The 144179-nt window shown below is 43.4% G+C and overlaps 1 protein-coding gene across 2 annotated transcripts; it reads right to left on the bottom strand.

Moving 5' to 3' along the window:
- Window positions 1-90029: 90029 nt before the first annotated feature.
- On the bottom strand, window positions 90030-122763 carry LUZP4 (leucine zipper protein 4). Of its 2 annotated transcripts, XM_058713280.1 has the most exons (8): window positions 122583-122754; window positions 115026-115157; window positions 113757-113875; window positions 109278-110524; window positions 103972-104053; window positions 95371-95423; window positions 91838-91958; window positions 90030-90742 (listed from the first exon to the last, which is right to left on the bottom strand). In XM_058713280.1, the coding sequence occupies exons 1-8, from the start codon at window positions 122671-122673 to the stop codon at window positions 90644-90646; spliced, it is 1944 nt and encodes a 647-aa protein (XP_058569263.1). In that variant the 5' UTR covers window positions 122674-122754; the 3' UTR covers window positions 90030-90643. The 2 variants fall into 2 exon arrangements, with proteins under 2 accessions (XP_058569263.1, XP_058569264.1); XM_058713281.1 differs by lacking the exon at window positions 91838-91958 and having other exon boundaries at window positions 122583-122763.
- Between the last annotated feature and the right edge of the window lie 21416 nt (window positions 122764-144179).

The raw sequence follows: 144179 nt of genomic DNA, 5'->3' as shown, positions 1-144179 counted from the left end.
TCTCATCTGCCTTCTGACATGGTCAATGGCATAGTTTATTATTGTACTTTTAAAGCAATTGTAGGAAAAGTCAAATGCAGCTAAACAGTTCGTTGTGTTAGAAACGTGTCAAAATGCTTAAGAGGAAACAGATTCCTTAGAATGAGAAATGAATCTAAAAATACAGAAATAACGGCAGAAATTCTGTTATTTTTTTCTCCCTGCACATCATCGAAGTACAGAGTGCAGTTCACACAAAGCCTAAGCTACACTGTGCCTTTTGTTCAACTCTGCTCTTTAGTTCTTCCTTGTGTCGTATGTGGAACTGATGTATGCTTCTCCAGCTCAAAGCAGGCCTAGTAATTCAGGTCTCTTTTTTAAGTTTATTTATTTATTTTGAGGGGTGGGGGCAGAGAGAGAGAGAGGGAGGGAGAGAGAACGAGTGGGGGAAGGGCAGAGAGAAGAGAGAGAATCCCAAGCAGGCTCCATGCCATTAGCGACGAGCCTGATGCGGGCTCGAGCTCACAGATCGTGAGGGAGATCATGACCTGAGCCGAAATCAAGAGTCAGACATTCAACCGACTGAATCGCCCAGGTGCCCCAATTCAGGCCTTTTAAGCAGCCCCTTAAATGCCTGAACCGATTAAATCTATGTTGGGAGTCCAAATATCGTCCACGTAGATTTTTAAGGCTAGAATAACCTAATCATCAGGAAGTTAGGCTTTATTATTTCGCCCACAATGAAAAAAATGATAATCGGTTTAATTTATTGGGGCCTTGTTCAGCCCTGTTTCTCTAGTCGCCACAAAAGTCAATCATTTTCAATTCACTCTTTCTCCCAGCTGCCGGAACCTGTCGCAAGACAGCCAGCTAGACTAACTGTGAAGAAACTCTGACTTGGTTGCCAAAAAAGTAGGTTTTTAAAAATCTATCACTTTGAGTACTATTGACTGATCTTTAGGCTTTCTCACAAACCTGGTATTGTGGTCCTTTTACAGGCAAAAGTAGGGTATGGGGGCCTACGTTTTTTCACCGTTGGAGAAATTAGTAATAAGGATGAAAATACCTCTGTTGACTTACCAGTTTAATAATCTGCCGCACTATTACCAACAGAGATTAAGATGTGATCCTTGCCCAGAAGAGCTAATACTCTTGCTGAGAAAAGCAAGACACACGCATCATGGAATTCGAGAATACCTTAATACATTTTATTATGTCTGCCAAAGGCATTCAGACACAGGAGAGATAAGCACGGGCTCAAACAGTTAAAGATGACATCGTGGATAAAGTAAGATTTAAGCCGGGTCTGAAGCTTGGGGAGGATTTGATCAGAATAAGGGAAGAGTATTTTTGGAAGGGGCAACAGTGTGAACGACTGAGCTGAAAGATTTAACGTGATGTGGAATAAACAAATGAGAGGCAAGGCTGTGTAAATTAGATGGCCAGATTACGATGAGTCTTGGAAATTAGGCAGGCATCCAGAAGCTGCTTCTGCCGAAATGGGGAGAGTCTCACCAGAGCCAGGTGTGTCCAGCTGGATTTCATTCAGAGAGAGCTGCCTGACTGCTAAAGAAGTAAAAACCAGGAGTAGGGATAGAGGGAACAGGGTGGATAAGGAACTTGCAGATGTGGCCAATTCAATTCAAAGGATAATTAACAAGCGTCTGCTACGTGCATTCCGGGCGTTGGTTCCGACGCTTCGGGGGTTACAAGGATGAACGAGAGTCCCTTATCTCACGGAGTTTACAGCCCAGGCAAGCATTTTACAATGACACCAGGAAGAAAGTAATGAATGTTTTAAGTACAAACAAGGAACAAAAGAGGCAGAGAGTAAGCATTAATTCTACCAGGGTAAGAGAAAAAGTGACTTTAAAAATATATATATTTATTTATTCATTCATTTTTGTAAGAGTGCAAGCGGGGGAGGGGCAGAGAGAGGAGGAGAGGGGATCCGAAGGGGGCTCTGGGCTGACAGCAGCGAGCCCGATGTGGGGCTCAAACTCATGAACCTCGAGATCATGACCTGAGCCGAAGCTGGACGCTCGACAGACTGAGCCACCCAGGGGCCCTGAAAAAGTGACTTTTTAATTCAATATTAAAAATATTAGGCGTGGGGCGCCTGGGTGGCTCAGTCGGTTAAGCGGCCGGCTTCGGCTCAGGTCATGATCTCACAGTCTGTGAGTTCGAGCCCCGCGTCGGGCTCTGTGCTGACAGCTCGGAGCCCGGAGCCTGTTTCAGATTCTGTGTCTCCCTCTCTCTGACCCTCCCCCGTTCATGCTCTGTCTCTCTCTGTCCCAAAAATAAATAAATGTTAAAAAAAAATTAAAAAAAAAATTAGGCCTTTAGCACACACAGGGGAGTGTGTTTGGTCAAGGTAGGGGGACCAACACGTACAACGGAATGAAGTAGGATGTGTTTGGGGAAAGGCTAGAAGCTTCGCAAGTCATAGATGCACGGAAGAACATTATAGGGTTGTGTTAAAGCTGAAAAAATTGGTTAGGGCCAGAGGGAAGCAAAAACATCAGAAAGAGGAATTTGGACTTAGCAGATGATTTGTAGTCACTGTAAGTTCTTGAGGGGGAGTGAATTGGCGTTCTCATATTTTATTGAATCTACTGTATGAAAAGCCCCAGGCCATGAAAGGAGTGCGTATGAGTAATTAGCTTGGCAACAGTTTACAGGACAGATCTGAAAGTGGGTGATATTGAGGTCAGGAAGGTCAACTAGGAAGACGTCTATTCTAGCAATCTGAGGGTAAAAGAGATGAGAGCAGAAGAACGGAAGGGGAAAAGAGAGAAAGGAATCAATCTATGAGACGCACTTCAAAGGCAATTGTGTTAATACTTGCCGGCTAATTGCATGCATGGTATAAAATAGAGGCGGGAGCTAGAGATGCCTGATGCAGAGAGTGCCAGTGACTAGGAGACTCAGCTTCAGCTGGCAAACACAGAGAGTACATAGCAAGAATTGACCGAATCGGGGCGATGGAGGGCCATGGTGTTTATTTATAGTTCATTTGAAATCTCAGCTGACCAGTACTCCACTGGAGTACTCAGATTGAAACATGGATCTTTAAGATATTTGAAGCCATGAGATTAAATGAGTTTCTGAGGGGGGGCACCTGGGTGGCTCAGTCGGTTAAGCGTGTGACTTCAGCTCAGGTCATGATCTCATGGTTTGTGGGTTCGAGCCCCGTGTCGGGCTCTGTGCTGACAGCTGGGAGCCTGGAGCCTGCTTCAGATTCTGTGTCTCCCTCTCTCTCTGCCCCTCCCCTGCTCACATTCTGTCTCTCTGTCTCTCTCTCACACACACAAATAAATAAAACATTAAAAAAATAAAATGAAATGAAATACATGAGTTTCTGAGCGATGAGGGGAGGAAGGAAACAAATGCTTTTTGAACGCCTTTTATGTTCTAGACAATGAATGTGAAGACAAAAGATAGAAGTGTGAAGAAGAGTCTTGGGCAAAAGTCCAAAGTTCAGGGGTCAGCAAGCAAGAAGGACTACAAATTCTCAAAAATGTAGAAAGGGAATTTACACACAATGCTATCTCTGAAAACAAAGACTGATTTTAGGAACACAGGGGAGGATCAACTAATTTGAGTGTTCAGAAAAATTAAAAGTGAGAATAAAAGCTTTGCATTTGGTAAGGATCCTTGGTGACACGGAATCCAAGTCCAGCCCACTAATATTTCTTGCACATCTACTATGTGCTCAGCATCAGAGGCCTGAAAACACCCTCATGGAGATTATAGTCTAGAAGAAGAAACACAAGTAAACTGTCAATTACAAGTTGACAATTACAATGTTGTTAAATTCAACATAGGGAGATATATGACATAGTCAACATAGGTAGACATATGTGCTACCAATGTAGCATATAAGGAGGGCCAACTATCCCAGACTGGAAGGGTCTGGAAGGCTTTTTTCGGAGGAAGCAATGCTTAAACCAGGACCTACAGAATGAGTCGGAATTAGTTAAACGAGGAGTAAGGGGTGAGCTAAGCAGGAAACACCCAATGTGGTTATTCCAGAGAGAAAAGGAAGTATGACCACTCAGACAACTGACTTTGAATTTAATCCAAATTGGTATTGGGAAGCTGCTGAAGGGTTTAAACAGGAGAATGATATAATCAATTTGTGCTTCAGAAAGATCCCCCTGACTGAATGTGCACTGGGGCAAAATCAAGTTCAGGTTGACCAATCACGAGACTATTGTAGCAGTTTAGGAGAGAGACGATGGTGTCGGTAGAAAGGGGGAGGAATGGGCAGACTCAATAAATATGTAGAAGTTAGCACTGATGGTTCGTGGTGACTGGTTGGTGTGGGAGATTTGGGGAGAGAAAAGAACCATGAATGACGCCAATATTCTTGGCTTGGATAACTGAGTGGATACAACATTGGATGAGGAGTAGTTTTGAGAATAGAATGTGATGAGTTCAGTGTTGAACATGTTGATTTTAAGGTGGACATCCCAGTGGTGGTATATAGTAGGCAGTTGGCTAAATGTATCTTAAGTTCAGGAGAGATTTAATTCAGAGATAGAGATTTGGGAGACAAGAGTGAATAGTTGGTAATGGAATTCTTGAGAGAAAATGAGATATCCCTGGGTGAGGGTAGAGTAGGTTGGTGTTGAGTGAGAAGTTGAGATGCCTGAGGACAGAACACTAAGCAATACAAATATGTAAAGGCTGGGCAAACAAAGAGGTTTCAACAAACAAACTGGGAGGGAAGTGTGTGGGACTCAGCAAAGGAATAAGATGGCAATTTCGGAAGTCAATAGCAAATGGAGGAAACCTATCTCATCTGATGGTAGAGGGGGTAAAAGCCACTGGAGAGGAATAAGGTGAAGATGTGGCTAAGGAACGGAGAAATGCAGGGTGCCTGGGTGGCTCAGTTGGTTGAACGCCCAACTTCAGCTCAAGTCATGATCTCATGGTTCGTGAGTTCAAGTCCTATGTGGGGCTCTGTGCTGACAGCTCAGTGCCTGGAGACTGCTTTGGATTCTGTGTCTCCCTCTCGCTCTGCCCCTCCCCTGCTCATACTCTGTCTCTCTCTCTCTCTCTCTCTCTCTCTCATTCTCAAAAATAAATAAGCATTTTAAAATTAAAAACAAAATGGAGAAATGCTACAGCAAGGTCTTTCTAGAAATAGGGTAGTGGAGGAGTGAAGACTCATTGAGGAGACGACTTCTTCCTCTCCTCCTCTTTCTTCTTCTTCTCTTTCTTCTTCTTCTTCCTTTCCTCCTCCTCTTCCTCCTCCTCCTCCTCCTTCTTCTTCTTCTTCTTCTTCTTCTTCTTCTTCTTCTTCTTCTTCTTCTTCTTCCTCTCCTCCTCCTTCTCCTCCTTCTTCTTCTTCCTCTTTTTTAATTTTTATTTAACTCACCAGGTGTTGTATGTAAGTGATGAATCACTGAATTCTACTCCGGAAACCAATATTGCACTGTATGTTAACTGACTCTTCTTCCTTTAATAAGAACAAGAATGATAGAAGTAAACAGTGTAGAGAAAGGACATGGGCTATTGGTAGCAAAGGAAGCTCACACCAGATCACCAAAATTTATTAGGGAAGTCGGACTTGAGGTTTCTGCAGAGCAAGCATGTCAGGAGAGGGAAAATAAATTAGATGGAAGAAAAGATTGTGCCTTAAATGCCTTCAAGTTGCAAATTACACTGTTCCTGACAAACATCCACTTATAAGTTAGCTACTTTTACGTACTTTGTGGATATTTAAATGGCTGCACAAACCATAAGTAAATCTTTTTTTTATATAAGTTCTAGCACATTTCTTTTTAAGTTTATTTATTTTTGAGAGAGAGAGAGAGAGAGAGAAAGAATGTGGGGGAGGGGCAGAGAGAGAGAGGGAGGGAGAGAGAATCCCAAGCATGCTCTGTGCTGTTAGTGTGGAGCCCAATGAGGGGCTCGATATCACAGACTGTGAAATCATGGCCTGAACCGAGATCAAGAGTTGGATGCCTAACTGACCGAGCTACCCAGGTGCCCCCATCAGTAAATCTAAAACATCTGATATTTGCAGGACTAGAATGTGCAGGAGATACAAGGCTTAAAAGCAATATTTTCTGTTATTTCTCTTAGCAGAATAAGACTGGTTTACAGAGTCTAAAATAATAAGTCTGAGAGGCTCTTCTTAGATCGACTTAAATATGCTGGCGTAGCTTTAAGGGTTAGCATCAATAATAAAATTTCTAATTTTGATACAGTACTAACAATGATAGTAGTTATAAATATTTATTATAATAGTTATTAATACTTATTAGTTATTAATACTTAACTTAATACGTTATTAACTAACAATACTTAATAGTTATTAATACTTAATAAGTGCCCACTATATTCCAGGTCTGGCACTCGTCCCTTTATATTCGGTGACTCTCAACTCGTATTCCCACCACCAGCAGCCTCCACCCTGGACTTTAGGCAATGTCTGAAGATACCTTTGGTTGTCACAACTTGGAGGGGCAGTTGTAGGTAGAGATGCCCACAATGTTGCTACATAATCCTACAAAGCACAGGACAGGCTCCCACAATAAAGCATCAAGCCACCCAAAATGTTAACAGTGCCAAGGTGGAGAAACCCATCGCCATGGGAAAGAACTATACTTCCCTTGTTGGATTGTAGTCAGGATTACACAAGATAATAGGTATAAGTCTCTCTGATATGTATATAATGAAATGGAAAATTGGCGAGGTGAACAACTTGCCCAAGGTGCATCACAAGTCTGAAGAAGAACCAGATTTGGAACCCATCTGCCTGATTCCCAAGTTAAATTTTATTTTTTACTTTTTTAAATGATTATTTATTTTTGATATCTAGAGACAGAGAGTGCAAGAGGGAGAGAAGCAGAGAGAGAGGGAGACAGAGGATCCAAAGCGGGCTCTGTGCTGACAGCAGAGAGCCCGATGTGGGGCTTGAACTCATGAACCGTGAGATCATGACCCGAGCGGAAGTCAGACGCTTAAGTGACTGAGCCACCCAGGTGCCCCCAAAGTCAAATTATAGACCACTATATACATGGACACTTTGTATTCAAGACACACAGACTACCACATAACCCTTATATCCTTTATGAATAATTTTTCCTAAAAATGCATTTGTTAGTACACTAAAATCTGCATTCCTCCTAAGTTTCCCAAGGACCTATCCCTCAACTGTAAACCATTTCCACCTGAGAATAACAGAACAGCTTTGTCCTATAGAAAACAGACTTGAGTCAGGCATATCAGATGTGTATATACCAACATGACATGTTTTAAGGAAGAGGAGGAGAGGAAGAAGAAGAAGAAGAAGAAGAAGAAGAAGAAGAAGAAGAAGGAAAGGAGGAGGAGGAGGAGGAGGAAGAGGAGGAGAGGAAGAAGAAGAAGAAGGAGAAGAAGAAAGAGGAGAGGAAGAAGTCGTCGTCTCCTCAACATGTTCCAGTTGAAAAATTTTCTTGTAATGGCCAATTGCAGATCCCTTTTCAAATTCCATTCTATGTCTCCATCATGAGACGGATTCTTTCTGGGCTTTGGATTGTAAAGCTATCCCCAAAGTGCCTTCCCCAAACGTTGTCAAGGTGCCTGAAATCCTGCCATGAGAAACACATTCCTTCAAGTATTGAAAACTTGTTAGTATTAAAGAAGTTCTTGGGGTGCACGGGTGGCTCAGTCAGTTAAGTGCCCAACTCTTGATTTTGACTCAGGTCATGATCTCGCAGTTCATGGGATTGATCCCCACATCAAGCTCTGTGCTGACAGTGCAGAGCCTGCTTGGGATTCTCTCTCCCTCTCTCTCTGCCCCTCCCCCACTCATTCTCTCTCTCTCTCTCTCTCTCTCTCTCTCTCAAAATAAATAAATAAGCTTTAAAAAATTAAAGAAATTCTTGTTCACTAAAAGAGTTAACATCTTACACTAGAAATCCCTAGTCAGAAAGTGTTATCTTAGCTTCATTCTCTAAATCTCTAAAATGGTTGCCTCAGCCATACCCCACTATTTTCCACTTTCTAGGTCCTCACTTACCTTTGTCTCTCTTTCCCCTTTCCATTTCCCTCTCTGTCTCTCTCTGTTTCTCTGTCTCTCTCTCTCTCCCTCACACACACACTTACACATACACACAAAACTGTTAGAAACCCCAGATTTAAACCTTATCAGCCTAGACCTTGCCAGGAATTACCTGACAGCTAGCCGAGAGCAAGATAGGTCTTAAGGAGGTGGGGGAAGAAAGTACAAAAGAAAACTCTTTAGGGGATGAAATTGAATAACGTTGGCTGTATCCTGAGCCATTGACTTTTCCAATGGAAGAGTCAGGTTAGGAATGAAGAGATCAGTCAGGCAGCCATGTATAACCCTTGCTTTCAAGAACAAAGTCATTTAATTGAATTTCATGTGCGTGTGTTTGTGCTGGGGGAACGGGTCACCTTAAATTATGATGTAATTGAGTTCTGCCATACCTCTTTACCCGAGGGGCAATCATCGGACCTCAGGAATACCATTGAGTTTTCTGAGCTGTTAACGAAAAGTTCCATTTTTCTCATCTCTAAATGATAAAGGCCAACTTTCCCAAAATCGTTAGCGTAAAGCAGCAAAAGCCTTACTCTTTCTCAAATTTATAAAACAAAATTGGAAATACACACAGCATCACTCAAGCACGTTGATGGATTTGCAGCTACGCAAGACATAATTCAGGAAGAGTTAAAGAATAAAAGTTGGATTGTACCATGTTTCACCCTTACAGCAATCTTCCCGCGAACATTAGAGCAGCTATGTCATGAAGTACGGTGTGTGTGTCTTTGAGATAAAACCGAAAAAAAAAAAAAAAGGAATCCGAGTGATCCTTCTGGAATATTGGTAGTTTTAAGGAATGCAAAGTCATAGCATAAACCATTTTGGTGCTGGAAGAAGAAACAGGGAGACCAGCTTCGTTATCTAGCCCCGTTTGGTTTCATTGGTTTCATCAGGAATGTTGGTTAGGAAGCCTGCTGAGAGTGAGGATTTAGAGAAAAAATGTGCTGTGTCTATAGAGTGTAAAATGCTGAGTGGCTCTGATTCAAAGCGCACCCCCGGCCAGGGAAAAGATTTTGCAAATTTCTGGCCCTGGTTGCTCACGCACACGGCCTAGGCCGTGTGCAAGCCTCACATTTAGTACCCTCGTTTAGTTTTCAAAGAACAGCGTCATTTTCTCAGCCTATGCTTCTCATTACGTTTCCAACACTTCCCTAGGATATGAAACCTCCTCTTTCTCTTTCACCATTCCTAGCCGGCTTGTTGAGACAATACTGAAAGGGGCCGCCCTTTGGCGCTCAGACAGGATGTTCCATTGATACGTCTTGCTGGGACAGCCCAGAAGCACTCGTCTGATGGTCTCTCATACAAATGTCAACTGTCTGTAACCGGACTGAATCAAATGATTTCTATAAAAACTGTGTGATGTCTTCAGCCTTCACTCAAGAAGAATTTCCTGGATATTTCGTCTGTGCAAGGTGCTGGGCGAAGCCCTGGGACAGGAAGTGGGGAGGAGGGAAGAGGAGACATTATAGGAAATGTTGGAGAGGGAAAAATGTGAACAGGCAGTAGCCTCTCCTTTAATAATAAGAGCTAATATTTATTAAATAGTTACTTTGTGCCAGGCACTGTGCCAATGGCTTTACATGCATTAGATACTTTATGCTTTATAAAACCACCTGGGTGGCTCAGTCGGTTAAGCGTCCGACTTCGGCTCAGGTCATGATCTCATCACGATCTCAAGGTTCGTGAGTTCGAGCCCCATATTGGGCTCTGAGCTGACAGAGTTGAGCCTGCTTGGGATTCTCTCTCTCCCTCTCTCTCTCCCTCTGCCTCGCCCCAACTTGCACTCTCTCTCAAAAATAAATAAACATTGGGGCGCCTGGGTGGCTCAGTCGGTTGAGCTCAGCTCATGATCTCACAGTCCGTGAGTTCGAGCCCTACATCGGGCTCTGTGCTGATAGCTCAGAGCCTGGAGCCTGTTTCCGATTCTATGTCTCCCTCTCTCTCTGACCCTCCCCCATTCATGCTCTCTCTGTGTCACAAAAATAAATAAAAACGTTAAAAAAAAATAAACATTAAAAAAAGATGCCTGCTTGGAGCGGCACCTGACACAGCACAAGGTAGAAAAAACAGAGTGCCTAAAAATCTTGATAAGATGTTTTACACATTGCTTTTAAAGTGAAGCTGAGCTGAAGTTAAAGAAAGGAAACAGAAAACAACAGCCTGGTTTTCTAGAAGTAATCAAGCCAGAATTTGCCTTGGGATACATCTGTTTACCCTTGGCGGTCAGAGTTGGTATTAACGGCTCGTGTGGTAGGACCAGGGACAGGAGATAAAAGTGTGGGACCCAAGCAAGGTAGCTGGGCTGGCTGGAGACCCTGCCATAAAGCTAAAATCCGCTAGGGGTGACTCCCTCAGTGAGTTATCTAGAAAATCCCCCCTCTCTACATAAAAGATACTTACCTACCTAGGGATTAGGCACAAAGTTTGGAGAAAAGTTATTTCTCCTGAGAATTCCCAGCCACATGCTCACCCTCAAGCACTTTTTGGGAGCAGAATACTAGGGCTGCGTCTTCAAAACCACTGAACAGAAACATTAGCTTATAGTGGTCTTTGGTTGATGATGCCTCCGGGCACATTACTGTGGTAAATGCAAATTTTCTCCGGAATGATTTTAAAGTGGCCTCAAAGAATTCCCACAGATAAAATTCCAAAGAGCATGAGCTCACAATGAAAAAAAAATCTCACTCAACCTACAAAACAGCAAGCCATTATGAGTGGGAGTCTACAGAAACAGACTTACAAAGACTGAGGCTATAAAAAATATCAGATATTGAATATAAAATAAGCACGTTTGGTATGCTAAGTATAAGAAAGGATTTTTAAATGATTAGGAAGTAAACTATGAGATGCAGGAAAAGCATTTGACAATGTACAACATTGTACAAATACGAGAGCCGTTCATGATAAACACTCTTAACAAAGTAGGGTTAGAGGGAACATACCCCAACGTAATAAAGTCCATAAATTAGAAAAACTCACAGCTAACATCATCCTCAATGGGGGGAAAGTGAGAGTTTTTCCCCTATGGTCAGGAGCAAGACGAGGGTGCCCACTTTTCTCCACTTTTATTCAATTAGAAGTCCTAGCCACAGCAATCAGACAACCAAGAGAAATAAAAGGCATCCGAATTGGCAACGAAGAAGTCAAACTGTCACTATTTGCAGATGACATGATACCCTAAGTAGAAAACCCTAAGGACTCGACCAAAAAAAAAAAAAAAAAAACCCCACTAAAACTGATAAACGAATTTAGTAAAGTCGCAGGATACAAAATCAACGTACAGAAATCGGTTGCATTTCTATACACTAATAATGAAGCAACAGAAAGAGAAATTAAGAAAATAATCCATTTACAACTGCACCAAAAAATAATAAGATGCCTAGGAATAAACCTAACCAAAGAGGTGAAAGACCTGTACTCTGAAAACAATAAAACAAGATGAAAGAAATTAAAGATGACTCAAAGAAATAGACATTCCATGCTCCAGGATAGGAAGAACAAATATTGTTAAAATGTCAATACCACCCAAAGCAATCTGCACGTTTAATGCAATTCCTATCAAAATACCAACAACGTTTTTCACGGAACTGGAACAAACAATTGCAAACTTTGTATGGAACCACAAAAGACCCCGAAAAGCCAAAGCAATCCTAAATAAAAGCAAAGAAAGCTGGAGGCAGTTGTATTACAAGGTTGCAGTGGTCAAAATAGTATGGTCCTGGCACAAAAATAGACACCTGGATCAATGGAACAGAATAGAAATCCCAGAAACGAATCCCAAACCATATAGTCAATAATTCACCGACAAAGGAAAGAATATCCTATGGGGGGAAAAAGACAGTGTCCTCAACAAATGGTGTTGAGAAAACTGGACAGCAACATGCAAAAGAAAGAAACTGGACCACTCGCTTACAGCGTACACAGAAGTAAATTCAAAATGGATTAAAGGCCTAGATGCTAGACCAGAGACCATAAAAATCCTAGAAGAGAACACAGGCAATGTTCTTTGACACCAGCCATAGCACTTTCTTTCTAGATGTGTCTCCTGAGGCAAGGGAAAGAAAAGCAAAAATGAACTATTGGGACCTCATCAAAATAAAAAAGCTTTTGCATAGCAAAGGAAACGCTCAACACAACTAAAAGGCAACCTACAGAACGGGAGAAGATCATTGCGAATGATATATCCAATAAAGGGTTAGTATCTAAAATATATAAAGAACTTATAAAACTCAACACCCGAAAAATGAATAATCCAATTTTAAAAACGGGCAGAAGACATTTCTCCAAAGAAGCCATCCAGATGGCCAACGGACACACGAAAAGATGTTCACCATCACTTAACATGAGGGAAATGCAAATCGAAACTACAATGACCTCACACCTATCAGAAGGGCTGAAATCAACAACACAAAACCAACAGGTATTGGCGAGGATGTGGAGAAAGGGGAACCCGCTTACACCGTTGGTGGGAATGCAAACTGGTGCAGCCACTCTGGGAAACGGTACGGAGTCTCCTCAAAAAGTTAAAAATAGAACTACCCTACGACACAACGGTGGCACTACTAGGTATTTACCCAAAGAATACAAGAACACTAAATCAAAGGATTACATGCACCCCTACGTTTCTAGCAGCATTGTTTTCAATAGCCAAGGTATGGAAGCAGCTCGAGTGTCCATCGATCGATGAGATTGATGAAGGGGTAAAGAAGAGGTGATATATGTACATAATAGAATATTATTTGGCCATAAAGAAAGAATGAAATCTTGCCATTTTCAAGGACATGGATGGAGCTAGAGTGTGTAATGCTAAGCGAAATCAGTCAGTCAGAGGAAAGACAAATACCATACGATTCCACTCATGTGGAATTTAAGAAGTGAAACAAATGAGCAAAGGGGAAAAAAAGAGAGAATAAGACAAACCAAGCAAGAGACCCTTAACTATAGAGAACAAACTGATGGTTACCAGAGGGGAGTGGGTGGGGGCATGGGGGAAAGAGGTGATGGGGATTAAGGAGGGCACTTGTTGAGATGAGCTGGAATTGTACGGAATTGTTCAATCAGTATATTGTACACCTGAAACTGTATGTTAACCAGCTGAAATAAAAAAAAAATTTAAAGACACAGACTGTTAAATATAGAGAACAAACTGATGGTTACCAGAGGTGAGGTAGGGGTCGGGATGATGGGTGACTTAGGCGATGGGGATCAAGGAGGGCACTCGTCCTGATGAGCCCCGGGTGATGGATGACGCTGCTGACACCTGACGCTGTATGTTAACTAACTGGAATTAAAATTAAACCGTTTTTAAAAAAAGAAATAAACTGTGAAAACTGGGCAATAGTCTTGAAAAAATGAACTAAATAGAACTCCGAGAAACAAAAAATAAGATAATTTAAGTACACAACAGAACCTCCCTTGATGGATTAACCAGAGCCAAAAAGAATGTGCGGATTGGAAAACAGGTCAGAGGATATTACGTAGTCTAAATCACATGGAGACAAAGATAGGAAAGATATCTGAAAGAGGTTAAGAGTCATCGAAGATGGCAAAACGTCTGAAATCCATCTTAATGAAGTTTCAGAAGGCAAGATTAGAAAGAATGTTAAAAAGAATGATCTACTCAAGGAGAAAACGTGGTAATAAGTTTTTGATATTTAATAAAAACGAAAAGGGGGGGGGGGTGGATATCACTATCCCAGAGAACTGGAAGGGCAGTTGGAAGGCAGAGGAATCAGCCAAGAAAAGTGAAAAGAAGAACGAACGGCATCCCGTGTCAGGAAAGCAAAGAGGGACATTCATCAGATTATTCCCTTAAACACATATTGTCAGCTTTCTCCTTATTGGTCTACATCATTTGGGGGCATGTCATTTTCAAGAACATTCCACTATCTGGTATGAGCATGAATGGCAGTTCCTCAAAGAACGTGTACTTACCTCAGAGTCTGGGTCAAATAGTACAGGTTTGTTTCTCCTTTCTATTCTCCCTGCCCTCAACTTAGTTCACGGTCTTACCGCATTCACCTCGGCTTTTTGCAATCACCGTATTTCCGCTCTGATCGCGATGTTGCCCGTTTAAACCCTCATTCGCTATGGCTTTATAGTGGAGACATTCAATAAGTAAGAGTTGAAGTGAAAGAATGCTCAGTACAAACTTAAACAGAAGTATATCCCACATTATCATGTGAATAATTCCATTTTCCAAATCAATTAAAGAATGTATCGCTTGAAGGCATATTTTATCCATCTCGTTGCTTCCAAGAAACACTGTGGTCGATGGTTAAATGTGTGTATTTAAAGAGAAATTATGGGGGCGCCTGGGTGGCTCGGTTGGTTAAGCATCTGACTCTTGATTTTGGCTCAGGTCACAATCTCAGGGTTGGGAGATCAAGCCCCATGTTGGGCTCCATGCTAAGTACAAAGCTTGTGTTAGATTCTCTCTCTCTCTTTCTCCCGGTCACTCTCTCTTTCTCTCTCTCTCAAAAAAGAAATAAATAAAAAATAAAGAGAAGTTGTGCTCTTACTGCAAGTTTATGTTTAATTTAACAAAGATTTACTAAATCTCTACTATGTGTCTCTGCTATTTGTTGGGAAAAAATACAAAGAAATATACAATACAAATACAGGCAGGATTATACATATATTTATTCCACAAAAGAGGTCCAGATAACATATGATAGGAATGAGTCAAAAGAGGGAAATAGCACCTCTAGATTGGGAGAGGACAAAATAAAATCCTATAGGGGCGCCTGGGTGGCTCAGTCCGTTAAGCATCTCACTCTCGGTTTCCCCTCTGGTCATGATCTCACCGCTTCATGGGTTCAAGCCCCACATCTGGCTTTGCACTGGCATCTCGGAGCCTGCTTGGGGATTCTCTCTCTCCCGCTCTTTTCGCCCCTCTCCCACTTGCGCTGTGTCTGTCTCTCTCAAAATAAATAAATAAACTTAAGAAAATAAACAAGAGGTACCTTCTAAACCACTGACACTGCCCCCTCCTTCACAGAACTGACCACACTGTACTATGACCGTGTTTACTCTTCTGTCCACCCCCTCCCGCAAGATGAGAGTTTCCTGAGGGTGGGGCCAAGGCACTGATACCTAATAGGTATTTAAGAAGCACCCCTGGATTGGGGAAGCTGGGTGGCTCAGTGGGTTAAGCGGCCGACTTCGGCTCAGGTCATGATCTCCTAGCTCGTGAGATCGAGCCCCCCCCCCCCCCCCCCCCCCGTCAGGCTCTGTGCTGGCAGTTCGCAGCTCGGAGCCTGGAGCCTGCTTCGGATTCTGTGTCTCCCTTTCTCTCTGCCCCTCCCCCGCTGGCATTCTGTCTGTCTCCCTCTCTCTCTGAAAAATAAAGAAACATTTAACAAAATAAAATAAAGTCCTTTGAATTGAGTCTTCAGTGGTGGAGAAGATTTGGTGGCCGGGATTTAGGGGAAAGGATGACAGGAAGGGAGACAATCCAGGCACGAGCACAGCTAAGGAGAAGGGGACAGAACTTATTGAGGTGGGTCAGTTCAGCATTGTATTAATCTGTGAGTAAAAAAAAAAAAAAAAAAAAAAAAAAATTTTTTTTTTTTTATCGCAGTGGCTGAAACACATGAGGGTTTATTTGTCTCATGTAATGAGAAGTCCAAAGGTAGGCGGTTGCTGGTGTTTGTTTAGCAGCTCAAGAATGTCAGGGCTGTTTGTAATTCTCTTGACCTTTCCCTCATGGTCCCAAGAGGTCTGCTGGAACTTTAAGCATCACATTCAAATACCAGGCAGTGGGTAGAAGGGACGGTCAAAGGCAAAAAGGGCTTCCCAGAAGCCCCACCCCATGACTTCTGCTCGTATCTCATCGTCCACCTCGATTTGCAAGAGACTGAGAAGCACAGGCGTCTTTAGCTGGGCAAGTGTTATAGGGAAGGAGTAGGGAAGAGCGGATATCGGGTAGGCAGTTAGCAGTCTCTGCAACAGAACAGAAATCGAGTTTGGCTTGAGCATGAAGAGTGGAGATACCCTTTCTGAAATATGAGCCAACTGATCTGGAAAGAAGGATTACGTCCTTCTTGTGCCTGGCATCATTTTTTCTTTTCTGTCGTTTTCCACTTACTCACCTGTAATGAAATCAGTGATAAGGGAGCAGCAGGATGCTAGGGGCGTACAAGGCACACGTTTGGTCGCTCGGGGAAGATGGCCCTAAGCTTGGTGGATGGACTTGGTCTCAGGCGGGTGGGTGGAGGCTATCTTGGGCAAAAGCCTAGAGGTGAGAGAAGGAGAGCTCCGGGAAACACAGTCATATCCCTCTAGCTGGCACAGAGTGCTGTATGGACGTGGCGAGAACAGAGGACGGAGAGATAGGTAGGAGCCAGATCACGAACACCTGCAAGCCATGGTCAGGGGGTTGGGCTATATCACCAGATTTAAAACTTAAAAAGCAGCACAAATGTTCTCTTGATTGCTTAGTGAACCTCTGCTGTCTTTGCCCGTCAATTTCGTGAGGGCATCTTGTTGATCTTGTTCATTACCGTCTTCCTAGAGCCTGGCACTGTGCCTGGCTCCTGAGGCCTGCCCGATGAATCTGCGTCCCTCATGGAATGAAATGTGAAAACCATTAGGCTAACGGTCCAATGAAATCTTAGTGCAACCCTCCTTTCAGTTGAGGTCGCCTAAACCACACATATGTTGGTCCAGGTGCTTCAAGAAGCTGGCGAAAAGATAGAATTAAAAGCATAAGAAATTTATTAGGGGCAACCCCCGTGATAGCAAATGGAGGGCAGGGGGAGAGTCTGGGAGAGCTACCAATATGTAGTGCAATGCAAAGCAAGTGTGACCCTGAGTGAAGGAGAGAGAGAAGGAAGGAAGGAAGGAAGGAAGGAAGGTAGGAAGGAAGGAAGGAAGGAAGGAAGGAAGGAAGGAGGGAGGGAAGGAGGGAGGGAGGGAAGGAAAGGAGGAGGGAAGGAAGGGAGGAGGGAAGGAAGGAAGGAAGGAGGGAGGGAAGGAAGGAGGGAGGGGGGAAGGAAGGGAGGGGAGGAGGGAAGGAAGGGAGGAGGGGAAGAAGGGAGGAGGGAAGGCAGGAGGATGGAAGGAAGGAGGAAGGAAGGCAAGAAAGAAGGAAGGAAGGAAGGAAGGGAGGGAGGGAGGGAGGGAGGAACGTAGGAAGGTCAGAGCAAAGTGTTTTAGCTTGCATGCTGCTCTAAGAAAAGGTTAGCGTGGCCATCATGGCATCTTTGAGACAAAGTCAACTGTCAAAGGAGCCCAGTGTCTCCCCCAAACAGTCCTGTCTAGTATCCCTGCTGTGCTCATACCCTGCCCAGGAGCAGCACGTAGGAAGGGTGGCCTCCATGCACGTGCGGTGATGATTTCAGAGCACAGCAACAGCTCGGTCAGCCTCCCAGTCGTCAGAGATCTGAGAAGCACATTCTGACGGCAGCCATATCTGCCCGCCCAGGTATGTCAGGAAGGTTCCGGTCCTGCTTTGTGTCTTCCCCATATTCCAGTCGCTATCTTGAGTATAGGTGGTATACCCATACGTTGTTTTCACTCCATCCCTTTTCTCCCAGTCTTACTTTATGCCCTTCCTTGCAAACTCAGCCATGGATTTCCTCTGGGACTGAGGTCTCCTTTGCTCTCCAGGTCCTTTTATGGATTGGGTCTCTGACCCCGAACCGGTGCCCTCATGGCTAGCTCCTCAATCCCGAGGGGCAACCCCAAGCCGTCCACCTGCTTGTTGCCTGCCCTCACCAGAGGACACTTCTTTTTTAAATTCTTTTTAATGTTTATTTAGTTTTGAGAGAGAGAGACTGGGGGAGGGGCAGAGAGAGAGGGAGACACAGAATCCGAAACAGGCTCCAGGCTCCGAGCTGTCAGCACAGAGCCCCATGTGGGGCTCGAACCTATGGACCATGAGATCCTGACCTGAGCCGAAGTCGGGCACTCGACCGACTGAGCCACCCTGGCACCCCACCAGATACCTTAAGGATAAAATTCTATCTTGCTAGCTTATCACATCTTGGCTTTCTGGAACCCCAGTAGTCAGATAGAGATTTTCTGCTGGCCATTTGTGCGGCTCTCATGTTATACACCTACATACATCCATTACCCCCACGCTCTAGAGGCAACTTAGGAAGTTTCACAACTCAACACAAGAAATAAGTGGCAAGGCTGGGGTTTAAGCCAGGATTGTTGATTTTAAAATGTACTTGCTAGGGGCACTTGGGTGGCTCAGTCGGTTAAGCGTCCGACTCTTGGTTTCGGCTCTGGTCACGATCTCACGGCTTTGTAGGTTCAAGCCCTGCGTCAGGCTCTGTGCTTGCAGCTCAAAGCCTGCTTGGGATCCTCTCTCTCCCTCTCTCTCTCTCTCTCTGCCCTACCCTACCTGCGCTGTCTCTGACTGTCTCAAAATAAATAAATAAACTTAAAGAAAATGTACTTTTTAAACCGCTGACACTGCCCCTCCTTCACAGAACTGGCCACACTGTATTATGACTGTCTGTTTACTCATCTGTCGACCCCCCTCCCTCAGGATGAGAGTTTCCTGAGGGTGGGGTCAAGGCATTGGTATCTAATAGGCATTTAAGAAGTGCCTCTGGAATAGGGGCGCCTGGGTGGCTCAGTTGGTTAAGCATCCAGCTTTGGCTCAGGTTGTGATCTCACAGTTCATGGCTTCAAGTCCCATGTCAGGCTTTGTGCTAACAGCTCCGAGCCCAGAGCCTGCTTCGGATCCTGTGTCTCCCTCTCTCTCTCTGCGCCTCCCCCGCTCATGCTCTGTCTGTCTCTCTCTCTGTCAAAAATAAATAAGCATTTTTAAAAATGTTTACAAAGAAGGGTTTCTGGAATAAAAGAATAAAGGAAGAATTGAATGAACCAAAGAAAGCTTTCACAACTGAGTTGCGATCAGTCCAGTCTGGCCCCCAGTTCTGCAGTGTCTCAGGGCCGTGCAGGCTATGAGGTTCTGATCCTACAAATCCACAGGTCTCCCGAAGCAACCACTTAATGACAGCAGAGCCCCCCCGGGACAGCACTTTTCATTTACCCCAACATTCGAGCGGCTTGCTGATCCCATAAAGAATCGGAATAGCTGAAGTCCTGGAAATCTGAGAAACAGGATGCTTTCTGCCCAAGAAGGAAGAAAGGACCAAACAAGGGGAGGAATTTCTAAGATATGTTTCATCTGGGCGAGTTGGGGGTCGCACCAGGGGCCCGCGTGGTCCCACTGCCTGGAGGCAGCTCCCAGTGTGTCCAGACAGAAAAGGAAATGACAACAGCTTTTGACGAGAATGGAAGGACAAATAAAGATCTTATTGAAAAGCAGGTAAATTGGCCGGGCTCAGGAAGCCTGCAATGACTCAGAGCTGGCAAGGGGCCTGTCTGGCGGCCCACCTCTCCCTTACAGCCGAGCTCAATGGATTCCGTGTCGCTCCCTCACCCCGGACCGTCATGTACAGCGGCGGGCTCAGTATTGAGCCTACTCATGAAGGGCCTCTTTGTTCTCCAACTTTCTCTGCTACGTAGGCCACGTGGCCTTAGGAAGCAATGATGCCCCGACAGCAAAACAAGGCTTTGGTTCTGTGTCTCTTTAAAGTTCGTGGAAACCAATGCAGCACCCCGCCTGTCCAAAACTGCCTTTCTATTCGTATATCGCGGCTTTAACTGCATAAATCAACCCCACTGGCCAGAAAATCCTTGAGATGTTAATGAAGCTCAGAGAGAGAAAAAAATATTATCGTGAGCACTTCTGTTCCTAATCCCCGTTCTGGTAATGGGTATGAAGTTCCAGTAAAGATATAGAAGTAAACGACATGGTTTCTTTATTATTATTTTTTTAACGTTTGTTTATATTTGAGAGACAGAGCACGAGCGGGGGGAGGGGCGGAAAGAGAGAGGGAGCCGCAGAATCCGAAGCAGGCTCCAGGCTCGAACCCCCGAACTGTGAGATCATGACCTGAGCCAAAGTCGGACGCTTAACCGGCTGAACCACCCAAGTGCCCCAGTTTATTATTATTTTAACAAAAGTTGTAGGGCGCCTGGGTGGCTCAGTTGGTTAAGCATCTGACTTTGGCTCAGGTCATGATCTCACGGTTCATGAGTTCGAGTCCCGCATCGGGTGAGCTCAAGCCCCACTGCAGGTGAGCCCTGCTTTGGGTGCTCCCCACTTCTCTCTCTGTCGCTCTCTCTCTGTCTCTCTCTTGGGCTCGCTCTCTCTGCCCTTCTCTCACTTGCGCCTTCTCTCCCACTCTCTCTCTCTCAAAAAAAGTTGTGTATATTTAAGGTCTATGGCATGATGTTTTGGTACACGTATACATAGGGAAGTGATTACTATAGTCAAGCTAATTAAGGGAACATGGTTTCTGAGTCCAATAGCTCTCCATTCAGAATATCAGGAGCGCCTGGGTGGCTAAGTCGCTTCAGTGTCCAGCTTTGGCTCAGGTCATGATCTCACGGTCTGTGCATTCGAGCCCCTCATTGGGATCGCTCCTGTCAGTGTAGAGCCCGCTGTGGATCCTCGGTCCCCCTCTTTCTCCGCTCCTCCCCTGTTCATGCTTTCTCTCTCTCTCTCTCTCAAAAATAAATAAAACATTAAAAAAACAAAAAGAATAACAGCTTTGTCGCTCACTAGCTGTATATCTCTAGGCAGGTCACTTCTTCTCTCCAAACCTCAGTCTGCTCATGTCTACTGTGGGGTTGGGGCGGATACTGAGATATTATATGTGAAAAGTGTCTCATAGCACATAGGAAACATTTGGTAAGTTTTGGTTAATAGAATTAATGTACCATTACAGACTTCTCTAGTCGTATGTGAAGAAGCCCAAGGCCCATGTGCAGAACGGACTCCTAGGCTGCTTTGGGGGCCACCAGGCTTTCTCCCATGTGATTCCTGAACAGCTCTGAGGAGAACTGACGAGTCAGGCAACATTCACTGCGGGGCAGTGTGGGGGTGGGAAGGAGAGGAGGAAGCAGATACAAAAAGAGGGGCTGTGTGTTCTTAAAGACGCTTTTATGTATTTATTTTGTGAGTTCATTTCTTTATTTTAAGCGAGAGAAAGCGAGCACTAGCGGGGGGGAGGGCAGAGATGGAGAGGGAGAGAGAGAATCCCAAGCCGGCTCCACGCTGTCAGTGAGGAGCCTGCCGTGGGGCTCGATCTCGCAAACCGTGAGATCATGACCTGAGCCAAGGTCAGGGGTGAGCCGCTCAACTGACTGAGCCACCCAGGCGCCCCTTGAAGATGCTTTTAAAGGCTTAGAGCTGCCAAGCAGGACTTTCTGATTTCTTAGGACCAGTTGTCTGATTCTTTGCCATTATTTCCACTTGTGCTGCGACCAAGGCCTCTTGTTCCCAGGCATGCTTCCCATCTGGAAAACGGCAGTAAACATCTTGTGTATTACTAAACTTTTCTACTTTAGTGGCAAGAACTTCTTAGGGCATAAATTCTCTCAGTGTCCGCAATTATAAGTTCAGAAAACCAGACAAAATAACTAGCTATAATAAAATCTACTATGTCTCTGGGGCGCCTGGGTGGCGCGGTCGGTGAAGCGTCCGACTTCAGCCAGGTCACGATCTCGCGGTCCGTGAGTTCGAGCCCCGCGTCGGGCTCTGGGCCGACGGCTCGGAGCCCGGAGCCTGTTTCCGATTCTGTGTCTCCCTCTCTCTCTGCCCCTCCCCCGTTCATGCTCTGTCTCTCTCTGTCGCAAAAATAAATAAAAAAACGTTGAAAAAAAAAATTTAAAAAAATAAAATAAAATAAAATCTACTATGTCTCACTGCTTACTATGTGCCAGGCTCCATGCTAAATATTTTATATATGTTATTTCATCCAATCTCCACATTATCACCACTTTACAGATGAAGACAGTTAGGCTCGGAGAGGGGACTTCTCTGAGGACATCCCATGGCTAGGAGGTAGAGCCAAGGTTCACGTTCACGGAGGTCTGACTTCAACCCCACGCTTTATTTTTGCAGTCTTTGTTATTATTAAAATGTTGAGACAGAAACAAAAGTCGATAAGATAGCATAATGAATCCCATGTGTCCATCAGCCAGCCTCAACATTTAGCAATTCATGGACAGCCTTGTTTCATCCATACCCCATCCAGCCCCCATCCAACACACACACACACACACACACACACACACGGAATTTTGTATTTTCATTTGCAAATATTTCGATGTATGTCTTCAAAAGAATCGGACTCTTATTTTTCTAATATTTAAAAAAAAATTTTTATTTCAGAGAGAGAAAGTGTGTGCGTGGACATGTGCATGTGCATGAGTCAGGGAAGGGCAAAGGGAGAGGGAGAGAGAGAGTATTAAACAGGGTCCATGCTCGGTGCAGAGCCTGATGCGGGGCTCGATCCCATGACCCTGGGATCATGACCTGAGCCAAAATCAAGAGTCAGATTCTCAACCTACTGAACCACCCAGGCGCCCCAAGACTCTTTTAAAACATATAACAACACCTATAATAATTAATCATTTCTTAATATCATCAACCGTCCAGTTGATGTTCATATTTCCCCGATTGTCTCATGGTTATTTTTCTTTTTCTTTCTTTCTTTCTTTCTTTCTTTCTTTCTTTCTTTCTTTCTTTCTTTCTTTCTTTCTTTCTTTCTTTCTTTTATTTATTTTTTTTTTTGCAGTTTAATGATTCAAACAAGATCCAGATCATAGACTAGCATTTCGTTAATAGGTCTCTGAAGTCTCTTTTCATCTATGGATTTCTCCTCTCTTTTTTTTTTCTTGCCACTTGTAAAAAGAAATTGAAAGCCTGTGCTCTTAACCACATAAGATAGCATCTTATTTCCATTTTAAAAGTTATGCCTGGGGAGGGAATGCCTTCCTCCCAAACATATTTCTTGTATTTAAATATGACTCCCTATTTTCCTGTAGAATAGGAGGTAATCAAACATTAACAGCGGGTCTTAGAAGTGTTTCAATATTCATTGGAAACACTGCACAATCAAAAAACCGCTTTGTTTCATACATGTTTATTAAGTTATGTGGCTTGAGGGCAGAAAAAAAACCCCTCAACTCTTAAAAGGTAACTCCTGGGGCGCCTGGGTGGCTCAGTCGGTTAAGTGTGTGACTTCAGCTCAGGTCATGATCTCACGGTTTGTGAGTTCGAGCCCGGCGTCAGGCTCTCTGCTGTCAGCACAGAGCCCCCGCTTCAGATTCTCTGTCTTCCTCTCTCTCTGCCCGTCTCCTGCGCGTGCTCTCTCTCTCTCTCTCAAAAATAAATAAACATTAAAGAAAAAAAAAAAGGAACTCCTGTCCCACCGCCCACACCTGGTGTCTTATCAAAGACATCATACGTAACCCTCCCCAGTCACGTACACGCTCAAAAGTCAGGCTCTGACAGCATAGCCAGGTCGGTGTGATATAAGGAAGAGAGGAAAAGCCTGAGAACATCCAGCCCGTATATGACCCCGAAGTGAATGGAGGGCGCCCACCGTGGGGAAAAGACAAGCGATAGGGATCTACTTCATAGTTCTGCTGTGGGTTCCTCCTGACTCTAAGTCTGAATGATATTAAGAGTATTTCAGAAGTGGCGGGCCATGTCCTGGAGGCTGACTTTCTCATCACTGGCTAGATGGAGGCACTCAAGGCGGGGGGGGGGGGGGGGGGGGGAGGGGGCAGGCTGGCATGCCATGGGCACCCGGGCTGGCTGGCGGGGCTGGCTCAGACGGCAAGGGCTCAGGTGCCCTGGAAGGAGCCAGAGCTCCCGCTAGGGGTGCCATTTCCCCTCCTGCTGATGTTCTCTCAACTCTGGTCGTCTGGATGCATATGGCATATGGCCGGAGCCCACGCAGGGGGGCTGGCAGGACCAGGCAGCCACCCGAAGGGCTCAAAGCAGCAGCTCTTTAACAACCCGTGCGTAAATAGTTCACGCTTTGAACGACTCCTCTTGCCTCCAGGCTGAACATTAAGCTCCAACGTAGGCAACATCTCTGATTTTGGTTTTTAATGTTTTTAATGCTTATTTTTGAGAGACAGGGAGACAGAGCATGAGCCGGAGAGGGGCAGAGAGAGAGAGAGAGAGAGAGAGACACAGGATCCGAAGCGGGCTCCAGGTTCCGAGCTGTCAGCACAGACCCCGACGTGGGGCTCGAACCCACAAACCATGAGTTCATGACCTGAGCCAAAGTCGGACTCTTCACCAAGTGAGCCACCCGGGCGCCCCAACAGCTCTGCTTTTCTGAAAAGAGGTTGGCAGTGCAATGTTCTGCAATGTCTGTTAAGTCTTGGCTTAACCACTACCTTGGGCAGATTATTTAACTTCTTTCGGGTTCACTTCCATTATTGGTAAAGTGGGGATACAACTCGTACTCTGTCTACCCCACAGAACTGGTGTGAAACAAAAGCCCAGATGTGCTGGGGCACCTGAGTGGCACAGTCGGTTAAGCGTCTGACTTTGGCTCAGGTCGTGATCTCACAGCTCGTGGGTTCGAGCCCCGCATCGGGCTCTGTGCTGACAGCTCGGAACCTGGAGCCCGCTTCGGATTCTGTGTCTTCCTCTCTCCCTGCCCCCTCCCCCACTCACACTCGGTCTCTCTCTCCTTCAGAAATAAATAAACATTTTTTTTTTTTAAAAAAGCATGGATGTGCAAGTGTTGTTAAGCCAACCCTTGGATCTTCAAGCATTACTAATGTATTATTAATCATTTATTTCTTTATTTTTATGATTAAAGCCCCAATGAGTACAACACGTCAACAAATACGCAGAGAGAGCCAATGAATGTTTAGTTGCCTCTTTCTTGGACAAAACATCATGGCAATGAAATCACCCCCGGAAAGTTTCTGAGCAGACATGAGGTTCACAGACAACCAGCCCCAGAAGTAAACAAAAGCACACCACGGGGGGCGGAAAAGGCATTTACTTTGAAAAGCCTGACCTGGTCCCACCGTCTTACCACTCGCTCCTGTTTTCCCCTCTTCAGCGTGTGTAACTTGAACAGGGTGGCTGAACTTTCCTGTTCTGATGACAGCTTCTTTGGGCCAGACCCAAAGGCAAGTCGGTTCGGAGCCGGAGATTCAAATAAACATGTATCACGGGACAGCTGCAAACCGGAAAGCAAAAGAGGCAGCTCCTGAAATCACCCGACTCCTAAAGGGCCCTCTCCTCTAGCGCCCTGGAGGCCAGGAGTGAGGAAGCCTCTTCCTTCTTGGAAGACGGTGCCTGGTGAACAACAGGAAGGAGGAGGCTCTGTGAGTCCCTTTGAATGCCTGCTTTTCCCCCGAGTAGCCACTGGTGGAGGAGGAGAGGAGGCTTTGCAAAACCTAAAGGAATGTGGCTGCTGCTTGTTGTTGACAAGCCCGTCACCCAGAATGGTAGTTTTTCAAAACGAACACTGAGATTTGTGTTCTTCTCATAAACAAGACCCATTCCCCAGCCATTCTTGTTCAAGAACCGGAAGAGACATCAGAGATTTATTTTTTTATTTATTTATTTTTTTTTTTTTTAATTTTTTTTTTTCAACGTTTTTTATTTATTTTTGGGACAGAGACATAGCATGAACGGGGGAGGGGCAGAGAGAGAGGGAGACACAGAACCGGAAACAGGCTCCAGGCTCCGAGCCATCAGCCCAGAGCCTGACGCGGGGCTCGAACTCACGGATCGCGAGATCGTGACCTGGCTGAAGTCGGACGCTTAACCGACTGCGCCACCCAGGCGCCCCAGAGACATCAGAGATTTAAAAAAGTTTTTTTTTTATTTGAGAGAGAGAGAGAGAGCACCCCAGTGGTGGGGAGGGGCAGAAGGAGAGAGGGAGGGAGAGAGAGAGAGAGAGAGAGAGAGAGAGAGAGAGAGAGTCCTAAGCAGGCTCCATGCACAGTTCAGAGCCCAACACAGGGCTCAATCCCATGATCCTGAGATCATGACTGGAGCCGAAATCAAGAGACGCTCAACTGACTGAGCCACCCAGGTGTCCCGAGACATCAGACATTTTTAACAGAAGCAGATTTCTTATGTGTGATGGAGAGATGAATTAACAATGGCTCCCAATTCCCTTCCTTGTCTACCCTATTTCTTCAGTGTCCCAGGGGAAGGAGAGCTTGAGGAATCAAGAGAAGGCCCGGCTGGGGAAATAGAGTTAGTCAGGACCCCATGGGCCGTAGTTTTTTTTATCCCTGCTTACTAGAGTCAACAAAAACATATCAACCCCATGGAAGGCACGGAAGGCCTCCTGTCTTTAAAGCTGTTCAAATGAAGGGATAATGACATTGGCACCTCATCAGCTTTGTCAGATAGAGTTTCATAGCTTTTTTTTTAAGTGTATTTATTTATTTTGAGAGAGACACAGTCCCTGAGCAAGACTGGGGGATGGGCAGAGAGAGAGGGAGAGAATCCCAAGCAGGTTCTGCACTGTCAGCGCAGAGCCCAACGTGGGGCTCAATCCCAAGTACCTCGAGATCATGACTTGAGCCAAAATCAAGAGTCCAGTGCTCAGTCAACTGAGCCACCCAGGCGTCACTAGAGTTTCATGGTTTTTAAGTCTAGTAGGATGTTGAGGGATCTTGTCCAACCCCCCCCCCCTTTTAAGGGCAAGGCAAGGGGAATTGACTCCTCTAAATTTACACAGTGAATAAATGAACGAACTCTTGCTCAAGTAAATGGCACCATCAGGGATGGGGGGTAGGGGTGGGGGAGAAGGTGAGCCGTGGATTGTCTTTTGCCCACTGCTGTTGCAGGTGTTTTATTCCGTTCTCCAAAGCCACATGATTCTTCCAGTTTAGAGCTCCCTCGGGCATGGCACCTGGGAGAACTTTTCCTGAGGCTGGGCCAAAGAGGAAGGGTGGACAAGCTACAACTTGTGGGCCAAGTCTGGCCTGCTGTCTGTTTTTGTACAGCGCATGAGCTAAAAATATTTTCTTTTTTTTGTGGTAAAAACACATGACCTAAAATTTACCATGCTAACCATTTGTAAGGGTACAGTTCAATAGTATTAAGTATTTTATGCCGCTGTGCTCCAGATCTCCAGAATTTTTTCATCTTGAAAAACTGAACTCTATACCCATTAAACAACCGCTCTCCATTTCCCCTTTCCCTCAGCTCCTGGTAACGACCATTCTACTTTGTGTCTTTTTTTCTTTTGTTTTCTCTCTCTCTCTCTCTTTTTTTTAAAGTAGGATCCACACCCAACGCGGGGCTTGAACTCCTGACCCTGAGATCAAGACCTGAGCTGAGATCAAGAGTTGGATGCTTAACCAACTGAGCCACCAGGCGCCCCATTCTACTGTCTCTGTGTATGAATTTGGCTACTTTACATAGCTCATATACGTGGAATCATAAACTGCCTTTCTGTAACTCGTTTATTTCACCTAGCATAATGTCAATGTCTTCAAGGTTCATCCATGCTGCAGCACGTGACAAGAGTTCCTTCCTTTCAAAGGCTGGATAATATTCCATTGTAGGTACATACCACATGTTAATTATCCATTCATCTATCCATGGACATTGGGCTTGCCTCATATGGTAGTTCTGTTTTTAAATTTTTGAGGAACCATGTACTGTTTTCCATAGTGGTTGTACCATTTTGCAATCTCATCCACAGTGCACGAGGGATCCAATTTCTCCACGTCCTCATGAACATTTGTTATTTTCTAGGTTGTTTTTTTTTAACAGTGTCCATCCTAATAGGCGTGAGATGACATCTCATTGTGCTTTTGATTTGCTTTTATCTAAAGGTTAGTGATGTTATGCATCTTTTTATATGCTTGTTGGCCATTCGTACATCACCTCGGGAGAAATGTCTGCTCAAGTGCCTTGACCATTTTTAAAATGAGGCTATTTTGCTTTTGATGTTGTTTAATTGTTGGAGCTCTTTACATAGTCTGGCTATTAACCCCTTATCAGATATAGTGACTTAGAAATGTTCCCTCCCATTTCATAGGTTGCCTTTTCACTTTGTTGATTGTGCACTGTGATGTACAGAATTTTTTTTAATTTTTTTTAAGTTTATTTATTCATTTTTAGAGAGAGAGACAGAGACAGAGAGTGCATGCAAGCAGGGGAGAGGAGAGAGAGAGGGAGAGAGAGAATCCCAACCAGGGTCTGCACTGCAGATCCCGACTCAGGGTCCAAACCCATGAATCTCGAGATCATGACCTGAGCTGAAACCAAGAGTCAGACACTTAACTGACTGAGCCACCCAGGTGCCCCATACAGAATTTTTTTTAGTTTGATGCAGTCCCATTTGTCCATTTTTTCTTTTGTTGCCTGTGCTTTTGGTTTCATATCCAAGAAATCACCATCAATTCCAATGTCATGAAGTTTTCCCCCTATATTTTCTTCTAGTAAGGTTTTTTAATATTTTTTAACGATTGGGGGGAAAGTGAAAATAAGAGAAATATTTCCTGACATGCGAAAATCATATGGAATTCAAATTTTTTAAATGTTTATTTGTTTTCAAGAGAGAGTACAAGCGGGAGAGGGGCAGAGAGAAAGAGGGGGAGAGAGAGAGAGAGAGAGAGAGAGAGAGAGACACAGAATCCAAAGGAGGCTCCAGGCTCTGAGCTGTCTCCACAGAGCCCAGTGTGGGGCTCGAACCCACGAGATCATGACCTGAGCTGAAGTTGGACACTCAATCGACTGAGCCACCCAGGCGCCCCTGGAATTCAGATTTCAATGCCTGTAAACAAAGTTTTACTAGAACACAGCCAAACTCACTCATTTATACATCATTTATGGTTGCTTTTGAGCTGTAACAGCAGAGTTGAGTAGTTGCAATGGAGACCAAATATCATCCTCTCATTTCTTCACATTACTGCTTAGTGTACTATAAATCGCAGCAGCACATTTATAACTCTGCCACATTTAAAGTGTCATGCGTGGCTCCATACTGCACCTCTTTTTTTTTTTTTTAATTACTAGTGCATACCCATTACGTCAAAACAAGAAAAGGAAAGTGGATTTTGACTGTCATGCTTTTAAGGCGCACTGGAGTGTGGATTATTTAGTTATCAAATTCGATGGTGTATTAGTCAGTGTGGGCTGCCGTAACAAAATACCACAGGCCGTGTGACTTAAACAACAGAAATTCATTTCTCACAGTTCTGGTCGCCTTCTCCCTTTGTCCTCACATGGCCTTTCCTATGGGTGTGCATGTGGGGAGAAAGAGCTCTCACTCTCCTTATACGGCCACCAATCGTATAGAATTAGGACCTCACCTTTATGACCTCATTTAACCTTAATTGCGTCCTAAAAGCCCTGTCTCCAAATACAATCACATTAGGGGTAGAGCTTCAACATATGAGTTTGGGAGCAACGTGATAGTCCATAGAAAATAGCAAAGTATTGTGTCCGTCCTGCATTGACGCTAGAGCTGTGTTAAAAGAATACAACGTATGTTGGGGCACCTGGGTGGCTCAGTTGGTTAAGTGTCCGACTTCGGCTCAGGTCACGATCTCGTGGTTCGCGGGTTCGAGCCCTGCATCGGGCTCTGTGCTGACAGCTCGGAGCCTGGAGCCTCCTTCGGATTCTGTGTCTCCCTCTCTCTCTGCCCCTCCCCCCCCCCCACGTTCTGTCTCTGTCTCTCAAAACTAAATAAACACTAAAAAAAAAAAAAAGAATACAACATAATGTCAGCATTACCAGACTGAGCACTCATCACAATATTCCCAACCCACAGGAAAGCAATGGTCAGAAAAATTGGAACATTTAAAATGGAATATCTCATCGCAGCAGAATTTCTTGACAAAGCTAAACAATCAAACCGAGCCTGCCACCAAAGGAAGTTTCCGAGTGGCTCATTTCTTAGCCAAGCAAAGAGAACCGTTTACTGAGGGTGGGTTAATTAAACCATGTTTTATGGCAGCAGTTAAATAAATGTGTCTAGAGAAAATAAATTTGTTTAAAACTATCAGCCTTTTGGGGAGAACAGTTGTTCAAAGAGTTGAGGATAGTGAGTGCAACACCAGCAGTCGAATAAAAACAAGCAAATGATTTTGAGTGGTTTTGCTTGGGTCTTGATGGGTTGACAGAGGTTATCAATGCCACTTAAATGTTTATTTGACGAGGCCGTGCTAAGTTTGAAGTGATTGAGGAATTAGCCCTTATGACTAGTCTGTGAGCAACAGCTACACGATAGTGTATTTTCTGTTTTTTTTTTTAACTTTATTTATTTTGAGAGAGAGAGAAAGCACAAGAAGGGGAGGGGCAGAGAGAGGGAGAGACAGAATCCAAGGCAGGCTCTGCACTGCCAGCCCAGAGCCTGGTGCGGGGCTCGAACCCACGAACCATGAGATCATGACCTGAGCCGAGATCAAGAGCCGGATGCTCCACCGACTGAGCCACCCACGCGCCCCGAGAGTATTTTCCCAAAGCTGAGACTATAGTAATTCAGTACAACTTGAAGTAGAATATGCAAAGATATGTTACAACTGATGGTAAAAATCTGTGTGGAACAGAAAAAGGCACAGGTGAACACATTTACAAACCTTTTGAGAATGAAAGATGTTTCTAGCCTATGGTTATTCATGGCATTATTCATCAGCAGGTACTTTGCCGAAAATATCTGAGTCTCTCGTGTGGTGTTGAACGAGTAGTGTCGGTGGTGAACTTCATACACTCTCCCGGACTTAGCCCTTGACGGTTCTGTGGATTTTTGTTTTTTTCAAGGATAGGAACTGAATAGCCTGACTTGCCTTACGATCCTGAAGTTTGATGGCTTTGCAGTGGCTAACGTTTTACTGAGATCTTTTGAGCCCAGCGTGAAGACTGGAATTTTTTTCTGAATGAGAAGGTCCGCCTGTCATCGCTATTATTGAACACTAAACGTGAGGAAATTTGTTACAGAAACACCTACATCATATCCTAGATTTTACCTCTTGGCACCCAATGCTCTAAATGTTCACTCCCTGGCCATTTACAGAAACAACTTGCCGACCCCTGCATGAGCATCTGAGGGATAGCCACCCGCGTTTTACTGGAAAACATTCCTGCAATCGAAACCCATGTCAGTGACAAGGCCCCTCCACCCTATCCAACTTTGGGGTTCCCAGGTTATTCTCGGCCACTACTCGCTACATTCCCCACGGTCGGAGCAACTAATGTCCCACTCCTTTGTTTAAGGGTCTCACTCTCTGTGTCACAGAAACCTACTGGCAGTCAAAGTCATCCTCTGTTTTATCCCCAAGAGATCTGATGAGTATTAATTTGAATAGGATTCCTAGCCATGAACACTGATCCAGGTTTTCTGAGACCAGTTGCATGGTTCAGGGGTCCTCCCGAGAGAAGCAGAGCCTACACTTCCTGTCACACAAGCCAGAGACCTTGCTACTACCTTCTGCTACTGTCGCCTTTTTATTACTGTATCAGGTTACATGATATAAAGAATCCCCATAAAAATATCACCCAGTGATGAACAGGAATAGGCAAGTGTCTAGAGAGCTATTAGATTATAGCCTCCAGTTATCTCTGTCTTTGTTTATAAGAGCAGTAATTTAGAAATTGCAGATGTGCTGAGTTACTAAATACTCTTTGGGGGAGGATCAACTTACAATTCAGCAGTATCTAATTCAGTAGCCATGCTACTCTTAAGACCACTCCAGTGCAAGTGATTTTTTTCGTGGACCTAGGAAGGGCAAATAATTTGCTTTTAGAAGCATGAGACGCTTGACATGACTTACACATTGGGTATATGTGTCGCAAACTGCTTTACATCCTTCCTGCTTATAGAATGTTTATATGTCCTTATCCTAATATCTGTATCCATGGCTAAAAGATCGAAATATAGGCTGCGGGGGCGCCTGGGTGGCTCAGTGGGTTGAGCGTCTGACTCTTGATTTCCACTCAGGTCAGGATCTTCCCGTTTGTAAGACTGAGCCCCGCCGTTGGGCTCTGCGCTGACAGCACGGAGCTTGGGATTCTCTCTCTCTCCCTCTGTCTATGCCCCTCCCCCACTCTCTCTCTGTCTCTCTCAAAATAAATAAATAAACTTAAAAAAAGAAATACAGGCTACAAAATGGATATTAAAACAAAGGTGAAGCTTAGAAGTCATTTGTGACCAGGAAATGAAAGGCAGAGAACTAGATTCCAGGGCGCATATTATTGTGTTTGATAAAACAAAACCAAAAGACTTCAAAACCAAAAATCCAAAGGTATTTTTTTCTTTTTTTGCAAAACAGACTCACCGACTAAGAATTTATGGCTTAGTACTTGTAGGGATAGTTGTTTATTTTTATTAGCCTTCTCTAGTGGCCATTACACTGACCCTTCGTGGGGCCAGTCATTTGTGGATTATCCAACCTTTTTGAAAAATAGTTTCACTCCCCATCCCAACCCCCACAACCCTTGCCCAGGGAACACCTGTTTCATTAAAAGATGTTTCATTTTGTATTCTTTATTTGGACTCCCCCCTTTTTTAATTACTGACAACCCACAAACATCCATGTTGACTTCTAGATAAAGCGAGTTGACTTTCCAGAAAATTTAAGTAAAGCCAAATATGTGAGGAGTATGCCATCCTGTTATTACCAAGATGTGAGTGTACTCTTTTAGCTTGTTTATGTAGTGTCTTTAGCGGGGGTGGAGAAAAAACCCAAATTCCTGTTGCAATGGTTAATCTGATGACATTCTGAGTCACGGAGGTATCGATAGCCTATCTGATCCATAAACACATTTATAAGCAAAGAACTATCCGAAGATAAACTGAGGCATATTAAAAAATTTTGGGAGGTTTATGTAAGCAAAAACTGATTCAAATTAGTCAGTGCCACGCTGGAAGTGGTTAGGAGCTCTCCACAGATAGGAGCCAGGGGAAAGCCTTCGATAGAGAAAACGTGGAAGCAAAGCAAGGAAATTATTTGATTGGCTACAGCTTAAGCATTTGCCTTTGCTGGAAAAACCTAGGTGGCTGGTTGTAACTGGTTGTCTTTAGGTTTTGATTTCTTAATCCTGAGGCATTTACGGGTTTAGGATTTGGTTTGTTTTATGTCCGCTGCTAAGGTATCAGAAGCAGCTCAGTCTAATGGCCTTGTTCTTTAACTAATTCGATACAACTGATAATCCGTATCTCATTTGTTGCTTTCCACTTTTTTTTATAAAGAATTTCAAGTTGAGGGGTGCCAGGGTGGCTCAGTCGGTTAAGCGTCCGACTCTTGATTTCCACTCAGGTCATGCTCTCACCATTCATGAGCTCGAGCCCCCCATTGGGCTCTGTGCTGACAGTGTGGAGCCTGCTTAGGATTCTCTCTCTCTCTCTCTCTCTCTCTCTCTCTCTCTCTCTTTCTCTCTCTCTCTCTCTCTCCCCCCACTCAAAATAAATAAATACACATTTTTTAAAAAAGAATTTCAAGTTGCAATTTAACTACCATGTAAGGATTCATTTTTTCCCCAAAACATCCTTTTAAAAAAGAACACTTCCTGATGCAAACCACACAGATGGTGTTGGTTTGGCACATCTCAGGCTGGGTGGACCCAAGCCAAAAATAGAGCCAAATTTCTTCAAAGACTGTTCAATTAAAGTAGTTGCTACATTAGCAATAAGCCCAGTTTTCCATTGCATACCACATCAATTTAAAAACAAAGCAATAGGTTCAGTCAATATTTCCTTGGTTTTGAAGTGTCCCTCCATTTTGTTCATAAGGGTGGTAATGACCTAGGCCTAAAATCATGACCTTCATTTTTGCTGACAATATCTAAGTGGGGAACAACCCTGTATTAATTTCCTATGGCAGCTGTAACAAATTATCCCAAACTTGGTGGCTTAAAACAATGCACATTTATTCTTCTGCAGTTTTGGAAGCCAGAAATCCAAAATCAGTTTCACTGGGCTGAAATCAAGACATCAGTGGGGCCTTGTTCCTTGGAAGCTCTAGGGGGACGATGTTTTCTTGCCTTTTCCAGCTTCTAGAGCTGCATTCCTTGGTTTGTGTCCCTTTCCTCCATCTATAGTGACTGTAGCATAGCATTTCATCTCTCGCTCACTCTCTCTCCTCTCCCCCACCCCCACTCTCTGCTCCGATTGTCACATAACCTTTTCTTTCTCTGCCAAATCTCCTTTTGCTTCATTTAATTTGCTTATTTTTAATGTTTGTTAATTTTTGAGAGAGAGACAGACAGACAGAGCACGAGCAGGGGAGGGGCAGAGAGAGAGGGAGACACAGAACCCGAAGCAGGTTCCGGGCTCCGAGCTGTCAGCACAGAGCCCGACGCGGGGCTCGAACTCACAAACTGTGAGATAAGGACCCGAGCTGAAGGCAGACCCTCATCCGAGTGAATCACCCAGGCGCCCTTCTTTTTGCTTCCTTTTATAAGGATACGTGTGACTGCATCTAGGGCCCACGTGGATAATCCAGATTAATTTTACCATCTCAAGAGCCTTAATTTAGACACCTACCCGGTCTCTTACACCCTACAAGGTAACATTCACAGGTTCCAGAGATTAGGACCTGGTTAATTTGGGGGGGGGGGGGGGGGCATTATTCAGCGGACCACAGACTCCAAATTTGCAGTTCAACATTTAGTTTACGACCCATAGACCTCAGATTACTAACAAAGTGTGGAGGCCTCCGGAGATTGTATTTAAGTAACATAACTTACATGCATAACTGGTACCATTTACAAATTCGTTCCCCTGTCATTGTTACTAATAAAACAGAAAATCATTTCATAATGAGATCTAAGGGGCCTTCTTCAGACAAGTTATTTCTTTTTTTTTTTCCTTTTTTTAAATGTTTATTTATGTATTTACTTTGAGAGAGAGAGAGAGCACACGAGCAGGGAAGGGGCAGAGAGAGAGGGAGAGAATCCCACGTGCTGGTAGCACAGAGCCCGACATAGGGCTTGAACACACGAACCGTGAGATCATGAAATCAATCAACCTGAGCTGAAATCAAGAGTACGCCGCTCAAGCAACCGAGCCACCCAGGCTCCCCTAGCAAGTTACTTCTAAATAAGATACTTTTTGCATAGCCTTCAGCCCTTTTGACAAAAACTATCCTTACAAAATAATTTACATCTTTATAAAGTACAGACGTTCCAAAGAATGTATTTAAATCAGGGCATCTGCTAGGCAGTAAGAGTTTCATAAATGTCGGCAATCGTGATTGTGTTGGGTGTTCTGCTGCCTGAATGGAAGAATTCCAAGAGCAGAAATCGAATAACAGTAGGCTTGTCTCACTCTGCAAGAAAAAGAAAGCAAAAAGATGGAATTCAATCACTTTTGGGGGGCTCGTAATTTTTGTTTAATACTTTGATACCTGTTACTGCCAGACTGCTAGCGAATGCTAACAGATGTCCGAACAAGAAGCCAAAGAATATTAGGGGGAAATTGGGAATCAGCCATTCATGTCAAGTTCAAAAGCCTGTTTCGGTTAAAGGTGCTCACGGCTGCGCCTTTATATTTTACACTCGAACCGCAGTAGTTTCTTTGTCGTTAAAATGGTTCTTCATTTATATGAATCAATCAAATGCAGGTATACCAGCATCCGAACAAATTCGAGGGTTGCTAATGGAAAACATTTTCTATTATAAAAGAGCTTACCTTCGCAAAGGGCTGAAATGCTGGTTCTCAACCCTGGCTGCACATTAAGATCTCCTGGGGAGCTTTTCAAAATCCCCATCTCCAGGCTGCAGCTAAACCCGACTTAATAAGAACATCTAGCGGGCCGCCTGGGTGTCAGTGTTTTTAAAGCTCCCCAGGTAATTCTACTGGGCGTCTGTGGTCGAGAACACTGGACTAAAAGAATCTGGGGCACAGAGACCAAAACAAATAATGAGGTCTGAAGTTCCATGGTCCTGATTGGGAATGCAATGTGAACTCAGAGAAGAGAGTGTCTTGATTAGTGAAAGGAGGAGGAGATGGAAAATGGACCAGAATGCATCATTGAGGGAGACGCATACTTAACAAAGAGATCAATTTGAACAAATTATGGAAATACCTAGTAGAAATGTGACCTCGGCATCTTTGAATCAAAGGGCAACCTTTTTTCTTTTTTTTTTCTTTCCTTTTCTTCTTTTCTTTTCTCTTTTCTTTTCTTTTCTTTTCTTCTTTTCTTTTCTGTTTTTCAGAGAGAGAGAAAGAGACCACCTGTGGGGCAGAGGGGCCCAGGGAGTGAGAGAGAATGTTAAGTAGGCTCGGCGCTCAGTGCCAAGCCCAGCACAGGGCTCGATCGCAGTCCCTGGGATTTTGACCAGAGCCGAAATCAAGAGTTAGATGCCCAACCGACTGAGCCACTCAGGCGCCCCAAAGGGCAACTTTATAGCCCAAATATGTATGCGTCTAAATCACATGTCTGTTTTTACGAAGACCAATTTCTATCTACAGACACTCTCCACATACCTCTCCAACAATAGAAAACAAAATAGTACATTTGAGCAATGCAGGAGACTCTTTTGAAACACTTCTAACCTCCTTTCTGTAATCATTGCAACTTTAAGTTGTGGCAATTGAAGCAACCTGAAACTTGCTTATCAAGCCTGGGACTTTTGATCAATGGTCACATGTTCTTTCAACGATGGGAAGATCATCATGACTTTATAGTACCTTGTCATGCAATGATTACAAATATTCCATATTTATATACATAGCTAATGTTTATGTAGCACTTACAACGGGCCAGGCACTGGCCTACCTAGTGAGGTACTTGCTATTTTAATCCCCGAGTTACAGATGACGTCATTGGGGTGCCAAGGGGTGAAGCCACCAACTGAGGATTACAGTTCAGTGATAGCACTGGAATTCGAACCCAGGTAGTCTGGCTCCAGAGCCCACGCTTTTTAAAAACATTTTGCTATAGTTATTCTTTCTTTTTTTTTTTTTTCAAAATAGTGATTCTTAATTATAATGACGTGGATGAATTTTCTTCATTTCAGTATTCTCTGGAGACAACAGCACTCAGCCCTTCTATTTCTTTTATCAATTTTGCTATGCATGGAAGTTGAAATATGCAAAATTTTTCCACTTTCACTTTTAATTTTCCTTAAATTATTTTATCGGAATCAGTCTTTATAAAGGTCACAATGACACACACACACACACACACACACACGCACACACACATACATATATATACTTTTACTTTATATAAAAATATAATATGTAGTATATATTATAATAATATATTAATAAATATAATATATATTAATTAATAAAATAAAATTATATATATACACATAGTTTTACTTTTGTGGCCATTTACATAGTCCAATTTGTCTGGATCATTTTAATTTTTTTTAATGTTTATTATTGAGAGAGAGAGAGACAGAGCATGAGCATGAGAGGGGCTGAGAGAGGGAGAGACACAGAATCCGAAGCAGGCTCCGGGCTCTGAGCTGTCAGCACAGAGCCCAACACGGGGCTCAAACTCACAAACTGTGAGATCATGACCTGAGCCGAAGTCAGACGCTTAACCGACTGGGCCACCCAGGTGCCCCGCCTGGATCATTTTATAGATTTATATTTTTGCAAGATTCTCTATTCAGTTTGCAGTTAATGACGTATTTTTCTTAGTGTGTGTTCACCCATTTTCCATTTTGTTTCCTTTGTTGTGATAACTTCCACCAAGGCTAATTCCTCAGGTCAATTTTTGCAGTTTTCTCAGCGAAAAGATGATTCTTAGTTTTTCATCTATAATAATTTTTTAATCAGATAGGGCCATCGCCTTCTTTTTCAGCTTCATTTTGTGATTTTTTTTTAATCTGTCATAGTTATTATGACGGGTAAAACAGGAAAGTTTTATATCTATTGTTATTTAATCCAGGAGAAATTATGAAATTAGATATTCCAGGACTACTCTACGGAGTGGTCTTTGTTATGGGCTTTGTCATTCTCAGGGCCAGAATGACAAATTCACCATGTTCCAAATGGGTGAGAGTGGAAATTGCTATTCCAGTTTGAATAGTGGGGCGCCTGGGCGGCTCAGTCAGGTGAACCTCCGACTCTCGATTTTGGCTCAGGTCATGATCCCGGGGTCATGGGATCGAGCCCCAGCCCCGCATCAGGCTCTGCTCTGAATGGGGAGCCTGTTTAAGATTCTCTTTCTGTCTCCCTCTGCCCCTCTATCCTGCTTCTGTGCACGCTCTCTCTCTCTCTCTTTCCAAACAAAACAAAACAAAAACATTAAATAGCTTGCCTGGAATAAATGGTAGAGGCAAATTGGAGGGCAGAGAATGGTACTCAAGCCAGGTTGACTCTATACTCAGCCGTTTATAGCTGTATGACCTAAGTCAAATGACCTAACGTTTAAGCCCCAAGGCCTCCATCTGTAAAATCGGGATAATATGAGGACCTAATGAATCAGTTTATCAACGGAATTGAACGAGATAAAGCATGGGCAAGCACGTTCGTTTATCGCCTGGCTCCTGGGAACGAAGCAGGACATGTTACCCGTTCAGCAGCATCATCTACAGGATATACTTACTGAGATAAACAAACGCATATGAAAAAGAATTCTAGAAAGACTTTGTGCTTGCGGCTGCGTTGACAAAAGTTGTGTTAACAAAAGTCAGGGCCGATGAACTAATGCTAGCAGTTATTATCTTCATTGCCTGCTCGGCAAGGTTTCCCTGGATGCGAGTAGAAGGCATCTTGTTTGCATCTTGGGGGGAGTAGTATGTCTCTACAAAGCACGCAGTCACTCAAAATGTATGTCAATAGCAGTTCCATAATCACTTCCTCCTTGCGTGTGTTTAGTGGACTAGAAGACCTCGTTTTAGGGGCCACTGGACTGCAACTTCCAAAGTTCCCGATGGGCCTCCGTCCGCCAAATTCTTCTGCCACTCCAATTCTTGGCTCGGGTCCAAAATGACTCCCCAAGACCTTAATGCCTTTTGGGTTAACTCTAACGTATGTTTAAGATGTAAGCTCAGGCAGCAATGGCAGTAATAAAACTCCTCTTACGGAACACCCTCCATTTGCCATCTACACGTACGTGTTTTTTCTCATTTAATCTCACAAGAAACCTTCCAGAAGTAGGTAAGTGTTAGTAACCCCATTTCCAAATGAGAACATAGAGAGAAGGAACATGGGTATCGTGTCCACATTCAGGTCTTAAGGCGGTAAAGCCCTTTCTCCTTCTGCCACATCGATCCCCCCACCATCTTGGCTTTTTGCATTTGATTTCCAGCAGAATGTACGTGGGATCTGTAGGCCGTGTGAGAGTGTAGCTCTTCTGTAGAATAACAATGAAAATGCTTAACGTGCCGCTTTTATCAAAGTTTAATGGGCAGGCTGCTTGCAAATTCCTCATGGGTTCGAGGTCAGGCGTCAGCTTTGCAGATCCAGAAACGCAGTTTATTTAGGGGTCAGGCCCTGTGGGGACTGCTTTACACTAGCTGCACTTGGAAAAGACAGACATAGAAACCAGGGAGTCATTTATTCATTTACAGGTGGATCTAGTGGGATAATACACATTTGTCATCTGCCCGGGGCATTCCCTCCGGATGGGCATGTCACTCGGAGAACCAAATTACACATGGGAAGATTGCTCGGAGGGCACAGTCTGAACAAACGGAAGGGGTTGGTCTGGAGTTCTATAGTTTAATTTTCTTCCGATAAACATAACGAGATGAATATCCTTCTCTACCACAAGGCTATTTTCTCTCAGTAACTCATAGCAAGGGCGAGAGCCCACTCTTCTCTGAAAACTGGCAAATTATTCCCATTTTAATTCCCCCCCCTCTTTTTTTTTTAAGTGAGCTCTAAGCCCAACACGGGGCTTGAACTCAGAACCCTGAGATCAGAAGTCATGTGTTCTACCGACTGAGCCAGCCAGGTGCTCCCCACATTTTAACTTCCATTTCCCCCCACTTCGTTCATTCCTCGTTTGTTATTCCCATCCCCGTTTTATATTTTTCACCCTGATCTCATGCCACACCAGGGGAGTTCCAATGCAGTTGAAAGGATCACAGTGTTTTCCAGCACTCTCATTCCAGTCAGTCCTGTTTCTTCACCGAGCTGGAAGAAGACTGACGCCTTTATTTTTTCTAACTTTTAAACAAAATTTTTTGAGAGCAAGCACACAGGTGGGTGGGAGCGAGTGGGGGAGGGGCAGAGGGAGAGGGAGAGAGAGAATCTTAAGCAGGTTCCACGCCCAGCACAGAGCTTGGCATGGGGCTCAATCTCACGACCGTGAGGTCACAACCTGAGCCAAAATCAAGAGTCCAACGCTCAACCGACTGAGCCATCCAGGCACCCCAAAGACACAAGTCTTTCTTAAAATTTTTTAAATTTTTATTTAGTTTTGAGAGAGAGAGAGAGAGAGAGAGAGAGAGAGAGAGAGAGAGAGAGAATGCGAGCAGGGGAGGGGCCGAAAGAGAGGGAGACACAGAATCCGAAGCAAGCTCCAGGCTCCAAGCTGTCAGCACAGGGCTGACGCAGGGCTCGAACTCACGAACGGGGAGATCATGACCTGAGCAGAAGTCGGATGCTTAACTCACTGAGCCACCCAGATGCCCCTCAAAGACTCAAGCCTTTCTGACAAGATTCCAGTGACACTTTTCCTATCTATGACACTTTTACAGGGTTTCTTCCTAAGAAAACCCCTTCCAAGGAGGCCAGGGTCACCTATTATGAATCAATTCCACTGAGTTTCAATTTTCAAGGTTTATTTTTTTTACTTTTATTGCCTCACCCATCCAGCTTGGCAGAGAGGAGTGCGTTAATGTTGCTCCTTATGTGCTAAAGGGAGGGGACGACATAAGGCGGACACTAAATAATCAACGGAGGTCAAACAAACTTCACCTATTAATCTGGCCTGAGCTGCAACTTTTTTTTTCCACTCCAGAATCCTGATCAGCAGATATATATTCATTTCTAGGAATGAAGAGTGATTCTTCTCCAACTGTGCAGATGCCAACCAGAGAGATGAAGATATTTTCTAATCATCTGTCTTCTTAACTGATAAAAGTAGCTGACAGCAGTTTGATTCAAACGATATTTGAGCATCTGCTTTTGAGACACTGAGGCACTTGCCTCAGAGAATCATTAGCTTTAAAGAATTGTGCTGTGGACTTATCCCCATCTGCCCCATAAACAGAGGCAGAAAATGAATAAATGAACTGTTTCCTGTATTTATATCCCTTTCATTCCCATTTGAAGTCAGACCAGGTCTTAGCAAACCAAATCCAAACGTGCAGACAGGTCCTTGAAAATATAGTTGCAGGTCTGGATCTAATAAGGGCCAAGTATTTGGTTTTTTAACGGACGGAATTTCTTAGGGAAATAAAGGCTTTATAGGTCTGGGTAAACGGCGATGTTGAACTAAGCAAGGTTAAGGGCATGCACAGTCTTTGACTTTAAAACAGAAACTTTGGTGGCTCTGGTCGGTTGAGTGTCGACTCTTGATTCTGGCTCAGGTCGTGATCTCGCGGTTTGTGAGCTGGAGCCCCACATCGGGCTCTGCACTGGCAGCGTGGAGCCTGCTTGGGATTCTCTCTCTCTCCCTCTCTCTCTCTGCCCCTCCTCCGCTCTCTCGCCCCCTCAAAATAAACAAACATTTTTTTGTTGTTGTTAAAAAAAATGAAAATAAAAAAACGGGAACCTTGTGAAGCTCAGTTATTTCTACTGGATGACGGGGACCGGTCAAGATTCCGTTGCCTACCAGACGGCTTTAAGGGCTCGTCTGAGTCTCTCAAAGGGTCTTCACCACCTTTGGAATTCTGGACTCCTCCCTTTGCTTCATCTCAACAAGCTTATTCCTGCAGTCCTCTGTGCACCTATGTGTGCGTGAGTATATGGATATATGTACATGTGAATGCATTGGGGGGCAGGGCTGGGGTTTGGGAAGGTGCTGGTATAGAGGAGGCAAAGGAAGGGATTGAATTCATTAGAGAAGTTTTAGTTGATTTTTATTCCAAAGTAAGAGAAAAATGGCCCAATCTCTCTGAGCCTATACTGATCTTACACCTGCAGTTCTTGAACTCTTTTTTTTTTCATCCTGTGCCATCCGCTTGAGTCCACCTGGCCCTGGGCTCTCCCATTTACAGATTCCAATCCATCCCAAATCAGAGGTCAAAAGGCTAACCCATGGCATTTCTCAGAAATACCTAGGCACGTGATGAAATCTTAATCTGATCAAATGTGACAAGCTTTGCCCCAAAGCCAGATGGAGGCAGAGAGGGCCCCTCGCCACCATAGAAGTCAGACGGAGATGTGACACTGACCCCTTGCTTGTCCCAGGTGCTGACAGAATCACGTGCTTGGGAGACTGTAAGCACAGAAACATGTCTGGCTAGAGCTGTAGGCATGTACAGATCATTTAGAATAATGTTATTTTTTCATGTTTATTTATTTTTGAGGGAGAGAGAGAGAGAGAGAGAGAGAGAGCAAGTGGGGGAGGCGCAGAGAGAGAGAGGGAGACAGAGGATCTGGTAAACAGACTCCAAATTTTATTGGGAAGTGAACTACCCAAGAATATTCAGAATTGTTTTCTCCCCCCGCCCCCAGGTTTATTGAGATATAATTGACCTATTACCGTTGTGTAAGTTTGAGGTAAACTGTGTTGATTTGATATCCTTAGATACTGCAAACTGATTACCACCATAACATTAGCTAATACCTCCATCATGTTGCATAATTACCCGTTCTTTGTGTGTGTGTGTGTGTGTGTGTGTGTGTGGTGAGAATACTTAATAACTACTCTCTTAGAAACTTTTAGCAATATTATTTTTTAAAGTGTTTCTTTTGAGACAGAGAGAGAGAGCACAAGCAAGGGAGAGGCAGAGAGAGAGAGAGAGAGAGACAGACAGACAGAGAATCCCAAGCAAGCTCCTTGCTGTCAGTGCAGAGCCCCTCGCAGGACTTGAACCCATGAACCGTGAGGTCATGACCTGAGCCGAAACCAAGAGCCAGACGCTCAACCCAATGAGCCACCCAGGCGCTCCAAATTTTAGTATTATTAACTCTAATCACCATGCTGTACATTGGATCCCCAGAACTTATTTCTCTTCCAACTTAGAAGTTTGTATCCTTTGACCAACATTTCCTCCTTTCCCACAACCCTCAGCCACCATTCTACTCTCTGTCTGTAGGGTTTCGGCGGGCTTTTGTTTTTGTTTTTAAGTAGACTTCACACCCCGTGCGGAGGCCAACCAGGGGCCTGAACTCACAACCCGAGCTGAGATCAAGAGTTGGATGGAAGCTCAACCGACTGAGCCACCTAGGCGCCCCGTGCTTGGCTTTTTTTTGATTCCAGAACTAGCCTGGTTTAAAAAAAAAAAAAAAAAAAAAAAAACAGACAAACAACGCGGAGGGGTGATTGCCGAAGGCAGTGACTCCCATACGTGATGTGTAGCTGAATAAAATAAGTATTTTTGGACTTACTTTCCGCAGTCTCCTGCCCGGTGTTCCCAATGTCATAGCCCTGGCCCTCTGCTCTTTATATAGTCTTTCTTTTTTTTTTTTTTTTTATAAATTTTTTTTAACGTTTTTTATTTGTTTTTTTGAGACAGAGAGAGACAGAGCATGAATGGGGGAGGGTCACAGAGAGAAGGAGACACAGAATCTGAAACAGGCTCCAGGCTCTGAGCTGTCAGCACAGAGCCCGACGCGGGGCTCGAACCCACGGACCGTGAGATCATGACCTGAGCCGAAGTCGGACGCTTAACCGACTGAGCCACCCAGGCGCCCCTATATAGTCTTTCTTGAAATATCACCCAGCTTCCCTTTTATTAACAACAACAACAACAACAACAACAAAAAAGAATTAGGACTTACACAGAGCAAACTCTTTTGGATGCAGAAAACCTACATTCTAATCCCAGGTCTACTGCTTAATTAGCTGTGTGACCTTGGCAAAAATCACCTGCGGTTGGCAAAATTCCACCTTCCCATCCCCTGGTTATTTAACCAAACGCCAATCCCTGTCCGGCTGTACAGGGGCTCCACGAGGAAGAGCAGCCTCTAGAACCTGAGGAAAGCCCTCAGCTGACGGCCAGCGAAGAAAGTGGGACCTCAGTCCTGCAATCGGGAGGAATGGAATTCTGCCCACGCCGTGAAGGCGCTTCGAAGCAAATTCACACCCACGGCCTCCAGAAAGGAAGAGAGCTGATACGTGGGTCACGTTTGCGGCCACTAAGTGCGTGGGGATTATTAACGGCGGCAGTAGAAAAGTAACACGTCACCTGTTCTGGATTTCAGCTTCCTCGTATGTAAAAGGGGATGAGGCGGATTCTTCTGAGGATTGGAGAGAATGTATTTAATGTCACTTTGGAACAGCACCTGACACAGTAAGCTGTCAGTAGTAAATGGTAGATAGTATTGCTTCCAAATGCCTTTCCTATCATCTTGGGCTGGTGACTCCTAGAATGATCTCTCTGGCTCAGGTCTTTTGTTGGAAGTCTTTCTCAGGGTTTCACACATTCCTTGGCAACAGGAAAGTTACCGGCACCTTGGTTTTGACAGCCTACTGACCCTGTTGCGCTATGCACTATATCCACAGGGAGAATGGAAGGATATATACGGAGATGTGAATAGTGATTATCTCTGGGAGGTAGGACTTCTGTTTTCTTTCTCACAATTTTTTAATGTATTTCACAGAGACTCTAGAGGCACATGTATTATCTTTATAATAAGAAATAGTCTTGAGGTCTTTCTTTTTAAAAAATTTTTAATGTTTATTTATTTTGAGAGAGAGGGACAGAGCACGAGCAGGGGGGAGGGGCAGAGAGAGAGAGGGAGACACAGAATCCGAAGCGGGCTCCAGGCTCCGAGCTGTCAGCCCAGAGCCCCATGGGGGCTTGAACTCACGAACCATGAGATCATGACCTGAGCCGAGGTTGAATGCCTAACCGACTGAGCCACTCAGGCGCCCCTTAAATTCTTTTTTTGTTAAAGTTTGTTTATTTATTTTGAGAGAGAGAGAGAGAGAGAGAGAGAGGAGGGGAGGGGCAGAGAGTGAGGGAGACAGAGAATTCCAAGCAGACCCCGTGTTGTTAGCACAAAGCCCGATGAGGGGCTCAGAACCGGGAACTCAGAACCGTGAGATTTTGGCCCGAGCAGCAGAAGCCAAGAGTCGGATGCTTAACTGACTCAGCCACCCAGGTGCCCCACTCTTCTTGAATTGTAAAAACAAAAAACAAAAAACAAAAAAAAACCATATATAGCCCAAGAACTACCTGTGGCTAGGATGTAAATGGACAGTTCATGGTCTTGGAACTTTCCACTGCATCCTGGCACAGCTAGTAATATTCTTGTGACACATTTAAGCTTACCTGCGGTTGAAAGCAGAGACTGTTTTTGCATGATCAACAATGACAGTACCCCACTTGACCTGCTAGGTAATGAAAGAATGGCCGAGAAAAGAAAGCCATTCCTGGTGAACCTCAGAATCCAAGCCTCAACACGCCTGGGGATTTATACCAGGTTCCTTTTCTTTTCTTGGACACCCACACTTCTTCTTTCTGAACTCTGTATGTGTGGCTGTTGAGTGCTCCTTTCCTGAGACCCTGAAATCCTGCAAAACCATTTCTGTTAAATCCCCTGGACCTCTTAGGTCAACCCTGACGATTTAGCAGTACAGCAAAGTCAGGGGGCCAGTAAATTCCTAATTCTGAGTACAGTTCCCCTTGCCAGAACCCTCACTGATCCAGCTTGATGTGAGGTCCCGACACAGTGAACCTCTAGAACTCGGGAGGCTGACTCCCTTGGCCAGAGGGGAGCCCGGCACATTGCCTTCTGAGAACCCATAGGAGCAGCGAGCCTTGCTGCCTACTACAGAAACCCGAGGGATGCTTCACACTGAAGCAAAAGCTTTCTAACCTGCTTCTCACGGAGAACACTGTACGACTGAGCGAGACAAAAAAGCGTTCTTCCTCTATGTGTTTATAGTGTCACAAAGGACGAGTGAATGCGCCCGAAGTCATGAAAGTTGGTGTCAGGAATTCGTACATGAGACGTGCAATTAGTCTGTCTCCTTTGATGCTTCAAGAGAGCAAGGCCCACGTTCAGCCCACTATGGTGCCCCTGTGCCGAGCACAGTGAACGGCTCAGGTAGATGAGCAATAAATATGTGTCAAAGGAATGAACCTATAGGCTAATGAAATAATGACACCAATACCTAATTACGGTTGTGATGAAACTGCAGGGTGTGACGAGAACATGTAAGAAGGGACCTAACCTGTTTCTTTTTTTAATGTTTATTTATTTTTGAGAGAGAGAGAGAGAGAGAGAGTGCTTGCTCGCACATGAGTTGGGGAGGGGCAGAGAGACAGGGAGACACAGAATCCGAAGCAGGCTCCAGGCGCTGAGCTGTCAGCACAGAGCCCGATGCGGGGCTTGAACTCATGAACCTGAGCTGAAGTTGGGCGCTCAACTGCCTGAGCTACCCTGGCACCCTGTAACCTAACCTGTTTCTGAGGGGCCAGCTGGGCAGGGAAACCTGCCTGAGAGTGAACACGGGCCTTAGCGAAGGGAAGATATTTTAGTTCATATGCTCCCTTGAAACTTGGAGCCAGCGGAGGGGAGGGCACACAACAGCAGGAGGGTAACTGGCCAGGAGCGAGGATGATCCCTGAGAGGACAGAAGCAGTTTCTAAATGTCATGATCACATCGTGCATTACATGGGGCTCTTGAGGACTAACCAGCCACTGCTCTCTCCATAGTTCAGTGTTGGATGCTAAGCTTGGACCCTGGCATTTGTGCATTTTCCTCTGAAACTGTTAGCATCCACTTTCATGCCTGGATGCATCTCTTCTCATCAGCTTTTTTTTTTAAAGTTTATTTATTTATTTTGAGAGAGCATGCAAGCAGGGGAGGGGCAGAGAGAGAGAGAATCCCAAGCAGGCTTCTTGCTTTCAGAAGCGTCAGCCCCATGTGGGGCTCAAACCCACGAGCCATGAGATCAGGACCTGAGCTGAAACCAAGAGTCAGTAGCTTCACTGTTTGAGCCACCCAGACACGCCCCTTCTTTTTTTTTTTTTATTAATGTTTATGTATATTTGAGAGAAAGATAGAGAGAGACAGTGCATGAGTAGAGGAGGGGCAGAGAGTGCCCGAGACAATCGGAAGCAGGCTCCAGGCTCCGAGCTGTCAGCACAGAGCCCGACGCAGGGCTCGAACCCATGAACCGTGAGATCATGACCTGAGCCTAAGTCGGTCGCTCAACCTACTGAGCCACCCAGGTGCCCCCAGAAGCCCCCCTTGTAATCTTTTTACTCTGCATACAGTCATCTAGCCATGGAGTGCTTAAGGTAACACACTTTTTACTCCTGAGAGAAATTATGGGCCTTTCAGTACATGGCTGTATGCTAAATGGTTGGATAAGTGTGATATTACTGTATTTTGTTTTACCCTTAATTATGTGGGTGGGTTTTTGCACTCTTTCATCCCTGGAAATAGCTTTGAACTCCACTGAGTATTATGCATTCTGCATCATTGTTCGGGTCAATCCCAATTCTCACTCTTAATCTGGGGAAATTCAGACACTAGGAAGATTGACACCAAGGGAAATGTGTGATTGTAGCTGCAACACAACTAGACCTTCCTCGTGTGCAGCACAATTCCAGGGCACTTCTGGCTGCTGCCTTCTGCCTCTCCTAACGTCTATTCTTCTTTTCTTTCCGATTTTCCCATTCTCTTTCTCAGGTATATGTGTATGGGAGATAGAAAGAATCATAAGAAATAGAGGAGAAATAAATTAAAAAATAGGTATTTTCAGGGCTCCTGGGTGACTCAGTCGGTTGAGCATCTGACTCTTGATTTCAGCTCAGGTCATGACCCTGGGGTCGTGGGATCGGGCCCCGCATCGGGTTCCATGCTGTCACAGCTCGTGCTCTCTCTTGTGCTCTCTCTGTGTTGACATGGCTTGTGCTCTCTCATTCTCCCTCGAAAGAAAGAAAGAAAGAAAGAAAGAAAGAAAGAAAGAAAGAAAGAAAGAAAGAAAGAAAGGAAGGAAGGAAGAAAGAAAGAAGAAACAGAAAGAAAGAAAGAAAGAAAGAAAGAAAGAAAGAAAGAAAGAAAAAAGAAGGAAAGAAAGAAAGAAGAAACAGAAAGAAAGAAAGAAAGAAAGAAAGAAAGAAGAAACAGAAAGAAAGAAGAAACAGAAAGAAAGAAAGAAAGAAAGAAAGAAAGAAAGAAAGAAGAAACAGAAAGAAAGAAAGAAAGAAAGAAAGAAAGAAAGAAAGAAAGAAAAGAAAAGATAAATATTTTCAATTCATCTCCAAATGCCTAGCAGGACTTGGAATGACACATTTCCATGAACAATCACTAAAATGAATTGGCTAGATTATAGCTAAGGTACAAATACTGTATAGAATCCGACCAAATTTTACATAATAGATGTTTTTTTCCTGAAAATAAGGGGGAAATTTGATTTGCCAGTTAAACTATTTTAATTGTGACAACATTGCCTCTCATCTAAAGCACGGGAGGGTATGAGTGGTTCAGGCAAATGGCTGACTGGCTGAACTATGTTTGTGTGTGTATATATATATAATATACATATATGTATGTATATTATATATATGATAATTTTCAGCTCTAACTTTTTCTGATTTTAATCTATAATATTAAATATGGACTTTGTGGGGCATCTGGGAGGCTGAGTCAGTTGAGCGTCTGAGTCTTGACTTCAGCTCAGGTCATGGTCCCACAGTTTATGGGTTCAAGCCCTGCATCGGTCTCCATGCTGACAATGTGGAGCCTACTTGGGATTCTCTCTGTCTCTCTCTCTCTCTCTCTCTCTCTCTCTCTCTTTCTCTCCCTCTCTGCTCTTCCCCTGCTCATGCACGTGCACACGTGCATACACTCATGCTTTCTCTTTCAAAATAAACAAATATTTTTAAAAATATTAAAAGAAATAAATATGGGATTTGCCAGGATAAACCTGAAATTCCAGAGCATCAAACAGGGACTCGGGAAAGGAAGATGGCATATGGTCTCTGACATTTGGAGACAAAAGGAGAGTGAGGGGCCATGATGTCTGTGGGTGTGTTTATGTACTTTCCACACTGGGAGTTGTTCATATTTCCACAAAGGGACAGATCTCTTTTGACCAGACTCCCACTAAAGTCCAACGTAAATACATCTCCTTTATTTAATATGTAGAGATTTTTTTGTTCTTAGAGAACAAAGTGTGCACACAGCCTCATGGTAGGAGAGAAAGCTTATGCCCACCCTCTTGTCCAAACAATTACCAAGCACCATAATTCACCTGAACAATTCTTACCAATAACAAGCATTCCTCATTGGCCTTTCCTTTCTCCAAAAGCCAAGGCCCCATGATTTTATTTTTATTTAATCTACACTTAATGTCTTTCAAAACATAAAACCTCAGGATTAATAGAATTTGGAGGGAAAGGCATTTGCATGAAAAGATTTTCACTTCCCCTTCAGGCACGACCACCACGATCACCCAAGAGAGGCTTTTACATTCCTTGATTGTTTTGAGTGCTGCTTTCCAAATTGGCACACAATTTTTTTTTTATTGTTAAGGCCAATGCAGGTTGAAATTGGAGCCTCCCAGGGAATTAATGGTGGCTCTTTGACTTTATAGAATTCTGATTCTAGACTAAAAGGGCATTCATCAGGAAAATGGAAGTTACTTTTTAATTTTTATTTTATTTATTTATTATTATTATTATTTTTTTTTTTTTTTTTTTGGCTGTATCTCAACGCAACTTTTCTTCCCCCTTCACTTCCTCGGATTTTCTTCCTCTTCACTTTCTCCGCTGCTTTCTCTTGCTTGGGGTTACTGATTATTCTATGTTTCTGCAGCTTGTCCCTTTCTTTATTGGATTCTTGGCGCGGTCTGTCTCCTCCCCTCCCCCCATCTCTGCGTTCCCTTCTTTCAGCCCCAAACGCCACCTGGCTAAGAAATGGAGTTCCAAGACCTAAGGGTAGCAACGCGCGGAAGCGGACTGCTGAACCTTTGCCGTGCTCGCTCTTGATTTATGTGTTTAAAAAAAAAAAAAAAACAAGAAAGAAAGAAATCTCTGGGTTTTTAAAAACAGCAGATCTGGAAATGCTGTTGAGGACAGTCTTTGGCACTCGCATACTCTTCTAAGGCAGCATGTGCGATGACTTCACCCCTTTAAAATGTGGCTCTTATGATAGCACTCACACATGCCTGAGGTCGCTCGGAGGAAACGTCCTCTGATAGTCAATAAACAATACAAGCTTTCTCCATCCTCCCATCTCCGGACGCTTCTTGGTCCACACGGTGTGTCTGGAAATGAGCTTCAAGCTTTCATGGCTTCAGGGAGAAGGGCTGAGTCGTGGGATTGTTGCGAGGAAAAAGACAAGGAGCGCGCGCGCGCGCGTGTGTGTTTCTTTTCTTTTCTTTTTTTTTTTTTTAATTTTTATTTTAGGAACACGCATCAGCAAACCAGACAGCTGCATGGAGGCACATAGGGCGGCTTCTGTAACTCTGCAGTATTATCAGAGTGTGTGAAGGTTAATTTGCCAGTGGTTGTCAAGTCTGCCAAACAATGCTGAGTGTCTGCTTAGATAACTTTCCTTTCCCATGTATTTCTGGTTGGCTAAGTGCTACTTAGGCAGTTCTGCCAAGCAATACGAGGTGGGGGGGGGGGGGGGAGGAACAAACAAAATGCAGCAATAATTTTGTGCAAATCTTAGTAAGTCAGCCACAAACTCATCCATTTTTTTGTGCGAGTCAGTTTTTGCGGGTGCTGTGAGGAAGCGTATGATCCGGGGTAGCCACAACTGCCTAACGAGGTAGAAATGGTGAGATAATACAAAACGACTGCTACTCATAAATGCATGTAGACGTGTCTATTTTTCAGATCTGAAAAAGTCCTGGCTGTATGGAGATTAATCTTATTTTTTAAAGTTTATTTATTTTTGAGAGAGAGACAGACAGAGCGCGAGCAGGGGAGGGGCAGAGAGAGAGGGAGACACGGAATCCGAAGCAGGCTCCGGGCTCTGAGCTGTCAGCACAGAGCCCGACGCGGGGCTCGAACTCAGCGAACCCCGAGATCACGACCTGAGCCAAAGTCGGATGCTTAACGGACTGAGCCACCCAGTTGCTTCTACATGGTGACTAATTTTAAGTAATGATTTTCGAGGGAAAGACAAAGGCCAGTGATAAAATATTGAGTTCTTGCTATGTGCCAAATAAAGGACAAAGTGTTTTGCATGTTTAAACTCATTAGAGACCCACAGCAACCCTGTGGGGTAGGTACAATTGCTTCATTTTATTTATTTTTTAAGTTTCTTTTATTTATTTATTTATTTTTTTTAGTAATCTCTACTCCCTATGTGGGACTCAAACTTAGGACCCTGAGATCGAGAGTCACAAGCTCCTCCGACTGAGCCAGGCAGGGGCCCCTGATTGCCTCATTTTAAAGACAGGTAGACTGAGGCTCAGAGAAGTTATGTATCTTGGCCAGGATCACACAGCTAGGAAGCAGCAGAATTGGGATCCCAGTTGATGCCTCTATCGGTGTATACTTTATCTCTTAGATGTCTTGACCACATAGGTCGTGTGTCATTACATAGCAATTCATCACATCATTCTTTTAGTTTTTTCATCTATATAATTTCTGAAGCAAATACAAGGTAAAAGATTATATATGTCAGGGCTCAAGTTCATGAACTGGCTAATATCACCACAGCCAAGAAATGGATAAACTGTGTCCCAGTTGACACTTCTGTTCTTAACCTTACTGATTTATTGAATGGCTTCTGTCTTCACTGAGGGCTTCTCAATATCAAAAACGCACCCCCTCCCCCGGCCGGCCCCAACTGGTCAGCAACCTTGAGAACACAGAAGTTATGTTTCTCATGGGCCTTGAGTTTTTGACATGTGATTTTGTGCATATACTCAAACTATTGCTGCAAAGTGATCGTTTACTCCCGTTCTCTTACTCATGGGCTGTATTGTCTAAATACTGCCCAGGAAACCCAAGATGTATAGTGATCATTTTGGTTCCTTCTCTTATTAGCTGTAGGACTTAAATTCCTTAACATTATTAGTCTCAGTTTTCTTACCTATAAATTGGAGATAATAAGTACCTAGTTCATAGGTTTTAAAAGTTAAAGGGATAAGGAGAGCCAAGTCATTAGCACATTGGTTGGTAGGTAATAAACACTCAAGATGGGTTATTGGTGGGGAGCCTGGGTGGCTCAGTCAGTTAAGCATGTAACTCTTGATTTTGGTTCAGGTCATGATCTCACAGTTCGTGGATTCAAGCCCCACGTTGGGCTCTCTACTGACAGCTCGGGAGCCTGCTTGGGATTTTCTGTCTCCCTCTCTCTCTCTGCTCCTCCCCTGCTCTCTCTGTCTCTCAAAATAATAATAATAATAATAATAATAACATAAACATTTAAAAAATAAAAAGGAAATAAAAAGATGACTACTGGTATTAATTTAGCTTCAGCTACTAAAAAGCACAGTTGTTAAAAACCCAGACTTTGGAGTCACTTTGAGTCCCAGCTTCATCACTTGATATCTACAGGCTCTTGGTCCTGTTATTTAACATCTCTGAGTGTCAATTTCTTAAATGCAAAGTGGGACAATAGTGTTATTTTCGTGTTTTGGTATTGAGAGCATTAAATGAGATAATGAACATAAAGGAACCAGTGTGTAATTAGTATTCAATTAGTTCTTTCCCCCTCTTCTTTCTAAATGTACAAGCAATCCCTTTTACAAACTCCTTAAAATTAATGCTGTGCTAAAAAAAATTATTGCTGTGCTGACCTTAGGTGAGGACAATGACCACATACTGAATTTTCAAATATTAGATTCAGGAAATTCCAGCACAACGTAATATACGAATGCTTTGACATACACTAATTTCCTATGAAGATCAAAGAACAGGGACATTGTTAATACCAAGACCTCTAAGACCAAAGGGGAATAATAAAATTCGTAGGGCTATTTCATAATGATTAAGAAATGTAAACATGGGGGCACTTGGGTGGCTCAGTCAGTTAAGAATCTGACTCTTGATCTCGGCTCAGGTCATGATCTCACCGTCACAAGATCCTACCGCACGTTGGGCTCTGCGCTGGGTATAGGGCCTGCTTGGGATTCTGTCTCTCCCTGTCCCTCTGCCCCTCCCCGCTGAAAATAAATCAATAAACATTACAAAAAATGTTAATGCGTTTTATTATTTATTTTTGAAACAGAGAGAGACAGAGCGTGAGCAGGGGAGGGGCAGAGAGAGAGAGAGAGAGAGAGGGAAACAGAGAATCCGAAGCAGGCTCCAGGCTCCAGGCTCCCAACTGTTAGCACAGAGCCCGACGTGGGGTTCGAACTCATGAACCGTGAGATCGTGACCTGAGCCAAAGTCAGACACTTAACCGACTGAGCCACCCAGGCGCCCCTAAATAAATAAATATTTAAAAAAAAGAAAGAAAAGAAAATATGTCTTGCCTACTCCATAGGGCTATTGGGACAATCAAATAAAATTAAGTATGGAAGAGCATTTGGAAAAGTTTGAATGTGTGACAAAGGCTTGGGTCCTTTGTCACCCGTGATTCTGGTTATTTCTGTGACATTCTTACCTGCTTTAGCTCACAGCACAGGAACCCAACTTTTTAAAATGCAGTATTCAAAGGGAGATGCACTTAACAGGAAAACTTCTCCCCGAGACATTTTAAGACAAAACCGTCACTCTCTTCGAAGGATTGTTGGATTCTGACTTGCTGGGCAGAGAGTTTGTATAAAAGATCCTTATTCTTTGGATGAGAGTAGGGTTTTAATTCCTCTCAAACCAGCTGTCCGGGACCGTAGGCTATTATTATCCCTTTAAACCTATCACCTGCTCCAAATGCACTAGGGTTAACCAAAGCTCAGGAAAGCATTTCTCTTGCTCTTGGCTGAAACCAAAACATCCTTTGTGTGAAGGGACAGAAGCAAGAACTATTTCTGCTTCAGCTCAAATGAGGGCTTATAGACTGAGAAGGATCTCAAGGGGGTCTAGGGAAAAGATTATGAAACATATCCCCTCGCAGCCAGGCAGCTGGGGACTAATGCGGGAGGTAACTATTTTCTACAGTAGCTGTCTTCTTTCGAGGGGTTCCAGTATGAGATCTGCTACTTGATAGGTGTTTGACCTTGGGTAAACCCCTCCATCCTTCCTAAAGCCCTAGTGTCCTCATCTGTGAAATGGGGAATAACACCAGGCCCGTAGGAGTGATGTGATGAGCACGTAATTCACATGCGTAACTTCGCTCCGTGACGGACACACAGCAAGCGTGCGGAAAAATCTTAACTGATTTTAATCACTCTAATTATTATCATCAGCATCCTCATTATCACTATTATTACATAATTAGGAGGTTCTCAGTTTTGAATTTGGGTTTGTACCTCATTAATCCTCCCAGAAACAAAGATGTTATTAAATATGCCTTTTTCTTACATGGGACCTTGTAGTTCACATCTCTTTAGAGTGCTTTTGGAGGTGTTCCATCGCTGACCCTCCCAAGTCACCCTTTTTGTATCACTAACTAGCACTTATTTGGGGCATGAAGTAATTCACCGTGCTTAGGCACTGCCTGGAGTCAACTAATAAGGGGTTGGATTGGACGACCTCTCGGCTTCCTTCCATCCCTGAGAAATCTATGATTCTATGAGTCAGTGTTCAGGAAAAAAATGAAGGGCTGTTTAGTGATGAGTGACAGTTCTGTCCTAAAAGAACAAAGAACTTACTCACTATGCCAGAAGCCATGTTGAAGATCACAAGATCATGAATTATAACTCCACTACCCTCTGGCAGGACAGGAAAGGAATCTCATAGACAAATTGTACCGGGAGAGATTATGGATTAAAGGCTCCAATATTCACGACTTCCAACCAGCCAGCACATAAGACCCTAACAAGTGCCAAAGGCCGCCCCTTTACATTGGTGGGGGGGGGGGGGGAACAGTGAAAACATCCCTCAGAGAGAAGCAGGAGAAAAAATTCTGGCCAACACAGTGTTTCTGAATCTTTCTCCTTTTCTGGCGACAGCTATGATAGAGAGCTTAAGAGACAATAGAAGCCATCATCTGTAAAGTTGTGGCTTTCAAGAAAAAAGCCATAACGATGGAATTTAAATGCTACCCTGTCTTATTCCATTTACCATCAACTGGGGGTTGCCCAGCAGGGGAAATGAGATCATTTCCCTCTGAGTGGCTAGCCAAGCTTGCCCACATTTATTCTTCTTCCCACATCGTGTTTTAGCAGGCATCAACATGTCAGCTCCTCCTGAAATGTGCCAGATCTAGGGAAGCAGGGCATTGTCACTACCGCGCTAAAGAACTCCCCACCTCTGCAGCGGACTCACACCACATTTTCCCTTGTTTGCTTGTCAAATGGTAGGAGGAGGTAAAAGGGGCCCCTCCGGTTTTCTGCTGACACACGGCTCGGCTAGCCTTTGGGGACTGTAGCCCATCAGCTATCCTTCCCAAGGCCGCTTGAAGCATTCCATTTCTTCTTTGCCTTCTTTGTAAACACCATTTTTCTTGATTCTATTTCCTAGGGAGGCTGGTGATCTTGGGGAGACAGAGGAGGAAAACTGCAAGCACCCTAAGACGTGACATCGTCTATCATCGGTGATACCAGAAACTTTTGCTGCCCTAAACTTTTCAGCTTCTCAGATTTAATAAACAATTGTCTTTTGTCTTTTTTTTTTTTATTTTGAGAGAGCACGAGCAGGGGAGAAAGAGAGAGAGAGAGAGAGAGAGAGAGAGAGAGAGAGAGAGAGAGAGAGAATCTTAAGCAGGCTCCACACTCAGCACGGAGCCTGACACAGAACTCAATCCCGCAACCCTGGGATCATGACCCGAGCCAAAATCAAGAGTCAGATGCTCAACCGACCAAGCCACCCAGGCACCCCAACAACTATCTTTTTTTTTTTTAATGTTTATTTTTGAAAGAGAAAGAGGAGTGGCAGAGAGAGGGAGACGGAGGATCTGAAGCAGGCTCCACGCTGACAGCAGAGAGCCCGACGTGGGGCTCGAACTCAGGAACTGCGCACTGATGATCTGAGCCAAAGTTGGATGCTTAACCGACAGAGCCACCCAGGCGCCCCACGACTGTCCTTTTTTTTTTTTTTAAATGAATATCACTTTTATTTCTTTGCATATTATACAAGTAATGCAGGAATACATTTTCATTGCAAAAGTTCACACACTGGACAACTAGTGTGAAATCTCCCTCCCTTTAATCTCACCCTTTCATTCTGATCTTATTCTGGTCCCAGAGGGAACTTCTGCTAATTATTCCATCTATAACCCTCCAGACCTTTTTATACTTACCTGCATATTTTCACATACTCTCTATATAATAGATAACTCTAGGTTTTCCCCATGGGAAGTCTATTCAATGAAACTTCTCACTTCGCCCACTGTACCTTCCCCAACTCCAGCAGCGACCCATCTAGCTGAGTTCAGGAGAAGATGAATGAGTGGTTGTACTAGAAGGCATGTGTTTGGACATCTATAGCAGACTGCATTTCAAGACCAAAGACTATTATTTCGGGATTGCCCCAGTAAACATATTATCTACTGCTTTCTTTCCAGCTGGACACCCTAAGCCGTGCGCTGTCTTTTACGCCTTAGGGTGAGTGGGGAATCTGGAAACAGGTTCATAGCCCTGAGTCAGTGAACTGAGGCTGTGTTAAGTACAAGCAAATTGGCCACATTGGTATTTTTTTAATATTTATTTACTTATTTATGAGAGAGAGAGAGCGCGCTCGAGCAGGGGAGGGGCAGAGAGAGAGAGGGAGACACAGAATCCGAAGCGGGCTCCGAGCTGTCAGCGCACAGCGCGTGGTGGTGCTCGAACTCACGCACCACGAGATCGTGACCTAAACCGAAGTCAGGAGTCAGACGCCTAACCGACTGAGCCACCCAGGTGCCCCACACATTGATTTTTTTGAACTATCCGGCCCCTTTGGGCCCTTCCGGGATTCAGGAGGAGTGATAAGGTTGAGATGAGAATCCAGGTTTCTCAACTACTAGTTTGTGTTCTTGCCACATGACCACCTTGATCCACTAAGATTAGTTTTGCCTACATCACAATATTAACAAGAAGGCAAGTGGAAGGAGAGAAGCGTATCAGAGACCCAAGTGATATGGAAGCAGGCACCATCCAAAGGAAAGGAAAGGACGGCCATGAGTGGGAGGGCAGCCAGAGGCTTTGGAATGCCAGGTCCTTCAGGGGTTCACACAGGGCCAACTTTACCTACTGGACCACGTTCACATTCTCACTCTAGCATCAGAAGCCCTGAGTCAACACTTTGTTTAACCCATGTAATCCTTCTGACTGATGGCTTTAAAAGTAGTATCTCTTACTTAGACATCTCTTGCGAGCCGCCAATCTCTATTTACTAGAAATCTTTTTGGCATATCTAATTGTCAACTCAAACCCAAACTCGTCATCTTCCCACCCTCCAAATGCATCCCACCTCCCAAACAATCAAATAAACACACAAAACCAAACAAAACTTGGCTTCTCTCACAATAGCTAGGTTGGAAAACTTAAGATCGTCAATGAGACTTTCTGTATCCTCCCCCTGCCCCTTGAACCCCATATCTGGCCAATCCCCAAGCCCTGTCAAATTTCCCCAGGAAAGGTTTCCTTTATCTGTACTGCTTCTCTGTCCTCACCGCCACGGCTCTTGTCCTGGTCCATATGATCTGGATCACCTCCACATCCGCCTCACTGGTCCCCCTGTCTCCATTCTCACTGCCGTCCAACCCAGCTCTCCTTATTCTCATCAGACACATCTTCCCTAGACCCGCCTTTTCTCATGCTGGTCTCCAGCTCAAAAGTCTGAAATGATTCTTTACTTCTTCCCATTTTGAATCTGTCATGTCAAATGGAAGTGGATGTCAGCTTATTCCGTGTTATTCTCAATGGCAGAACTAGGGCCAGTAGGCTAAAGTTATAGGCAGGTTCATTTCAGCCAATCAAAGGAAATCCCTTTATTATTATTTTTTTTTAACCTTTACTTATTTCTGAGACAGAGAGAGACAGAGCATGAACGGAGGAGGGTCAGAGAGAGGGAGACACAGAATCCGAAACAGGCTCCAAGCTCTGAGCTGTCAGCACAGAGCCCGACGCGGGGCTCGAACTCACGGACCGCAAGATCATGACCTGAGCCGAAGTTGGCCGTTAACCGACTGAGCCACCCAGGTGCCCCAGGAAATCCCTTTAAACAATAAGAGTGATTGCACAACGAAACAGCTTGCTCACGTTCTGAGCTTCCTGCCCCTGGGGAGACGTAGAGTGGAGAACTAGGAATTACCTGTCAAGGATATTGTAAAAAGGATTATTGCATTAAGATGTAGGGAAACACTGCTGACATTAAAGACGACGATAACTGACCATTTTTGAACACTGGCTCCGTGCCAGTCACTCTCCTTGTTGTTTTCGGACGTGAACTCATTTGTTCTCCTAACAACCCTGTGGTTGACAACATCTTTATCCCCGCCTCACAGTTGGCTCCAGCCATTGTGTAGATTCTAGAGTGAAACCATGATTTACGTCTTGTCTCTGTCACTTACCGGATGAGTGATTCTGTATGAAATGTGTAACCTCTTTTGAACTCGGTCTCCTCGTCTGTACAATGGAGGGAATAATAGTACCCACTTCACTGGGAGGGGCTTTGTGAGGATTATGTTGCAAGATAACATGTATGAAGCGCTACTGGGCACATAGTACGTACTCAGTGTTCACCGTTCATCTTGTCTGCATTAGATGATGTATTCTTTGTGGAAAACGGCTACATTTCTTCTCTATCCCCCACCTCAACTAGCTCAAACTCGCCATATCGTAAGTCTTCATTCAATGTGTACTTGTGGCCAATGATGTGGTGAGTACTCCCCAAAGTTTCCCCATGATGCTTAGCACCTTGCTTCACCACAAACTGTGCTCCCATCGGCCATCTTTCTCAGTCTACCCAAGATCGGCCTTCCCTCCCTTTTTTCCCTTCTGTGAACTCCACTTTCACTGGTTTCTCTGAAACAGTTAGGTGGCGGGTCATGATGAACCAGGGCCCGTTTCTCTGCCTGCTATTTTGTAAGGCACAGAGGTGCTGGGCCGCCTTCCTCCCACCCCAGGTACTAGTGAAACTGTCCTTCCTGACCGCCTCGCCAGGTCGTGAAGCGGAACTTCTGTTACACCGATGTTCCGCTACCCTGCGTGCCTCCTTTCCAGACTAACCCTCGTAAGTCCTGTTCACAGCTTGTAGGTCTCAAAGCATTTCCTTCGCAAAGCTCATTGTTCACTTTGTTCAAGAAAGTTGGCTGAAGTAAACTGACAGAGAGAGAACTGTCTGTTGGGAAGCCTGTTTTGTTTTTCTTAGAGCCCTTTGATATCCTTCTTACTTTGGTTTATAAGCTTTACATGAAAGGGGTGGGGAGGGGGGGGACCCTCCTTTTCAGCATGAATAAATCGGTAGCTGTCCTAGAGATCACGCTTCTGAAGCCAGGTGCCGCCACTTAGCTTGATGTTTCATGGTGTCACCCAGCAAATTATGAGTTGTTTGAATTGATTTTCTCCAAACAGCTGAGCCACAGCTTTTGTTCTATTGATGTTTGTCTCAATTCCTGACTGTGTGTTGCTTCCAGCCGGGAAAAAAAAAAAAAAAAATCACATGTCTTATAAAGAAATGTCATTAACTCACAGAGCCCCGTCTATAATTAGGAGGTTTGAGGGTATGCTTTTCTCATCCAGTGGAACTACTCTTGATGTTTTAAACTCTTTCGCCAGTTCTTAACTCTTTTCTACCTTCTTTGAATAGACAGACGATGCCACACCGTTAGCCTCGTATCTATAAAACCAGGTTATGGTGAGTTTCAAAAATAAAGATTTACTCCATTATGATCTTTTTGTGTTTTCAAGTGAGCTCTACGCCCGGTGTGGGGCTTGAACTCACGACCCCAAGATCGAGAGTCGCGTGTTCTACCGACTGAGCCAGCCAGAAGACCCAAGGTTTATTTTTACGTTAAATCGTGTACCTGTTGGCCCAGCACTTAAGTATGTGTCTCAGTTAAGCCCTTTAGAAAATAGAAGTGGTGTGGATATCGGCCTGGCTCCCAGTCAGTGAGTTCCTAGTCTTTCTGGGGATTGCAAGACAAACACTTATAAAACAAAAAGAGACCACCCTAGGTTACAATATGTGCATTACACAGAATATACTCAAATGCTCCCCGAATAATTATGCCCTTTGGAGGTTGCTCTCTCTGCTGGTTAATAGAGGAACTGAGTGAAGTGGGGTCTTTTCCTTCCGTGTTCTGTTCAGGGGCAGGTGGCTAGGGAAGAGCCACAAGGCATGCTCATCTAGGAATCGTACACCAACCCAATGCCCCCATCACACTCCTATCTAGGCAGTGGATCTTAGGAGGATGTGTTTTTCTCCTGTTATTTCATGGGCATGTTTGGCCTTTCCTCAATTGAAGTGTTAAGCTTAGAGATGGGTGTGGGTATAGAGAGAGAAGTAAAATGGTCTCCCTCCACCCACTTTTTGATTGTTTTGTTATTTCCCAGAAAGGCAAGCTTTCCTTCAAAGCGACCTCAAAAGTAACAGTCATGAGCACCAGGATACAAACCAGTAGAAAAGAGTAACCGCGCATGCGTATTTGATAAGCTATCAGCAGGAGTCACGTCAATTACCGTTAGTCCTTCCACGCCCTGCACAGCCCTTTTGAAGATGAAAACCGAGACTTGAAATTGCTCGTATCTGCTTAACTCAAACATGCACCTAGTTCGAGAAAGGGGGCATGTGCCGGCAACTGTTTTAGGGGATTAGCTATATTATTAAAGTACATTTCTTCCTTTAATGTTTATTCTTGAGACAGAGCGAGAGCGAGCAAGAGAGAGCATGGGGGAGGGGCAGAGAGAGAGGGAGAGAGAGAATCCCAGGCAGGCTCCTCAGGGTCAGCGCAGAGGGGCTTGATGCCACAAACCATGACATCGCGACCCGAGCTGAAGGGAAGCATCAGACGCTTTCCCGGCTGAGCCACCCAGGTGCCCCAGAACACATTTCTGCGTTACTGTGACAGTTAATTTAGTAGTGTTCTCGCTGTCTTCCCAGTTTTAAATAGGCTACAGATGTTGGTCACGTTGAAGGTAATGGCGATGTTAAAAAGCCTCGCCTCCCTGACTTCGGAGACATACTTTCGATTATTATGTACAATTGCCATCGAGACGGATCGGTCCCGTTTTCAGAAGCGCTGGTATATATGTTGGTACTGGGGGCACCGGGTGGCCGGGGGCTTGTTTACTTCCAAGTTTACCTTCCTCCACAGAAGGGCTGCTAGAGAGTGGCCAGTTTGACTTGCACCTTGCCCCAAAGCCACTCGTGCAGGCACGCCACTCTCATATGCCTGCAGCCCGGTGATTTAAGCATTGCTGGGTTCTCTCACCAAATGCCAGTCCACGCCATACTAATCCACGCCGAATCCTCAGCAGACAAGGAGTCTTAGGGAGTGGCAGGAGGACCCGTCAGTGAGGATTGGAATGAGTCAGCAAAGACGGCTTGAAAGACAAGAGGAGGCCTGAAAGCATCAGTGCGATTGGGCTGGAGAGAAGAGATGGGCAGGGTGGTCTGCAAATGGGTGGGAATGGGTCCATGTTTTCGCGAATGTAAATGCCCACGTTTGTGGCTCAGAGACTGCAGAGCCTTGGGGCTCCCGTCCCTGTTGAAACCGGAGTCAAGCCAAGGAAAGTCAAGACTGCGTGTTTTCCGCAGCTGAATTTTAACTTATTCCTAATGAAAAAGACGCAGACAGGAGCGACAGCATTTGCAATAAGAAGGACAACGCCCCAGGTCACTGCTTAAGGTTATATGGTCTGCGCCCGGCACAAAGGGGTTTTGGGTGGCTGGGCGGGAAGTGGGGAAGTCCCACTGGCACAGGTACTTCCGGAAGCTTGTGTTGAGAGGGGACTCTTTTTCTTTTTCCTCAATTCATCCGCCTACAGGAGGTGCCATTTTGTAATGTGCCAGAGGCTCTAGATATGCCAGTAGTGGCCCTGGCGACACTATAGACCTGTCGAAGATTGCTTTAGAAAAGATTAATGTGGGGGCACCTGGGTGGCTCCGTCCGTTAAGCATCCAACTGTTGACTTCAGCTCAGGTCATGATTTCGTGGTTCATGGGATCGAGCCCCCTGTGGGGCTCTGTGCTGACAGCAAGGAGCCTACATGAGATTCTCTCTCTCCTTTTGTCTCTCTGCCCCTCCCGCTCTTGCTCTCTCTCTCTCTCTCAAAATAAATAAACAAAAAAAAAGAAGATTAATTTGCGGGCGCCTGGATGGCTCAGTCAGTGCAACATGAAACTCTTGGTCTCCAGGCTGTGAGTTCAAGTCCCACACTGAGTGTAGAAATTACTTTAAAAAAGGGAAGGAAGGAAGGAAGGAAGGAAGGAAGGAAGGAAGGAAGGAAGGAAGGAAGAAAAGATTAATTTTGCCTGCTATCTCTAGGCCAGAAAGTAAACAATCAGTAATTTTTTTCCCCTATTAAAACTTTTCTGTAGAAGATACTCTGACTTCGCTGGGCAACACATTTTAGTCTTTTAATATTTTTCCCCTCCTTTCATTCTGTTGGGACTAATAATAACAAGCCTAAAAATCAATAGCTTGTGCCATACTGGTGGAAAAATTAAAGCCAAAATGAAAACTAAGGAACCTCCAACTGAAGTCAATTATGGTTTCGGAAACTCGTTTCACATTTAGCAGTTGGACCTCTTAGAGAAGGAAGGAAAAGTCAAATGAGAACTCAAACTTCTAAGAACTTGTCATGTCATATGATGTGAAATCCAAGCGATGAAATATTCATTGTTGTAGTAAGACTCAGGAGACGAGATTTCTAGTCTCAGTATTTACTACGTATCCCTCTTGGGCAACTCACTTTCTTTTTCTGTGCCTCAGTTTACTTGCCTCGGTTAGTTCTAATACCCCTTTCCGGCTCCAGAGCTCTCTATTCTATTCTTATACAGAATTCAGTTGATGCCGTAAAATAGAACAGAAATCATAATCACTGGGTCTAACTATCCTTCAGTATACATATATACAATATATTCAACTGTATACAATATGCAAACTAAATGCATCCCTAGATATTTTTTTTTTCTGGTAGAACAACCTTGAATAAAAGGAATTTTGCTTTACTACTGTCTTCTTATAGCTGAAGGTATATATCTTGGGCATCACATTTTTAAAGGTCACATTCCCAGACTTGAAAAAAAGGTTGCCCCCAAAAGTAGCCTGGTTTATTGCTTAAAAACCCCAGATATTCTGACAATCATATTGGTTGCCCCTTCTGAAGCTTCAGTTACATTATCAGAGGTGCAGATGATAGACCATTCCCCCTCCTCTCACTATAAAACCTTCAATTATTGGGGCTCCGGGGTCCTCAGTCGGTTAAGCATCCGACTCTTGACCGTGGCTCAGGTCATGACCTTATGGTTCATGGGATCGAGCCCCACGTCGAGATCCATGCTGACAGCGTAGAGCCTGTTTGGGATTCTCTCTCTGGCTCGCTCTCTCTGCCTTCCCCTGCTAGCGTTCTCGCTCTCTTTCTCTCTCTCTCTCTCTAAATAAATAAATAAATAAATAACATTTGAAAAAATCCTCCATGATTGTTTCCCTGCCTTATTCGGGTAGAACCTTCCTCTGGTCAATAGTGTCATCACCGTGGATGTCCCCAGTGCAGGCAACAGCCGGCAATTCCCATTCCTTTGCCAATAAAACCGCGGAAGGGAGAACTAGAAGAAAGGAAGGGAAGGAGGGGGGGATAACTGCAAATCTTTGTCCTTTCTCCTTCTTCCCCATAACTGCCCCCTCAGACCTCACCGGAGGGCAGAAGAGCCATACATTCCCGCTGCTATTCTGGAGTTTGTTTTTAGCCATACTTCTGACGGTGCCATTAGGCAGTGGGGCTTTGAAGCATTGTGAATGAGCGATTCTTCAAGTAGTGCATTTTACGCTTATTCCCGGCTTGATAAATCATGCTATGGAAAAATGTGGCATTGGAGTTTTCTCATAATGAGGCTTAATTGCAGCCCCTGGGGTAGAGTGATAGTAAATGACTTGCTCAAGGTCAAGAAAGGTATGGGCTGTCCAAAGAGAGGCCAGAAATAGAACTGAAGTCTGCTGGCTTTCAGCTTAGTTTAGCATCCAATAAACCACATTCTCTTGCCTCTGCACATTTGATCTCCCGTGGTTTGCCATGGGCACTGATATTAGACAGCCTCCAATCCTCAACAGTCATAAAGCGGTCAGTGGTAGTAAAACGGGCTCCACTGGGAACCAAACGCGTGTGTGATTGTCAGAAACAGAACACAACTGTCAAGTTCACGTCGGCAGGAGAGGTAGTCTATCTTTCTCCCTTCCTTGGGCATCTTTCCCTAACAGAGAGCACGGTTTTTCGTTTGTTGCAGTGAAAACACCAAAACAAAACCATGTTTTGAATGAAAACCCCATATTGCCTTTATATTTGTGCCTGCAATTGAGGTAATGAAGTATGGAGTTCATTTGCAAATGTTTTGAATGGCAATGTCTCCTTGACATTCTTTTGGCTGGGAACTCAAATGAACATTCTTTCAAAATAGTCACACTGTTGTAATTGGCAAACCTCTGAGACGGTATCTTGGGAGGGAGACAACATTCAGTTGGAAAGGAATATAAAATTCATAGGCTTGCAACCTGAATTATCCATTTCATTTACCATAGTTTGATGTTAAAACCATCTCCACATGGAAAGACAACATCGTCAGATCTTTAATTGTGAAAAATGTCTATTAATGTTAGACCCTGGAAGAACGTTACAATTTTATTACATCTTTTGTGTGCCTGTATCTTATTACCTGTTTATGCAGACTGTGCCCCATTATTTTTATTACAAGACCACACTTGACTATTTTTAAAATTTCTGTAAAAGCCTTTTGGAGGAAATAATGTGCTTGTTCCCCACAGAAACATGACATACTTCCTGGTTGTGGCTCAGGCTTCAAGTCTATTTAAGGACGCTTGCGTCACTAAATCCTAAAATTGCTGCCTGACTCCAGATCAACTTGAGAGATTTTATTATTTAAAAAAATTTTTTTAACGTGTATTTATTTCTGAGAGGGACAGAGACAGAAGCAGAGAGACAGAGAGAGACAGAGCACGAGCAGGGGGAGGGGCAGAGAGAGAGGGAGACACAGAATCCGAAACAGGCTCCAGGCTCCGAGCTGTCAGCACAGAGCCGGAGGCAGGGCTCGAACTCACAGACCGCGAGATCGTGACCTGAGCCGAAGTCAGACGCTCAACCGGCTGAGCCACCCAGGCGCCCCCAAAACAATGTAACTAATTTTTAAAAGTTCCTGTTGTTTTCTCTTGCTGATTTGTTAAAGAGTGTGAACTCTTTCTGCAAAATGTCCTTGTTCTATTTCCCTGTGATTGAGGCCCCAAATCATTCAGTTGGACTTTCCTTTCTCATTCATATAGGAGGTAATGGTAAGGAAGGAACCCCTTTAATAAGTAATTCTCATATTTCTGTTTTGGGAAGACAAGACTTTTCTCTATGACAAATTAATTATAGGGGTGCCTGAGTGGCTCAGTCGGTTAGGTGTCCAACTCCTGATTTTGGCTCAGGTCATGATCCCAGAGTCTTGGGATTGAGCCCTGTGTCAGGCTGAGCGTGGAGCCTGCTTTGGATCCTCTCTCTCCCTCTCTCTGCCTCTCCCGCTCTCTCTCTCTCTCTCTCAAAGTAAATAAACCTAAAAAAAGAAAGAAAAATTAATTATAAACCATACAATGTTGAAACTGAAGGGAACTGTGAGATAATGACATACTTTCTTGGTACCTATTTTGTGGTTCTTAGGCCTGTCTACCTTGTATCTCAGTCCTTTGACTATGTCCCTTCTGCCTTCCAGACTTACAATCTTCTCAAGGACAGAAATTCACGTCCGGTCCATCTTTCTGTTCCTTAAAGTGTCTCACACCATGCCTGTCATGTATTCGGTAACCATCAAAGATGTGTAAAATGAATGAATCAAATCTACCACCCCTTTGTTTGACAGATGTGGAAATAGATTCACAGCAAGTATTTATATGACTCTAAGATTATATTGTTAATTCCTGGCAAAACCAAGTCTAGGGGCACCTGGGTGGCTCCGTCGGTTAGGCATCCGACTTCAGCTCAGGTCATGATCTCACGGTCCATGAGTTCGAGCCCCGCGTCGGGCTCCGTGCTGACCGCTCGGAGCCTGGAGCCTGCTTTGGATTTTGTGTCTCCCTCTCTCTCTGTTCCTCCCGTGCTCGCACTCTGTCTCTCTCTCAGAAATAAAGATTAAAAAACAAAGTGGAAAAAAAAAGCCTAGAACCCTGTTACTCTGATCGCTAAGCCAGTGGTTTTTCCATGACATCTTGTTTCCCGGCTTGTTACAAATGAGTATGGAATTTCTCTGAGTGAGCGTAATCCATCATTTGCTTTCAGCTGAACTCCTGTTGACTCCCTGCAGAACCATTGGGAATATACCTACTGTGGGAACCAGTACAAAGAACAAACACGAAGCACAAAGAGAAGGGAGAGTTATTTGTTCCCTCCTAGTATTCTTGTGCAGAATGGATTGTATATTAGTAGTAATAAGACAGATTTAAGCTTAAAGCACGGAAGGCAAGTCAAAGGTTGTAGATGCAACAATTTCATACTAAGATATGAAAGACTGATCACGTGGAAGGTCCTCAAGGAAACTCAAACGATACACACGGGATCCTCTCCTGAGATTTTGGGCAAAATGCCAGAATAAAATAATGAAGTTTAGGAGAGACTCAGCAAAATGGGCTTCTTGGTCATCTTATGGAAACCTGGCTGTGTCATGTAGATCCAGGAGTACGCATTTTTTTTTCATCAAAAAAAATTTTTTTTTAATGTTTATTTTTGAGAGAGAGAGACAGAGTGCAAGCAGGGGAGGGGCAGCGAGAGAAGGGGAGACACAGAGAATCCGAAGCAGCTCCAGGCTCCGAGCTGTCAGCACAGAGCCCGAGGCAGGGCTCGAACTCACAGACTGTGAGATCATGACCTGAGCTGAAGTTGGATGCTTCACCGACTGAGCCGCCCAGGTGTCCCAGGAGTATACATTTTCATGCAAATCATGGAAATCAGAGTAGACAGTGGGCCATATTTTTAATGTTCATTTTAGGCCACTCCCTTGCCCAATTTTCCTTTGTCCCGTTGCCTGACTTCTATCAACAGCTTAACAAGTATTTATTCAGCACCTACTCTATATCATGCAGGAGGTAGGTGGCCGTGTTTTAAATATGAGTAGAATACGGTCTGTGCCCTCAAGGACTTCACAGTGTACTATGAATGACAGACACCTACACAGGTAAATTCTTAGAAATCTATTGACAGACATTTTACCCAACTTGGGAGGTGGTTCAGGGAAGGCATTCCCAGACTCAAGCGTCGCCAACCTTTTTAAAGGTCTGTAACCCAGGGCCAGTGCGTGCCATCATGACTGCCCTAAGGTATGCAGTCAGGATTTCTAAAATGTATGTCCTGAACACAGGACATAGATGATTCGCTTTTGCAAACCACACCGGTCCCTGCAACTTGCTGAAAATGATCCCAATGGCGTAGATCACCAAAGCCAGTTACTTGTTTTTACAACCAAGTGTGGAAGGCTATGCCTTTATTCTCTGTTTCATGGGGTATTTTTTAAGAACCTGGCTCTGGATAAATAGTTCTGTCTGATTCGGGTTGTCTCCAAAAGGCAAAACCGTTCATTTCCATTAATTCTAGCCTTCTTTCCTGACTTTCTATAAACCCTGGCTTTGGTTCATGCAAACTGTACGTCCGTCGAAGACTTAAAGAGATGTTGTAGCCTAGTAGAAAAAAAAAAAAATCCTGCAAGCCTTCTGATTTGGTGGCTGTCTCCCAGTTAGGTGCAAAATTGTCAGCTGAACTGTGACGATAAGAAGAGCCACGGGTGTTTGGGGAGGCTGCAAAATACACGGGAAACAATCCTCCAATTTCAAAGTACTCTGCCAGGGACTCTCCGGTTCCAAGGGCAAATATGTGCGAGCTGCACGTGCACAGAAAGTGCGGTAGTCAAAGCTGCAGCCACCGTAGCCCTGGGGCGCAGGCCAAGCAGACGCTCATCGGGGAATCGACGGTCTGATCTGTGAATAGTCCGCACTATGTAACTGAACCTGTTGAAAGAGAAAGCCAGGAGCGGGCTTACCCCTTCCCGCATGACGCTCACGCAAATTGCCCGCTACTGAAAGATCTCCGTGTGCAAGCGGGTGCTTTGGATGCACATAGGCACGTAATCAGAGACACAAGCCTTTGGGCCTCCATATTGATACGGCTGCTTGAACTGTGTTAAGTGCTAACTGGCTGTAATTGGTACCACACACTTACGAATGGAGGTTTTATGTTTGCCGGTGTCTCCTTTGCACGCCAACCTGGGCCGCTTGTTGCTACCCTGACGGCTCGCTGGCTGGCCGGCGGTCCCATGAGCAGCAAGGGTAAGAGGACTATACCGTGACATGGCTCGGGGGCACCGAAGCAGAGGTCCCTGCACATGAGTGACGGTCCAGACAGCAGGGAGCAAAGCTGCCGGTGGGTGGGCTGAGTCAGGCGGGAACGAAACTCTGCTTTCCCCGCGAGACGTGACGTGCTCCAGAAGCTTCTAGGAGGTTTTGGACACAGTTGCTAGACCCCTCCCTGTCTCCCACCATTCCTTGGCCAAAAAAAAAATCTCCTTTCTTGCTTTCTGTCCTCAAACTCCTCTCCGTTTCTGTTGACTTCTCTCCTTCTCTTTCCTCTACCCTCTGTTTCTCTATTCTTCCCTCCCCCCTCACACACACCTATATCCGAGAGTCCCCACACACTAATAGGCCTCCAATAAATCTACCGACCTCGAAACCCTGCCCCAAATCCCCAAGTATTACCCATCAGCAAATTCTGGGAAGCGAGTCCTGAGTGTAACCTCTTTGTTTTTTTTTTTTTAGTGTTTCTTATTTTGAGAGGGAGACAGAGAGAAGTGTGAGCAGGGGAAGGGAAGAGAGCGAGAGAGAGAGAGAGAGAGAGAGAGAGAGAATCCCAAGCAGGCTCCATGCTGTCAGCAGAGAGCCCAATGAGGGGCTCCCTCTCACGAACCATTGAGATCATGACCTGACCTAAAATCAAGAGCCAGTCGCTTAACTAACTGAGCCACCCAGGCACCCCCCTGAGTATAACTTCTATAAACCAGCCACCATACTACTCTGTGCAGTGCATTGAGGCTGTGTCCCCATAGGCCTTCCTAATACTCTTTTTAAATTTTTTTTTTTTTAAGATTTTTTTTCAACGTTTTTTATTTATTTTTGGGACAGAGAGAGACAGAGCATGAACGGGGGAGGGGCAGAGAGAGAGGGAGACACAGAACCGGAAGCAGGCTCCAGGCTCCGAGCCGTCAGCCCAGAGCCCGACGCGGGGCTCGAACCCACGGACCGCGAGATCGTGACCTGAGCCGAAGTCGGACGCTTAACCGACTGAGCCACCCAGGCGCCCCCTTCCTAATACTCTTAAAGGAGCCTCAGTCCCCTGGTAACTCCATCATCATCATCGTCACCATCATCTTCACCGTCGTCATCCTTCCTCATGTGCTGAACAGCCTTGAGGTGGAAAAGTTAAAAGAGGAATAATAGCCCTGCACTACGGTGTTTTGTACATTTCGCTGTATACCAACGCCGACCAGATTTATATGAAATTCCACCGAATAATTTTTTTCCGTGTTTACTTATTTTGAGAGAGACGATGCAAGCCGGGAGGGGCAGAGAGAGAGGGAGAGAGAGATTAGGAGAGAGAGACGATTCCAAGCCGGCGCCACACTGTCAGCACAGAGCCCGATGGGGGGCTGAAACTCGCACACCGTGAGATCATGACCTGAGCTGAAATCAAGAGTTGGGCGCTTAACCGACTGAGCCCCCCAGGCGTCCCTCCACTGATTAAGTTTTAAGAGGAGAGAAAAAGTATTGTGTTTGGTGGTCAAATATCTCTTTGCCCTGTAGTGTTGCCACAGAAAACACCTGAAGCCCCACAGGTCATCAGGATTCATCTGTTAGTCTGGAAAAGGGATTTAGTGCACGGCCATAATGCTTACTGAGGCACAGCCATGAAAACCTCAGAAATGGTTAATTCTAGGCACAAGCCATCCTCTATTCATTGCAGCTCAGCAATGACTCAGGGAAAGTGTAATTAACATAATACTATTGCCTCTTACTAGATGTCAGCATTGTTCTTTTTTTTCTCTCGCTTAATTATTTTTATTATTTTTTTCTTTCTTTCTTTCTTTAAATATGAAACTTATAGTCAGCCTGGTTTCCCTACAACACCCAGTGCTCCTCCCAACAGGTGCCCTCCTCCATGCCCACCACCCACACACCCCTCCCTCCCACCCCCCATCAACCCTCAGTTTGTTCTCAGTTGTTAAGAGTCTCTTAGGTTTTGGCTCTCTGATGTCAGCATTGTTCTAAGTGGAGTACATACATTAGGTCATTTAACCCCTACAACAACCCTAGGAAATATATAGGAATTTTATCTCCGTCGTCCAGATAAGGAAACTGAGGCATGGCAAATGTAAGTGACTTGCCCAAGGTTATACAGCTAATAATTGGCAGAGGTATTATTCAAACCCTACCAATTGTGTTTAATAAAAAAAAAAAAAAAAAAAAAAAAAAAAAAAAGACCGGAGTCTCAGGGCACCTGGGTGGCTCAGTTGGTTACGTGTTTGACTCTTGATTTCGGCTCAGGTCATGATCTCCTGCTTCGCTACCTCGAGCCCTATTTTGGGCTCTGTGCTGACAGCATGGAACCTACTTGGGATTCTCTCTCCCTCTCTCTCTCTGCCTCTCCCCTGCTCATCCTCACTCTCTCCCTCTTTCAAAATAAATAAATAAACTTAAACAAACAAACCTGGGTCTCAAGTATATCTATCCTGCTTACCAAGAGCTGCCCTTAGGCCGTATTGCAAACTCCCTTTCTTTGCCCATTGGCCAAATGTCTAGGGGCCAGTTTGCAAGATATCCTTTTCTTCAAGGCTCCTTTGATGTTCACTTGACTCCACCTTCATGTGGAAAGGGGGTTTTGGAGGAAAGGAGTTGGGGGAGCAAGTGTACTTTACCAAAGACAACATCCATTCTCGTCTACACCCTCATCTCATGGTCCTCTTAAGAATAGCTTGTGGGTTCGAGCCCCACATCGAGCTCCAAGCAGACAGTGCAGAGCCTGCTTGGGATTCTCTCTCTTTCCCTTTCTCTCTGTCCCTTCCCTGCTTGCGCTCTCTCTCTCTCTCACCAAAATAAATACATAAAGTTTAAAAATTAAAAAAAAAGAGTACAGTTATTGGGATGAGCAGTGAGTAATGTATAGAATTGTTGAATCATTATATTGTACACCTGAAATTAATATAACACTCTATGTTAATTATACTTGAATTAAAAATTAAAAATAAAATTGGGGCACCTGGGTGGCTCAGTCAGTTAAGCGCTGACTTCAGCTCAGGTCATGATCTCACGGTTCACGGGTTCGAGCCCCCCCATCCGGCTCTGTGCTGACAGCTCAGAGCCTGGAGCCTGCTTCGGATGCTCTCTCTCTCTCTCTCTCTCTCTCTCTCTCTCTCCCCCTCCCCTGCTCGTGCTTTGTATCTCCTTGTCTCTCAACAAGCAACAAATGTTAAAAAAAATTAATTTAAGAATAAAAAATTAAAGTAAAGTAAATGAAAGTGAAAATGTGGATGCCAGAGACCTATCCCAGACCTACTTTGTTTATGAGGGTACAGCCTATAAATCTGCATTTGTGAAATGCTTCCCAGGTGATTCTGAGGCACTTGAAAGTTTGAGAAGCAGAACTCCGAACCAACATGGCTTGGTGTAGAAAAGTTATACAGATCAAATGCAGACGTGTGTGAAAGCTATTTAGAGTTTCATAAAAATAACACACATTATTATTATTATTATTATTACGGGTGGGGTCAGGGAGAACAGAGCAGAGGAGGAATGTGGTTGGCAAGGACGGAAGGGAGGAGAATCCAGTTTCTTTCTTTTTCCCATCAGAGTCCAGACAATGGATTATAGTTTGGTGGAATTTCAAGGTTCTTTCCAAGTCACAACCTCCCCCCCACCCCCCGCCCCCAGCCCAGCCCCGCCCGCCTCCATGCATGCACAGCTTACTGTTAACAGTGAAGAAGCAGGCTCCTGTCTTCCACAATGTTCCTTCAGGTGAAAAACCTATCTGAGCAAGCAAGACACTGAATGCTTCCCCTTACCTAGTCCTTATTATACCCACATATGTACTGCTCACTTTCTTTCCTCTTCCTTATTAGGGACAAATGTAATTAAGCAATAGTTACATGCGCATTAGCAGAGATGGAGAAACAAAACACATATTTTTGTGCTCATTCATAACTAGGCTCAGGATGGCGATACCAGCGGTAGTCATCTTAAAAGACGCAGAAAATATCGTGCATTCTTCATGCTTAATGAGTCCAAACATTTGTTTTGCTTCTCCTACAAAGGGAGGGATCTATTTATTTTCAAGGAGCAGTACCCTCCTGAGGCCCCCTTCCTTACCTTCCACTCTCTGAAGCTTTAGTCAAAGGATTTCCTAAGGGATTTCAACACTTTGAAGATTCAAATTGGGTCTAGGGTTTTGTCCAAACATCTGGCTTTCAATTTCTGAATGCCTAGGTCATTCCTGCCTCTCGGAAAAGAATGTCTGCCCATTCTTGTCCGGTCCCTGAGTGCTCGATCACAGTGACTTTCTTCCCCTGCTATTTTGACTTTCCGACCAGGAAATGGATTTCATTAACTTCAGCTCGCGGAGCCGAGGCCGGGCCTGGGGTGACCCCAAAAGTCACTCAAACGTCCCATGCAAAGGGAGGCAAATGCTGGCCGGGAAATCACAACGAGGAGGCAAAGAAAGAGAGGGAGAGGAGATGAAATCAGGCTTCGACGAGTAGTTGGGCCAGGCCAGCCCCCTGGACGGGAGCCAGCGTTGGTAAAGCAGCAGCAGCCCTGGCCTTCACAGTCAGTCTGGAATGTGCTTCAATGCAGCCCAGACTCCATCCCGTTAGAGGCCTGGCGTTTGATGATTCAGCTGCTTCCCGGCTGCCAGGAGAGATTTGGCCAACTGTTTGAAAAACACTGTCTGCCCCAGACCACACTTGTTTTTCTTCTCTGCCTGTTGTCAGGGGCCTCTTCTGAAATGGAACACCTCAGGAAATCAGACCCAAACTCTGAGGAGTGTACGCTGCTTCTCGCGCCCCCCTTTTCAAAGGCACTTATACCAAAATAGGGATTGTTTGCGGCGGCGTGCTTTCCTAGCGGCGTTGGAAGCCGACAGTGTGTTATCAGGCAATGATCTCTCATTAGATCTCCCTTAGATCAAACGAAAGACATAGGGCGCTAGCGGACTCATCAGACATTAAAGGCACAGCTGAGACCCGCCCTTGCCGAACTCCCTGTACGTCAGTTGGTTTAACGATGCAAGGTAAAGGGTAGTGGAGATGGGCATTTTGGGAAAGAACCGAGCAAGAGACTCAGCTTGTAGGCTGGACTCTTGAACTCTACTGTTGACTCCTGAAAAGTTGAGTTACCGGCCCAACGGTCGCACAAGGAAGCCGACGCTCGACGCTCAAGGCGGACAAGGCTGGCTCGTGCAGAAATGAACATACGCCTGGGGTGTGAGCCTAAGTCGTTCCGGAAACACGCTTGTGATCCAGAGCACTCGTACATCAAAGCGAATTTCAAGAGCCACTGGCTCAGCTGGGATCTTGTGCCGGTCGGCCTCACGTACCATACGCATCGCAAGACATCGCTCGTTCATCAAGTTAAAATTTACGAGAAATGTGCGACACTCGCAGAACAAGATCCTCGCAATCCAACGTTTCACTGTGTTACTTCAATACAGCTAAGGGTTAAGCGGATGGTCTTTGGGGTCAGACTGCCTCAGCGTTAGCCCTACCCCACTCATGTGCGCGCTCTCTCTCTCTCTCTCTCTCTCAAAATAAATAAATAAATAAATAAATATTTTAAAAAGTACTGAGGAGGGGCGCCTGGGTGGCTCGGTCGGTTAAGCAGCCGACTGCGGCTCAGATCATGATCTCACCGTCCATGGGTTTGAGCCCCGAGTCGGTCTCTGTGCTGACAGCTCGGAGCCTGGAGCCTGCTTTGAGTTCTGTGTCTCCCTCTTTCCCTGCCCTTCCCCTGTCCACACTGTCTCTCTCTCAAAATGAATACACGTTAAAAAAAAATAAACTACAAAATAAATGACGATGAGGTCTTTGTTAGCTCCTTGCTCAGGGAGGAAGCAGAGTTACCCAAGCAAGAGGAAATCAAAAATGGAATTAACTCCTCCCTCCTCAATCCTTAAATGCTTTATTGGTCTCAATAGTCCCTTGGGCCAGTCAGCTGAAAACAGAAGCAGCTGGAGGCAAAACCAATTGTAAATTGGCAATTACCGAACTCCTGCATTTAATGAAAATGGTTAGTCGTCAGACTTTTGGCCCCCTCAGTATCTCTCAGTCTACCCTTTATTCCCCTTGAATGGTGAAAACCTGGGCAGGAAGGATAACAAGGGAGAGAACCAAACCCCTGGCCCTGAAAACCTCACCTGTGGCCTGACCTTGACAACGGGCTTGCCTTCCCAAAGAGTGAGACCTTGCTGAGAAAAGACGCCAGGCCAAACAGTTACAATGATTCTGTGTTCTCTCGTGCCCCAGCATGTTCCTCAGCTGGGAAACATCATGCTTTAGAAGACAAAAAAACCACGATGCCTCCCTTCTCTTGCACTTGCTGTGTGAAGACACACAAGGTCCCCTCATCGCACCTGTTCTTCGGTAAATACGTTGAGTTTCAGGAGGACAGCACTGCTGTAGCTGCATCTTGGGGCGTAAAAACAAACTGGATCCAAATCGACAGATTCTCAAAGGATGAGTTATTGTGTCCCTGGAGAACTTGTCTACACAGTATGTAACCGGACGTTTTGCCTGAACCTACAGAATGGCACCTGCGAGTTGGAACACCCAACTCACCCTTGGATGTGGAACACCCTTGCTTGTGACTGTGGTTCTGCAAAATCCGAAGGAATTCCCTCCTTTCTCTTCCTTGATGTCTACTGGGGTTTCAAAGCAGCTTCAGGAGAATTCCTGATGTCTGATAACTTTGACCTCCTCAGGCCCTTCTCGCCGCTCGGTCCCCCCACCCCCTTCATCATTAACATCTTCACTGGGTCTAAGAAGATACACAGATCGTTAACCCCTTTTGGAACCCTTTTTGGAAGACTTGGTTCCTACAGGCGCAGTCATTAAGAACCACTTTTTTTTTTTTTTTAATTTTTCAAGAAGGAAACAGATTCAAATATACGCAGGAGCCATTTTCTATTATTATGTAAGAACAGTAAAATACTATAAAGTGGGTTCTCAGCATTTTAACAAAAGCAGCGAACAATACTTGAATAGCGTCTATAAACGACAGCCCACTGGTCTGTAATTCTTAATAGCCATTTATTGGGCACAGCAGAATACAGAACAGACTATTCTGGTGTAGAGATTTCTGTAAGAGCCCATTCCAAAAACCAGTCTGGGCTGCAAAGTAAAGCTGGCTGGACTGTGGATAAGTGGGTCCTGTTGGCAATGCTTTAAAGAGCAAGGCATCTGAGTAAGGCATCTGGATGGAGGCTTTATAGACATTTAAGCTTGTCCCTGTGGGGTGGGAAAGGAAAAGGAGATGGGCCCTCAAAGCGCTGTGGGTCCAAAACCGTGAGAGTCAACTTACTCGAGTATGATTAAGCTGCACGTAACTGCCTTATGCTACTCCAAATCTGAGCTGCCCTAAAACCTAAGCCTGAACTACCTGTTTTCTGTGTAGGGTATCTCAATGGAAGATCCATTGAGAGAGACAACTCACTGCGTAGGTTTTATATCACAGTATAGTTTAATAATAGAGGATCAGAAGAAATTAAGGTAGTGCTAAGTGGTCTCGTCATCTCCCTAATGGAACAACTCTACCACGGCAGTATTTCTTGCCAGAGTTGTGGCCAGGTATCTCAAGTCAGAAGATCCTTTCCCTGGCAAGTGCTGGAGATACTTAATGCAAACAGGCATATATGATAACCAAGCAAACAAGGGTCCTTTTTTGCACGTATGCCTGATTCAACTTGAGAAGTTTATGTATTTGAAAGAGAGAGAGAGAGCAGGGGAGGGGCAGAGAGAGAGAAAATCACAAGCAGGCTCTGTGCTGTCAGCACAGAGCCCGACCGGGGCTCGATCTCACGAACCGTGAGATCATGACCTGAGCTGAAATCAAGAATCGGATGCTTAACTGACTGAGCCACAAAGGTGCCCCTATATCTGTTTTTTAAGTTTATTCATTTATTTTTTTTAGTAATCTCTACACCCAACGTGGGGCTTGAACCCATAACCCCAAGATCCAGAGTCGCAAGCTCCTCTGACGGAGCCAGCCAGGCGCCCCTGTTTATATCTTTTAAAGCCAGGCCTAGGTCTGAACTGGGCTCTTTTCTAAGCGACATAAATCTTTTCACACGGCAAAGGGACCTTTTCCTCAAAGATGAGTCAAATGAACTCACTGGTAGTCTATGGGAGCTTCTCAAGATGTCTACCTTACTCTCCCAACGGTCCTTAGGATAGTATGGCCACCTCAGTGGTATGGAAGTGTGAATTTCCAATCATTGGAGTGTGAAACTTAATACACTGAAAGGTCAAGACTTTATTTTATTTTGTTTTATTTTCAAGTAGGCTCCACGCCTTGAACTTATGGCCCTGAGATCAAGACACGAGCTGAGATCAAGAGTTGGACACCTAACTGACTGAGCCACTCAGGCGCCCCTCAAAAGTCGAGACTTCAAAATGTGATCAAATAAGGAGCTCGAACACAATTACTGAACGAGAAAGACAAACATAGTTTATGTAATTCACATGAGGGAGAAGCTAGATTCTTCTGCTTAAGTAGCCAGATGTGATAGAAAGAGAACTAAAAGTAGGAGCAGGAAGGAAAGGAGACATAAATATGATTCATTACATATCCATTATGTTCCATGTCATTTAATTTAATTTCCACACGAAGGCTAATATTTGGCCATATGGCAATTATGCATCGGTATGATCAAGCCAAATCATTTTCAGCAGGTGTTGTTTGGATTGGTCAGTGCCCGTGTTCTACCAGTGGTCGAATACTTGGAGACCGGATAAGCCTCAACGTCAGAAGACCTGGGTTCCAGTCATGGTTCTTCCATTCTCTAGCTGCACATGCCGAGGTAAGGAGTTCCTTTTCTCTGGGGTGCCTGGCTGGCTTAGTGGGTGGAGTGTGCGACTCTCGATCTTGGGGTTGTGTGTTCAAGCCCCATGTTGGATGCAGAGATGACTTAAAAATAAAAATTTTAGGGGCGCCTGGGTGGCGCAGTCGGTTAAGCGTCCGACTTCAGCCAGGTCACGATCTCACGGTCCGTGAGTTCGAGCCCCGCGTCAGGCTCTGGGCTGATGGCTCGGAGCCTGGAGCCTGTTTCCGATTCTGTGTCTCCCTCTCTCTCTGCCCCTCCCCCGTTCATGCTCTGTCTCTCTCTGTCCCAAAAAATAAATAAATAAATAAATAAATAAATAAATAAATAAATAAAATAAAAAAAATAAAAAATAAAAATTTTAAAAATGAATTCCTCTTCTCTTTTTTCCTTTTCTTTTTTTAATTAAGCTCTACATCCAACATGGGACTCAAACTCACAACACTGAGGTCAAGAGCCCCACACTCCACTAACTGAGTCGGCCAGGTGCCCCAAGAATTCCTCTTCTCTTGATCTCGCCTTCTTTACCCCCCATATTGTTATTTTGGGTATCAAATGAGATAATGATGTCAAAGTGATTTTTAAGCTATTTTCCTTTAGAAATGCATTATTGCTTTCAATATTTGACTATTAGAAAAATATCTTAGGGGTTCCCTAGTGGCTCAGTTGGTTGAACATCTGACTCTTGATTTCCGCTTGGGTTGTGATCCCAGGGTTGTGGGATCAAGCCCTGTGTCGGGCTCTGAGCTGAGTGCTGAGCATAGAGCCTGCTTGAGATCCTCTCTCTCTCTCTCTCTCTCAAATAAAAAAATAAATAAAAACATGTAAAATATTTAAAACCCTTATTTCAGTAGTAATATTATTAGAAAAAGCAGTAAATAAAAGACGGGAGCAGGATTTAGCTGCTCTGGTTGAAGCAAAGGTGGATGTTCTAATTTCCCTGACAATTCTCCTCCTCTTTACCCTCATAAAGTTCTATGAGGCCCTTGCTCATAACCCTAGATTCCCAGAGAAATTCGGTTTGAAAATATGAAAATTACTTATATAATCCACACTCTCATGTTCAGATGGGCCGATGATCCAGAGAGGGAAAAGAATTTGCCTCACGTCCTCCAACTCATAGGAGGGAGAGCTGGGACTAGAAAGCACACAACACATACACAACAATGTATTTGTATATTGGCAAATATACAAGGCAATATATTTCCCTCCTGTACTGGAGATAGGCAAGGATACTGTATCAGATGTAAAGTGTCTGAATTAGGGTAAATACACTAAGTAGGTTGTCTTGATTCTGCTGTTTTGATGTGAAAATATTTGGGCCATAAGAACAAAGAAACAACCTTTCAAGCTTAAATAAAATATTGTCAAGCAGCTGGCCCAATAAATATGGGGTTTTTTTTCCACTCTACGTCCCCTTTCCCAAGCCTTACCTCATCCCAAACACTCGTTGTATCAAATGGCCGGTCAAAATGGAAATGGGGAAGGGTTAGGTTCTAGTCTTTTGGAGTCAGTTTCATATTTTACTAATTGTGTTATGAATTTTATCAAAGTAAGGTCAAAGTAATATATGCACACAGTAACAAATCAAGTCTCTCTTCCCATTCCCCCTCCTTGGAAGCAATTTATTTTCCCAGTTTCTATTTGTACTTCCTGAATGGAGCCAAGGCCAGTGTCAAACTACCTTGGATCACTATGTTCGTCATGTGCTGGAGTACAAGGGCTTACAAGCAACAGTTGCTGGCTATATATCACAGTGTTCTTTCTGTTTCTACCTCTCTTTGGTCCCCCAAGATTGAGGTTAAGGCTATGGTCCTCTGTAAGACTGCCAATAGAGCCCCACCTTCAACTTTGAGAAGCAACAGTTGAACCGGACCCCAGACTATCTTGTTTATTCTTTGATTCTAGGACTTAGCACATAGCAAGTACTCAATAGTACTTCACAGTAGGTACTTCAACGTTTGTTGAAGATTTAATTAACTAGTCAACCAGCAAGGGTTCTTAAGGAGCCAGTACAACAGCACTGTTGGCGATCACTGGCAGTGACCAAGGCAGTCTACTCATCCATGTGGGCCTAAGCAACCAGCCTGTAAGGAAAGACATAGAAACCTGTGCATGGAAGAAAGTCCTAACACTGACCGTGGCTCAATCCGGGAATCAATCCACAAGGAATAGCTGCCCTAACGACACTCGTTTATTGAGTATCTGTACTCAATAAATGTTATATGGAATACTTATCTGAGTCCTATTCACAACTCTACGAGAGACTATCCCCACCGCTGATGGGGAATACTAGATTCAGAGAGAGAGTGCATTCTGACTAAGGTAATACAGTTAGTACAAAGCGATGGAGTAGGGTGGGGTTCAAGTCTAGAAAGTTTGACTCAGGAGCCTGTGTTCTACATGTCTTAGAAGCACATACTATGGTGTCTTTCACAGCAGATGCTAAATATATGTTAAGTCTCTTCTGGTCTTGGGAAGTAAAGGAAAGGAACTCAAACACTTAAATACGGAATCCGATCATATTGAGGGGCAAAAACAACATTAATACTGTTTTTTAAGTGTGTTTATTTATTTTTGAGAGAGACAGAGAGAGAGCACGAGCCGGGGAGAGGCAGAGATAGAGGAGGACAGAGGATCCCAAGCGGGCTCTGTGCCGACAGCAGAGAGCCCAATGCAGGGCTCGAATTCACGAACCGTGACATCGTGACCTGAGCCGAAATCAAGAATCGGATGCCTCGCCGACTGAGCCACCCAGGCACCCCACATTAATACCGTTCTTAATCACCTTCCCCACTTCCCACTGCCCTTAGCTTCCCCCCTCCGCCCCCGAAGGCCATCCAGTCTGATCTTCAAGTCAATGTGCTAGAACTGGCTGCCTTCCTGCCATAGGACTCCATCCAAAACTACACCCACACAAGCCATGTGTCTACTCCCTCCGGTATCTTATTAAAGGCCATGTTGATGATCCAAACAGAATGGGAAAATTATGTTTGGGGAGAAGATCGTATGCCTGAATATACTTGGCTAGGACAGAACTTGCCGGTCTGTGGATGTTTTCTAAGGCTCCCTCCAGGAGAGGAGTGAATTCTGCTTCCTAAACTCTCAAGACAGAATCTGTAATAAAGCTGCATTTTGTCACACTTCATACTCTCCAAAGAACTTGTGCAGATGTTACCACATGGAGTTAGGCTGCACATTCAGTAAGTATTTATGCATCCTACTATGTGCCAGGTTTTATACTGGGTGTCAGCTTAAGCAAATGAATAAGGTTAATGGCTACCCAGCCTTTCAACCTCAATGCGAACGTCACTTTTCCAGGGAGGACTTTGCCCCCCACCCCACTCAGCCTATCCTGCTTTGTATCCATCGTAAGACTTATCACAGTTTAATTAGAGTTGCTTGTATCTTGTCTCATTTCCCTACCTGCGCTGGAAGCTTCAAAAGGGTTGAGACTTGGGGCGCCTGGCTGGCTCAGTATGTAAAGCGTCTGACCGGCTATAAGGTCATGATCTGACGGTTTGTGGGTTCAAGCCCGACGTCGGGCTCAGTGCTGGCAGCTCAGAGCCTGGAACCTGCTTCGGATTCTGTGTCTCCCTCTCTCTCTGCCCCTCCCCTGCTTGTGCTCTGTCTGACTGTCTTCTCTCTCTCTCTCAAGAATAAACTTTTTTTTTTTAAAAAGAGGGTTGAGACTTTGTCTTCTTCCCCACTGAATCCTCACACATAGCACAGTGGGGGTAGAGTTCACAGCTGGGAAAGGGACATAGACAAGTACACACATAACCACAATAATCTAGTGCCGATGCCTTCGGAAAAGGCTGTTTAGAGTAGGGACCTAACCACAGGAGGAACAGAAAAGGTTTCCATGATGGGGTTACACTTAAGAGGAGCGTTGAAAGATTATAAGGAAACAAAGATGGGTAAATACTCCCCAAAAGAGAAAGCGACATAGACAATATCCTATGCTAGGGAGCCCCTGAGGGATTTTAAATAAGGAAGTAATAAAATCTGCTTGGCCCACTGAAAAGATCTACCTAGTCGCAATGGAGAAGGTCGATTGGAAGGGGCCAGAGTGGAGACGGAGAGACTGGCCAAGACACTATAACGAACGTAGGCCACTGCGTCTCAGGTTTTGATTGAGCACAGAAATCACCTCAAGATCTTGTTAACAGGGGCGCCTGGGTGGTTCAGTCGTTTAGGCATCCGACTCTCGGCTTCAGCTCGGGTCACGATCTCACAGTCTGTGAGTTCGAGCCCCAAGTCGGGCTCCGTGCTGAGAGCGTGGAGCCTGGTTGAGATTCTTTCTCCCTCTCTCTCTCCCCTCCCCGGCTCGTGTTCTCTCTCAAGAATAAATAGGTGAACATGGGGCGCCTGGGTGGCTCGGTCGGTTAAGCGTCCGACTTCGGCTCAGGTCATGATCTCACGGTCCGTGGGTTCGAGCCCCGCGTCGGGCTCTGTGCTGACCGCGCAGAGCCCGCTTTGGATTCTCTCCCTCTCTCTCTGCCCCCACCCCCCCGACTTGTGCACACGCACATGCGTGTGTTCGCACGCACACACATGCACTCTCTCTCTCTCTCTCAAAAATAAATAAACTTAAAAAAAAAGAAGATTACATATCTAATTAGCTACTAAAGCGGTGACCAGGACCCAAACCTGCCAACTTCTCACCCCACTTACTTGGCCACCCAAAAGAAGTGACACAATACGGCTACAAATCACTAGTGTTCCAAGTAAAATTGAATGATTCCAAGTAAAATAAAAAAAAAAAACAAAAAACAAATTTCGTTCACATTGGTTCCATCTGAAATTTACCCAGCTTAACTATTTCTTCAGCTTTTTGAGCCTGCCACAGTTTGTCTAGCATCAGGCAGAAATACATATACCAAAAAATGATGTATTTAACTCTCCTAGGTTAAAATACAACAGCATTTTGTGGTGTGTTTAGTTAAGAGTACTATGATATCAAGGAGTTATGTCACGGAGTCACTGGGTGCTCCCATCCTGAGTTTGACCGAGCGAAGTGTTTACAAGGGGGGCAGGGGTGGGATCCGACCCAGCTCTCAAAGGGTGGGAAGGAGTTAGACAGGCTGAAAGAAATGAGAGACGCATTTGCACAGGTAGAACAGCACAAATAAGATCCAGACGCAGGACAGGGCACCCGGCTGGGTCAGTCGGAGGAGGATGCGACTCTTGATCTAGGGGTCGTGGGTTCGAGCCCCACATTGGGTGTAGAGGTGACTTAAATCAATAAAACGTGGGGGGCGGGGGGTGGAAAGATCCAGAAACAGGAAAATACATAAAGTGAATCGCATATATGAATTACATGGTAAGCCTCTGCTCACTTTTCCAAAAAAAAAAAAAAAAAAAAAAAATCAGTCATCACGAAAAAGGAGAACCACAAGTGGCCTTCTCCGTACCAGTTGGTTAGGAGAGAAGAATTCCCATTGCAAAATAGAATGCTGCCATTTGAGGAAGTGAGGTGGACGTAGGGCTGGAGGATATGACGTGAGGTGACACCAAAGAGATGAATATCATATCCGTATATCTATCCATCTGTCTGAACGGGCACATGTTTAATGACTATCCCACCGCCGGGGAAAGGAGGGGCTCTCTAGTTATTCTGTTCACACCCTGACCACTGCCCCATCCCCATGCCCAAGAAACATTCGCAAATGCAAGGGCTGTATGTTTAACCATTTCAGGAACTGCCGAACTGCTTTGTGCACCATATTACAATCCCACCAGCAAAGTATGAGGGCTCCCATGTGTCCACATCCCCATCAACATGTGCTATCGTCTTTTTTTTTTTTAAGTTTATTTATTTATTTTGAGAGAGAGAGAGAGCATGTGTGCACACGCACGCGAGACTTGGGGGAAGGGCAGAGGGAGAGGGAGAGAGAGAATCCCAAGCAGGCTCTGCTCTGTTAGCACAGAGCCTGATGCGGGGCTCGAACTCGTGAACCATGAGATCATGACCTGAGCCAAAATCAAGAGTCGGAGGCTCGACTGACTGCGCCGCCCTGGTGCCCCTATCTTTTTGATTATACCCATCCTGCTGGCTGTGAAGCAGTGTCTCACTGTGGTTTAGTTTTGCATTTCCCTGCCGGCCGATGATGTGGCATACCTTTCTAGCTGGTTCTTGAAAGCTGACTACAGGCATCTGTTTCAAACCCTGGTGACACAGAGTTACCCTATGGCCCAGCAGTTCTACTCCTGGGTACGTGCACAAGAGCATTCGAAACATGTTCGCACACACACAATTATACAGGAATGTTCGCGGTAGCATTATTCATAATAACCAAAAAGTGGAAACCACTCAAATACCTGTCAGCTGATGAATGGATAAACAAAATGCAGTATGCAGTGCACCTGTACCAGGGAATGCTATTCCGCCATAAAGAGGAGTGAAGTACCGATATCTGCTCCGGGATGGATTGATCTTGAAAACATTATGCTCAGTGACAGACGCCAGACACAAAGGTCACAGGATTCCATTTATACGAAATATCCAGAATAGGTAAATCCATAGAAACAGAAAGCAGATTGCTGTTTGCCAGGGGCCGAGGGGAGGGTGAATGGGGAGTAACTGCTTGATGGATGTGGGGTTTCATTTCGGAGTGATGGAAACGTTTTGGCGCTTAGATGTATGCCACTGAATCGTTCACTTTAAAACGGTTAATTTCATATTAATTTCACCTCAAGGCAGAAAATAAAGACCCGCGGGAAGCTGGCTTAAGCACACCACTGCCTGAATACTTTGTTCCTCCAAAGTCCGGAAGATCCCACCGCCGCCACCGAGGCAATGACTGGCAACTTGAAAGGAAAGGGCGTGAACCCTAAAAGATCGAAGTTCAACAGTATCTCAAGTGTATTCTTCTATATCACCTCTCTGTCCACCTTCCTACTCACATTAATTCTTTAAATTTTTTTAAGTTTATTTATTTAGTTTTGAGAAAGAGAGAGAGGCAGAGAGGGGCGGGGAGAAAGAACATCTCAAGCAGGTTCTGTGCCGTCAGTGTGGAGCCTGACGCGGGGCTCAAACCCACGAACCGCAGATCACGACCGGAGCCAAAATCAAGAGTTGGACGCTTAACCGCCTGACCCACCCAGGGGCCCCCATATTCATTCTTATCGTGCTCCTCACAACAATTTTATATATGGGGAAATTGAGAACTGGGAATAATAGCCAAGATCATACACAGCCAGGAAGTGGCAGAGATGGGATTTCAACTTTGGTCTACCACAGCCCATGCTCCATTGGGCTCTGACGCTGTTAGCTCAGAGCCTGCTTGGGGTTCTCTCTCTCTCTCTCTCTCTCTCTCTCCCTTTGCCCCTCCCCTGCGAGGGCATGCTCTCTCTCTCTCAAAATAAATAATAAACATACTTTTTAAAGAATGATATGGGGGCACCTGGATGGCTCAATCACTTAAGCCTCCAACTCGAGATTTTGGCTCAGGTCATGATCCCACGGTTTGTGAGTTTGAGCCTTGCATTGGACTCTGTGCTGGCCGTGTGGAGCCTGCCTGGGATTCTCTCTCTCTCCCTTTCTCTGCCCCTCCCCAGCTTGCTGTCTTTCTCTCTCTCATAGTAAATACATAAACTTTAAACAATAAATAAATAAATAATGATATGGCCAAGACCATGGGACTTCTGACCCGAGGCTTCCTTTGGCCTCATTTTCAGAAAATGCAAAGAGGAACTTAAATATTTCAGGGTTCTGTAGGGAGCTGAGATATGTATTGCTTTCAGGGCCCTGAAAGGCCATCTTTTCTAAAGACCTCACCAGATAATTGAAACTTCCACAAGAGAAGCGACTTGCCTAAGATCACACAGTTGGTGAAGTCAAGAACCAAGACTAGGTGACGAAGTAACTGGGAGAAGTTTCTCCTCATCCTCAGCCTCTCCATTTCCCACTTTTTGCTTTCTGGTATATTCCTTATTTACAAATTACCTATAATGATATTTTACCGACTTGTTATTTATTGCTGGAATATTTTATTTGTTAATTTTTAATATATATATATATATATATATATATTTAATGTTTATTTATTTTCAGAGAGAGCGCAAACAGGGGAGGAGCAGAGAGAGAGAGAAAGGGAGAGAGAGAGAACTCCAAGCAGGCTCTGCGTTCGCAGCACAGAGCCCAACGCGCGACTCCAACCAACGAACCTCAAGATTACGACCTGAGCCGAAATCAAGAGTCGAATGCTTAACCAACTGAGTCACCCAGCCGCCACTATTGCTCGGGTATCTTAAAGCCAGTCCTAGACAGCAAAGGTATATATTCTTAAAGAAAAGCAGAATGGTATAGCAAAACACAAATAAACACAAAGCTACACTGGGCTGAAGGTAGGAGGCCTACGCCTTGTTTAGTTCTAAATAGCCAACTTGTTTAAGCCCTTAGTCTCAGACCTCTTTCCCTAAGAAAGAAAAAACAACAGGGGCACCTGGGTGGCTCAGGGGGTTCAGCATCCGACTTGGGCTCAGGTCATGATGTTGCCGTTTGTGAGTTTGAGCCCCACATCGGGCTCTCTGCTGTTAGCACAGAGCCTGCTTCGGATCCTCTCCCTCTCACTCTGCTTCTCCCCGACTCTTGAGCGCTCTTGCTCTCTCTCTCTCTTTCTCTCTCTCTCTCATAAATAAATAAATATTCAAAAAAAGAAAGAACGGGTGCCTGGGTGGCTCAGTCGGCTAAGCCTCCAACTCTCGGTTTCAGCTCAGGTCGTGATCTCATGGCTTGTGAGTTCAAGCCCCACATCGGGCTCTCTCCTGTCAGCACAGAGCCTGCTTCACGGATCCTCTGTTCCCCCCTCTCTCTACCTCTCCCCCTCCCCAAATAAATAAACATTAAAAAAAAAATAAACAGACGGGGTGCCTGGTGGCTCAGTCAGGAGAGCTTGAGACTCTTGATCGGGGGTTTGTAAATTCAAGCCCTACGTTGGGTGTAGAGATTACTTAAGAATAAGAAGTCTCTTTCTTCTTCCCTTCCCTTCCCTCCCTTCCCCTCCCTTCCCCTCCCTTCCCCTCTCCTCCCCTCTCCTCTCTTCCCCTCTCCTCTCCTCCCCTCTCCTTTCCTCCCCTCTCCTCCCCTCCCCTCCCCACCCCTCTCCTCCCCTCCCCTCTCCTCCCCACCCCTCTCCTCCCCTCCCCTCTCCTCCCCTCTCCTCCCCTCCCCTCTCCTCCCCTCCCCTCTCCTCTCCTCTCCTCCCCTCTCTTCCCCTCCCCTCTCCTCTCCTCCCCTCTCCCTCCCCTCTCCCTCCTTCCTTTTTGTTTATGGAGGTTTGCAGTTTTGTGGAAGGCTGTATTTTAGAAGTTTTATGCTGCCATCTGCTGGGTGAGGAGGCAGCACTCAGCCGGAGCAAGGAAATCTTTCTGCCAGACTCACACAGCAGACAACAAACAGGAAACCCACACAACTGAAGGCACCAGACACAAAACCCAAACAGCAACTTAATACTTTTATGGCTCATCAGTTTACTCACAATGTATTATTTCTGACCTGAGTGAAATGCGATTATTTCTGAAAATTTGTAAAATCCGGAAAAGTAGTAACACCAACTTCCTGTAGTTCCCAAATTCTAAAAGGCGATGGTGCATTTCCTTCCCAATCTTTAATACATTTTTTTTTTTTTTTTGCAATACTCTTTCAGTCAACAAAGGTTTATTAGCACCTTCTATATACTAGGCACTTTGTTAGGCACTGGAGATTAAAACAGTGAAGAAAAGAGGCACCTGGGTAGCTCAGTCAGTTAAGGGTCCCCGACTTCAGCTCAGGTCACGATCTCAGTTTGTGAGTTCAGGCCCCCGCACTGGGCTCTGTGCTGACAGCCCAGAGCCTGGAGCCTGCTTCTGATTCTGTGTCTCCCTCTTTCTCTGCCCCTCCCCTGCTCATGCTCTGGCTCTCTCTCTCTCTCTCTCAAAAATAAAATAAAAACATTAAAAAAAATTAAAACAGTGAAGAAAAAAATCAAGAAAGTCCCTGCCCTCATAGTGGTTACATTCAAGAGTAGGGGCAACAATAAACAAATGAAGATATCATCGAATGCTATATAATTATAAATGCTGTAAAGAAAAAGAAAACATGATGGGGCGTGGGGGACACCTGGGTGGCTCAGTCGTTTAAGTGCCCAAGTCTTGATCTCAGCTCAAGTCTTGATCTCAAGGTCTTGAGACAAGCCCCTCATTGGGATCCTCTGGGCATGGAGCCTACTTTAAAAAAAAAATTTTTTTTTTTAAAAGGAAGCATGAGGGGCTCCTGGGTGACTCAGTCGGTTGAGTGTCCGACTTCAGCTCAGGTCATGATCTCACAGCTTGTGAGTTCGAGCCCCGCATCGGGCTCTGTGCTGACAGCTCAGAGCCTGGAGCCTGCTTCAGATTCTGTGTCTCCCTCTCTCCCTGCCCCTAACCCACTCACATTCTGTCTCTGTCTCTCTCAAAACTAAGTACCCATTAAAAAAAAGAAAAAGAAAAAGAAAGCATGATGAGGGGACAGAGTGATTGCAGTGCCGTTTTAGATAAGGTGGTCATGGAAGGTCCCTCTGAGGTGGTGGGAAAGCGGTATTTGAGCTTCTCAAATGATCAGAGGGAGGGAGCCATGCCAATGTCTGGAGGAAGAGTCTTGTAGGGGGAAAAGTGTCCTAGGCTGATGGAAACGCAAGTGCAAATAGTCTGAGGCAGGGAGCAGCCTACTGTGTTCGAGGCATAAGAAGGAAGCTGGTGTGGCTGGAAAGGTACGTCGGGGAGGAAAATTGGAAGGAAAAAAGATTAGAGAGCAAAGCCAGGGATCAAATCACAAAGGGGCCAAGTCACGTACAGATAACTCTGTACCCCGTTTAAACCCATTTAACATAGCAGAGCTGTAGCTTGAAGGATGGGCGGGATCCAACAAGGAAGCCCAAGAACCTCCCAGAAAGAGTCCTCCAACCTGCACTCGTATCCACTGGATAGCGTTTCAGAGTGGAAGTGGAGAGGAGGGGACAGAGTGCAGGTACTGACATATGTAGAAAGTAATAAGCAAAGGGGCGCCTGGGTGGCTCAGTCCATTAAGCATCCATCCATCTCGGCTCAGGTCGTGATCTCACAGTTCATGAGTTCGAGCCCCGCGTTGGGCTCTGCGCTGACAGTGTGGAGTCTGCTTGGGATTCTGCCTCTCTCACTCTGCCCCTCCCCACCTCTCTCTCTCTCTCTCTCTCTCTCTCTCTCAAAATAAATAACTAAACTTAAAAAAAAAGTAGTAAGCAGAAAGATCAAAACAGAAGAGAGGGAGATGGGGTAGGCTCTACAATTTCTACCTGGTTGCGGGTAGGAATTTTAGTTACCACTGAGGAGCAGCGTATTGTACAATCTCACAATTGAGCATGCATCACACAGATTGCTGAGGCCCGCACCCGGAGTTTCAGGTTCAGTAGGTCTGGGGGTGACACTGGAGAGTTTGCAACTTCCTAAGTGATGCTGACCACGCTGGTCTGAGGACCTCACTTCAAAAATGAATGCTATGGGGGCACCTGGGCGGCTCCGTCCATTAAGCGTCCAACTCTTGATTTCAGCTCAAGACAGGATCCCAGGGTTCATGCGATCCAGCCCCGTGTCCTGCTTGGCATTGTCTTTCCCTCCCTCTCTGCCCCTCCTCTACTCATACTCTGTCTCTCAAAATAAATAACTAAATAAACAAACATTAAAAAATCAGTGCTATGATTGTTGCCAAATGAGGCAAACGTGGAAAGTTCAGCCTGTCTCTTGGTTCATGTACTGACAAATACCCAGAGTGTTTATCTCTTGGCATGGACCAAACCGGTTGTTTATGCTCCTGTACTTCTAACGTTATTCAAGGTAGAGAGGGAGAGATGTGTGAATTATATGGCTGCTGTTCAATACAGAAAAGAGACCATTTTGGAGCTGGGAAGGTATTACGAAGTTCGTTGACTTATGCCGTTTCTTTTCACCCGATATTATCCATCAGCAAGCAAGACCCTGAAAACAGTACATCTATCCCACATTCTCTGTTGATGAGAGTATGGGAAAACAAGCCTTTTCATATTCTGTACAGCGATTTATTAATATGTGTAACATTCTAAATAAGTACTCTTTAACCCAGCAATTCTACTTCTAGAAAATGGTCGTATGGAACAAATTGGAGATCTGCTGCAAAGATCTAGCTCCATGGATGGTCATCACAAGTTTCATTTACAAAAACTCAAACTAGATGCAGCCCGAATGTCTAGCAATGGGAAACTGGATACCTACCACGGAAAGAAAGCTTTGCTATGGCAGAAATCTTTGTGTCAACAAAATACATATGGAGGTAGAGATCACAGTTGTTATGCATGTGGGTTTTTATGGTATTTTGTGTTTTCTAAAATTTCTTCAATGAACGTGTATTGTTTTTGTGATCTGAAGAAACATTCTTTCCCAAATCACTTGCTGCAAATTACAGTATGAAGCTTCATGCACATCGTCATTCTCCATATTCAAGGTTAGACCCTCGGAGCAAAGCTACCACAAAATGTAGAGACCTTGGGTCAAACTGATCATGGCTTTGCTTTTCAACTCAATGTTTCAACCATTTGTTAATTTGGTTCAGAAAACAATGGTATAAATGAGTCCGACGAGAATACAACTATTCTTATATTTCCATATTGCATTTCATTTTCTTTGCACAAATAAATGTGAGGGCAAGATTTATTAAATGAGGCTGAAAGTCTTATAGAAGTAGGAAATAATAATAAACCAGTATTTTTAACAACGGGCTTAGCTGGACACAGTTGACATCCAAATTACACTTCGATAGTCTGTGTGTATCATTATTCAGGATCATTGGTACTTTGGACTCCAAATATCAATGGAAAGACAAAAGGCCACATTTGTATTTAAACTTTATTACCTTAATACATTCACAGAAAATTACAGTAGAACAATTTGAAATTCTTATAAGTTCATATCAAAAGCAAAAGCGTAATTTCCCAGAAAAAGTGAAAAGGCTTGGATACCAATTTATCTTTTTCATGAAGAGTACAGTTCAATCTTACTAACTTTTGAGGCAGAGAATATTTTATCATCAAAGATGCTCATCGATAATCTTGCTCTACTGTTGAAATACAATCTATTTAGGATTCCCAGGTGGGTTCTTGAGCTCAAAGAACAACTTAAAATCAAAGCAACAAAAAATAAAAAAGAAAAGAAAAGAAATATATTCTCTACCATTGAAGACAAGTCATTCTGAAAACCTAGCTGTCTTCCTAACATGTCTCATTCTAAATCATCTTTCCTACTTGTTACTCATTTCTCCGTTCTTTTATGCACACAAAGTAAACATTCTTTTTCTCTTATGTAAACATTGTTGACAGGTTATTTGCATCAAGGCGTACTTAAGAAAAGATACATTAACAAGAGAAGCAAAAAGGTAAATACTGAAAGCATATGTCTATCGTCTAGCATAAACTCACTACAATATCCTTGTTAACAGCGAACCTTTAAGAGGAAAGGACTTTTTGGTCTTCAGAATTGACAACTGATTCTGGCGTTTTCTTCGTTGTCAGCTTAGAGAATCTTTCATTTAGTGAAAGCTTAGTCTGTGAAGGAAAGAAAAGCTATGGCTTTAGTGGTTTAGCAATATTTAAGAATACTCACGAAACTTGATTGTTAAAGTAGACAGGGGGTGGTTGGAGGAGACTGCGAGCGACCAGAGACAAGACTGCGAGTTTGAAGAAACTACACAGCACTCTGCTCTGCGACCCTAAAGGCATGAGAGACTTTGCCTGCTCTGAGGTAGACCACCAAGGCCACCTCTTGGGTTCTTACAGGCTAAATAGTGTCATCAAACGGCTTTAATTGAAGAGGTAGTGAAGAAAGCAATTACCCATAGACTAAGTGGGTAAGCTTCCACAGGATGAGGGTCAGGCTTGCTTCCATGCAGTGGAGACTGAATGCCTTAACTGTGCCCAGGAATTTGGTAATCTGCCTTGTGAAGACACCCCGGGGGCTAAGTGACTTCCAAGCGGTATTAGTCTATAACCAGCTGGAATACCTCGAAGATCTCCCAAGACTTAACTTCCAGTTTCTTCCTCGTATGGACGGTCACCGAGCCTACGTTTCTTTCTCCATTTTCAAGCAATACCCTTTTACCACCACCCCGAAACCTAAATCAGAAGCCAGACTGATACTGCTCTGAGGCATAGGCAGTCTATCCATTACTATATACTGCCCATTTTCCAATTCTGAGTCATATATGCTTTTATGCAGAACACAATTAATCAGAATATGAGTGGAACAAGGTCCTCTGGTTAATTTCACATTAGCATTTTTGTTTTTGTTTTTGCTATAGTATATTGGTAAACACATTATATCCTTGGAAAGGTGCCTCAACCGTGTTGAGCCTTAAGGCCACTACAGATGTGAACACACAGTAGACTGAACTAAATCCGTATCTGACTCGAAGTTCACTTTGAGAATGGATAATTGAGGTCAGCTTGTTTTCTTGACCTTTGTGTCCTTAGCAAAAAAATACAGGGAAGAAATTTCTTGTGTATCAAAGGGCTCCAGACAGGCTTTGTTTAACTACTTTTTTCCCCTATACATAACAGATAATCCTTATATATATTTAAACTACACATGGATTCTTTAACATCTCATGGGCGAAGCTTACGGTGCAATTCTATTACATTTACCTGATGACCAGCTGCTTGAAAGGTGAATTTCAGGCTTATTTCTTTGGGCTCCTGCAGAGAACTATTGGTTGAAGTATTTTTATTTCTTAGGAGTAAAGCTTTAGCACCACATCTCGTGTATCTGTCAATTAAGTATAATATTTAATAAAAATGTATTTGACAGGCACAATTAGATGAGCAACTTTGGGCCATTCAACTTAACCTCTCTAGGTCTCATTTCCACCAGCTACATAATGAAGACGTTTTACTCAAGAATCTTCAAAGTTCCTTTTAGCATTAAGGTTCCAAGTATTGAATTGAGGAATCTTTGCATAGCATCCAAGAAGATCCCTTGTATGCATTAATCTAGCCTTTTTTTATATTGTTTCTTCAGAACCACAAGACGAGTTTTTCTACTCCTCATATGCCAAAGCAGCTTTGCTATTATTTCAGTATGGTCATACCTAGAAGCATTTGGGAACAAAAGTAGCCACAGCCTCTATATATAAAGAAAATGGATTAGTAGGTGCCTTGGGCTGGAGTGGGGAGGGAGGTAAGGGAGTTAAGAGGGAGTGACTACTAATGGGTACAAGGAGTTTCTTTAGGGGCTAATGAAAATGTTCTATAATTAGATTATTGTGATGGTGACATACTCTGTTAATATACCACAAGCCACTGAGTTGTATACTTTAAGTGGGTGAGCTTTATGGTATGAAAATTATACCTCAATAAAGTTGTTATTTAAAAAGTAGCTGGGGGTGCCTGGGTGGCTCAGTCGGTTAAGCATCCAGCTCCCGGTTTTGGCTCAGGTCATGATCTCACGGTTCAGTTCGTGAGTTCCGGTCCCGCATCAGGCTCTCTGCTGACAGCACTGAGCCTGCCTGGGATTCTCTCTCTCTCTCCCCCACTCTGCCCCTCTCCTGCCTGTGTGTGCTCTCTCTGTCTCTCAGAATTAAAATAAACTTTAAAAAACAACTTTTTTTTAAGTAGCTGGAACATGTGGATACACAGAAATTAACAGAAGCAGCAGCCTGGCTATCTCAAGAGTAGCCACCCTCTGTAAGAGGCAGAGAATAACTAAAGCCTAACTGCTAGGGGGTTATCTTGATATTATCAGTTAAGTTGGGGTAGTCAGTGATTTTAAAATAAGTCAGGTGGGGGCGCCTGGGTGGCGCAGTCGGTTAAGCGTCCGACTTCAGCCAGGTCACGATCTCACGGTCCGTGAGTTCGAGCCCCGCGTCAGGCTCTGGGCTGATGGCTCAGAGCCTGGAGCCTGTTTCCGATTCTGTGTCTCCCTCTCTCTCTGCTCCTCCCCCGTTCATGCTCTGTCTCTCTCTGTCCCAAAAATAAATAAAAACGTGGAAAAATAAAATAAGTCAGGTGATTTTCTTCACTGTTGCTCTTTTTTCCTGGTTATAAATATTGTTCCTGCTGGGACCCAACAGGACCAAAAACAGTGTTTGACTTGGAAAAAAGAGAGAGTGCGGGGCGCCTGGGTGGCTCAGTCGGTTAAGCATCCTACTTCGGCTCAGGTCATGATCTCGCGGTCCGTGAGTTCGAGCCCCGCATCGGGCTCTGTGCTGACAGCTCGGAGCCTGGAGCTTGTTTCAGATTCTGTGTCTCCCTCTCTCTCTGGCCCTCCCCCGTTCATGCTCTGTCTCTCTCTGTCTCAAAAATAAATAAACGTTAAAAAATAATTTAAAAAAAGATAGAGAGTGCTCTGAGTAATTAAATAGATATTGGTTTCCTAATTAACTTTTAGTCACATGTTCTCTTTCCTTTTCCGTAACATTCCACAGAACGTGTAAATGTTTTTTTTATTTACTGAACACAATATATCCCATTGCTAATTTTAAAAGCACGTAAGTGTAACATTCTAAATGCGGCAGGCAGAATTCCAAAAATAATCCCCAAAGAATTGCACCAGAACTGCGACTGTGATGAGATAGCACATCCATGAATATATTACTTTATCTGGCAAAAGAGACCTTGTAGATGTAATTCAAGTTACAAGTCAATGGACTTTATTTTTTTACTTTATTCATTTATTTTTTAGTTAACTCAATGGACTTTTAAAATAAGGAGATTATCCTGGTTTATCTGGGTTGGCCTAATCTAATCACATGATAAAAGCAAAAGATGGGGCAAAGAGTAAGAAGGAGGGGCACTTGGCTGGCTCACTGGGTAGAGCATGTGACTCTGGATCTTGGGGTTGTGAGTTCAAGCCCCACGTTGGGTATAGAAATCACTTAAAAATAAAAATCTTGAAAGAAAGAAAGAAAGAAAGAAAGAAAAAAGAAAGAAAGAAAAGGACATGACATGCTGTTGCTGGTTGGTAGATGGAGGGGCCGCATGCAAGGGAATTCAGGCTCCCTCTAGAAGCAAAGTGACCCCTGACTGACAGCCAGGAAGGAAACAGAAAACCTCATTCCCACAACCTCAAGGAACAACTAGAAGGAGGTTGGAAGCAGATTCTTCCCCAGAGCCTCCAGACAGGAGTACATCCCAGGGCCAGCAACTTGATTTCAGCCCCATAAGGCCCTAGGTGGAAAACCAGCCCAGCACCCCTGCACGTCCGAGCTACAGAATTCTGAGATCATAAATGAGTGTGGTTTTCAACGGTTTGTGGTCATTTGGTTAAGCAACAACAGAAAACTAATAAGCTAGGCTTTTAAAGAATTTAACCTCGTCTTTACTTGCACTTGTGGAGAGACAATATACCAGAGTAGAAGGCCCACGGCTTTGTAGCCACGCAAACCAAATTTGAATAAATTATTCAAAATCTGAATTACGTTATTAGTCGTATTGCTTCAAGGAAGTTAATATACTCTCTGGAGCTTATTTTATTCATCTGTAACATGGACATGTTCGTACCTACCTCACAGGATTGCTGCGGATTAAATTATATCACAAATGTAAAAGTGCTTAGCACAGGGCCTAGCACATAATCGGCACTCGGTAAATGCTATCTATTATCATGAATCTGCTCCTACGTCCACAGCTCTTTGAGCCCTTCCGCAGATGCTCCTGGTTAGGCCCATTTTAAAGGTGTATAACAGGACTCCTTCTTTCATGGCTGTAGTTCTGAAGGGTTACACAAACGCTCCTGACAATTTCACCTGGCAAAGCCCTGCATGCTTGAAACCAAGATCATCTGGAACACTGAAATTTACTTAGCATGTCTGGTATATATTATAAAGGGCAGGGGGTTTTAATTTTCAGATTAAATAATGAAAATTCTTCATGGTACCGAATTCTTCAGTCTTCAGGTGACAATTCTTGCACGCGTTAAGTAGAAAGGATATGACACCAAGACATGTATATTCACCATAGGAAAACGAAGCCAGGACATCTCAGACATAACCGTAAAATCAAGCCTGGCCGTTTTAATCACGAATTTTCTGGTTCGATATTGGGATTATCAAACAGATTGGTATGGATTGTTCAGGATCATTCTAGAAGGCTCTCCCTGTAAGCTACCTGTATTTATCTTTGTTTCATTTTTTCCCCTAAGAAGAGTTAAATTTATCGTACCGATGTCTATCTGCAATTACCTTTCACGTCTTCGATCGCTTTCGCGGGATCTGTGGCCATTTTCTGGTGATATCTAAATGGGGAAAGTGGAGACAAATCATGCAAAAGCCGTCCTTACTCAGCACCAGATGCTTATTTTCTTTATTTTAAATTGACTGACATTTTCAGTGACAATATTCTTGTTGCTTGATCCTCCATCTAACATTCAATTTCAGATTTTTCTCCCCTATTCACAGATGCAAGAATGTCAAAGCCAGTGGGTCCTTAGAGATCAAGCAGTCCAACCCCCTCACATAACAAATTAGGAAATGGGGATTTGGAAAAGTCAAATGCCACAGTACTGGTCTGGATCTAGGGGAAAGATAATAATTGTAGATAAAATCCACAAAGCGTGTCCTTATAACCTTTACAGAATAAGCCTGTAATATTGACTGTATTTAAGATAGGGGGTGCCTGGCTGGCTCAGTCAATAGAACGTGCAAGTCTTGATCTTGGGGTTGTGAGTTCAAGCCCCATGTTGAGTGTAGAGATTACTTAAAAATTTTTTTTTTTGAAAGATAGCTAAAACCAGACAAAGACCCCACTAAAAAGGAGAATTACAGGCCCATATCCCTGATGAAGCTGGATGCAAAAATTCTCAGCAATATGCTAGCAAATCAAATTCAACAGTACATTAAAAGAATGATTCACTATGGTCAAGTGGGATTTATTCCTGGGCTGCAGCGCTGGTCCAATATTTGCAAATCAATCAACCCAATATACCACGTTAATAAAAGAAAAGATAACCATATGATCCTTTCAATAGGTGTGGAAAGAAGCATTTGACAAAATAAGGCATCCTTTCTTGATAAAAACTCTCAAGAAAGTAGGGATAGAAGGAACATGCCTCAACATCACCAAAGTCATATATGAAAGGCCCACAACTAATATCATCCCCAATGGGGAAAAACTGAGAACTTTCCCTGTAACATCAGGAACATGACAGGAATGTCCACTCTCACCACTGTTATTCAACATAGTGTTGGAAGTCCTAGCCTCAGCAATCAGACAACAAAAAGAAATAAAAGACATCCAAATCGGGAAGAAAGAAATTGAACGTTCACTCTTCACAGATGACATGATACTCTCACATGGAAAACCCGAAAGACTCCGCCAAAAAACTGGTAGAACTGATACATGAATTCAGCAGTCACAGGATATAAAATCAATGTACAGAGCTTAGCTGCATTCCTATACACCGATAATGAAGCAGCAGAAAGAGACATCAAGGAATTGATTCCATTTACAATTTGCACCCAAAACCAAAAGACACTTAGGAGTAAACCTAACCAAAGAGGTAAAATATTGGTACATTGAAAACTATAGAAAGCTTATGAAAGAAACTGAAGGAGACACAAAGAAATGGAAAAACATCCCATGCTCATGGATTGGAAGAATAAATATTGTTGAAATGTCGATACCACCCAAAGCAATCTACACATTCAATGCAATCCCAATCAAAATACCAACAGCATTCTCCACAGAGCTAGAACAGTCCTAAAATTTGTATGGAACCAGAAAAGACCCCGAATAGCCAAAGCAATCCCAAAAAAGAAAACCAAAGCTGGAGGCATCACAATTCCGGACTTCAAGCTGGATTACAAAGTTGGAATCGTCAAGACAGTATGGAACTGCCACAAAGACAGACACATAGATCAATGGAGTAGAAGAGAGAACCCAGAAATGGACCCACAAATATATGGCCGACTAATCTTCCACAAAGCAGGAAAGAGTATCCAACAGAAAAAACCCCGTCTCTTCAGCAAATGGTGCTGGGAACACTGGATAGTGAGATGCAGAAGAATGAGCAGGTACCACTTTCTTAAACCATACACAAAAATAAACTCAATACGGATGTAAGACCTAAAACCTACAGGAGAAAACAGGAAGCAAGCTCTCTGACCTTGGCCACAGCAACTTCTTACTTGACATGTCTCTGGAGGCAAGGGAAATGAAAACAAAAATAAGCTACTGGGACCGCATCAAGATAAAAACTTCTGCACAGTGAAGGAAACAATCAACAAAACTAAAAGGCAACCAATGGAATGGGAGAAGATATTTGCAAATGACATATCAGATAAAGGGTTTGTATCCAAAATCTATAAAGAACTTACCAAACTCAACACCCAAAACACAAATAATCCAGTGAAGAAAATGGGCAAAAGACACAAACAGACACTTCTCCAAAGAAGACATCCAGATGGCTAACAGACAGGAAAAGATGCTCCACATCACTCATCATCAGGGAAATACAAGTCAAAACCACAATGAGATACCACCTCACACCTGTCAGAATGGCAAACTAACGACTCAGGAAACAATAGATGTTGGCAAGGATGCAGAGAAAGAGGAACTCTTTTGCCCTGCTGGTGGGAATGCAAAGTGGTGCAGCCACTCTGAAAAATATGGGGGCTCCTTAAAAAATTAAAAATAGAACATCCCTAGGACCCAGCAATTGCACTACTAGGTATCTATCCAAAGGATATAAAAATGCCGATTTGAAGGGGCATATATATCCCGTATACAGCAGCACTATCAACAATATCCAAATTGTGGAAAGAGCCCAAATGTCCATCGACTAATGAATGGCTAAAGAAAAAAAAAAATATATATATATACATACACACATATATATGTACATATATATACATACATACATACAATGGAATACTACTTGGCGATGAAAAAGAATGAAATCTTGCCATCTGCAACAACGTGGAATTAACAGGAGTGTTCCAAGTGAAATAAGTCAGTCAAAGAAAGACAAATATCATATGATTTCACTCTTATGTGGAATTTGAGAAACAGAACAAATGAACATAGAGGAAGGGAACGAAAAATAAGATAAAACACAGATGGAGGCAAACCATAAAAGGCTCTTAAATACAGAGAACTGAGGGTTGCTGGAGGGAAGGTGGGTGGGGGGATGGGCTAAATGGGTGGTGGGCATTTAAGCAGGGCACTTGCTGGGATGAGCACTCGATGTTATATGTAAGTGATGAATCGCTAAATTCTACTTCTGAAACAAACAAACAAAAGAACAAAAAATAGCTGAGATGGAGAATTGTATCATCCCAATAATTTTAGAAAGTCTTACCTGTATCCCAGTCAGACATTTCATGTGTCAGTTAGGATTTTTTCCAATAGTTACCTTAAATCCCTTATCCGTGTAATTACTTTGTAAGTGACAACAAAGTTTACACCTACATGCGGTCAATGAAACAAACCAAAGCATAATGAAAACATTCCATTCAAACATGAATTGGTCCAGATCACTCCACAACTGAACCGGTTTCAGTGCAGCCGCTTATATGTAACCGGTGTTTGGTGATCCAACTGTTTTTATATCAAATTGTAACCACAATTACAGTTCGCAAGCAGATTTGGTACTAACAGCCTTACAAACAATATAATAGCAGCCAAAAAGCCCATCGAGCCAGTAGACTATAAAAGCACCATAACAGGGGCTCCTGCATGGTTCAGTCAGTTAAGCATCTGACTTTGGCTCGGGTCGTGATCTCATGGTTCGTGAGTTCGAGCCACACATCAGGATCTCTGCTGTCAGTGCAGAGCCCGCTTCAGATCCTCTGTCCCCGTCTCTCTCTGCCCCTCCTTTGCTTGCTCTCTCTTTCTCTCTCAAAAATAAATAAAAACTTCTTTTTTTTAAAAAAGCACCATCACACATGTAGTTATTCTTCAAAGTTAATGGGTACAGATCAAATATCCTCTTATCGGAAAGTTCGTGTTTAGGTTGGAAGCACCTATTAGTGTTTACACGTAAATACGCCATGGAAGACAGCCCTGAATTCGATACGGATGCGTGTCTAATGGCAATGACTCCAGGAGTTAAACAGAGTCTCGCATAGGCTCACCCATGTTCTCTCAGCAATGCCAGTTAATGGGGTCTTTGCCAAGAACTAAAGAAGGATAAGGATGCCTCCAGAATGAAGCTATGGTTTATATGCAAACCAGTCGCAATCACAGCAGATTAGTCCGGAGCTTAACTAGGTATAGAGAAGCCAAAGTAGAAGACAGAAGAATAGGAGGCAATGGGGGGAAAGGAACAGGAATTAGAACTTGAAACTATTGTTAAGAAAGGGATTTGAGCTAAATGTGATTATTTCTGAAAATAAATTGGTCAATGCCAGCTCCTTCCATAAGGTCTTTCCGTACATACTTCTACACTGCCCTCGATATAAAATCCATACTCCAGCGTGGCACGCAGGCCCTTGGTGATCTGGCTCCTGACACCCTACCTCTTCACGCTCACCTCTCAACAGCTCTGCCCACACACTTTCCACTTCAGCTCAGTGATTTTTCAAACTAATTTTTTTTTTAATTTTTTTTTTCAACGTTTTTAATTTATTTTTGGGACAGAGAGAGAGAGACAGAGCATGAACGGGGGAGGGGCAGAGAGAGAGGGAGACACAGAATCGGAAACAGGCTCCAGGCTCTGAGCCATCAGCCCAGAGCCTGACGCGGGGCTCGAACTCACGGACCGCGAGATCGTGACCTGGCTGAAGTCGGACGCTTAACCGACTGCGCCACCCAGGTGCCCCCAAACTAATTTTTTAAAGTGGTAGAAAACCGGGGCGCCTGGGTGGCTCTGTCACTTAAGCGGCCGACCTGGTCTCAGGTCATGATCTCACGGTCCGTGAGTTCGAGCTCTGCGTCGGGCTCTGTGCTGACAGCTCAGAGCCTGGAGCCCGTTTCAGATTCTGCGTCTCCCTCTCTCTCTGACCCTCCCCCGTTCATGCTCTGTCTCTCTCAAAAATCAATAGAGATTAAAAAAAAATCTTTAAAAACAAAAAAAATAAAGTGGTAGAAAACCTAGTTCTAACAAAATCTTAATTTGGTATCCCAATATGCAAAAGCCTGAAAAGCAAAAGTGCCTTCGTTGGCCCCTAAGGCACCTCTTCAAAACCCCTAGACCTCTGCAGTACAAAGTCGGAAAACTACTGCAGTCTGGTCAAACCAAGCTAATTGCAGTTTACCAAACACGCCGTGCTTTCTTTCACTTCTGTACCATTAATTTTTTTTCTAGGGGATTGGGGAGAGAGGCAGAGAGAGAATCCCAACTAGGTTCCATGCTCAGCGGAGAGCCAGATGTGGGGCTCAATCCCACAACCTGAGCCCCACATTGGGATCATGACCTGAGCCGAAATCAAGAGTCAGACACTCAACCGACTGAGCCACCCAGGCGCCCCACTTCTGTAACTTTAATCATGTTGTTTCCTCTGATCGGAATGCCTTTCCCATCATTTCTGTTTTGCTTACTTCCACTCAGCCTTTAGGATTCAACTCAAACACTCTCTCCCCTCCTATAATTTCCTTAGCTGGTTTGTACCTTGCACCCACCTCTAAGTATTTTTGCTATGCTTCTCTCTCTCTGTCTCTGTATGTGTCTGTCTGTCTCTCTCCCTCCCTCAGTCTTTCCTTCTGTCTCTTCCCTCCTTCCTTCTCTCTTTTCTCCCTTTCTTTCCTTCGTTTTCTTTCTTTCTTTCTCAAGTACATAGCACATTTCTGAAATGTAATGAGAGCTCAAAAGTGTCAAATAAAGAAATTAAATACCACAAAGAGAAAGAAAGGACCAAGAAAAGGACATTGAATTTGACAACAAAGAAGTACTAAAAATCTTTTGACAGCAAAATTCGTTAGAAAGGTAGGAACTGAAGTCAGATTCAAGAAATGAATGGGCAAACAGAAATACTTACGAGGTTGTAGCTGTATCCATGTGGAAGCCTATTAGAGATTTTGTTCCTATTTTTAAAATATTCATATTTGCCCCTATATTCTCAAGGGGAATTTTTACTTCACATTGAAAATCTCTTGACTATCTATCTATTACATAAAATGAATTAGAATGCAAGGACTTTTTTTTTTTGTAATGTTTATTTTTGAGACAGAGAGAGACAGAGCATGAACGGGGGAGGGTCAGAGAGAGAGGGAGAGACAGAATCCGAAACAGGCTCCAGGCTCTGAGTCGTCAGCCCAGAGCCCAACGCGGGGCTCGAACTCACGGACCGTGAGATCGTGACCTGAGTTGAAGTCGGATGCTTAACCGACTGAGCCACCCAAGCACCCCTGCAAGGACTTTATTTATTTTGAGAGAGAGAGAGAGAGAGCAGGGGAGGGGCAGAGGGAAAGGGAGAGAGAGAATCTCAAGCAGGCTCCGTGCCCAGCACAGAGCCTGATGGAGGGCTCGATCTCATGACTGTGAGGTCATGATCTGAGCCAAAATCAAGAGTCAGACTCTTAACCAACTGAGCCACTCAGTTGCCCCAGAATGTAAGAACTTTTAAAAAGCCATGGATTGGGGCGCCTGGGTGGCGCAGTCGGTTAAGCGTCCGACTTCAGCCAGGTCACGATCTCGCGGTCCGTGAGTTTGAGCCCCGCGTCAGGCTCTGGGCTGATGGCTCGGAGCCTGGAGCCTGTTTCCGATTCTGTGTCTCCCTCTCTCTGCACCTCCCCTGTTCATGCTCTGTCTCTCTCTGTCCCAAAAATAAATAAAAAACGTTGAAAAAAAAAATTTTTTAAAAAATAAAAAAATAAAAAAAAAATAAAAAGCCATGGATTTTTAAAGTAATCATGTCTATATGGCCATCATGAACATTTGGTAATTATCATGTATAATTTGACATAATCATCATCAGAGCAATAATAAAATAATAAGAACTCCAGTTATGGAACGCTTACCCTAAGTCTCTATCCTAAAATGTTTACACGTATTTCGATTAATCATCACAACAACCTATGAGGTCAATATTATCACCATTTTATAGCTGAGGAAACAGGCTCAAAGGGACTGGCCCAGGGTACCTCTGCTACCATGCTTCATCGAATCTAAGATACCAATGATTATAAAATGCACTGTTATTTTACATATCGCTGAAAGAGCTTTTATTTTATTTATTTATTTATTTATTTATTTGAGAGAAAGAGACGGAGAGCAGGGCAGACGGAGTGAGAGAGAGAACCTTAAGCTCAGCACAGAGCCTGACGCATGCCCGACCCCATGACCCTGGGATCGTGACCTGAGCTGAAATCAAGAGTCACATGCTCAACTGACTGAGCCACCCAGATGCCCCTGACAAAGTTTTTAAACTTTCCAACTTAACTATGGTGTACCATAGCAAATGTAAGGCACTTCCTGCTTTCAGAGATATAAACACTGAAAAAAGCGTGGATGTCCTGAAATTGATTAGACTGGTATTAAGTGGTAGAAATACGATTCCACCCAAGTGTGAGTCCAAAGCCCCTGTCATTAGTCACCGCACCATACCACTTAGATCTCTTTGGATATCTTATAGATGTCTTTCATGTTAATCTTATTTATAGGGAAAGAAAACCGATACTGAGAGCAGGGAAAGTGACGTGTACGAGGTCATACACACAGCTCGTAAGGAGATTAGCCAGGAAGGGAAGTCACGTCTCTCAGACCCAAACCAGAACGGTTTACACTGTATCACATTGCCATCTAAGCCACCCTGTCTTTTCCTATAGGTGAAGAGGTATCGGGAAAAATACCAGAGTGGCATGTGTAGGAGTAAGCAAGTATTAGGTGTCTCACGTAAGAGCTACACCTACTTAATAGAGCTTTTCATCTAAATACTTAGGTCAAACACGTGAGCTCTGTAATAAAGATAGACGTTTCCAGCAAAATAGGTTTAATTGGCTCAGTCAATATACAGCATTTCTTGCAACTGTTACAGCACTCCAAGAAGTAATAAATAAAATAAAGACAATGCCCTGGGGATTCAAGGACTGTAAAAGAATGTTTAAGGTAACATATGCTACTGGGGTGTCTGGGTAGCTCAGTTCAGTGGAGCATGTGACTCTTGATCCCAGGGTCATGAATTCAAGTCCCACGTTGGGCGTGGAGCCTATTTAAAAATAAATAAATAAATACTACGCGTAAGTTTTATTTGTAACCCATCTCATTTTTGTCTAATGCCCACTCAGAAGCTAAATTAAGTAATATAAGGTAGAAATGCGGGTAACGGAAGGGAAGGGGGAACCTTTTGCAAGCACCTGTAGTGCAAGGCTGGAAACATGTAGACACGGTTGACATACAAGGTTTCTTCCTACCCTGATGTTGGCAGACGGGTTTTACAACATATTACAGTAATCATCTAGTCAGAGAAAGAAAAATATCGTATGACTTCACTCATATGAGGACTTTAAGACAGAGAACAGATGAACATAAGGGAAGGGAAACAAAAACAGTATAAAAACAGGGAGGGGGACAAAACAGAAGAGACTCCTAAATATGGAGAACAAACTGAGGGTTCCTGGAGGGGTGGCGGGAGGGGGGATGGGCCAAATGGCGAAGGGGCACTAAGGAATCTACTCCTGAAATCACTGTTGCACTGTATGCCAACGAATTTGGATAGAAGTTAAAAAAATAAAATTAATAAAGAGTAAAATAACTAACTAACTAAAGTAATCATCAATATAAGCAGATGCCAAAACTAACTACTAGAAGAAAAATGGCTACAAAAATGAAAGCCGGTTCAAATGAAAACGACATAAAAAAATCTACATAGAATCTGTGCTATAAAATCGCAAAGGCTGATACTTACCCTTCGATTCCTGTTCATTTGATCATGTCTTCGATACACCTGCTTCTGGAAGTGTTCACGCCTTCTTTTCATTGTTAAAAACCTGACACAAATCATAAATGGTGACACTGTAAAACAACAACCTTTTATACTGAGTGAAATTATGTAAAATGTATGTCTTCAAGCAATATTGTTTCATTATACATATTTAAACATCTGATTGAAGACTGAATGCTAGATGCGATTGGAATACAGAATAGTGTTTCGCTAAGTGATTTTCGGCTTAGCGGTGCATTTTTATTCACCGCATGCATAGCAAAGATCAGAAGTTAACCAGGCAATTGAATATTTCTGGTTAAATTTTTATTTCAGAGTAACGTCAGCAAGACAGCATTTACAGACTCAGTGTTCTGTTTCCTCAAAATTCATATGCTAAAGACCTAACAACCAACGCGATGGTACCTGGAGGAGGGGTCTTTTGGGAAGTAATTAGGCTCAGGTGAGGTCATGAGGATGGGGTCCCCATGATGGGATTTTGTGTCCTTATAAGAAGAGGAAGAGCCCAGAGTTTGCTCTCTCTCCACCATGTTAGAACACAGAGACAAGGTGGCTAGACAGGAAGAGAGCTCTCACCAGAACCCGACCATGCTGGCACCCTGATGTCAGACTTCCAGGCTCCAGAACTGTGAGAAATAAATTTCTGTTGTTTAGTGTACCCAATCTGTGGTATTTTGTCATGGCAGCCCAAGCTGAGGAAGACAACAGCAGACTAGGAAGCTATAGGCCCTTTTTTGCCTAAGATACACACTCTATTAAAAATAACATACAGGGGCGCCGGGGTAGCGCAGTCGGTTAAGCATCCGACTTCAGCTCAGGTCATGATCTCAAAATTCATGAGTTCAAGCCCTGCGTCAGGCTCTACGCTGACAGCTCGGAGCCCAGAGCCTGCTTCGGATTCTGTGTCTCCCTCTCTCTCTGTCCCTCCTCCACTCACACTCTGTCTCTCTCCCTCTCAAAAATAAACATTAACAAAAAAATTTTTTTAGTAAAAAAGCAATAAATAAAACCAACATATAGACTAGACTACCTCTGTGAGAACTCCAGAGACCAGCTGAGAAACTACAACACTCTGGCTATTGTAAAACCAAGAAGGGATTCCAGTGAATGGGGGAGGAATGCTCCCCGCGTTTAGTGCACCTATTTTTGTCCCTCCCCCTATGCAAAGAGCATAGAGCAACCTCGAGGAAACCCCTGGACTAGGGCTCCACCCTTGGGATGGAAACTAAAGAGGGGACCATGTATCCAATGTTCTGGTTTCTCTGGGGGCTGCCTGAGGGGCTAGATTTTTGTTTCACCAGACTCAGAGCATTAATGAGACCAAGGCCAGAGTTTGGGAGCTACTGAAAACAGAGGCAAACAGCGCATCAGAGCTGCAGTTCTGCAGGCAGCTGCCAAGGGGAACAAGAGGTTATAAAAGGTTTGAGAGGTGCTAGAACTCCCCAGACAGTAGATTTCTCCTGCGCGAAGCCAGAACGTAAAGACTGGGAAAAGTGTTTGTTTTTTCAAATGCGCAAATCCCGGCAAAAATTATAAGACACGCAAAGAATCAGAGACTTGGTCCAATCAACCAAAATACAACTACAGAATTCAACCTTAAAGGAATGCAGATCTATGAGCGACCTGACAAAGAATTTAAAATAATGATCATAGGGGCGCCTGGGTGGCTCGGTCGGTTAAGCGTCCGACTTCGGCTCAGGTCATGATCTCACGGTCCGTGAGTTCGAGCCCCGCGTCGGGCTCTGTGCTGACAGCTCAGAGCCTGGAGCCTGCTTCGGATTCTGTGTCTCCCTCTCTCTCTGCTCCTCCCCTGTTCATGCTCTGTCTCTCTCTGTCTCAAAAATAAATAAACGTTAAAAAAAAAAATTTAAATAATGATCATAAAGATGCTCAACGAGCTAAAAGAGAACACAGATACACAACCAAAGGAAATCAGGAAGATGATGCATGAACAAAATAGGATTATCAGCAAGGAGATCGAAACTATAAAAAAAGAACGAAACAAATTCCGGAGCTGAAAAATACAATAGCTGAAACGAAAAATTCATTAGAGGGGTTCGACAGAAGATTGGATTAGGCAGCAAAAAGAATCCGCAAACTCGAAGAGGTCATTTGAAATCATTTCAAGGTCATTTGAAATCACTGAGTTGGAGAAGCCAGAATAAAAATGAACAAAGAAAAATGAAGAGAGCCTAAGGGGTTTATGGTATATTATCAAGCAGGCCAACACATGCATTATGGGAATCTCCGAAGGGGACGGAGGAGCAGAGAGGGTATTTGAAGAAGTAGAAGCAACCCAAATGTCCATCAACAGATAAATAAAGTATATACACACAATGGAATATCATTCAGCCTTCGAAAGGAAGGAAATCCTGTCACAGGCTACAAACGTAGATGAACCTTGAGAATATTACGCTAAGCGAAATAAGCCACTCACAAAAACAAAAACAAAAACAAAAAGGAACACTACAGGATTCCACTTACAGGAAGTATCTAGAGTAGTCAAATTCACAGAAACAGAAAGGAAAATGGGAGCTATCAGGGGTTGGGGGGAAAGGAAAATGGGAAGCTATTAACGGGTATAGAGTTTCAGTTTTGTGAGATGAAGAAGTTCTATAGGTCTGTTTCACAGCACTGTGAATATACTTAACATCACTGAAGTGTAAAGTTGAAAATGATTAAGATGGTCATTTTATGTGGTTTACGATTTTTTTTAAATAAAAAACCCAAAATTCATAAACTTGTAAGATGTTTCCAGTTGGTCTAGACCTTTAGGCACGTAGCCCAAATTTCTCCTTGCACTGATTAGGGAACTGAGATCCAGAAATATTAAGTAATTTGCCCAATGCCCTTAGTGACAGAATTGGGACATAAAGCCATGTTTTCATATTCGTATGTTGTTTCTACTCACTCCAAGAAGGGCCGTTTCCTTAAAACTCACGGACCAGATTCTCACTGGCATCATCTTCCAAGAAGTAAGAAAAATACTAACAACTGAGTAACAAATGAGGCTAGGGAATAGTGAAGAATCTGGGAACAAAAATCGGGAAATCAAGTAGTTAGTCTGAAAAGATTTCTGTTTTTCAGAGTGATGCACAGTAAATTAGGGATTTTCGATTCAAAGATCTGATTTGTCAATCATCATCAGGTTTGAATCTGTTTCAAGAATGACTTGGCATGGTGGAGTGGTAATGTCAGTTGTCACTCTGTAGTTGGAGTTTAAATGGCAAGCACTCTGAAACTAAAAGGCTCATTTCCTCTGAAGCTGTTATCTGTATTTAGAAAAGCTTTCATCAGGTGGACAGCCCAGCTCATGTAAAGATAGGTGCACTTTGCCATTCGCTTCATGGAAATTACTTAGCGGAGGGTACAAAAGACAGTTTTTGTTCTGCACGCTTCTCTATTTACGTATCACATCAGCCAAGAAAGAAGACATCTGTCTATGGATATAATTAACCATATCAGAAAAGTACTGAAAGCTGAAATCTGGTATTTTTGGAGTGTCACAAATCCAAATCCACATCCTGCTTACGATAAATTCTGTTTAGAGTTTTTGAGAATCATATTGGTTTTTCAGAATCGAGACTCGTTATTGCGAGTCTCCATAAATAAATAATATTCTGAATAGGCTCTCATTCTTTATGCCAGAGATTTGCACAACTACCTTTTATCCAAACCACACTGGGCTTGTACGTTGGTGACGTATGTAAGGCAGAAATGTACTAAACCCTTCTGGTTTGTCTTTATCTTCTGGTCAAGTTGGCCTGAGGGGAAAATTTCACGTGAGGGCATGAAATTACTAAAGTCTTCATTTTATCCTTGGTGCAGAAGCCAACTCCAGGTCTGAAGAGTATTATTACACCTAACTGCTCAACTCATGTATAGTATTAGAATGGAAAATGATGGAGTTGAAGAATTAATCTCCAAGGGATCAATTATAAGAGTACACTAATTTTCTGTACTTTATACGTTCTTTTAGAATAGTTCTGCATTTGATAACTTTAATGTTAACCAAGCAAATACCCTTATTTGTGCTGAGAATACAAGAAATTGTAATAATAGAAAATAAAGGAGAAACAACGGAGCAGAATAGTGCATTCAATTTTAAAATGGACAATGACAGAAATATGTCATCGTAAATGGAATTGCAGCACCTCGGTGGAAGTATTATGCCACTTGACAGACAAAAATTACCATATAAAATAAAGTAAAACATAAAAATCCTGAAGAAATGCAGAAATATTAATTGCCTGTCATCAATGTTAAGCATATTTTCATTTTTATAGCAAATTATTTGTGTACTGTTAATGGAAGTAGGATGAGGCCGTTAGCATTAAAATAGTGCCTACATCAGTCATTGTCTATATACACAATAACCTACCCCTACATTTTGGGGGGAAAATGAAGCTGAAACTAGCAATTCTGTGCAGTTGTTAATATGCGCTAAAATATCTGACTAGACATTTACGGGCAATGAAAGCTGAAGGCAATCACTGAGAAGTTTGAACTGAAAATAAACTTTTACTCAATTACCTAATCATACTACAAGCGTCTTGTCGTTTTTAAAACTCAAATAATTTGCAATACTATTAAATTTCTCTCTCCCTCTCTTTTTTTTTTTTTTTTTTTTTTTTTTTTTTTTTGCTAGGGCAGACAGACCTAACCTATCCGTTGTAGGAGGCAAGTAAATGCATGTGATATACTCTAAATGTATTCAGAAGGTGAGTGTTGCATCTATGCATAGAATAGCATCCTCTCCTATGGTCTGATTCAAGAAAAGCAGAAGACTTCAGCTACCCAAAGACACGCCTATCATTTGTATGCCGAGGACTCTCTGAAGACTTTTCGAGAAGGAGACAGAGCAGGAAAGATAGAAATTCATTATCCGAGATTATATTATCAATCTAGCATAGTCTGTTGTTAGATTAGCTAGCCTAGAAACCTGACAGTTTCAAAGGGAATGGGACACCAAGTCAATGTGTTTTTATTGTCGGGAAGGCTCAGTAGGAAAGGCTGAGTACATGGGGCTCTGCCAGGGAAAGCCAACCTAGATGAAACAAGTTAAGGAGGGCACATTGGGAATCTGGATGATCCAGAGATGGGAGCAAGTTGAAAGAATATTGATGCCATGTATTGGTTACTAACCTTCATTCTATTAATACCTTAGTCCCAATGCAACATCTATTACAAAAACATATTTACCCAATAAAGTACATTTCCATATTACTCTACACATTATACTAACGATTAAATATTTATTATGTCTTTACCTGTCAAATTCAGACTCAAATTTGGATGATGTTTTGAATCTTTCTACTGGTGAGTATCTTCGATATCTCCCTGATTGGCCATGATATCTCCCTGATAGGAGATGAGATCTCTCTGAGGAGAAATAAGATCTCTCTGATGGGACAGGAGATCTCCCTGATGGGAAATGAAATCTCCCTGACGAGACAGGAGATCTCCCTGACGAGAAATAAGATCTCCCGGACAGGACAGGAGATCTCCCTGACAGGAAATGAGATCTCCCTGATGAGACAGATCTCCCTGACCAGACAGGAGATCTCCCTGATGGGAAATATCTCCCTGATGAGACAGGAGATCTTCCTGATGGGAAATAAGATCTCCCTGACAGGAAAGGAGATCTCCTTGATGGGAAATGAGATCTCCCTGACGGGACAGGAGATCTCCTTGATGGGAAATGAGATCTCCCTGACGGGAAAGGAGATCTCCTTGATGGGAAATGAGATCTCCCTGACGGGAAAGGAGATCTTCCTGATGGGAAATGATATCTCCCTGACGGGAAAGGAGATCTTCCTGATGGGAAATGATATCTCCCTGACGGGAAAGGAGATCTTCCTGATGGGAAATGATATCTCCCTGACGGGATAGGAGATCTCCCTGATGGGACAGGGTATCTCCTTGATGGGACATATCTCCCTGATGAGACAGGATATCTCCTGGATGGGACAGGAGATCTCCCTGACGGGACATGAGATCTCCCTGATGGGAAATGAGATCTCCCTGATGGGATATGAGATCTCTTTGAATGATCACGAGACCTCTCTGAGTGACCATGATACCTCTCAGTGTGGCCACGAGATCTCTTTGATCGGCTATGAGATCTTTCTGGGTAGCCATGAGATCTTTTTATTTGGGCATGAGATCTTTCTGGCTTGTCATGAGCTCTGTCTAATCGGGCATGAGATGTCTTTGGCTGATCGTGAGCTTTCTTTAATTGGCCACGAGATCTTTCTGTTTGGGCCCAAGATCTCTCTGACTGGTCACAAGATATCTCAGATTGCTCATTAGAACTCTCTGACTGGCTACGAGATCTCTCCGACTGGCCAGAACTCTCTGACTGATCACAAGAACTCTCCGACTGGCCTTGAGATCTTTCTGAATGATCTTGGTTTTCTGACAATTGGTCTGGAGATGTTTCCAACTGTTGCTCATTCTCTTCCGACAGGCTCCCACTCCTCTCTGTTTGGGAGTTGGAATTGTCATTGCACTTCTCCTGCAAAAAATCACAATTTTGCAAGACAAATATAATACTGTTTTGTCAAAGCCGTTTCTACGGACAGTTTTGTTTTTTTTTAAACATTTCATTGCTCCTACTTTTATAAACGGTTTTCAGAACTAACTTGCAAAGAAAACTCAGAGCCCATGTCACTGGCACAAAGAATATCACGCATATAAAAGTTTAATAGAATTAGGGACACCTGGGTAGCTCAGTTGGTTAAGCATCTAACTTCAGGTTACAATCTCATGGTTTGTGAGTTCGAGCCCCATGTGAGGCTCTGTGCTGACGGCTCAGAGCCTGGGGCCAGCTTCGGATTCTGCGTCTCCTTCTCTCTCTGCCCCTCCGCCGCTCACACTTTGTCTCTCTCACTGTCTCTCAAAAATAAATAAATATTTTTAATAAAAATATAAAAGTCGAATAAAATGTTTTAAATATAGGGGCGCCTGGGTGGTTCAGTCAGTTAAGTGTCCAACTCTTGATTTCAGCTCAGGTCATGCTCTCACTATCGTGAGATCGAGCTCTGCATCAGGCTCTGCACTGAACGTGGAGCCTGCTTGGGATTCTCTCTCTGCCTCTCCCTCTGCCCCTCTCCCGTGCTCGCTCTCTCTCTCTCTCTCTCTCAAAAAAAAAAACGTTTTACGTATAGAAAATTTGTTACTTTGCAAATCTGGATATATTCCAAGGTGTTTTATGTAAAGAAACAGATTCTGTGACTTTACAGCTGAAGAGAGACAGAATATTTAATATTTTGTAGTACAAATCCCTCGAACCAAAGGAAAGTATTCAAAATCGTACTATTTATTCCTCACTTGCTTGGGCTCATTAAAAAGAAACTATCTCTTCAACATAAATTAATACTTCTAGAGAGAAAGACAAATACGTGAGGGGAAAGGTAGCAATAAAGAAAGCAGAAGGTTGACTTAATACCGTTCCATAAATAAATTGGCCTGGCAACAAGTCAGCCTTTCTGCCTTTTCCATTTTTAAAACAAAAGGGCGGTAGAATGAACCAGCCACGTGGCAATAATGAAACCTTTCACAAATCTCTACGATGCTATATAAATGCAAGAGGATGAAACCATATGGACCGTGCTGAGAAATCAAGCTTTCCACTAGGAAATATTGCCTGGCAAACAAAACATGCCCTAGATGTGCCATTATGACTTTCCAACAGAACACTAGCGGAAGCTGAGAGCAACCGTTAAAAGGCAGGGAAGTATTGGTATAAAGAATATTATTCACATAAAACTTAAGTAAAATGAAAAATATGACAGGGGACCCCAGGTGGCTCCAGTCGGTGAAGTGTCTGACTCTTGGGTTTCAGCTCAGATCACGAGCTCACGGTTCATGAGTTCGAGCCCCATATCGGGCTGTGCGCTGACGGTGCGGAGCTTGCCTGGAATTTCTCTTTCTCTTTCTCTGCCTCTACCTGGCTTGCTCTCTCTCCCTTAAAAACTAAATCAACAATTTTAAAAAACAGCTCTTCACTCTCACTTAAAAAAGGAAAAAAAAAAGACAAATTTGTTACTCCGCGAAAGCACAAAACCATACTTACTCTCCAGCCTTTCTACCATAAAACAGAAGGAGACTGGGTAAAATGCACAGGTACCTCTTCCCTTTTCTAAGAGATTAGTGTTGGCAGCATAGAGACCGCAGGAAGGATTGAGACCCATCTCCTGAAGACCCATATGCAGCAAACACCTCCAAAGGAGCCTGCACGATTTTTAGAAATGTTTTCATCCACTTGGCTATGACAAATTTCCCCCCTTCAAAAATGAAACGCACGTTCGTTTTCTTATAAACAACAGGTACTATCAAAAAAAATTGCGCAGAATACATACAATTGTATTCCACTGGTATCGAGACTAAATCTTGTGCGGTATAAAACCAGGTTATTAGAATTTCAACACACGATTGAAACCTATAATTGTTATTCAATTTATCGGTGAAATAATCGTGCTTAAATTTTAATATATTTCTTGACCTCAGAGTACTTTTTTTTTTTCTGGTGAGTTCTGCTATAAGGACGGTCTCAAAAGTCTCAAAAGTATGAGAGATAGAAAGGTGCTCTAGGGGCACTTGGAGGACTCGATTGGGCGTCAGACTCTTGATTTTCAAGTCATGATTTCACGGTTTGTGAGTGCCTGGCACTAAATTCTTTTATCTTTTTCTCCTATCCCCACATATAATATTTGAAGCAGGATTGCTCTAATATCTTGCATAGCACCTGCACAGGGTAGACATTTAATCAGTATTTGCTAAATCAATTTAAATTAACCCTTTATTTGAAAATGCAACATGATGCCCTCCAAAAAAGAAAAAGACTGGTGTTTATGTAATCTGACCCAAAATGGTTTAATTTCCCAGCACCACCATGCTTTTTACTAAATGGCCACATAATGCCTTAAGAAGAATCAGCTTAGAGGCCCAGCCGAAAGAGTGGCATGAATGTTAGCTCATGAATCTGGATATGAGGATCTCGCAAACTCTTGTCCAGTGACTGGCTCACTTACACAAGTTCAGAGGTGATGAATTTGTACAACTATAGTATGTCCCACCAGTTGGACCCAGAGTGTATTTCATATCCTGTATCACCTGACTTCTCGGTGGTTTTTTTTTTTTTTTTTTTTTTGTAAGTAGGGTTTTTCATTTTTTTTCAGGTTTTTATTTATTTTCGACAAAAAGAGAGAGAGAGCATGCATGAGCTGGGAGGGGAAGAGACAGAGGGAGACAGGATCCAAATGGGGTTCTGCACTGGCAGGAGAGAGCTTGATGTGGGGCTCGAACTCACAAACTCAGCCGAAGTCGGACGCTTAACCTACTGAACCACCCAGGCCAGGTGCCCGACTTCTAGTTTTTATGACTCATTTCGCAAGTCTACTAAAGCTGTTTTATACTATACCTAAAGATCAAAGACTCTAGATGAGGGCAAAAATGAGAATGATTATGCAAGACAAGTCACAAAACCAATCATCTACTCTGGCATTTTGTAAATTCAAAATTTCTCGCAATGATTGAAAATAGCAAAAATTAAGTGTTTATTACAACAGTTACGGAGGACAAAGATCAATGAACAAATATTGGGTTTCAATTATGTTCAAGGCGCCATGAGGGAGTACTATGAAACAATCTCTGCTCTCAATGGAACTGAAAATAATCTTTAATATTAAGAATTATATTAAATTTAGGACCTTTTACATTGGTTAATTCTCAGCATTTACATTTACCTGATTATCTACAGGCTGCTCGTTTGAAGCGCTTTGTTCAGACTTGAACTCAGAAGATTCTTGGCAAGGTTTTTCGTCTTGATTTCCTTTCTCAACGTTGTTTGTGAATTGTGAGAGTCCTTGAAAAATGATTATTTGCTGTATTTTCAGTCAGTAAATTCAACATATTGTTCAGAAGTATTATCTGCAATCTCACTGTTTCAAGGCTATGCCCTGGGTTTTGCAAAACTTGACATTTCATTAGTCTGATATCATCTGAGAGTCTCACTGAATTCTAGAACAGTCTTTGCCCTACTGTTCCTATTTGCATATCTTAGTATAGTAGTCTTCTTTGTATGCAATACCTCAAATTTGTTTTCATATGACAACAAAGTTGGGGCATGGTATCTGAAATTAACTGGAAGAATACCCTACTAGAAGAAAGAGAGATGGAAAAAAACTATCTGCTTTGTATTAACCATACGAATATTCGCCTCAGTTGTCTGCTGTGCTTTGGGTGTAAAGATAGTTGCAGAAACAAAGAATATGGATCTCCAAAAGGCTCACACAGATCAATTTTACATTTAGTTAGAAACAGGAGAATGGGCTACCTCCCCATTCTTAGCAGATTTGTTCCCATAATAACCACCATCCCTCCTTTTCTCAGAACCCATTAAGCCACTGAAAGTTTCAGACAAGGACTGTAATGACGCTGGGTAGAAACTGGCGGGGGCTTAGAGAATGCACACTGTCAAGATGGTTCCAGGCTGCTGACTAAACCATGAAGATCCTTAACCGTGGAACAGACTTCTCTACAATGGCAATCTGCAGCACGTTCTTATTAAAATATGCACACTGCACTAACCAATGGGATTGGCAATACAAAAAGAAGACTTTTTTCATGCTCTTCTGTACTCTGCGGTACGAGCGTTCATTTTTTTCAAAATGTGGATGCCATGGTGCTCAGGTTACTAACCATGCCTTTATGTCTCCTGTGTTACCTCCCAAAAGTAGAATGGGACCAACAAGCCAGGCTTGTGAACTGGCGCAAAGTATTTCTTATTCTCATCGTGCTCTCCCTTAAGGAAGTAACACATAGAAATTAAAAATTTGTTTTCATTTGTCATGGCATACATTCTTACCGAACCAACATGCCTACATTTTCAAGAAAAATCAAACTAGCAGCGTAAGGCAATTTTAGAATACATTCCAAGTTTGCGAATCTGCTTACCTAGTTATTCACAAATATTTCAGACTCTTTACAATGTTTGATTTTTAGTAAACTTTTACCTTTCTGCTGGTGACATCTAAGAGCATTTGATGGCTGTCTTGAAGTTGGGCTCGTTTTCTCATCGCTCTTTTCCCCTTCCTTGCTTGATTCACTGTTTACATCTTCTACCTTATTAAGCGTTATAACGTCATCTGTGTTAGAAAATACCAAAAAAATGAAGACAATAGAAAAAGCCGAATTACAACGTGTCTCAAGTGAATAATCTATATTCTACCTCATCATACGTTAGAACATTGTAAAAACTGGAAGCCCTAAACCATGACACCTGTATAATAAGGAACTTGTAAAACCATAACAAAGATCAAACGATGCAGACATTTTAGAGTCAGTTTCCTGACACAACAAAGAGAAAGATTCCCGTTAAACAGAATTACAGTAACATCATTTATGCAAAAATAAAATTCCTTCACAGTAACGTAGCCTAAAGGGGAAATCATTTAAATGAATGATTTTACTAAGTGTTGTTTTAGCTTGAGAGAAACACAGAGCGGTAGAGTCATTCCTGATTAAATGTCAGTGCTAGACAATTAGTTACATTCATTTTTGTGAATAGTAAGAAAGGAAGTAATAGTGATGGACGTTCACAGGAAACACCAAAGAGGCAAGGAACCAAGATTAGCATAAATAGCAGGGAGCAATCAGACTTTACCTTGTAGTCAGGCGTGTTCTTAATGCTCTCAGATAGACAGCAGTTACATGGCACGATTTGAAGGATGAGAGACGCATACAACCTGCCTTAAAATCTCTCTCCTGATATCTGCCATGGGAAGATTTAAAAGCTGGATGTTCTATCAATGGATGCAAGCTTACTTAGGTCAAGTTATCTTTAGAAATGGGCACAAGGTGGGGCACCTGGGTGCCTCAGTCGGTTAAATGTCTGACTCTTGGGGCGCCTGGGTGGCTCAGCTGATTGAGCATCTGACTTTGGCTCAGGTCATGATCTCGCGGTCCTGGGTTCGAGCCCCATGTCAGGCTCTGTGCTGACAGCTCAGAGCCTGGAACCTGCTTTAGATTCTGTGTCCCCCCTGCCCCTCTCTCCACCCCACCCCTGCTTGTGCTCTGTCTCTGTCTGTCTTTCAAAAATGAATAAACATTAAAAAAAAAAAAAAAAACCTCAACAATCGAGTACCATTTCTTGACAAACAGGTTTTAAGCCCTGGTTCTGTCTGCCTGTCAGGAGCCAATGGTTGTTAACATCTTGCAAAGACATAGCCTTTAATTTTCGGTTCCTTGTATTCCTTCTGCATTCTCTTACCTTCTCTTTTTTTTCCCCTCCGTTCTTTCCACTGTATTCTACATTTAAAGTCTGTACAGATCTCTGGGCAGAGTTTTTTTCTCATTACAGAGTAAGTGAGTGCACGAATCAAAACATCTTAGAGGACACCGCAGGAAGAGTTTTTCATCTCCAACCTCTCGCCCTCATCAGCCCTAAAATGGCTGCCACCCAGCTCTCAGGGACCCAGTGCAATGGGTGACTTCCTAAACAGGAGAGCAAAACTTCAGAGAGGAGAAAGGGAAGAGCAAGCTCCTTCCTGAGTCAGAGGTACGTTTCACAATGACACGAGAGAGTGCTCCGGGACCAGTCTGCCTAGTGGCACTCCTGGACAATTCTCAGTGACTTAATTTTTCCTGGACAATTCTCAGTGACTTAATTTTTCCTGACCTCCCAGTCACCAAAACTAATGGCAAGCTCGGTCTTAGAGTCACAGAAGGATTAAACAAGGCAGAAAATGTCTTGGGGCGCCAGGGTGGCTCAGTCAGTTGAGCGTCCAACTTCAGCTCGGGTCACGATCTCGCGGTCTGTGGGTTCGAGCCCCGCCGCGGGCTTTGTGCTGACCGCTCAGAGCCTGGAGCCTGTTTCAGATTCTGTGTCTCCCTCTCCCCGCTCATGTGCCTTGACTCTCTCTCTCTCTCTCTCTCAAAAATAATGAATTAAAAAAAAATTTTAATATCTTAAAAACTGAACAAGCATTTGTTGAGTGTCTCATGTATGTCAAGTCCTACAACCCGGTGCCCCTAAAAAGCATAATTATATTCCTTTGTATTTTAGAACGTGTTGAAATCACTATTTTACTCTTTGTGAACATTTAAAATATACTCTGGTTTTTGTAGACACTGTCCTGTCATTTTTTAAATACTTAAAATACTAAAAACCTCAAAACGCGTGACTTAGGTTCCCCTCCATTTCTGACGGACTTTGTATATGCTTCCAGAACACTTAACACAACACAGAACTGCACATATGTACTTAGCTGCCGCTGCAACTGAATCATGAGCCACTCGAGAGGAGGCCAGTGTTTGTCAGGGTACCCAGTGCCCAGCCCAGGGCTCAATACAGAGTGGATGCTTTATAAACGTTTATGGATCTGGGACCCAATACATCTAGCAAGCAGAAAGTAGTCGTCACTACTTTCTGGCCATATTTTTGCGTGACCTGAGCCAGCCAGGCGCCCCATATTTTTGCCTTTTATTTCTTAATTTTTTTTTAAATGTTTATTCATTTTTTTGGGGGCGCCTGGGTGGCTCAGTCGGTCGAGCGTCAGACTTCGGCTCAGGTCATGATCTCACAGTCTGTGAGTTCGAGCCCCACGTCGGGCTCTGTGCTGACAGCTCAGAGCCTGGAGCCTGTTTCAGATTCTGTGTCTCCCTCTCTCTCTGAACCTCCCCCATTCATGCTCTCTTTCTCTGTCTCAAAAATCAATAAAGGTTAAAAAAAAATTTTTTTTAAATAAAAAAATGTTTATTCATTTTTGAAAGACAGAGGGAGACACAGCACACGCAGGGGAGGGGCAGAGAGAGAGGGGGACACAGAATCCGAAGCAGGCTCCAGGCTCTGAGCTGTCAGCACAGAGCCCGACGCGGGGCTCGAACTCACAGACCGTGAGACCATGACCTGAGCTGAAGATGGACGCCCAACCGACTGAGATACCCAGGTGCCCTGCCTTTTATTTCTAAGAAAACACTATAATACGTTCTGAAAATGTTTACTGGGACAAGGACAAAAATAAATTTGTACAGCCTTTTCCTATTTTATCGCATCTTCTTACAATGAAAGTAGTAATCTTGCATTCAGTATACATGATACAGATAATATAAAATTATATATAATATGTGAATGATATAAATAACATAAAATTTTTCTTTTTTTAATTTATTTATTTTGAGAGACAGTAAGTGCGAACAGGGGAGGGACAGAGAGTGAACGAGAGAGACAATCAGTAGCAGTTTCCGTGCACTGTCAGCTGGGAGCCCTGTGTGGGGCTCGATCTCACGAACCGTGAGCCCGTGACCTGAGCTGAACACGAGAGTCCGCACCTTAACTGAGTGAGCCACTCGGGTGCCCCAAAATTGCTTTTCTAATATACAGGTGCAGCTATCCAAAGACAAGTATGCATTGTTAAGAGTAATATTTTCACCTTAATAAAATCATGGGGACATGTACTAGAAAAGTATGGATTTCTCGTCAACTCATAGAAGCAACATGTATTTGCTCCCTCATGATGTATTTTTCTTGGCTTTGAACTGGAAGGGCCTTTCATGACTAACCAGTTTTGCCTGTTCCCCGTCTGTCTGAAATGGTATAAATATGGGTCTGGGGAACCAACGTTTAAGAGTATAAGACAGTGAAATCAACATCGAAAAAAGCACAGGAAGCATTAGGTTTGATTTCAGTGCTATAGATTCTCCTTGGCTCTGGAATTCCCCCCCCCCCCCTTCAGGCTCCCGGTGACAGGGCAGAGCCTAGACTAAGGCAAATGAAGCACTCACCTCATGCATAATTTTTAGGACGCTCCAAAAAAACAAAAAAACCTCCAATATTTATAACACAATATTTTTAAAAATAAAAATTAATGCGGGCGGGGGTGGGAGAGCTCAGTTGGTAAAACATTCGACTCTCGATCTCGGGGTTGTGAGTTTGAGCCCCATATTGGGTGTAGAGATTCCTTAAGAATAAAATCTTAAAAATGTTTTTTTTTTTTTTTAAAATCAACACAAGAACAATCCCTGATGAATAAAATATCAACAACAGAAACCAGATCAGACCGTGTGCGTGCAACCTTGCCCCACGTACTTCATTCCAGTTCCTTTACTTACAGAAATACATGACCAGCCAGAGGGCTGAAGTTTGTCCATTTGATTTTTTTAAATATTTCATTAAAAATATTATCTCAATCGTCAAATTTGTATTGCCTCCCTAAATTTTGCACCTTTGGCAAGGGCCTCACTTGTCTCACCATAGTCCCAGCCCTACCCGATGACCCGATATTCTTTTTTAAAAGTCATTTTAGGGATGTCTGGGTGGCTCAGTCAGTTGAGCATCCAACTCTTGATTTCGGCTCAGGTCCCAGTCCCAGCATGGTGGGATCGAGCCCCACATCAGACTCCACACTCAGTGTGGAGCCTGCTGAAGATTCTTTCTCTCTCTCTCTCTCACATCAAAAAATAAAATTAAAAAAATAAATAAAAGTTACTTTAACGCCACAAAATATTTCAGAACTCACAGTGGAGCCTGTGGTGGAGGGCAAGAAGCCAGAATCTGCAGTCTGGAATCCACACGGATTATGTCTTAGAAGAGTAAAGCTTACCGATAGCCATCATTAAATAGATTGTTAAAAACACTTTAAAAGGAAAAAAAGCAAGAAAATGTCTTAGGTACTATTCTGGGCCATTCCCCCTCAGGGGTAAAGGGGGGATGGCAGGGAATAGGAAATTTCCTCAACCTTATAAAAAGCATCCAGGAAAAACCCACAGCTAAAATGATGATTAACGGTGAAAGACTGAAAACCTTCCCCCTAAGATCAAAAACAAGTCAAGGATGTCCACTCTTAGCACATCTATTTAACATTTCATCGGCAATTCTAGCCAGGAGAATTAATCCAGAAAAAGAAATCAAAGGCAACCAGATTTGAAGGAAAGAAGTGGAAATATCTATATTCTCAGATGTCATTATCTTATATAAAGAAAATCTTAAAGATACACACACACACACACACACACACACACACAAATTAGAGGCAATAAACAAGCTTGGCAAAAGTGTGGAACAGAAGATCCATACACAGAAGTAAATCCTATTTCTATACACCAGCAATGAACTATCCAAATATGAAATTTTTTTTTCCAGATATGAAATTAAGAAAGCAGTTCTAGGGGCTCCTGGGTGGCTCAGTCAGTTAAGCTGACTTCAGCTCAGGTCATGATCTTACGGTTCATTGGTTCTAGCCCCGCATCGGGTTCTGTTTGGACAACTCAGAGCCTGGAGCCTGTTTCAGGTTCTGTGTCTCTCTCTGCCCCTCCCCTGCTCGCATGCGGTCTCAGTCTCAAAAATAAACATTAAAAAAAAAAATTTTTTTTAAAAAGAAAGCAATTCTACCAAGACCACCCAATAGAGGAAACAATAGTCTTTTTTTTTTTTTTTACCAAATGATGTTAGAGAACCTGGATACCCACATGCAAAAGAATGAAGTTGGATCTTAGCTCAACCATTTGCAAAAAAGCAACTCAAAATGGGTCAAAGATGTAAATGTAAAAGGCCAACCTGGAAAACTCTTAGAGGGAAACCTAGAGGTAAATCGTCATAATTTCTTATCTATGATACCAAATCATGAACCACAAAAGAAAAAAGCAAACTGGACTTCATCCAAAGTAAAAATTCTTGTGCTTCAAAGGACACCATCAAGAAAGTAAAAAGCCAACCCAGAATGCAGGAGAAGATATTTATGAATTGTATACCTGAGAGGGGTCTAGTGGCCACAATATGTTTAAAAAAAAAAAAAAAGGGGCGCCTGGGAGGCGCAGTCGGTTAAGCGACCGACTTCAGCTCAGGTCACGATCTCGCGGTCCGTGAGTTCGAGCCCCGAGTCGGGCTCTGGGCTGATGGCTTGGAGCCTGGAGCCTGGTTCCAATTCTGTGTCTCCCTCTCTCTCTGCCCCTCCCCCGTTCATGCTCTGTCTCTCTCTCTGTCCCAAAAATAAATTTAAAAAGTTGAAAAAAAAAAAAAAAGAAACTATTACGACAATAAAAAGGCAAACAATCCTCTTTCATTTCAGAAGTCTACTCCGCCGGCTCCCTGCCGCTTACAAGATTCTCCCTGACTGATCGTTTGTCGTTCTCGGCATTTCTAACAATTGCCCTCACAGCTGCTCCCTGTCTCAGATTTTAGATCTGAACCCCTGCTCCTTCCTCATTTCTGAAGTCCCCCCTACCTCCCCACTTATAATAAGGTCACCTCTCCCCTGCGCTGTGCCTTTCCATTTCAAAGTTTCACCCTCACTGCGCCCCAGCCCCCCACGTCTAGAATCTTCCATCCCCGCTCGACTTCTTCCGTTTCTAAGGTCTTTTGCTTCACTCCAACCCCACTTCTAACGTGGGCTTTTCTTACTCTTCCCACCCCACTAAGGTCCCCCCCCCCCCCCGCTTCCTTGCTCCGCTTTCCTCTCTTTTTTTGGAAGCCTGGGTCTCTTTTCTCCTACTCTACCCCCCTCACCTCTAAATCCCCCCCACGACGTGTTCTGCTCCTTCCACGTGTAACATTCGCCTCTCCTTCTCTTCTCCACGCGCATGGCTGTCCCCTCTACTAATAAGGCATGCCCTCCCTATCCTTACCCACCTCAGTTTTTTGGCATGCTCTCCTCCCCTGCTGCTCCCCCCCCTCCCCCGCTGCAACCCCTCCGCTGCATCTACCTTCCCCCTTCCCCCACCCCACCACTCCCCCCATACCTCCCCCCTTCCCCCACCCCTCCCCCTCCACTCGACCCATTCCCTCCTCTCCCCTCCCCACCCTTTCCCCTCCCCCCACCTCTTCCTCCTCCTAATCCCTAAACCCCCCCCCCCCCCGCCCAGCTCCCCGTACCGCACCCGACCTGCCGCCATTTTTAAGTTTAGTGCTCCCTGCTCAGCTCTCCAACTTCATTTACGAAGTCCGCCCATCTCCCCCTCCCCTTCCCCATTTCCAAAGTGGGTATTAATCGTGAAGAGTTTTGAGGTTAGGAGGTTCGAGGGTGCCAATGGAGAGGAAAGGTGCAAGCGAAGAAACAAGAAACAAGCAATCGAATACACCACCCCTTTTCTTGCTGCCCATTATCACTCTCCGAAAACTAGTCCCTAGAATCCAGTAATTTGCGACAGGCTCTCGGACTTCCAGGAGCATGTGGCCCCACATACGAAGTGGGCAGCTAGCTAGCTATCCACCCTTAAGAGAACAAAATATATGGAGACGGCTGGCTTTTTTATTTCCCTCAGCCTGAACCTTTGCAGCAATCGTGCCACACACAATTTCTGTCAGCTTTCGCCAACTTCCCACCTATTGGCTCTGTATAAAATGGGAGCAGAAAGGTCTGGGCTTGACCCAACGTACTTTACTTGGGGGCCTGGAACGGAGCTTTACCCAACTGGGCACCCGGAATGGGGCTTTACCCTCTTGGGGGCCCGGAATGGCGCACAGAGCGCTAGCTTCGTCTCGCCCAGCGGCGTGTGCCTCATGGCGCCACTCGAGGTCTTCTGTCCAAAACCAGTGAGCCCTGACTAGTTGGGGCTGGGGGCTGGGGTCTACATACCTAAAGACATAGCAAGAAAAGCCATCTTTCCCCCGTTGTCAGGTTCTTCCAGCACAATTGCAGAAAGCGTTGTGTTGAAAATCGAAGCCATCTTCACAGCATAACTGCACACGGCTCTCAGCCAGGCTTACGTAGTGAGTGCGCCCCCTCCCTGCTCCGTAGGGTTCTGGTGAAACTTGTCACCCAGTCACAGCCCTTTCCGTCACTGTTGCTAAGGCTCAGGGGGTGGAGCTTAGCAATTACCACCCCTTCCCCCACAGATCTCTGGACGGGATCTTGGCTCATAACAACAACAACAACAAAAGACCCTGGCATTTTTTTTACCGATCTTTCTAAGAACCGTCTCTTGTCTTGTGCGTCCACCGTCCTGTCAGGAACAACTCTTTTTCTTCTGTGACACCTTGACCTTCGCTTTTCAGAACTCAGAAAAACCCATTTGTCCTCTGTGCTGTTGGCATTCTTGGTGAAGACAACGTTATGTTCTTGACGTGATAGGTTCACCGCTCCCCTCAAATCCGAAGAGCTACCACAAATTTAGCAGTTAGGATCCATCCACAGGCTTGCAGTACTACATACCTTTTGATGACTTCCCTAAAGAGGTGGCCGTGACATTTCTTAAGAAAAAAAAAAAAATGTAACTATTCTTCTTATCACCTCAATACTGCTCGGTATACACTATTTTTAAGTGTTGGAAGAATCCGGGGTGTCACTGGTTCTTCAGAGGAAATAAAAATAAAATTAATACATTTTGAGAGCTGAAAACGTGTTCAAGTTGTCACAGAAATCACAATATAAATATCTGGGTTCCTTACTATATTAGTCTCTGAGGATACAGGTAGCTATAAAATATATGTGAGACCTACAGGAGAAAATCACCTAAGGTATCCAGAAAAATTCATTTAAGACTTGAAAAGATAGGGAATAATTCTAAGGGTGGAAAGGGTATTTCCTGACAGGGGAAACTGCTCCCAACACTCTGAAAAGGTCAAGTCACTTCATGTGGTGAGGTACTGAAAGACGAATCTGAAGAGATCAGCAGAAAATAGATTATGGAGAGATTTGTATACAAACGGTTTGGAGCATTTTTTAAATTTTCTCTGAAAAATATTTATTTTTGAGAGACAGAGAGAGAGAGATTGCGAGCGGGGGAGGAACAGAGAGAGAGGGAGACACAGAATCCAAAGCAGGCTCCAGGCTCTGAGCTGTCAGCGCAGGGCCGGACGCAGGGCTGGAACCCACGAACCGTGAGCCCATGACCTGAGCCGAAGTCGGTTGCTCAGCTGAGCCACCCAGGTGCCCCTGGAGCATTTTTTAATATCGGATTTATTGCATTATAGAATAAGAAGGGAGGAGGACCAAAGACAGGCTCCCAAGGAAATTACAAAGGAAATTGAGTAGACAGTGTCAGAGAGCTATGGGAAGAACTAGCAAAGAAGCATCCAGGAAATAAAGGGAAAATTCTAAGAGGGACCTAGTGGTCCACCAAGTCAAGGATTGCTGAATGATCAAGTTAGCTAGGAACCGGAGAAGTCATTAAATTTAGTAATTAAGAGCTGGTTGGTTGTTTTTCTAACCTTCAGCAGACTTTTAACAGGCCACAAGTTGAAGACTGATCAATTAATTATTTTTTATTTAATGAACACATATAACATTTGCTATCTGCCAGGCACTGTGCTAAGAGCTTTACAAATATTCATTTGTTTAAACCTCTGGGCACCTGGGTGGCTCAGTCAGTTAAGCATCTAACTCTTGGTATCAGCTCAGGTCAGGAACTCATGGTTTGTGAGCCCTGCATTGGGCTCTGGGCTGACAGTGCAGAGCCTGCTTGGGATTCTATCTCTCCGTCTCTCTTTGCCCCTCCCCTGCTTGCATGTGCACACATGCATGTTCTCTCTCAAAAATAAATGAATGAACTTAGAATAAAAAAAAAAAAGAGAGAGAGAGAGAAGCACCTGAGTGGCTCAGTCAGTTAAGTGTCCGACTTCGGCTCAGGTCATGATCTCGTGGTTCATGAGTTGGAGCCCCGCATGGGGCTCTGTGCTGACAGCTCAGAGCCTGGAGCCTGCTTCGGATTCTGTGTGTCCCTCTCTCTCTGCCCCTCAGCCATTCACACTCTGTTCTCTCTCTCTCTCTCTCTCTCTCAAAAATAAACATAAAAAAATGTTTCTTTAAATCAATTGTAGAACATTTGGGTATCTTTTGATGGGATCCTTGATGGGATCAAGGATCTTTTGATGGGAAACAACAGAAGTCTACTCCAACTAGGTTGAACAAAAAGGAAGATTTATTAGAAGAATCCAGGAAAGGTCAACAGTGTGAAGTTTAGTTTATCCTCCCAAAAGAGCAGAACTGGTTAATTTATTTGATACACCAGCAGGATTTGATGTAGTTGATTACTTTTTCCTCCTTGAAATGCTTTGTTCACTTGACTCCTAAGATACCATTCCCTCCTGGGTTTCCTTCCACCTTACTGGCTGCTCCATTTATGTTTTCTTTTCTGGCTCCTCCTCATCCTGACCTCTAAACCATTGGTGCTCAAACTTTAGCATACATTTGAATCACCTTACTAAAACACAGCTTGCTGGGCTCTACCCCCAGAGATGCTGATTTCAGTAGGTCAGGAATTGGGAAGAAAAATGTGTATTTCTAGCAAGTTCCCATGTGATGCTGATGTTGCTGGTGTAGGGACCATGTTTGAGAAGCAATGCTTTAAACACAGGAGCCAAAGCCCAGTCCTTAGAGAGTTTCTGTATTTACGTATATACTGCCTCAATGATCTCATCCAGTCTCCCGACTTTCAAAAGCAGCTGTACAGTGATGTCTCCTAAATTCGAATCTCTAGCTCAGACCTCTCCATTGAAAGTTTGTGTAACGATATACCTACTCAACATATCTACTCAGATATACAATGGTCATCATGATCCTAAGTTTTCAAGACCAAATTCTTAAAAAAAAAAAAAAAAAGTGTATTTATTTTGAGAGAGAGAGAGAACAGGCACGTGTACTAGAGCAGGGGAGGGGCAGAGAGAGAGAGAAGGAGAGAGAGAATCCCAAGCAGGCTCTGTGCTGTCAGCTTACAGAACCCAACGTGAGGCTTGATCTCATGAACAGTGAGATCATGACCTGAGTTGAAATCAAGACTCAGACGCTGAACTGACTGAGCCAGCCAGGCACCCCAGGACCAAAATCAAATCTTCCCTCACAAAACCTGCTCTTCCTATGTTCTGTCTCATTTCGGCAAATGGCAACTCCATCATTCTTTTTCTTTTTTCCAAGTTTTTATTTAAATCCCAGTTAGTTAATGTGCAGTGTAATATTAGCTTCAGGTGTAGAATTAAGTGATTCATCACTTACATATTACACCTGGTGCTCATCACAATAAGTACCCTACTTAATCCCCATCACCCATTTCATCCATCCCCCCTCCCCCCCACCCCCTCCAGCAACCCTCTGTTTGGTCTCTATAGTTAAGAGTCTGTTTCATGGTTTGAATGGCAATTCTATTCTTCTATTTGCTCGGGACAAAGGATTTGAAGTCATTCTTGGCTTTTTTTCTTCTATCACGCCCTATATCCAATCCATCTGCAAATTCTGTGAGTTCTACCTTCAAAATATATCCAGAATCTCATCATCTCTCACCACATCGACCATTACCATCTTGATTCAAGCCATCATCATTTCTTGCCTCCATTATTGAAATAGATTCCTAACTAATCTTCATACTTCTGTCATGGTTCTTATGTTCATTCCCCACACAGAAGCTAAAATGAGTCTTTTAAAACTTTAGTCAGCTGCTCAGCAAATGAAGTCCCTTCCTATTTTTTGCGAAACTCTCAGCATTGGAATCGTTTTTTTAATAATTTATTGATTTTTTAATTTATATCCAAGTTAGTATATAGTGCAACAATGATTTCAGGAGTAGATTCCTTAATGCCCCTTACCCTTTTAGCCCATCTCCCCTCCCACAACCCCTCCAGCAACCCTCTGTTTGTTCTCTATATTTAACAGTCTCTTATGTTCTGTCCCCCTCCCTGTCTTTATTTTATTTTTGCTTCCCTTCCCTTATGTTCATCTGTTTTGTATCTTAAATTCCTCGTATGAGTGAAGTCATATGATATTCGTCTTTCTATGAATGACTAATTTCACTTAGCATGATACCCTCTAGTTCCATCCACATAGTTGCAAATGGCAAGATTTCATTCTTTTTGATTGCCGAGTAATACTCCGTTGTATATATATATATACCACATCTTCTTTATCCATTCATCCATTGATGGACATTTGGGCTCTTTCAATACTTTGGCTATTGTCAATTGGTCTGCTATAAACATTGGGGTGCGTGTGCCCCTTTGAAACAGCACACCTGGGGGCGCCTGGGTGGCTCAGTCGGTTAAGCGTCCAACTTCGGCTCAGGTCATGATCTTGCGGTCCGTGAGTTCGAGCCCCACGTCGGGCTCTGTGCTGACCGCTCAGAGCCTGGAGCCTGTTTCGGATTCTGTGTCTCCCTCTCTCTCTGACCCTCCCCCCATTCATGCTCTGTCTTTCTCTGTATCAAAAATAAATAAACATTAAAAAAAACTTTTTTTTAAAGAAACAGCACACCTGTATCCCTTGGATAGTGCAATTGCTGGGTCATAGTTAATTTTTTGAGGAACCTCCATACTGTTTTCCAGAAAGAGAGCCTCTTTCTCTGCAACCTCGCCAACATCTGTTGTTGCCTGAGTTGTTAATGTCAGCCATTCTGACAGGTGTGAGGTGGTATCTCATTGTGATTTTGATTTGTATTTCCCTGATGATGAGTGATCTGGAGCATTTTTTCATGTGTTGGTTGGCCATCTGGATGTCTTCTCTGGAGAAGTGTCTATTCATGTCTTTGGCCCATTCCTTGACTGGATTATTTGTTTTTTGGGTGTTGAGTTTGATAAGTTCTTTATAGATTTTGGATACTAACCCTTTATCTGATATGTCATTTGCAAATATCTTCTCCCATTCCGTTGGTTACCTTTTAGTTTTGCTGACTGTTTCCTTTGGTGTGCAAAAGCTTTTTATCTTGATGAGGTCCCAAAAATTCATTTTTGCTTTTGTTTCCCTTGACTCTTGAGTAAGAAGTTGCTGCAGCTGAGGTCTGTCATAGACTCTAAGTCTAAAGTTCTCTTTTGGTCAGCAAAAGAGCGGACACAGGATTAAAGCAAGAGATGGCTAATGTCCAGGAAAAGACAAAAGCCCCGTATAAGGGTCCTTGTCCCATATTTATTCAGATCAGAAGGCTTACAAATATGATGGGATGGGTGTGCACAAAGAGACAAAGAAACAGTGAACGTTAACTTGCGGACGTGAAGGAAAGGGGGGTTTTGAAGATATACGGTGTCTGGGGTTTGGGTCAATATAAAACAAAATCCTGGAGCCTGGCAAATGGGCAGATAGCTGTTAATGGCAGACATGAGGCAGCACCTCTGTTGATCTTAGCTAGCCTAGGGGATGAGACAGATAGGGGGAATAACCTCAGGGTTAACAAGGCACCTTTTCTTTTGTTAACCATCTCTTCTCTTTGGGCTGCTTCGCTTGCAGCTCAGTGGTCCATAGTCCAATTCACCAGTTTACCTAACCTGGCCCTATCCTCCTGTGCAAGCAGCTTTTCTGCTATAGTACTAAATTGGGGATGCTTCCACCCTGAACATCTAATCTTGTTTATTTCATATTCCTATGTATTGGGCACCTTTGTGCCTGTTCCTTTTCTGGGCCTTTGCCTCTTCCTCTCTATTCTGCACCCCCTCTCTATTTTGGGGTGCCGTCGCACCTCCCTATTCCTGGCACCTTTGTACCTCGCTATTCTTGGGGTGCTTTTTCACCCCCATATTCTTGGGGTGCCAATCTGGTTTATCCAAACTTGGTTGTGAGTATTTTATGACTTTGTAATTCTTTATGCCTTGTTAACCCATTGGTGTAAGCCCCAGGGGATTCCTAAGCTTATCCCCCACAGAGGTCAAAGAGGTTTGTGCCTGCTTTCTCCTCAAGGATTTTGATGGCTTCCTGTCTTACGTTTAGGTCTTTCATCCATTTTGAGTTTATTTTTGTGTATGGTGTAAGAAAGTGGTCCAGGTTCATTTTTCTGCGTGTTGCTGTCCTGTTTTCCCAGCACCATTTGCTGAAGAAACTGTTTTTTCCCCCACTGGATATTCTTTCCTGCTTTGTCAAAGATTAGTTGGCCATACGTTTGTGGGTCCATTTCTGGGTTCTCTGTTCTGTTCCATTAATCTGAGTGTCTGTTTTTGTGCCAGTACCATACTGTCTTGATGATTACAGCTTTGTAATACAGCTTGAAGTCCGGGATTGTGATGCCTCCAGCTTTGAGGTTTTCTTTTTCAGGATTGCTTTGGCTATTTGGGGTCTTTTCTGGTTTCATACAAATTCTAGGATTGTTTGCTCTAGCTCTGTGAAGAATGCCGGTGTTATTTTGATAGGGATTGTTCGGCATTAGGATCTTATTGGGAGGCAGAGCCTGTCTCCAATTACAAACCAAGAAAATTTCGAGAAACTGAGTGGAAACATATGACCTAGACTTGGCCTGCATGGAAGCTGGTATTAGTACAACACAGAAGCAGAGACAGTGTAGAATTCATTCTGGCCACAATAAGTCAATCTCTAGGGGCATCAGTGGCAGTGCTGTGTTTCCAGCAGCAGTGTGTGGCACTGGTGGCCTCATCAGATTAATTCTGAGGTATGATTTTAGTTACAACTCTGAATTTCTTTTTTTTTAATTAAATTTCTTTTTAATGTTTATTTTTGAGAGCAACAGAGAGACAGAACATGAGCAGCAGAGGGGAAGGGGTAGAGTAAGAGGGAGACACAGAATCTGAAGCAGGCTGCAGGCTCTGAGCTGTCAGCACAGAGCCTGACGCGGGGCTCGAACTCACAGACCGCGAGATCATGACTGGAGCCGAAGTCGGACACTTAACCGACTGAGCCACCCAGGCACCCCAGCAACTCTGAATTTCTAACTATTCTTGGTTCCTGTCTTTTCTTCTTGAACCTGGTTCTCTAGAGTCTTTAGCTTTCTTGAGCTACCCAACTGACTTTCAGCAAATTCCTTCCATTCTTAAGACAACCAGAGTCAGTCCCATTCAACTAAGAACGCTGCTCCTGCTCGCATCAGTTGAACATCCAGTATAAGAGACATAATACATTGAATTTTGCTTTAGTATTGGCCACCATGTATTAATTGGCAAACTAGAATGAAACAAAGGAACTCAACTAAATTTGCGGGGAGATTTAAATCATGTCCTGTGAAGCATGGTTGAAGAAACTGTACACGTTTAGTCTGTAGAAATACCAGGGGACCATAACTGTTTTCAAATAATCCTAGGAAGAGGGAGGAAAGTTATCACTTTGTGCAGCACTAGAGGGCAGTACTAGCCCAGGTTACAGGAAAATTGATTTCCGCGTACTATGCAGAGACACTCCAATAAGTAAACCACAACAGTGGGGCAAAACTACAACAATAGGATAAACCGCCTTGAATTGAGGTATTGACACTGGAAGCATTGAAGCGGAAGCTAAATTACTGACTACTTCAATGTGTTACAATCAGTGATCTCTGAGGTTCCTTCTAAGTCTGAGGCTATTGGAAAAACAAGCACATGGTGACCTCTCCGGGCCAATGATTGCAGTCATATGATTTAGAGACCCTTGATCAGTCCCTCAGATTTTTAAAATAATAGGAAGAAGGGCGCCTGGGTGGCTCGGTCGGTTAAGCGTCCGACTTCGGCTCAGGTCATGATCTCGCGGTCCGTGAGTTCGAGCCCCGCGTCGGGCTCTGGGCTGACGGCTCGGAGCCTGGAGCCTGCTTCGGATTCTGGGTCTCCGTCTCTCTCTCTGACCCTCCCCCGTTCACGCTCTGTCTCTCTCTGTCTCAAAAATAAATAAACGTTAAAAAAAATAAATAATAGGGGCGCCTGGGTGGCTCAGTCAGTTAAGCGGCCGACTTTGGCTCAGGTCATGATCTCGCGGTCCGTGAGTTCGAGCCCCACGTCGGGCTCTGTGCAGACAGCTCAGAGCCTGGAACCTGTTTCAGATTCTGTGTCTCCCTCTCTCTGACCCTCCCCCGTTCATGCTTTGTCTCTCTGTCTCAAAAATAAATAAACGTTAAAAAAAAATTTTTAGAAAAAAAAAAAAAAGAAAAAAAAATAAATAATAGGTAGAGATGATAATAGAAGAAAAAAATAGGTAATCATTCCCACCTAGAGAAGTGAGAGCAACATAGGTTTTATGTACCTAGAATGGAGATTAAGCACTATACTCTAGAACAAAATTAGGTATTAATTTACATATACTTAACTATTCTTTCTTAGGCAAATTTCTCTGGCAGAGTACCATAACAATTAATTAATTTATTTTTTAAATGTATTTATTGATTTGAGCAGGGGGGGTGGTGCAGGCAGAGAGAGAGAGGGAGACAGAGAATCTCAAGCAGGCTCCAAGATGTCAGGGCAAATCCCGAAGTGGCGTTGAACTCACAAATCGTGAGATCATGACCTGAGTGGAGATCAAGATTCTGATGTTAAACCGACTAAGCCACCCAGGCGCCCCACAAATTATTTTGATTTAAAAGGTAAGTGCTTTATGGAAAGAGTTTTGTTATGATGTTTTCTTTTTAAGACTTTATTATCAAGTAATCTCTACACCCAATGTAAGGCTTGAACTCACAACCCTGAGATCGAGAGTTGCATGCTCTTCCACCTGAGTCAGCCAGACACCCCTGTTACATTGTTCTTAACAGATAATTTTGAGAATGCAATGATTCCTATTACTTGTGTTAAACAAGTTACATTCCTGGCATGGGGCACCTGGGTGGCTCAGTCAGTTAAGTGGTTAAGTGTCCAACTCTTGATCTCAGCGCAGGTCACGATCTCATGGCTCATGAGATTGAGCCGGGCTCTGTGATAACAGAGCGGAGCCTGCTTGGGATTCTCTCCCTCTTTCTCTGTCCCTCCCTTGCTCGCTTGCTCTCTCTCAACATAAATAAATAAAATTTTTAAAAAGACTATATTCTTGGAAAAGGCTGAAACTCCAATTAGATTAGGTATTAAGTCTCCGTTTGGTGATGTGGGACTTAGCATCAGTGACTCCATTTTGGGCAGGTTGTCTCTTTTTTAACCGTCTTCGGCCCCTTTGATCAAACTCTTAGCTAAGCTGAGAGATGTGACCAAATTTTAAGGTTTTAGTGCCACTTCTAGCCACCTCTCAAGTTCTCCCAGTTTTCGTTGATTCTTTGTGCGGTACTCACAGGTCATGATGATTTTGCTGACTCTGTGATATTCACAGGTCACAACATCAGGCTCACAATTTTTTAGTGGGTGATTTTCTTTTTTCTTTTCCTGGCATTCCAGTTTTAGGGATGTCATTTTTGGGGGGTAGTGAGCGGCTGCAAACATGCATTTAAATGTTCGAGAGAGTACGGCACACCAAGGAGATTACTATGATTATTACAAGTGAGATAATTACCGATGTCTGGAGTTCCCTTCAAACCATGGTCTCCAAGCCCCAAACCAATTAAAATCAAGTAAGTCAAAGAAAGACCACATTGAAGGAGTCACCTTTTAAAGCCAAGTGGCTTGCTCAGTGAGCTTATGTAACTGAGTTCCAACTTCCCCAGAAGTATTAATCCAGGTACAAGAGGTGGTATTGGCCACAGCACAAACACCTCCTTGTGCAGCTAAAACATAATCAAGGGTTATCCCTACCCACAAGAACAATTTTGGCCAGAGGGTCTAAGGATTTTTGTCAGACAGCTATTGGTTAGCAACAGATTCTGTAATATTTTCAAGAATTAAGGAGAGGTTCCTGATCACAGCCTTATGTACATTTATTCCTGAACAGGGAAGTTGGGACCCACCAAAGGGAGCTAATTTTCAATCTGCCTCTGGTACAGACGTGGGGGTAAGTAAAATGTAAGGGTCTATAGACGACACAAGTGGTTTTATTCTCTCTCTCTTTTTTTTAATGTTTATTTTTGAGAGAGAGAGAGAGAAAGAGTATGAGTTGGGGAGTGGCAGAGGGAGACAAGGACAGAGGATCCAAACCGAGCTCTGTGCTGACAGCAGAGAGCCTGATTCGGGCTTCAAACTCATGAACCCTGAGATCATGACCTGAGCCGAGGTCAAGAGACACTTAACCGCTTAACTGACTGAGCCACCCAGGCACCTCCAGGTGGTTTCCTTCTGATTACCTTTGCTTGTTTTCCTTTCTCTGTATAGAGCCCAGACCCAAGGTTCCCTGCATTTGGAGTTGTTAACTAGAGATGGGGGAATGGATCCCCAGGTTAGAAAGTGTGACACAAGAGTGAAAGGGCGGAGTTTGTTCTAGAGAAACTGAAGCAGGGGCATCGTGCAAGCCCAACAAAGGTTGTTCGGAGGTTGGATTACCCTTTTTAGCAACTGCCTGGGAGCTACAGATGATGGCATTATCTTTTCAGGCCAACGACACTCTAAAGGAAAGAATGAGAGAAAAAGAACAGTTTCATGTTTAGTTAAAGTATTCAGTCTTGATCTAGGGTCTTGGGAGGGAGCAGCCTGCCTTGAGGTCAGCTACTTCTTCTGTTAGCCAATTTGATTTCGAAGTCTCCGGCTGTGTGGAGGAACAGCTATCAGGTGAAGACTCCTTTAGCTGTGAAATACATATCCGGGGTTCAAGTCCCTGAAATTCAGCTCCCATCCGGTTAGTGGGGAAGACCTGGTCTAGTCTTTTCCAAGGAGATTAAAGGGCAGTCTTTGTTCTGAGCGATTCCAAACTCACAGGATGGGAGAAAATGGGAAATGTTAGTTTGAAAATTTATAGCCAGATATTTGAGGAAACCAGAAGAATTCAGGACCCAGTTCTGTTATAGGTTTATAACAAAACCCCAAGGCAATTAATAGGATTAGAATCTAATATTAAAAAGGTGCTAGCATAATTCTTCTTAATACAATTACCCCCCCTTTTTTTCACCAAGGATAATTTGTTTACACTAAACATGCTATGATTATTTACACAAGTGCAGCAAGAATAGTGATCAACCATGTAAGCTCTTTTTTTTTTTTAATTTTTTTAATGTTTATTTATTTTTGAGACAGGGAGAGACAGAGCGTGAACGGGGGAGGGTCACAGAGAGAGGGAGACACAGAATCTGAAACAGGCTCCAGGCTCTGAGCTGTCAGCCCAGAGCCCGACGCGGGGCTCGAACTCACGGACCGCGAGATCATGACCTGAGCTGAAGTCGGACGCTTAACCGACTGAGCCACCCAGGCGCCCCCTATGTAAGCTCTTTTTAAGACTGCTTTGCTGAAACCTCATAGGCAAGGTACCAGGCCGATTTTTTCAAAGGGCATATTGGTTTCATAGAGTTAACCTTAGTTTTTTTTAAACTCTCTGGTCATTTTTGAGTCTGCACATATCTCTGTCCAATATGGCATTTCAAAAAAATATGACATTTCAGTCAACACCTTGGTAATATAACCAATGTTTCTAATTGTGTCTTGTTACAAGGAAAACAGATTCTTATTGAACTTAGGTAAATTACTATTTTTGCCATAAAAAGACCCAGGAATCTCTGGATTTTGGAGGAATCATGTAGGAGAAAAAGGACATGTGTCATCATTGTTTACAAAGGTCTACTTTTATTTCTGGAATACTTATATACCTATACAAATACAACATAAAGAAAATATTTGTTTTAATTTCAGTATAGTTAACATGCAGTGTTATGTTAGTTTCAGGCGTACAATATAGTGATTCAACAATTCTGTACATTACTCAGTGCTCATCATGGTAAGTGTACTCTTAATCCCCATCACCTATTTCCCCCATCCTCCCACCCTTCTGCCCTCTGGTAACCATCTGTTCTCTGTAGTTAAGAGTCTGGTTTCTGGTTCATCTCTTTTCTATTCTTTGATTTTTTTTTTTGTTTCTTAAATTCCGTATATGAGTGAAATCATATGGTATTTGGCTTTTTGTTTCTGACTTATTTTATTTAACATGATGCCCTCTAGTGCCACCCATGTTGTTGCAAATGGCAAGATCTAATTCCTTTTCATGGCTGAGTAATATTCCACGGCTTGTATGTATATACACCCCTTCCTTATCCATTCATCTATCGATGAACACTTTAGCTGCTTCTGTATCTTAGCGATATAAATATTGATGCAAGAAACATAAGGGTATATACATCTTTTCAAATCAGTGTGTTTTTGTTTTCTTTGGGTAAATGGCCAGAAGTGGAATTACTGTTTTTAATTTTTTTAATGGTGTTTTCCACAGTGGTTGCACCAATTTACATTCCTACCAATAGGATATGAGTGTTCCCTTTTCTCCACGTCTTTGTCAACATTTGTTTCCTGTGTTTTGGATTTTACCCATTCTGACTGGTGTGAGGTGATATCCCATTGTGATTTTGATTCACGTTTTTTTTTTAACAGATTATTTGTTTTCTTGGTGTTCAGTTGTGTGAATTCTTTATATATTTTGGATATTAAGTGCTTATTGAATATATCATTTGCAAATATCTTCTCCCATTCAGTAGGTTGCCTTTTTTTTTGTTAATGGTTTCTGTTGCTATGCAAAAATTTATATATATATATATATAAAATGTATAAAAATATATATATGTATATATATATATATATATATATACGTGTATATATACATATTTTTAGTCATCTCTACACCCAACATGGGAATCAAACTCATGACCCTGAGATCAAGAGTTAGATGTTTTACCCACTGAGCCAGCCAGATGCGCCTCTATGAATTTCTTTTTTACATTCAGATTTTGTCCTGTTTTTACTCTTTCCCATTCTGAAATAGCCAGCTTCACTTTAGGACAAATTAAATTTCTTTTTCTTCAACAAAATGCATCTCATACCTTTTCTTACTGAAAATACAGATTCTACTTTCCTTGAACACGGAGATGCTTCCCCTATAATTTCTAGTAGCTTTAATTTACATATATTTATATGTAAATATATTTTACCTGCATTGAAATTAAATGAAATACTTTAAATTACATATATTAAAATTTTTAATCCTTAAAAGCCTTATTTTCTACTGAAAATTAAGATGTGAACAATTCTGGACTATCTCTTACACTAGCATTCTGTGGCTTGACAAATATAGAAATACTTTTTGTAATTTGTAGAAACACATGCTTTCTCATAGTACATTTTTCAGTATGGCACAAAACATGTTTACTAATGGGCTCAAATATCACTAGTTCCTCTGTAAAGGAAGCCAAAAGTGGATAAATCTATTTTTAGTAATGTTTCAGTATTTTATTTTATTTTCTTTGGAGATGACCTAGATATTCAATATATTTGTTCTAATGCATCATTTAACCTAACTTGCCCAAACTTTAACTTTTTGAGTAACCAAAAGATTTTGGGAACTATTTGCTGGAAAGTTCACCTAGAAACTCTTATGCATTTATGTCCATTTAAAGCATTTGCTCTTGATAATTATGTTTAGATTATTTATGAAAGCGTTATTACACATTAGACAAAGTCATTCAATATTCCCCGCTGTTTTTCTGACTGACAAATTTTGTAACAGAGGAAACATCTACTTATGAGGTTAGGAAAGCCAGGTGTAATAAAAGTTGTATGTCTGTATTACATTCATTTAATGTTGATAACTCTACGGACAGTCCATTTTGTTTAAAACACCAACTTAAAGTAGCTTTTGTTCACTGAAGATTGTCTTAGGCCATGTGAACTTGAAAAGAAACCCAAAACCTTTGGCTCAGTTTTCCTAGTTTTAAAAACTTTTTGTAATGTTTACTCATTTTTGAGGGAGAGACAGAGAGATAGAGAGAGACAGAGACAGAGGGCAAGTGGGGGAGGGGCAGAGAGAGAGGGAGACACAAAATCCGAAGCAGGATCCAGGCTCCGAGCTGTCGGCACAGAGCCCGACATGGGGCCTAAACCCACAAACTGTGAGATCATGACCTGAGCTGAAGCTGGCATTTAACCAGCTGAGCCCCTCAGGCACCCCTAGTTTTCCTATTTTTAAGAGCTCTAGGAATCCTTCCACAAAGGCTTTAGAAAGCTTTATTTTTCCTCTGGTTACATAGTTTTGTTTTATTTATTTTTTTTTTTAATTTTTTTTTTTTTTTAACGTTTATTTATTTTTGAGACAGAGAGAGACAGAGCATGAACAGGGGAGGGTCAGAGAGAGAGGGAGACACAGAATCTGAAGCAGGCTCCGGGCTCTGAGCCGTCAGCACAGAGCCCGACGCGGGGCTCGAACTCACATACCACTAGATCGTGACCTGAGCTGAAGTTGGACGCTTAACCAACTGAGCCACCCAGGCGCCCCACATAGTTTTGTTTTAGTTGAGGGGAGAGGGCCTGATAAAAAAAAGTTCCTATCAGGTTCTGAATATCAGCTTCCAATTTAGCCAACTGCTAAAAATAAAATAAAATAAAACAAAATCTCTTTCAATATCTCATCAGTTTCCAGCTGGGACGAACAGTAAATATTTCTGGCAGTATTTAACAATCCCTTGGACTCAGATATTTAGAAAGAGGATGCAAAAGATATTTTGTTTTCTTTTCTCTACTGGGTTCTACTGATAAAGATCTGGGACAGCCAAGTCTGGTAAGCATTCTCACCCTTAGCCAGTTTTCACTAGCTTCCCCAGGATCCCATCTATGGGCCAAATGGGGTTTAGAGTGTAGCTCCAGTATCTACTAGAATTCACCAAGGTTTCTCATTAATTTTTAGTTTCCCTTTCGTAGTTTAAGAGAATAATGTCGCATTTTACCGTCAAATTCCTGAGTCTCATCCACTCTAGAAGGGGCCCATATGAAGTCCCTTCTTTGAGGGTACAGTTAGAGCCCCACATCGGGCTTACTGCTGTCAGCCTTTCAGCACAGAGCCCGCTTCGGATTCTCTGTCCGCCTGTCTTTGCCCCTCCCCTGCTTGTAGTCTCCCAAAAATGAATAAATATTTTCTAAAAAAAAAAAAAAAAAAAAATAGTGGGCATACCTAATTTGAACATTCCTCAAAATGGTCGCTGTAATTCCCCCTAATGGTTGGAAGTGGTTAGGTAGGAACCCAGCCACAAGGAGAATTTAGCCCACATTTTGGTCCAGTCATATCTAGCCACAAATAGGGTACAACTCACATTTCTGTCTAGCCATATTTTGGAACCCTCAGCCTCGCAGTTACCAAGCCCAGGTCTCAGGACACAAAAACTTAGCAAGATTTTGCCATCTTTGTAACTATTTATAGCTTCTGGAACCTTAGTTCTTAGATATACCTAGTCTTGGGGAGGTATGCTGGAAGGTGGTGTCCTTAATTCTTTTGATTTTAATAATCTCATTTTTTTTTTTTTTGGCTAAGTTTTTGGGTCTCTTGGAGCCAACCTAATACCTAAGAGGGATGTGCCCCTGGATTGGGAATTATGTGGAATTTTACAATGTACTTTGTTGCCCGGAAATTCTCGTAAAGTTGGCGGGTGACCTAGTGCCCATCTAACCTGTTTTGTGACCGACTTATCTAACATGGGAGTCTTTGAGTTAGGTGCCAGGCATTCTGTCAGCTTCTAAGTGCTTGACCCATGCTATCTAATTTTGTAGCTCCTTTTTTTGGCCTCCAAGATTCCCATTAGCAATAGCTCTTACTTAAAACAAGGCCTCTCACTGTATCCTGTCCAGTGTAAATTGAGCTCAGTCTGGTTCCAAACCCAGTCTGGTTTGTAAGTTGGGCCCAGTCTGATCCTGGACCAAATCCAGATTTCAAGTTGGGCTTGGCTCAACTCAACACCCAATCTGGTAACCACAATCAGTTCCCAGCCTGAAGTTTGGGAGAGTAGGGAGGGATTCCATTCACATGGGGGAACTGTGGAAAGTCACTTAGATCGGGAGCTCCATGCAAAGAGAACAGAGCTCAAAACTAAGAAGAACTTACCCATGGCCCTCAGAAATAGCAAGAAAGGAAACTCAAAAGGGTTTTCAGGTATCATGCCTTTGACTCTCATTGTCTCTGAAGGTGTTGGAAATCTCCTTCAGCCTTGGCTGCCACGAAACCTGTTAAACAACAAAACTCAACTAAGTAAATTTAAAGACAAAATTGGTTTATTCAACAATACACGAATCAGGCAGTATCCCATCTAGCAAATAGAAAGGAGGTCTGAAGGACTGTAGAAAAAGAAAGGTTTTTTAAAGGGAGAAAGGGGGGGGATAAATAGCAGTTTATTAGCAAAGAGTGCATTGTTTCAGGCAAGGTTGCCTTCCAAAGAGGGATGGGAGGTTTATATCAGGCAAATTTATTCACTAGTGCTGACCAGGGAATTCCAGATTGATTGGTTAAAGGTTACATTCCCAGGAGAGGTTGAAACTGCAATTAGATTAGGTAGTAAGTCTTGGTTTGCTGACATGAGGCTTAGCATCAGTGACTCCATTTTGGATTGGTTATCTTGTAGCCAGGGTATAGGGATGCAAAAGCACTAGTTTTGGGGACCCTACACAGACTGACGTTGGCCACTCGCCACTGACAAAATCCAAAGGCAGAAAAACGAGTGGTGGTGAAACCAGAAAGGATTTTATTTCAGTGAGACCAACACTGGGAAGACGGTGGACTAACCTCTCAAAACTGTCTCCCAAGGGCTGAAAATACCTCTAGATTTATATAAAGAAAATGTGGGACAAAGATTGGTGGGTACAGGCAGGTGGGCAGTAAAGGTCAGGTCAATCATTGTCTTGGGGGCAATCATGAGTGGGGTCTTGCTGACTTAGGGCAGTCCTCAGAGCTGGAGGGGGTAGTTTTGGTTCCCATCAGGTGATGCTATGCCCACAGGATCTTTTGCCTGTGTTAGAGATTAGCTGGAAGGAAGAACTTAATCAATTAGAAAGTTTGAGGACATAATGGAGGTAATCCTCTGTCAATTCCTTTTTTTACCACCACGTTATGTCTTTTTGAACACAGTGTAATTTATTGTTTGGTAGGTAATTAGTTGATCCTTGAGAAACTAAAAATATGTTTCAGCAATATTTAAGGCAAGCTTAAGTTTCTTCTTCTTAAATAGACAAAGTTTAAAAATTCATTTGGGGCACCTGGCTGGCTCAGTTGGTAGAGCAATGCGACTCTCGATATCAAGGTTGTGAGTTCGAGCCCCATGTTGGGTGTAGAGATTAATTAAAAAATAAAATCTTAAAAATATTGTTTATTTAAATTTTCAGTTTCATCCACATATTTGTAGACACAAAAAAAGGAAAGAAAAAAGAAAGAAAAGAGAAGAAGAATAACCAAATTTTCGAAAATTACTCTAAACATTTTGTATATTTCCTCCTAGCTATACTTTCTTTCTTTAAATGCTTATCTATTTATTTTGAGAAAGAGAGGGAGAGCTCGTGGGTGCCCGTGTACAAGTGGGGAAGGGGCAGAGAGAGAGAGGAAGAGAGAGAATCTCAAGCAGGCTCCATGCTTAGCATGGAGCTGACACAGGGTTCGATCTCAGGACCATAAGCCAAAATCAAGAGGCTTAACTGACTTAGCCATCCACGCGCCCCTAGCTATACTTTCTGTGTAAAAACTTTTGTGTAGTTAAAAGTTACATGGTTAAAAAAATATATGTGTGTGTGTATACATATACATATACATATACATATACATATCATATACATATACATATACATGAATATATATATTATAGGGGCCAAGTACAGGCTGCCCCAAGAAGGGCTACTTTGAAATGAAGATTATTTTGAGTTAGAAGCAATCAAAACCCAGCAGATTCAGGAAAAGCTCTTTACCACCCCCTCAACTGCCTAAATTTACATTGAAAAGGAGAGCCTGTACCAGAAAGAGAGCTATTAAAAGAGATTCCTCTTTACCTAAGAAACTTATTTGCATAAGAGAACACCCTTTGTTTTCCAAACCTCTCCACTCACCTTCTTCCTGTCTTCTTCCCCTGTTTATCCCCAGACCCCTAACCCTCACCTTAGCTCAGGATGTCATAGAAGTCTCCTGTTGCCTGACTTGTCTTTGGCAATTCTTGTTTGTATGGATTTCCTGTACATACAAAACTAAAATTTATTTTCTCCTGTTAATCCGTCTCATGTCAATTTAATTCTTAGTCCAGTTACAAGGACTATATATATATACATATATATGTTTATACATATATATATGTTTATATACATGTTTATATATATATATATAGTTATAGTTTTAGTTATAGTTATATAGTTACGTATATTGATAGCAAAAAATCTGTTATAAGATGGCCGACAGGATTGATAGGGTAATTCCAGTCCTGCCTGAAGACTCCCCTTCTGGGTTCTTCTTCCTTGCTTGCCGCTGGCTCCAAATTACGACTAATGAGGAATGCGGAAGTAACAGACTATAAATTGTCCCCTCTGCTTATGCTCTGGGCTCAGACCTCTGGAGAACGATCTCTTTTGAGCCCACCAGTGTAAAATAAACCTCCTGCCTTCCAAGATCTCCAAGTGCCTCTTGGTTCTTCTGCCGGCTGATCCAGACCAGTTTCCATAATAATATAATTATTAGGTACACAAGATTATTATATATAGTTATATATATATAATTATATACTCATGTTTGTTATATATAAAATTATTGCATTATACATTTAGCATATTTTGTCATGTAAATATGTTTCCAGTGTGAGTTTTCTAACAAGACTTTCTTTTTTTTTAATTTTTTATTGTTTATTTATTTATTTTGAGCTGGAGAGAGAGAGCATGAGCAGGGAAGGGGCAGAAAAAGAGGGAGAGAGGGAATCCCAAGCAGTCTCTGTGATGTCAGCACAGAGCCCGACACAGGGCTCCATCCCACAAACTGTGAGATCAAGACCTGGGCTGAAACCAAAAGTCAGATGCCTAATGGAATGAGCCACCCAGGTGCCCCTTTTAAATTATTATCATTTATTCATTCTTTTAAGAAAGCTCTACACTTAAGGTGGGGCTTGAACTCACAACCCTGAGCTCAAGAGTCACATGCTGTACCTACATAGTCAGCCAGGCACCCCCCTGCAGAGACTTTCATTAGAGGTTAATATTTCTTTTCTTTTTCTTATTTCTTTTTATTTTATTATTATTTTTTTTTAGAATGGGAGGAGAGGGGCAAAAGGAGAGAGAGAGAGAGAGAGAGAGAGAGAGAGAATCCCAAGCAGGCTCCACACTCAGCACCAAGCCTGATGTAGGGCTGGATCCCACAACCTGGGAATCATGACCCAAGTCGAAATTAAGAGTGGGACAATCAACCAACTGAGCCACCCATGACCGCTAAAAGTTAATATTTCTAACACGATTACTAATTATACTGTTAGATTATTTCAAAAAACACTTTCTTCTACTCTTTTTTGCGGTATAGCCAAATATATCCCCAAATATTTAGCAGTATGAGTATACAATCATGTAAGGAGAGGGTCACTTAACTTTTAAAGAAAATAATAGAATTTTTACACTGCACTCTGAAATTTTATCAGAGCTTGTTGTTCATATTTATCAAAATTGTACAGAGAGTATTTTCCTGGAGAGTAAATAATCTGTTATTTCCTGTTATGTTGCAATTCTAGGTTGCGAGCCTGGTTAATGGTAGATAGCAAATACAAAAGACATAAATGAGGAAAACATTTAATACCTAGAGGGTTTTTTTTTTTTTTTCCTGTTCCAGTTTCTTACTTTTTCTGACATTCCACTGAGGGCATGAGGGCATTAGTGGTAGGGGAATTTAAACTCTAAAATACAAGAGAAATGAAATAATTTCTGTAAAAATGTTATAAATTTATACAAGTAGAAGTTGCAAAGGAAGAGAACTCAACCTCTGCAGCTGTGCTAATTTTTTTCACACAACTGAATTGAATGTAACATATACTGAAATTTGCAAAGGAAATTGGTGGGGGGGATTTCATCCAAATTCCACTTGACATTTTCAAACGTCAGTTGCACTTTTTTGAAATTGCCTTTCAGAATGTTGTGTATCACTATCTTGAACTCAAAAATATTAAGCATGGCAGGAATGTCTTTGAGGCTAAATACAAAACAAAGGATTTATTCATTCGCTCATTTAACATTTGCTGACTACTATTATCTCCCATGTACTTGATTAGATTATATCGTGCAAAGAAAGCTGAAACACAGTAAGGAGAGAGACAGGTACAACATCATAATAGTGATGGCGAATTGTGACAAATGATATAATAGACTAACGAGCATTGTGCTATGCCATCACAATTAGAAACACATATGCATAGGGCACCTGGGTGGGTCAGTCCGTTAAGCGTCCGACACTCATGATCTCACAGTTGGTGAGTTCAGGCCCCACGTTGGGTTCTGTGCTGACAGCATGGAGCCTACTTGAGATTCTCGTTCTCCCTCCCTGTGCCCTCCCCTGCTCATGCTCTGTCTCTCTCTGTCTCAAAATAAATAAATAAATAAACATTAAAACCCAGAAAGAAACACATATGCATTTAACAACAGAGCCCCCAAATAGTTGAAACAGAAACTGATGAAACTCAAGTGAGAAATAGACAATTCAACAGTAACAATTGGAGGTTTCAACACCACACTTTCAATAATTGATATAATGTACAATTTAAATGAATGAATTCTATGGTATGTGAATCATATCTCAACACATCTATTTTTTTTTAAGATGTGGAAGGGCTAGGGCTCCTGGGTGGCTCCATTGGTGAAATGTCCAACTGTCTGACTCTTGCTTTCTGCTCAGGTAATGATCTCATGGTTCACGGAACGTAGCCCTGTGTTGGGCTCTGTGCTGACAGCATGGACCCTGGTTGGGATTCTCTCTCCTTCTCTTCCTGCCCCTCCCCCACTCTCTCTTTCGTGTGTGTATGTGTGTGTGTGCGTGTGTGTGTGTGTGTGCGCGCTCTCTCTCTCTTTCCCTCTCTCTTTCTCAAAATAAATAAATATCAAAGAAAATAAAGATGTGGAAGGGCTTTGGTAGGAAAGACTTCATAGGGCAAACGAGCATCTAAAAATAACTCAGCATTTCTGATTTTCTAAAAGATTATTATCACACACCTAAAAAAAATTTTTTTTATATTAAGACAGACAGAGAGTGGGAGCAGGGGGGAGCAGGGAGAGACAGAGAGAGAGAAAAATCCCAAGCAGGCTCCCTGCTGTCAGCGCAGAGCCCAACTCGGGGCTCCAACCCACAAACTGTGAGATCATGAGCTAAGCCAAAACCCAGAGTTGGACCCTTAACCACCTGAGCCATCTCGGGGCCCTTCACACACATTTTTATTTTTTTTATTTTTTATTTTTTTTTAATTTTTTTTTCAACGTTTTTTATTTATTTTTGGGACAGAGAGAGACAGAGCATGAACGGGGAGGGGCAGAGAGAGAGGGAGACACAGAATCGGAAACAGGCTCCAGGCTCCGAGCCATCAGCCCAGAGCCTGACGCGGGGCTCGAACTCACGGACCGCGAGATCGTGACCTGGCTGAAGTCGGACGCTTAACCGACTGCGCCACCCAGGCGCCCCCACACACATTTTTAAAATGACAGAGGTAGGGGCACCTGGATGGCTCAGTCGGTTAAGCGTCTGACTTTGGCTTAGGTCATGATCTCGCCATTCCCA

The sequence above is a fragment of the Neofelis nebulosa genome, chromosome X, assembly GCF_028018385.1.
Source record: "Neofelis nebulosa isolate mNeoNeb1 chromosome X, mNeoNeb1.pri, whole genome shotgun sequence".
Classification (NCBI taxonomy): Eukaryota; Metazoa; Chordata; class Mammalia; order Carnivora; family Felidae; genus Neofelis; species Neofelis nebulosa.
This window is presented reverse-complemented; position numbering and strand designations above follow the sequence as displayed.

Coding starts and splice junctions, on each gene's coding strand:
- LUZP4 (XM_058713280.1), bottom strand. CDS start 122,673: ATGGCTTCGATTTTCAACACAACGCTTTCTGCAATTGTGCTGGAAGAA. Junction 110,525..113,756: donor AGCAGCCTGTAGATAATCAG/GTAAATGTAAAT, acceptor GATTTTTTGCAG/GAGAAGTGCAATGACAATTC. Junction 95,424..103,971: donor AAATGAACAGGAATCGAAGG/GTAAGTATCAGC, acceptor TTCCCCATTTAG/ATATCACCAGAAAATGGCCA.